The 144179-nt window shown below is 41.3% G+C and overlaps 1 protein-coding gene across 4 annotated transcripts; it reads left to right on the forward strand.

The window, feature by feature from the left end:
* Window positions 1–4781: 4781 nt before the first annotated feature.
* igsf11 (immunoglobulin superfamily member 11) lies at window positions 4782–110297 on the forward strand. Of its 4 annotated transcripts, XM_073492851.1 has the most exons (8): window positions 4782–4842; window positions 94548–94711; window positions 103936–104143; window positions 105379–105534; window positions 107232–107354; window positions 108556–108703; window positions 109742–109953; window positions 110053–110297. In XM_073492851.1, the coding sequence occupies exons 1-8, from the start codon at window positions 4782–4784 to the stop codon at window positions 110295–110297; spliced, it is 1317 nt and encodes a 438-aa protein (XP_073348952.1). The 4 variants fall into 4 exon arrangements, with proteins under 4 accessions (XP_073348952.1, XP_073348968.1, XP_073348960.1 ...); XM_073492867.1 differs by lacking the exon at window positions 4782–4842 and having other exon boundaries at window positions 94565–94711; window positions 107232–107360; window positions 108646–108703; XM_073492859.1 differs by lacking the exon at window positions 4782–4842 and having other exon boundaries at window positions 94565–94711; window positions 107232–107294.
* The last annotated feature ends 33882 nt before the right edge of the window (window positions 110298–144179 follow it).

Below are 144179 nucleotides of genomic sequence, written 5' to 3' on the forward strand. Positions count from 1 at the left end.
TATTCGTATATCATATATATGTTCTGTATTATTTGATAAGACAATAATGTGTTTTGAAGGTAAAAAAAAGTCCAAAAACTCAAAGAATACATGAATAGAATATAGTGGGTGAAGGCTCCCCCGTTTACTTGACATCAATATTGAAGTTATGGTGAACTCCAGCCAGGACTGTCAGGAGAAGAGAATTGCAACATTTAGCATTGAGGATCTGCTTCAGGTCTTTTGAATCTTTTATGGGGGTGCAGGGAAAAAAAGAGAAAAATGGAGCAGTTTCAGAAAGGAATCAATAATAAATCAAGCATGCATCTTTGGGAGGCTGCTGAGGGAAAGGCAATTTAATCCATCCATCATGTTCAAACCATTACTGTATTCTAACCTGTGAGGGAATATGAAGGGAGGAATCAGTGGATGATTTACAAGAACATTTTCTTGATGAATTGATCTGGTCAAAATGTACGTGTATGAGGTATCATTTGTGCCAAAGCTGTATGTCTTTCATGAAAGCACGTCTTCCATCCTTTCATACAGTTTTACCTTTCACTGTTCTACATCGCTGTAACTTTGTATGTTGCTTGTGTTTGATTTTGTCTCGCTTCCGTCATCTGACATGGCACATCACTTCAGTCCTCCGTCCACATTAAAGAGCAGGTAAGGACATCGGACTGGTGCACCTTCAGCTATCAAACAAATCTATGAAATCTTTAAAGTGTACAACACCAGTATTTTGACACAAACAGAAATGTTCCATGTGTGACTCCATAGACTATTTCTCTTCCTGCTATTATGATACATCCAAACCAAAATCTGTTCATTATTTTAGTGTCTTTTGATTCAGAAATGACAAAAGCTGGAAATATTTGTGCTGCATAAAGCCGGTCTACCCCTGGGTGACACCGGAGAACTCCCTCAGGGATGCCTTTACGCCAAACACTGTGTACCGCTGCAAGCTTTTAAGATCTGGTGCACTGGAGGTTGTTTTCCCTCTGATGCTTGAATGCAATATCACCAAAGTTGTCTGACCCTCGCAGAAAGGGAGCTGAGGGTGCATGTGAGGAAAGTTTATAGATCGGGCAGACAGAGCGGGAGAGAGCGATGTGAGGGCCTCTGGGCATCCTTAAGATCTTCTAACTTGTACCTTATTTGTCTTTAGTTACAACTAAAGGTCTGTGAATTTCTGCCAACTGCTTCAGGGTAGAAGAAGAAGGAGAAGAAGAATGGAGGGATGGACAGATGTCTTCCGCTGTGATTTTCTCAAAGAAATTCAAATTAAGGAAGAAAGTTCAAAAAGTCTTCAGTCGGAATGTTTCTCTTCTGATGATTGGATGTTTTTTTTTTTTTTAGTTAACCAACTGTTGTGACCAGATATCCTGTCAGGTAGAACAGATATAAGCGTCTGTTTAGTGCTGAGGTGAGCTCAGTGTGATCAGAGCGATTAGAGGCCTGAACACAGGTTGTTTGATGCAGTCTCCTTGCTGATTCTTTTAATCACTCAGTAGCTCCTTTAGCCTACAGTCACTTTACAAGTTCCCCCCCCTGATTCTGCTCTGCATTAAAATCCCCCGTCTCTGGATGAATTATTTAGCCGCAAAACACCCCACATTACCGTTTTACATGCAAAACCTTTGATTCATTGAGATCAACATTGCCAGAAGAAGTGATTATGCATTCGAATGTATTTCTTTCTTTATGTGTGTCTGCGGTCTGGTTTGTGTGTGCTGGGTCTGTTCCTCTTGTTGCCTCTGATGTGTGACAGACTGAGTGAAGAACTCACTGTGCACTGTGATATTTACATTACAAATTATGAAAATGACTCAGAATGAAGGGCCTGATATAGCAACAGCGATCAAAGAGGCTAATGAATTCCAGCATCATTGTGGCAGAACATGGAAAATGTTTCTCACACAGCATAACTATGCAGCCTTGTGATTTTCCATAATTTTATATTAGTGATTATTAAGTGTGCAAATTATTATATATCTTATAATATGCATGACAAAAAAAAACCCAAAAAACCCCACAATGACCAAACTTGTGAAATTGCTCCAAAGCTCCTTGAATGAGGCGGAGCAGCAGAGTTTTGTTGTGATACTTGTGCACCTTTCCCTCATTGTATAAAGTGAAACATGATGATAACAGCCTAATACATGAACACCGACCAGGAGGGCAAAAGGACAGGTGCTCAAGCCCCCTGTATGGTCTACCTGTGCACCTGCTTTTGAAGGTGTACAGATACTGTAAAACACAGACTGTACTTTGGGTACCACTTTTCCATTTTCTTCTCTTTTCTTGGATTGACTGTTGTGGATTGTCTTAAATATATCACTGACACCTGCAAAAATATGTTAAGAGGCCATCATCCTTTCCATCATGATGCACCCAATACCCAGAAACCACACAAAATGTTATGAGTCCAGGGTTGATGGTGCTGACCGAACACATGACTAACATATTGGATAGTTGGCAATGAAATGAGGGGATCTTGTGAGGTCAGAGTAAAAAGTAGAGTCAAAATTAATTGTTAGTTAAAGCAACATTATGTAGAAATTGGCATTTTGTGTAATTCGGCGCTCCCCCCCCCCCCTGAACTTATGTGTTGAAAACTTGTATGTTGAAGTAAACATGTATGTAACGCTGTGATCCTACCCTCTCACAAGACACTGTACCATCAACATGATTTTGATTTAAGGTAAAAAAGTTGCATAATGTTGCTTTCACATTTCCTGGTGCAGTCTATCTTTTGGCACATTTTTAACTAATTATGCTTTATGAGAAGTGATGGGAACAAAATTGGTGATTTCAAAAAGTAGTGGAGACATGTCCCCAGTGTCTCCAGGGCAAATGACACCATGCTTTCACATTAAAAGTATCATGTACCAACAGGGCTTTCCACTCTGCACTTAACCCAGGGCTAAAGCCATTCATAGAACCGTTTTAGCCTAAGGAAACATTCCCACTGGCACAATCCTGGCACATTTCATAGATGCGAACCCTGACTTTAGCCCGGGGCTTGCTGGCCCTGCTCCGGAGCAGGTTTAGCCCTTAGTTGGTGTGGTTGTCCCCTGATAATGGACTAAAAGCTGGGCTAAAAGTTGCCAGTGTGAAACACGGCCAAAGTAAACTATCATGTAACTGTCATTCTACAGCTACTGTTAATCTATAATGTTAATATTAGCTATGTTTTCTAACTGATATTTAACCCATGTATAGTTGAAGTGCAGTGTGAATGGTATATCTCTGGGCTAATCCCGGTTTAACAATTTGTGTGTGAAAAGGGACTAATTTATCTCACTGTCAACTCTTAGCCAGACTAAATATAGCCCTGAGCTAAGAATAGCCTGTGTAGTGTGACTGAGTACCACAGAACTTCCATTCTATTCAATTTCAATTTAAAAAGCTTCACTGGCACAAAGACTTCAGAAACAATGAGGAACAAACACACAGACAATGTAAAATATATACTGTTGTGTATGTATACATATATTTGTTTATCGGCCGTGCTGTGGTCGCACCGCAGGAGGGCACGAGCGTCTCTCTCCGTCTCGACTGGCGTCATCGGTCTCCCAGCAACAGCCGGGCTCGAGCTCATCTCAATCATCCGCTGCCGAGCGTCATCAAGCCGCACACACGCAGTCACACTACGACCGGAAGCCAGGCGGATTTGACCTAGAAAATAAAAGCACGTCGAGTTCAGGTGAGTTGTAAATGTCTTCACATTAGTCAGTAATGTCTTTCAACCATCTGAGAAAATATCAAAATGAGTAGCTCACACAGATTTGGGTTTTGTGACGCACTGATGTTAAAAAACAAAAACATTTTGTCTGGTTGAAAAGAGGTCTGCAGGCTCAACATCATCCATAAACTCAACTAGAAATCAACGTTGAAATTGAGGTTGTTGCACACTGGGATATGTCATTGACTTCTTTTGTTTTAAATATTACTTTGTTTTATTCTATTATGTACTGATTTTACCATTAATGTATTATATACTAACAAATTGATCTCACTGTTTTGATTCTCAGTTTTTTCTGACACATTTTCCTTTACTTTAATGGTTAAACCTGTGGGGAGAAAACATGCACAGAGGAGTGATCCTTTCTCCTTTTACCACGTGATGACAAAGTTGTCTAAACTGTAATCTTCCTGCCCCACCTTAAACGCAATTTCCACATCCACGCTACATGACAGCTCCTCCGGGCTGATATCTTATTTTGAAAACCGCTAAGTGGAAGTCGTGTTGTATCCATCGCTCCTCAGCTCGCTCCCTGGTCCGCTCAGACGCAGCAGAGCAGACGAGAAACCATGGAGCGCAACAAGACGCGTTGGAGAGACTCACCGAGCGGACGGGGACAGTGCCAGTTTCTGATCACTTTGTAAGTCACTTTCAGCGACAGTGGGCAGATCTGAGTTCACCAGCGGGTGGACACTGAGTTGCTGTGAGCGTGCGTAAATTGACGGGAGAAGTCGAGGAGAGAGAAGAGTCTTGGAGTGAGCTGCAGCTACCAAAGAACGGGAGGAGAGGAGGAGTGAGGAGCGCCCGAAGGAGAGACGAGTCCCCGCTGGATGGACATGATCTTAATGATATTGTTTCCGCACATTTGAACATCTCACGTTGTGTTTTTTGGGGGAAATGTCGCTGGTGCGCGCTGCGTAAAAAACACACGGACTGCTTACATGTCTCATGCCGTTACTTTTCTCCAAGGGGACTGTTAGCGGAGTTGAGATTTTCTAAAGAAGGAGGCATTGGGCTGAACTGAGAGCCAGTCACCGAACAGTTACGAACCATGGTGAAGTTCCATAACTCGGACCTCTGGATAGCCTGGATGGTCATTTTCTGCATGGAGGGTAAGTTATGTGACACTTGGAAACTTGTGCACCCATCCCCAACTACAAGCACAACGGACCTTGCGCACAGACAATCCCATAATAATAATAATAATAATAATAATAATAATAATAATAATAATAATAATGATAATAATGATAATAATAATGATAATGATGATGATAACAAATATAGGTTAAAGGGAACATATTTCAAAAGGCTTACAGATTTGCCATCACGTGTATAAGTACAATGCATCAGCGCTGCAAAAACAGATGTATCTGGAATTAAATTGTGCCACGGGCTCAACCTCTCCTCTCCAAGAGCGCGTGCCACAGCCATTTGATCCCCCCCACCCCCCCGCTCCCCTCCTTAATACGGTATGTTTGGATCAGGCTGACAAATCCCCGGCATTTCCACAAAAACTAAAGCACAGATTTAGGAGGACTTTTCCCCAGCAGTTGCCATGTCATCGCTCCCAAAAGCACTTTTGATTGTGCACATCTTATCCATAATGCGCTCAGCCGTGCCTGATACCGCTTTTGCGCGTCCTACACAACACTTAAGGTCTCAATTTCCTGCCTTTTTTTTTTTTTTTTTTTTTTAAACCACCGAGGCACAGTACAGTAAGAGTCTGTGTGTTGAATTAGAAACGCAGCAGACGGTGGAAAGCTGCGCTGGTACCCGCCCGATTAACGAGGAGCAGGGTGACCAGACAGCACGGGAGAGTGGGCAACCCCAAAGGACAACCACTATATATTCCTTTAATTGTGCTATGGGGAATTGTACTGTGTGTGTGTGTGGCACTAAATAGCAAGCTTGTTGACCTTATTTTACTTCTTAGTCCAGTTGTGTTATTAGAAATGTACCAACTTCAGGTTTAGTGAGTTTGTCATACTTTATGTTGGCTTTTTGTAGTATAATGTAATAGATACATTTACATTTTTTAAAATTGTCTTTGATATTTGTAAAGCAAGTCTTTATAAATGCTTTAAAAGTCTTCTCTGTAGTTTAGAGAGAGCATTACGGGCATAAGAGTCAGAATTTACAAAAATAGAAACACCATTACAGAAAAGATTAATGGGACCCATCAATAAATGAGCATCTTTTATAAATTCATGCAAATACAGTGTACACTAATGAATAAAGATGTTTAAAAAAGCATTATAAAGCCATTAAATAGTTGTGAGTTAAACATTTATGAGTTCCTTGAGATGAGATTCAACTTTCTTTAACAAAAAAAAAAAAAAAAAAAAAAAATGTCCAAACCCTTATTCGGAAAGATCCAAGCCGAGCAGAAGAATGGTAGAAAATGCCAACCGAGGCTTCTTAGAGGCTAATGTCAGGACACAAAAAGCATTTCAGCTGAACCCTGCAGGCACATGCACACACACACACACACACACACACACACACACAGCGGCCTGACATGTCAATTTGGACAGAGCAATTGTGTGAGATTGAATTTAGTCCTGATTGCCCAGGTGTTTCACTCCGCTGCTCACTTATTTAGCTGTACAACTCTTCTCTGAGTAGATCGTGTCTTGTCAGTCGAGCTCAGGGTTACACACACACACACACACACACGTGCACACACAAATACACACATGATTCGGTCTGTCTGACCCTTTGTCTGACAAAATGATTTGAAATAAAATCATGGCTGCTCTTGTGACTCACATGTCCATCCAATTCGAAAAATCCTCCGAGTAACCAGCGCGGGTTCGAGCCTACAGATGAGTTTACAGAAAGAACAAACTGCTGAGCGTGTGAGAGCTCGGCGGCTCCATTAACAGGCCCACTTGTTCAGACACGAGCTGCATTCGCTGGACAGTTTTTCTTCTCTTGCGTCTTGGCGGGGAGCTGCCAGTGTTTCTATAAATAAATTCTGATGCAGCAAAGTCACTATTGATTGTGGATGCTTGTTTTGGCTGTGTGTACTGACCTCCACTTTTTGCATGTCAGACACTGTCACTGGATTGATCTGATGTGTTCATTATGTTAGCGGACACCCGATTGTTTGGGGTTATTGCACAATGAGGCCTGGGTAGCTTCACTTGTACCTCAAATGTGCAGTTCTAACAGTCAATGCCGCTCATGATGAGCTTGTAGCTGTAAACGGTGAATAAAGAAGTGCAAAGAGGAAAGTTTCGGAAATCAGAAAACAGCAGTGGTGACAGGAGGAAGTAAAGTGATTAGACAGTTCATGTCAGGGCCCTTCGTACCTCCAGCATCAGTTAGAGGACATGTCACATCCTTCTTCAGCCATCAACCCTCCCCAGTTACACATAAATATTGTATCCTCTCTTCTCAATTAGAAACAGGCATCTTAGAGCTACACAGTGGAGGCAAACTGCAATGCTTAAAACCTTTGAAGAAAGTTTGTATTAGAAGAATAAACAGTGGAGGCTCTATGCTAATAAACCGATTGGTTCAGCTGATGTCACAACGAACCCCCCTGGCGACACCAACACAGAGCTGCTCTGTCCACGATGCCCCGATTCAACGATTCACCCGGAACAAACCCTCAAGGGTGTTGCAGGGACCGATCTGGAGGTCCAATCAATTCAACAGATTAAATTCAAGCGGAGGTGGTGACTCTGAACTCTTCAACTACGGCTGCTTGTTTGGGAAGTCTGCATAATAGATGCCACGGAACATTTCAAATTTGCATTCAGCGAAATGTTCGGATTAGCCCCCAGGCGTCCGTCCCGCTGTCCCGTATGTTTGAAATGAAGAGTCCAGTGAGGACGCGGAGCGCTCGAGCGTAAAAACAAACACACAAAGACGACGTGGAGTGTTTCTTAAGCTCATTGACATTCAGAGCATTCATGTCTGCATCAAAGCTGAACTTGGACGGGTCCTCTTCTCCACATTCACTGTGAGCTTGTTAACCTTTGAGGCTCTGCTCAAAGTAATGAAATTACACAGCAAGTCTGGTCTATCTGTTGTTGGCTGTTTACATGGTGTCCTCAGCTCAGTTTGATTATTACATAGTAGAGCTGCAACATTCAGTGTATAAATCGATTGGTGGGTCGACAGAAAGTTAATCACCAGTTGTTTTGATATTCAATCGATTGTTTGAGTCGTTTCTCAAGCAACAACTTCAAACTTTTGCTGGTTCCATCGTCTTAAATGTGAGGATTTGCTGCTTTTCTTTGTTATTTATGCAAAAAAACGATGAGAGTTTGGGTTTTGGGCTGTTGGTTGGACGGAAGAAGCAATTTGAAGATGTCACGTTTGGTTCTTGGAAATTATGATGAATTTTTTTGACATTTTATCGACTTGTCAGTCAATCAATTAATCGCTATTTCTTGCAGCACTATAGGTCACAGTAGCAGTAAGAATGGATTTTTGGAGATTTGCAGGCCAAAATACATTGCTGCATAACTGTCAAGTTAAAAACTGGGCTAAATTTGGCCGGAAAGCTGTTTCAAAACTAATATTACAATGTATAGCAGGTTCAGTAATAAAAAAAAAAAAACATGTTTATGTGTGTATCTATGCTTTGTTTGGTTCAGTCCATTTACTTATTTTGCAGGCAGCCAAAGATAATGAGTGATGAGAGGGAGCAAAATGACAAGAGCTTTGAAAAGATAATAAAGTGTTGAAGTGGTGGAGAGAGCTGCACGGCTCACCAGACCTTCAAACGTACTCTCAGTTTTTGTAACTGCAGGTGATCTTACAGTTCTATTTTAATGTAATGCACCTAGCATCTTGCTGAAAATGTGCCTCTCAACCTAGAAACCCTGCTAATGCAGGATGCATATGATAAAAAAGATCCCGTCTGTGTCGGTTTTATCTGATAAGTAGCGTTTTTTCCCCCCCATCCCCTTTCCGCCTGCTGCTAAAAAGGAGCAGCTGGAACAAGAGTGTTGGACAGATGGAACTTTCCACCTCGATTATTTTTCTCACTAAAAATAGCCTCTCAAAAAATTAAAAGACCTCTGGGACCGCTTGCAAAGTGCATGTGCGTGTGTGCGTATATGTGCGCATGTTTGAGCGACAGAGACGCAGAGAACTTCAGACGACGGGGTCCTCAGATGATGGCGGTAGAGGCCATCCTGGGAGTGTGAATGAATAAATGATGGGCAGATATTTGGAGGAGAGTGAGCGCAGCATTCGCCCGGTCCCACGGTCTCTTAAGCACACATTAAAGTAGGCCCCGAAGAGTCCACAGGCTGCTCTGCTGCACGGCAGTTGGCCAAGCATCTGGGGCAAACATCTGATGTGGTCAGTTCACAGAGTTTTGGGGGTTTGGGGCTTTGAGGTTTTGGGGTTGGTTGTACCTTTAATCAGAGAGGCAAATGAGGGAATCATGAGTGGATCATGGGCGTTTAGGGAGCAGGGTGATGTTGTTGATGCCGAAATGTGATCGGTTATGTTGAGGTTCGGACGAGTTGGGTGTTGCTTATCAAAACGGAAGCTCATCTGGAGGCAGGCGGTACACTTGTCAAACTTGTTTTAGACTCAGGTTTGCCATCTATAACACTTAAAGTGGCAATCGCTTTGCTTTCCAGGAGAAGTTCATTCATTTTAGATGATCGCCTGTCACTGCTGCATCACTCTGTGCGGCAGGAATTGCCTGAATGAAACATTTCAACTTCAATTTCATGACACGGAAGACATACAAGATAGTTTCATCATTGCATCAAAGTTGCAGTGAAAATGTGCCACAAGATCATTTCCCCGAGCAGCAAGATAACTTCTCTGTGGATGGAGCGGGAGATAACTGCACTATTGTGAAAGCTGATGTTCTTTAGGAATAGTGCCGGGTGATACAGCGTTAAAATAATATTGTGTTACACAGTGTTTATCTCCATGTTTGAAATCTCTGGTAACACTTTATAATAACCATCATTAATAAGTGATGAATTTATAAGTAATTCAACTTTAGTGAATAGTTCTATTAAACAAAAACTATTACATTCTTCATTAAACATTCATTAAGAAATTGTTAATTGATGTGTATTATACTTTAAATAGTTAATAAATACTGTGTAGTTTATCTATAAACATTGCTTGGATGGTATTATAGAGTTGCAACTTTATAATGGTTAATAAATCTTTGCCATTGCTTAATAAATTGTTAATAAAGTTTTTTTTAAATTGTTTGTTAACAGTGAAATAACTATTAACTGAAGTTAAATTTACATACATTTACCATTTATTCATGATGGGTATTATAAAGTGTTACCAGATCCCCTTTAAAAGCGCTTCAGAAATCAGAATTCAATATCCCAATTCTAGGACGATACATGGTCTCATATCATGATAACGATACAATGCTGATGTATAAGAGCCTGCAAAAGGCGACACCTTCGCTTTATAACTCAAGCACCGAAAAAGGAATCACTCCAGTCCTGCAACAGTTCGGTGTGGAGGGGGAAGGTGTAATTCAAAAACAAAATACCCAAACATAAGTGAATCTCCATGATGGAAGTGTATACAAAAGTATCTTGGTCCCTAACACACTATGACAGATTGTACCATTCGGATGAGAGCATCTTCTAACTTGATTTTTCCTTTTGAGTGTGCATTTGTGTGTGTGTGTGTGCGTGTCTGTCTGTGTGAAGAGCCCTGGGCTCATACATATTTAAAGCGGATGTCTTCCTCATGTCGTGGCACCCTGAAGATCCTCTCCTTGAAATGAGCAGTTTTGCTTTGCTGGCTCTCGAGGTTTGACAGGACCTTTGCTGACAGGCCCCCTGTCCCGTCAGTAACTCAGGGGAGATTTGGTACATGCAGTTGTAACGTTAAGGTGGCCTTATATGTGGAACTAAATACAAGATCTTACAAATGTTCGACTCTTTGCAACTATCAATAAGCTTTAGTTACAATCAGTTTAGTTCAGGGACGCTGGAAGTCAGTCACAGTTGGGGGTGCTGAGAGGTCGGTCTATATAATGACGTTATAGTAAACAGTGCGTGGCATTCATGATTTTGTTTTTTTATTAATTTGAAAAGCCAGGATAACTTTTATCAAATAGTTATTAACAACAATTTTAAACTGTTTTGCACTTCAGCACACAGCACACGTGAACAGCAACATACTATAGATCAAAGCAGCCACAGCACCTACAAAGTCAAACAGGACGTTCCCCAGACTCCCTCATAAAAACGCTCAATTTAGTGAGTTGTTGAGTTAGAATAAAATTAATCCACTTTATGAAATGATGTCTGTGCCATTTTCTTAATTAGTTGGGCCTTCTTGTAAAGTCGGCAAATGTTATCTGGTAGTATAAGATAGAAAGTGCTCTATAGAGAATCTGCCTGCACATGTTTTATCAATTAAGGTCTTTATAATGCCTCCTTTGGGGGGGGTGCTGCAGCCCCCTCAGCACCTCTGCTTTCCACTTCCATGGTTTAGTTAACAGTTGTAAAAGAAAGCGAAAAAGTCCCACCAATCCAATAAATACAATCAAAGTCATGAGTCTTAGTCAGCACCCTGATCTTCAGTCACAAATTGGGGATTTCCACAGACTGCTCTAACAGAATAATTATTGTTTCTTTGTGCCCATTGGACAGAAATGACTATTTACAAACAGTCATCTGTCTCTAAATCCATATAACTAACAGATTTTAGGCTTCATTTTTATTCATCCCCATATAAAATGAAACATAGTGTTCTCTCTGTATTTTAGGGCACGCGCTCAAACTTTCATGTTTGCAAAAATCACTGCTAATCGATTTATATTTCACAAAGCCCCTCCTACACCGTTCACTTCCTTGTGATATATTGCGGCGCTCAATCAGTGTCTGCCAGAGGGTTGTTAAGTTGATCTCTGGTATTACCAAGAATAGTTGCCGTGTTTATCATTGTAAGCCTTTATGAGCTCAGATCAATGGCGGAGGAAATGCTCCTGTGCGCACATTATTCCCACAAGTGTGTGTTAACAGGCGGGGTGTGAATGTGTGTGTGTGTGTTTTGTGTTTGTGGGCCTGGGCCTTCATATTCCCCAGGCAAATAAATTACAGTGGATCCCAAAGGATCAAGGTTTCAGACAGTTTGTCTTTTGGGATCATTAGGCAAATTGGCGTTCTCTAGTGAGCTCAACGTCGAGATGAAAGGAACTCACTTAAGTCTGTCCAGCTGTTTATCTTAATGCATAGGGTGCGATAAGCTGTTTGACTTGGGTCATTCAAACCTTTTGAAAATAAATTAAAAAGTTTGCATATCTCAAAAACTTATTGTGCACAGCTACATTTTCCAGGCGGACTACCTGTGGCTAAGTGGTTTTGATAATTGTTTTACCCCAAATTCATACGCTTGATTACTTAATCTGTTCTCCAGAACTGATAAACCAATCCCTCAAATTATGAAAGCGGTTCTCAGGGTTACTTAAGGTCCTTGCTCTTACTTTGCACCCTGCTGAAGCCAATAAGAGCCTTTCTGAATCAAACGATATCTTTCAAAGCATTTATAAGTAATGACAAATATACCACAACATTGTGTTTTCATAGCCTCATAAAAATAATACTGTGGTGAATTAAGTGAAGTACACAGGGATTGATTAAGTCATTTAAGTTCCCCGGTGGAGCCATTTCTGTGAACAAATTAAGTAATTCGATCGAGCAAAAAAAAAAAATCTAGGGTGCAAACTGCTAAATTGATAGAATTAAATCAGTGAATACTGAGTGTGACTTGACTTTTAAAAGCACCGATAAATGTGCACAATATCTTTTCACCCCTTGTCACTCACCAGGCCCGTTACAGTGGACTTGGATGTGATGATGATGATGTGGCCATTCATCTGAAACGCTCGTTTTGAACAGATTTCACAGCACAATACCAAAACAAATATCACAGTGCTTTTGCAGAGGAGGCAGGCGGTCTATTCCCAGGATACGATGACAGACAGCTACATGAAATGCTGTAGTGGGAGTTGCATTTTGCAGCGGGCCTAGAGGAAGGATGCAGATTCAGCTGTGGGTGGTTTTAGGTCAGAGTTTCCTGACAGCAGTCCTGAAGCAAGGACTATTTCCAACTGTACTCCCTGGAGTAATGTGGCCTTGCATCACTAATTTGAAATTGATTGTTAATTGATCAGCACAACAGCTAGATGACCTTACAGCACTTGATGAACCCTGAACGCGCTGGTGTCACACTGTGAGATAATGAAGACCCCGTGACCTGCTTTGAGTGCATGGTGGTCCGTTGAGTTGTCTCGACCAGATAATTGCACCGACTCTATAAATGTGCTCTGGATAATTTCATATTATAGAGGAATGTAATTTTGTTAATTGCTCGCTGTTGCACACGATAGGCTGTCTGTGCTCTTCTGTAATGACTACCCCCATTGTTAGCTGCCTGGCCGAAAGCATTGACGGAAACGACTTCTCTGCTCCTTCTTCTGAGGTGCAGGGGTCTCACACATGACGTAAGACAGAGAACAGTCAGCAATAGTCAGCAATTGTCTTGCTTGCTGCTGTATACAGCCTTTCCTTTGTGTGGAAATTTCCGTAATCGTGTTTTTATCCTCCTGACAGCAGCGTGTTAGTTTGGCGGTTTCGTTTATCTTTCAGAAGCAATGTGCACAGGGCGAGCAGCAGCTGAACTTGAAACCCTCTGCTTGTTGTCCTGACACTCACATCTGCTAATGGAGTGGAAATGCAGAATACTGCAAAGAGAAGAGAATAGAGGGGAACAAAGTGAAAAGGGGGACAGATTCTCCTGCATTAAATATGCCCAGGGCTTTTCACAGCCATAGGTAATTCATAAACTGGCTGTTGGGGTAAAACACTGCTGTTTTATTTGTGCCTTAATCCAGTTCAGTGTCTCTGCTCTCAAAATGTATTAACAAGAAACACATTTCAGAAGGCAGCAGGGTGGCGAAGAAGGGCTCAAGGTAATTTTTTGTTTTATTTATCAGGTAATTTTTGCCAATGCACTCGCCGAGTTAACTGCTCACACCTGGGGACAAGACGGCATAACTGAAGCTCATATATGATGAGAAAAAGAAAACAAAACCACTGGTTAGCCAAAGTTAGCAAAAGATTAGGTTATTATTCAAGACGTCCATTATAAAAATTCAAAACCGACTTGGTTTAAGGCTGCGTTCAGACTAACTGAGCTGGTGATGCGAGCAGGGTTGTGCAGCGGTGTGGGAGGACACAACTGGGAGAGTGTCACTGTTTTGTCCTTCAAAGTGGCTGGTCTCTGAGTCACAGCTTGGAGGCAACAGCTTTTTCAGAGAGGCTTTCTCCATCCAGAACAAGTTTGCAGAATATTTCTGCTCCCCTGCTGGTGCAGTCTCCTGGCAGGACGATGATGTTTGAGCCACCAGGCAACATAATAGAAACTCGGAGCAATTTGAAAGACCTCTGAATGTTTGTGCATGTGTCCTTGTTGGCCTTTTCTTCCAAACTTTTATAGTAAGTATAAGTGCCCTTTTAATGGTTTAATGTAAACAGCTTGAACAACAATACAGTTGACCAGTCAGTCTGATTGCCAGCTTATCTGATTGGCCACCATAGTGCGACGTGAGGTTATGTTTCTCCAAAAGTTGCTACCCAACTACCCAATCAGTCACACATCAGTGCCTGATTGTGACTGATTGGGCTGTTTGTCTTTGTTCCCTGTCCTACTTTTATATAACGTGTCTCTGTATTTCCAGATCGCACCAAATACTTTAAGTACAGTGTTATCATAACTGACAGGAGGGATGGTCAAAACTCAAAGCTTTACTGAACTGAAATTTAACTTTAAAAACCAAATTTCTGGACAATAAAAACACCGAAAGTTCCAATAAAGCCAACTGTAGTATACTATAATATATAAATGCTGGGTCAGCTTGTATAAAGCACTACAGTGTCACTATCTGGTTAGTTATGACACCGAAATGCGGCGTCCCTGCAGGAGAGGAAGACGAGCTCTTGGTGTGACACACTTTGGCTCTCAGTAAATGTGTGTTAACTGCCTCAGTTGCTCCCTGTAGGGAAGGTTGTGCGGCAGATCTCCGTAGTTTCATTATTAGTCCCTCTTTTGTACAGCGCTCCAGAGCCACACACTCTCACTAGTGTTCTTCCTTTGCTCTCTCTCTCTCTCTCTCTCTCTCAAGTGTCATTCTCTCAAAACACAGGTCCAACTTTACGTTCTCTCTATCTAGACCTATATCTCTCTACGTTTCCCCTCTCCATCCCCCTGATACCCTCCTATTTGTGCTGCATTGCTTCCCTTTACATCACTGTTTTCCAATTTCATGCTCTTTCACTGTCTCCCTTTTTCAGCCTCTATTTCCCTCCATGCCGCTCTTTCGCACACTCCAAATTTTTCTCTCTCTCCCTCGACGCGTCCTCCCACACACACTGTCGACACACAAATCGACTTTCCAGGGATGAGGGTGAGACTGAAAAGTGGTCCCCGCTTGTTCTGTCCTTGCAGACAACGAATGAACATGTCAAATCTGATCCATGTGAACAGCCAGGGAGAATGGCTCGCAGAGGCACACACACACCAACACACACACACACAGAGAGAGAGAGAGAGAGCAAGAGAGAAAGAGAGAGAGAGAAAGAGGCAAGCAGGAGAGATCCCATCTGTGCATTGTTACAGCAGACTTCACCTTAGCATTGTCGCTGTTGTATCCAATAGAACAGGAGGGGGCACAGGTGGGACTTTGACAAACTGGGGAACATACACTTACACAGTTACACACACACAGACGCACGCACACACACATTCAGAGGCACTTGCAAGTGAATTTCATAGACATACGTTGGCAATACATGCACATGCATACACAAACATTTAAAAACAGTCTGAGTTGCTCATTTGTGTGCATACCATGTGGCTCATGTGCACACACAGACACCTGAGACCTCAAACACCTTTATAGTAATGTCTCACATAAGTGTGTATATAACAAAGTGTTAGTCTTTGCTTTATTTGAACTCCACAGCCCCTTTAGGAGTGTTCAGTGGTTTAGACTGAGGTCAATTTGGTGTGGTAGTTGTAGGATGGGTTACAGCTGGTTGCCACTTGTCATATTACATTTGAGGCAGTTCAGCTAATGCTCTCCTGTGGAGATACAGTGTGAAAACAGGTAGGTTTGTTAGGGACTATTGAACAGGAAGCATGGTTGTCAAAAGGATTGAACTAACCCAGCTGCCAAAATAAATGTTGGCAGTGTATCTTTTGGCTGAAGTGGTCAAACAGTTGTTTGTCAGCTGACTCAGCCAGGTGACACGTCACCACCATTCAGTCCTCATCCTGAGAAGGAGGGCAGCTCATACACATTTTCACATTATTCTAGACAACAAAGAACAATGACTGAATGTGATTTTAGTTACATACTCATTATTATTTAATGTGACAGACTCTGTAGCATTATCAGCAGCTCATTTCACCTTTCTCCCCATTTTTCTCTTTACTGTCACTTTTTCCTGCATTTTCTGAGCTGTTAAAATCTCAAGTGGGCCTAATTAACTGTGACCTCTTGCAGCTAGCGACAAAACCTTTGGATGCATTAGGATTTAAAGCCAGAGTGTTTGAATTAGATTTCAAGTGTTATAGCTTGATGACCCTTTGGCCACTAAAAACTTGTTGAGGGCATCATCTTAACTTTAATGGTTGATTAAAAAAAAAAAAAGAATTAGATGAGCTCTGTTACATCCTGTGAGACCTGCTCCTCGTGGCGACCACATAGGCAGTGTTAGTCTTACAACAATATAAAGGGCATGGATATCAGGGGGCACCATATGCTGCTGTGCCCCTTCAACCCTTAATCCATGTCTCTACTGTCTTATCTGGTTGCCCTCTCTGACAGCCTGGAGACCGGTGGTGGGGGCAGGGAAACACTGTCCAGTACGCTGCACACTGCTTTGTGTTTGTAAAGTGCTCAATATGCAAATCCACTCGGCCCCAGATAGTTCTGCCAGAATATGAAAAGGCCAAATTCGCCATCACACACAAACACACACAGTTGAAGGCACGGATGTACCTACCCACACCCACACATAATGACACAAACACACAAAGATCCCTCACCCCACCCTCCCACACGCATTAATATCACGAGGATATTGCATGGACTTAACTGATAATGCCAGATAGTAGTATTGTCACAGACCCCACTGACACACTATGTGTGTGTGTGTCCTATTTGTCCACTATCCTACAAAAAACCTTTTAAGTAGATCCCGGCTATCAGGGGAGCTTTAAATAAGTGTAACACAATAATGGATGTTAGTCCATGCACACGATAGCGAGGGGTGAGGACAGATGCACAGAAACACTCTATTCAGGAAACCAAACGTGGAGAAAACCGCTGACACTGACTTCGTTATGATATTCTTAGAAATAAGATAAACTGTTCTGTGATTAAAGGTGTCAAGATAAACGCAGCACTTAAAGCAGCCTGACCCAGTGCTAATGAGCACACATACATATAGTGCTGTAGAAAAGTCATACTTGAGGAAAAGTAAAGATCTCGTGTTAAAATATGACTTCTGTAAAAGTGAAAGTCAGCCATATGAATAGTACTTGAGTGAAAGTCTTAAAGTATCTGATTTTAAATGTACGTAAATATCAAAAGTAAAAGCGCATTATACACATATTTGGCTCTGATGCAGTGTGTCATCTGCAAAGTAACTAGTAACTAAAGTAATCCAGTACATTTAATGGAGTAAAAAGTCAATATTTGCTTCCAAACTGTAGTGGAGTGGAAGTTGAAAGCAGCAGGAGATGGGAAGTAAAACCACCTCAAGCACAGTACTTGAGTAAATGTACTCAGTGACATACCATCAGTGGAAACAGCGAACAGAAAACTCAACAAAAAATCCCCCAGAATCTTTCTTCACTACATTATCATCATTTATCAGTATTTATAACCTGAAAAGTAACTACGTACATTTACTCGAGTATTGTACAGGTACAAATTCAAAGTGCTTTACTTGAGTATTTCCATTTTATAGGACTTCATACTTCTACTCCACTACATCTGACAGCTTTAGTTGCTAGTTACTTTTCAGACTACCTTTCTGCCCAGTGAAAACCACGTATCTCCAGATGTGTTGATGTTGAATATTTATATAAACTGACAATGTTGTAAAAAGTACCCAAAAGTCAGAACCAAGTAAATGTCTTAAAGCACCTGATGTTAAATGTACTTAAGCATCAAAAGTACAAGTAAAAGTACATGATACAATCATCAACATGTATGTATATACTGTATACTATGGGTCTACTGATTATCAGAATTCTTTTTTTATCTGATTGTTGATTAAATGAATTAATTTAAAAATGTTGTACTCTGGCTCTGATGCAGCATGTAATCTGTGAAGTAACTAGTAACTATAGTTATCAAATAAACAGCCTCCAAAATATAGTGCAGTGGAGTACAAAGTAGCAGAAAATGGAACTACTCAAGTAATGTACAAGTACCTCAAACCTTGAGTAAATTTACTTAGTTACATTCCATCACTGCATACATACAAGTACCTGGTCAGAGTGGTTGGTGTGCAGCAAATACAGCTGTTTTACAGTTACTTAGTCGTCTTATCTCTATCATCATGGTGGCATGATAGGCAAAGTCAGCATCATCTCAGTGAATGCTTTGGTGTAATACGTGCATCAAATGCTGTTTTACCTTCTTAGGGGAAATACTATTGAGATACAGTAGTTGTATTATGGACCATGGACCATGGACATTTAAATGATTCACCTTCAAATTAAGTAACGTCTCTCAGAAAGTGAGCGATATCGGCTTCATGGGTTTAACTTCCTGACTTCACATAAAAGAGAAAGTGAATTGAGGTGCTGTTGGGGGAACACAGATTGCATTCACAATTGCAGATTGCTTGTGGAAATGGAACTACATCCAGTACAGTATATGGATATATACTGTATCCCCAAACTTCTGTAATTTGGGAATCTGAAATTAATTAGTTCCCAAATAAACCTTTGATTTGTTGCACTCAAACTCAAACTCAGTTGTATTATCACCAAGCTAAACCCTCCTTGTTGCTTCTACATGACCGAAGTGGCCGTGGCTTGCCTCCTCTGATGAGCTGCGGCTGCTGATCCATGCCCAGCTTGTCTGCTAAGAGGTGATTTGTGAATATGGAACAATGTGTAAACTATTGAGCCAAGGCCCAAATCATCTGCTAAGACGGGCTTTGCCACAGATTATGTCTGTCATTTGGTCTGTGACCCTGGCTTATAGATTATAGATAGCTTTGGCTTTATTTGATCAGTTCACTGACACACGAGAAAGACCTCGCGTGAGATTCCATCTATATACACATACAAAGGTTCAACAGTGATATAGCCAAGTCATAATTTATTATGTGAAATGCTGTCTATATTCTTTGACCCGTCTTTCTTTTTCTGTTCCTCCGTTCACAATGATTTGTCAGGAAAATGTCGTTAAAACCCACTTGGAGATGTTTGCCAAGAAGGAGTTGACTGCTGTGTTTCTTTAAAATTCTTGATCGTATGTCTCTTCAGCATTGCAGAGAAAGGTCACGCTCTGTTGAGTGATAGTTGGGTGAAGGTCAAGTCACGTCAAGTTTGTTTACGCAGGCCCTCACCTTAAGAAAATCTCAAAGGACTCTGCATTCACCACCAGGTCAAACCACTGTATGTGATAGTATCTGGAGACGCAGAGTGAAAAATATCCACTTGAAGCAGAGACGTTTATTCATACACACAGCAGAGAGGAAGTGAGTGTAATGATGCGGCAACAGAAAGGCAGCTCTGGACCTGCTTTTGGAAGGCTGATTTCTATGGTAATACTCTTTACATTTAAGTGAAAGAAGAGTGTGTCCTCCCAAGATAAAGACTGGATCGGATTTTGAAGATTTCCGCAGGTTTATCGTCCTGAGGGAATGGCGGTTCTAAAGATATGTAGCTTGGTAGGAAATGCTCTGCTGCCTGCTAATTTCCTCCTGATTGTTGGTGACAGTCCGCCAGCCAGCACCCTGTGATCGGAAGGCGTGACAGGCTACATGAGGGATGGTGAGATCAGACAAATATGATTGTGGGAGCTTGTTTACTATTTATATGCTAGCTGAAGCTACAGTATTTTAAATCAGATCAGGCTCAAATTGGGAGCCGGTGGAGCTTGGTCAGAATGTGTGCAATTTGATCAAATTTGATCTTCTGATTTGATTTACTATTCTTGGAGCAGCTCTTTGAACAAGTTGAAGGTTTTTAATACATGCCGTGGTAGTACATAAACGTTGATGAAACAGCTTCATCTATAATGCAACATCAGAAAATATTGTAATATTTATTTTTATTCATCAGGATGCTGTAAGCTAAAAGAAGCTGTTCACTAGCTTAGCTGTCAAAATTGAAGTCATAATTCTGGATAAAATTTCATAATTTCACCAACATGTTACATATAAATAGAAAAAAAGCAATGGGCCAAGGAATGAACCTTGTGACACACCAAGTTTTCTTAAAAACGTTCAAAAATTAACTAAAATTATCAACAGAATGTGAGTAAATAGCAGTTTTTTTCATTATGGTGTGTATGTATTGTGTTGCAGGGATATCTACTGAAATTAGCATGCTAACCAGCTAGCACTTGTCCCATTCCAAAGGTGCTGTGTATAAACACTTACACTCCCCTGGTCCCCGAGCCCCCAGTTTAGCTGCACGGCTAATTGAGCTAACTAGCTGATGGCCACTAAAGTTAGCTATTACTCCAGTGATCTGCTGCCCACCATTTGTTCTGATTATGAATTTGACAGTTGTCCAATTCTTACATATTGCACCTTTAAATAGATTCCTAAAGTATAATAAAGTATGATGGTATGCTTTTGTCCCACTGTTCCTACAAATAGACTCTCCTGGGGATATTTGTTTATTGTCAGTTGCTCCAATGTACAAACACACACATCTGCACACACACATGCAAAGATGTACACATCCACACAATGTCAAACAATCCAATTAGCCACCATCAAGTCAATTGGGGTAATTACCCAGAGACTATTACCGCATTTTCTCCCTGTGCACTATCACAACTGTAATTACGGCAAAGCAACAATGATGTGCAATTACGGCTCACTGTCACTGCTCTGTAGTGATGTGATGTCAGTAAAGACGGCAGACTGCCGCTGAAATGATAGAGAATTGCACTCTATAATATTGACAAAGATAGAAACAGCAGGGTGTTGAAAAGGGGCGAGCTCAGTCAGGGAGAGCAGGACAGAGTGTATCCTCGTTGGGACCTGTGAGTCGAAGTCTGAAACCTTCATAAACATATCTCATAATCAATGGCAGAATATCAAGTGATCCATCTTCTCTGGCCTGTAAACGCTTGACATTTTCCCTTTATTAAAGCTGTGAGATGAAACGCAGGGTTTTAACGATGACATGAGATGATCAATGACTCCATTGTACTCGGCTGGAGGGTGCTTTATTAACATGGGACATTGTCCCGTTCCACAACAATTTCTCCGTATTTAGAGGATGATTTCCTCATTGGTATTTGGGTCTCCTATGGCCAAAGTTGAATGTGTGGCTCTTCGTCTTTTGTGCATTGTAATTAAGCAGAATAGGGCTACGTCACACTCTGAGAGTGGGTGTGAGACGGAGAGAGATAGAAACAGAGGGCGATGTAGCCTGTCTTTATTACTGTACCACTTGGCGATGAGAGAGATGTGGAGATGTGTGTTGCATATTGGAGCACAATGGAAAAAAAATACTCTTTGTTAAAATGAGAATGGTCTCGAATAGAAGGGCACATTGAGACTGCCATCGGTGTGCCTGCACAGCCACATGAGACGCTATTCACCATTGTTATAATAAAACACTGCTTAGATAAAGGCTCATGAATACAGGTTGCACAGAAGAGCTGAAGCAGCCACTCTGTAACAGATTACACCGCCGCCATGCACAGTGGGGAGAAAAAAATGACTCCAATTTTAATTAATCCTTGTTTAAATTAGGATGAAAAATTAATGCTGCGAATTGGCCGTGCAGATGAGATGAGGCGAATATGATACAGTGTTTCATAGCTGGTAATCAAAACATCACAGACACTGAGCGGCTGGGGGTGGTGGAATAAGAGCTAAACTCTTAAGGAACGTGTGTGGGAGAATAACTAGAGCCCAGTTGACTTAAGATGGAGAGGTTATAGTGAAGCTGAGAGAGCAAATCAGCCACACAGGCAGATTTCACACCTGGTTTAACAGTTAGTCTGAGGCTGCATCAGAACTGGAGAGTGAGAGAGGAGATTTAGGACTCGAGGGTGGATGAAGAGGGCAGGATGGTGCAGGGTGTGGAGGACTGATCTACAGGCTGCAACCTAGTAGAAATTACGTTCATTTACAATAATTGTTTTTGCCAGTTATGTTTCGATGGAGGCATAATTGCTAGCAGGGTTACTTTTTTCTCCATTGAATGAAGTGCTTCATATACTGAGACAGGTGGAGAGGGTGGACGGCGGCTGTAAAAAATGAGAACTTTGACACCTGTGTTAAGGTTAGGGAAAGATTGTGGTTTTAAGTATTAATCAATGAACATCTCTTATCTCGTGCTTCATGACACTTGTGACTTTTTCAATATTGAAGGAAGCACCATGAGTGCTCACGAAACATTAACCATCATAACGTTTAACCATGCTGAACTTGCCACAAGCAGATATTGTATTGCAAGAGCTGACAGTGTAATAGACAGCTGACAGTGTGTTTATCGCCTCTGGCTCGGCTCGGCTGTGATGTGATGTGAACACAACACCTGGGTGAACATGCTAATCTTCTCTCCTTTTCAGGCGAGATGCTATGAAGTGTGTTGAAGTTAAGGCCGCAGGCTTGTTAATGTCTTTCCATCCGTCTCTGTCAGGCAGAGCTTGAACATCGTTCAGTCGGTTCTGAGTTTGAAAGAGAGACTGAAGTTAAATATATTAAAAAAAGTAACTGTTGTTTGTGGCTGCCATGTGGTTTGAGCCGAGCTCATTGCCTGATCGGTACTGTGCATGTACAATGGAACAAACGATGTGTCTTATTCATGATATTATTGATTTTTTTATTTTTAAAACAAGTTTTACATCTTCTGGGTTTATTCTGTATATGATCTGCTGCTTTCTACCATTTCCTGTTTTCCCGGGGAGTTTGTGATGAACACAAGGGGATAAAAACAGAAAGGCAAACTTGTCCACTGGAGATATGAGAGGAGTTTATTGCAGATGATTAGCGAGTTTCCAGTGTTTAAAAAATCTGCGTATACACACTGATTTTGGTGTATGAGTGGTATTGCACTGTGAAGAGGTGGTGCATTTTGAGTTTTGAATGGGCAGGGGAGGACAAAGTAAGTTAATCTTCGTCAGGCAGCCTTCGTCATCATGATAGTTATGTTAAATATGTACGTTACATACATACGTATGTGACCTAAATACAGTCAGTGCTGACTATTGCTTTTACACAGGACACGAACAGCAGTCCCTGGATGAAAACCCTGTGTTTGACGCATCCTCCTCTGTACAAAACTTTGTCGCTTGTTGTCCTACATCACCTGACATGCTTTTCTCACTGACCTTTGCATGCACAACTACATGCCGTCTCTGCACAATATATATAAGTACGCACGTATTTAAGTATGTATGAGTAAGAAGTGGGACAAAACTGGAGTGAGGGCACAACAGAAGGAAAATCTAGAAGAGGTTTGAAAGTTAGAGGAACGATAGGAGAAAAGCAGCAGAGTCTAAAGACATAACAGGAACAAACAAGAGTGAAGAAGGCCTAAAGTTATGTTCGGTAGAAAGTCGGCTGACACGACAACCTCATACACCTTATCCGTTCAATTTGCGCCAGCTGTTATACCGGGGTAGCTTTTATCCTCCTCTCCTCTCCTCTCCTCTCCTCTCCTCTCCTCTCCTCTCCTCTCCTCTCCTCTCCTCTCCTCTCCTCTCCTCTCCTCTCCTCTCCTCTCCTCTCCTCAACCCAAAAACACCTGGAGCTCACCACAGCCTAAATCCCTCTAAAGCATTCAACACTTGTTTGCTTCGTGCAGTCCCATGATCTCCCGCTCTGTTCAGAGGGCAGAGGGCTCTCGACAACCCAAATGTTTGATTTCGCCTCTTTTCATTTCCTTTCTTTCCTCCCCGCTTGGGGAGTTGTGAATGAATATGAAGGGAAAAAAAAAAAAAGAAATCGTTATTTTTACAGTTCATTTGCACTGCATTTTCTCTCCCTAGCCTGGTGGAGACTCAGGTGGGCATGTGTATTAATAGCTTTTCCCGTTGGTGACGTCAGCTGAGATCACACATGCGCCTCTTAACACTCAGAGGTGTTTTATGTTAGTTAGACACGTCACTCTCAGCAGTTATTTAGTCAGTGCTGTAAAAGGACTTGTAAAATAAAGGAGAGAATCTTGTTTTTCTCTCCTCCTGCCTGCCTTTCTGCCCCCTAGCTACGACGTTTTCATGTTCATGCATTTCTGTGTTGTTGTTCAGTTGTGCTTGTACCTCATCTAACTGTTGCTAACCTGCTCTCTGCTCCTAAATCTCTCCCTCCATCTCCCTCTCTCTTCATCATTCTTCTCTTTAATGTGAGTGTCAAACAGTATTTCATTTCCCCTCTTTTATCTATTTATCTGCATGTGTCCATGTGACTAATCTCTCTCTCTCTCTCTCTCTCTCTCTCGCTGTCTCTGGCTCTCTCTCTTCATTAAAAAAGGCCTGTATACTCTGCCTGAAAGCTTTGTGGGGTCCTAAATGCTAAATGCCAGTCTGTCTCTGCCAGGCGCCCGCTTAGTGCCTGGTCTCCTTGGTGATGAGACCAGCGATCAGGCCGTTCTGCACCAGACACTGAGTGGCTTGTGATTGAGTGTGCGTGTTTGTATGACTATGTGTGTGTGTGCGTTTGTGTCGGCGCACACCAGATTTGTGTGCGTTTCACCCCTTATCTGTGTAAAGACGTGTACTGTATGTAAGGGAGGGAAAGAAAGCAGGGCGGTACGCGGGACATGTATTCACTGGCTCATTATCATGTGAATGCATTATGTTTCCTGTCAACATGCCTCTGCCAAAACAAGGGGGCCTCTGTTCTCTCTGCCAGGGCTCAAGCGCCACAGCGGCCAGGCCCCAACGTGGTGCGGTTGTGCGCTGGCACAATTCACCAGGAGTTTAGCTCCACAGGCACTGCTGCTGGCCTCATCGCGATTCAGTCCATCTGTACTGGCATCTCAGCCGCCGAGGAATCAGTCTGTGGGAATGAGATGGGAAGACTCCATTCAGAAACATTTAATGACTGATGGAGGACTTGTCATGGATTGGATTCAGATAATTATGATATAATCCTGAATTGAAAATAGTAGAGCTGGTTATCTTCAATGCTTTTCCGATTTGATTTGATTCCAACTAACAAGGTCCCGACTCGGTTCAACTTGATTCAATATCGCTTCGATTAGGGATATTTCAATTATAAAACCAATTTCCCTTGAACGAGATTGTGTAAGAACTACTGCTGTAAATTGTACAAGGGACCCTCTAACCTGCACTCCAATTGAATTAAATGGTTTCAGAGATACATGGTTAAAATCTGACTAGGGAGCAATGAATGAGATATTGTTATGATTGTCATATCTAATTGTTAAGAATGCTGTAGTCAGAGAATAAGTAAGTCATGACAGATGCTTATGTCTTTTAAGACAGTAAAATAAGAATATATTATATTTGTGGCCAATATATTAAATAGTTATGGTCATAAGTGCTATTTTATAAATATCCAACAGCTGTGTGAGTCTTCACCTGAGAGGAACTGCTCTGAGTGTATTTTAATTTATTACAGTGTAATTTCTCACTTGACTGGCCCTCTAGAGTTTAGAGGGAAGGGAATCAGTGACAGACTAGCTGCACTTAATTTATTATACTATTACTATGTATGTCTTATGTCTTCTTATATGCTATTACGATTATATTATTGCTGTTTAATATTATTTAGATATTAAAAAGTGTTTGTATGTGTTGCTGCAAATGGAAAAGTAAAGAAGTGAACAGCAAACCAACCTGTCAGTCTTTTATTTATTCATACTATTCATACTACTAATCAACATTAAATACAAATAAAATAAAATACTATAATCATACATTGTAAGAAAAACCTTTTTGGGTATTGCCCAACCTAGTGACTGATCGAGTACAGATTTCAGAGTTTACAAGGGGCATCTGAATGCACCATGAAGTTCCTGTCCCTGGGCTGTGCATCTGAAACTCTGCAGACAGACAGACAGACAGACAGCAGAGGACAGAAACACGTCCGTGGTTAAATGAACAGAACAAGTATCTCAGCATGGTTTTCAATTACGGCTACCTGTATTTGGCACTTGGCGGATGCTAATTTCAGACCACATCCACAGGAAAGGGCATGTTAAAAGATCCATGTCAGGATTTGATGAATCCATATCTGATCACTGAAATGAAGCTCAATTTCAACATGTATAAACTGACAGAAACATCTTAAAGTGAAGTAAACAGCTCTGCATGTACAAGCAGTTCAGTAATTTGTACTCTAACCCAGCTTGGTTCAGCTCTGGCCTTGGCAGGTGACCAAGCTCACCTTCTCTGGCAGGCAGACCAGCCAAACATGACCGCCATCATGTCTGTCATGTCTGTCCATCTGTCTGTCTGTCTGCCCAGCACACAGGAGCGGAGTCTGGTCACTGTACTTGGGTGCCCTTGGAGTTCATTTGGCATGCTTAGTCGTAAATGTTGGCAGAGTAACTATAAAAAAACAAACGAAAGCCTTTCAAATGGGCGGACAGTTGAATTAACACCTCTCTAGAACAGTTAACATTATAGCCCCCATGAAAGAAGAATTTAGAGTGTAAAATCTGAGTGTAAATATCTGTCTTTGTGATATCTTCATGGGAGATATGACCAGAAATGACTCAAATCAAATCAAATCAAATCAAATCTTTGTTGAGCTATCTTAAACAATGGGTAAGCAAAGATCTTTTTTATTGATATTTTTGAATTGTCCACAAAAAGGTAAAATTATGTCCATCTTGTCCAAATGCCTATCCACAATAATCCTGATGAGCTGATTCTGCTTTCCTTAATCAATTCCCAAGATGATTCTTACAACCAAATGGGGGAAAACCTTCCCTGAAATCAAACCTTTGCTCTGAGGAGAAGATGGCCTTTGCCATTACCATCATCAGCTGACTAATGCTCTACAACAGTCTCCCTACATCCGAGCTGGGTCTCCAGCTGCTGTTGGGATATTGACCTGGCTGACAGAGACTAATTCTTTGATACACAGGCGTAGAGTTAGAGGTCAGCCCTGTGGTCCGAGCTCTCACATCTCACTGGGACCAATTTAAAGGCCTGAATAGCCGAAGGTCCTAACAGCACTCATGCAAACCTGAGGTGTTATGAAGCTGTATGTGCAGGGTTCCCCTGTGTGTTAGGGCAGGTATATGTGTGTAAATGTGTGTGTGTGGGAGGAGGGCTTTGTATGCATGAGTGTCCATGCATGTGTGCACCGGGCTCCAAAGCGCTTGTGCAAGCAGTATTGAGATGCTTCAACCTGCATCTGTGAGTGATTGCATGCAGCTTGCACACACTTATTATGCATAAATGGGCGTTTGAATAACACCCATGAAGCCTGTGTGAATGAGCATATTCTAGACAGATGCAGTTAGTCAGAAAATGGCTCCACTGTGGGCGAAAGTCTCATGTATTATGAAGACCACCAGTTTCTGTCTCCAGTCTGAACTCAGGTGGAGGTGAACTGAGTGTCTGAAGTGGGTTTTTAAAGGCTGGAGCCCTCTAGGAATAATTAATGAGGAATAAAACACAGAATAACTCGGAGTCAAGTGTTTGGGTCAGCTTTGATTTGTTTGATCCTATCCAGGAAAGCTCAGTTGAGATTCAGCAGAAAAGTGTTTCAGATTTAAGAAAAGAGAATCTTACTGCTTCCTGAACATGACGATTTAGGAAATACGTTTATTGGTTTTCTTGCAAAGACAGGGTTGGTTCCTGAAGAAAAGCTTACGAAAGTGGCTAAACCGACTAGTTTGTCTTTTGTTTTCTGATACGCTTCTGATTACGCAAAAATCTCACCAAATAAGGCGGAGATTACCAAAAACACTGGTGTATCTGGTGATTTCTCAGCAGCCTCACAGTGAGGACAAGACACTTTTGTAATTGTGAGCATATTGAGCATTTTTTATTCTTTCATCCTTTAAGAAATAAGATCATAATAAGCAAAAATAGCAATGTAGGCACTACATTTCTATTGTAGACAGAGATATGAAAACACCTTTGTATTCTGCTCATAAAAATGGGCATATCTCAAAAACTAAAATGATTACTTAGTTCAAATATGTTGGGGAGTGTTAAGAAATATTTTGTTTGTATTTCTACATTTAAAAGTCTTTCAGATCAATTAGCTTTATGTTTTTAATTTAAAAAATGAAATAATGTCATATTATATAAATATATTTGTTCATATTTTGTATATTATATCTATTTATTATATTTATTTATTTATATTTATGAATTTTTGACATCATTTCTATACTTCATCATTTATTATTGTTTATTGACTCACATAACCTTTTAGCTTAGGTTGTACAGATTTTAGGGATGTGAAGCAAAAAAATATTCGGTGTGTCTACCAACTGCTGGTGGTAGCTTTATATAATTACTTATTGTATCAATCTTCTCTTGTAAATCTTAGCAGGTGAGCAAATCAGTGTTATTCCCAAAATGTTGAACTATTCCTGTATTTTATGGACTTTATGGACACACGGTTTGGGTCAGCCTTGTCCACATGCTCCAATAAACAGAGAAAGCATTTTCAGACCAGTTTGGGGGTGATTTCTAAAAGAAGAATTTAGCAGTTGATGTGTTTTCTCTGTAAGTTACTTCAGCCCATGAGTCAAATTAAGGGATATTACGCCTACTTTGGGAAACACTGGATCATTTACGACACTCCAGAAAGAAACTAAACACCTTCTTTTAGTTTCCGACGTGCGATGGAGGCCCGGTTGAGAGAGAATATGAAAATAATCTGGCTACCTCCACTTGCAGATTGACTGTTAGATGACCTTCTGATAAAAGCATATGTGAATCCACTAAGTTGGCTCCAGCCGTCTCATGCTGCAACATATCTTGTGCCAGACTGAGCCACTTTTACGGCTCCTATTTCTTTCACACTTATTCCAATTAAAACGTAACTTGTGATTAAAGGACAGCAGTCTGCCTGGTAATATGTACAGCGTGTGGAAGTGCCTTTAACCGAGAGAGACAGATACAGACAATGTGTGTGAGTCTGGTGTCATGTCTTTGTCGTTATCTTTGCTTAACTGTGCGTTTGTATATGCACATGTGTGAGTGTGTGCATGTGCTTTTATTATCTTGGCTTATTGGACGTCTGCGCCAGCAGTTCTCAGTTCACACTTGGGGTTAATTGACCTCTGGAGACGTCTTTCTCCGCAGTGATAATGAATGTGAGGATGATATGATTATTCTGCATTTGCTCTCGAGATTTGTCGGAAGCTTTGAGTCATTTTTTAAATGACACATTTGAACGCTTCGTCTCTCATATTTCAAATCTTTCTTTGAAGCCTGTGACAGAAATATTGCCAGGATATTGCTGGTGTTGGAAGGTTTACTTTTTAAATTTGTATCATTTTAAGACTAACAATTAATTTCATTGTCGATTAATCTGCCAGTTATTTGGAGATTATCACAATTTCCAAGAACCAAAAGTGGCTTAAAATGTTTTCTTTTATTTAAATAAACCAATCTTTACATTCAAGCAGCTAGAACCAGCAAAAAATTGACATTTTCTGCTTGAAAAATGACTTAAATAATAAATTGATTATCAGTATAGCTGGCAATCAGTTTTCTTTCCATCACCAATCGATTAATCGTTGCAGCTCTATTTAAAGATGGGTGTTGGGTATTTAAGGTATTCTTTTCCTACCAAAGTGGCCAAATTGCAGCCTGTTTAAACCAACTGCAGTCCTGTTAATAAATCAAGTTGACATATATACACTTAGACGGCTCACAAACGCAATTATTTTCAGGTAATAAGTTTCCCTCAAAATAAATTTCCAGTGTTTTGTAGCAGAACTCTTCATTTGTTTTATTCACGTGCAGATGAATATTATATGAGCAATATTAAAAGGTCTGATCATCAATGATTAATAGTCTTTGTGCTGTAATGTAGGTTAGGGCCCAGGAGGCAAGCAAGCTGGAACGTAAAACAAACAAATCATTCTCCATAAAGGAAAACATCTTTTAACACCCTCTCTGCTGCAGCCTGCATTGTAATGACCTGTATTCCCAATAACAAAGAGAGCTGACGATGAAAAATGATCAATGCGATGAAGTCATGAGGGGGTTTTAGTTACTTGTGTATACATTTGTTTGCAGCAATCTCAAGGACAGCGTGTGTTCTCCGATGTTAAACACACACGCGCGCGAGCGAGCACATGCGCTCACTCAGAGGCATACACACCTACACAATCAAAGTGAGAAAACTAATGAAGCCTTTCTGAAACAAACAACTTGATTAAGACTCAGGAGGGGAGAGAATCAGGTGTGAACACCGTGGGTCATGAAATCATGTGTGAACGTATGCCAAGGATGTGTTTTTAAAGATGCAGTTTGTGCGTTTTTAAGGTACGCTCCATCTCCAGAGGGAGTGTGTTTGGGCATGTTATCTCCAACACCGCTGCTCGCTACCTGGTGAGCATCTTCTGGCTGAACACACCGGCAGTAGAGCCGAGCGGAGGTTTGCCTCTGGGAGACACATTTTTGTCTCCTTGAAGCTGCGTTTCTTCGGTGTCCACTGAGGACTTCTCTTCCTTTACCTGTTCTCTCCTCTCAGACTGGCAGAAAGCTGTGAGTGAGGCGGACTAGAAAGACAAAAGAGACATTTCGGACTCTGTGTAAGTGATTTTCGTAATAGCAGCATATGAGAATGAAAAGAAAGTGACAATTAAAGATATTTCACTTCTTACAGCGCTTGAGTATTTTGCAATAAAATCTTCAGACTCTTGTCACGGCTCAAATCGTGCTCTCAGGAATGCAGGCCAAACTAAAAGGCGCCCCAGAGTGATTTGTTCTATTGGTGTCACTGTGTTTTTAGAGGAAGAATAAAGAGCTGGGTGATTCATTATAGAGTAGGTGCAAAGCTAGAAGGTAATTTAAAGTAATAAGGACAAAGAGCAAGAGATTTCAAGAAAGTTCTTGGATTTAAATCAGGCACAGCTTAGAGACCGACTGTCAGAAACCTTCTCAGCATCCAGCTAACCTAAATGTGATCTCTTTTGTTGCGTTCCACTCTATTTTTATTTCTTTTTTTTGGTAACTGAACGGACACGATGTGCAGTGTTGCAGCAGATTGGTTCCTGGATTCCAGGAGTGATTAGTTTAGAAGGGAGCATCCATTTGTGACTGTCAGCCTCATTTAAACCCGTTTTAACAGATGTTTGGGCCACTCCCATGCAGCAGCAGCAGCAGCAGCAGGGGTTAAATTGGGATTTGTGAGGAGAAGAAGACCTTGTCCAAGGATGAATTGATAATGCGTGGGCGGTTTCTGTTGACCACACTGTTGACAGTTTCATAAGGAGTGTTACTTAGTGTCGATTATTGTAATTCTTCTGAGGAAGCAAAATTGACAATTTTTGCTTAAAAAACTTAATGCACCGACAGCTTTGATTGTGCTGGACTCATCCCGAGCACGGCTGCTTTCTCCCCCAATGATTTCACTGTATAAACTTTCAATCTGTGAGCAATAACTTGTGTGTTTGCTGTGCAGAGAAGCTATTTAGTTAATAAGGCTACCGTGAGATCACAACGCCATATCCGAAGATTTAAATAATTCATGAAGTAACCGCTGCGGGGGCCACGTGCGTAAATTGCGTGCCGCCCCTCTCTCAGTTTGGAGACACAGTATTGATCCTGCTGCCGTGTGGTGGCCACAGCAAAGTCAGAGAAAAGGGGGCCTGCTTATACTGTTATTTGTTTGGTCAGCGTGAGACAGTGTCTGAAAGTCGATGTGTGGACAGGGTGCGATTTTGGATGTCAGGAAGTGGAGCTCAGGCCCAGTTGAACTCTTGGCCAGCAGAAACAAGCGGTGGACACACTGAATTGGTGATGATACAATACATCATTCGATATACGGCAAACTTAGTTGCTTATTTGCAAACCGGGAGCAACATTAGTCTCTTTTGGTCTGTATTCACTCTAAAAACATCTTTCTCTCAAGCAGCTAAATGCTACTAATCACCAGCTGGTTGCTAGCTGTTTGCTGTTTGCTTTTGGGCAGTAAGTGTCGAGTAGGTTTTTTGTTGAAAACAGCTGTCTGCTGCGCTGATGAGAGTGGGGGGACTGAATCAATCCAATAAAGTTGTGGGCCAAAAACAGAAACAACTGAGGAGTTACACCTGTCGCACACACAAGTTATCCATTGTTAATATATAAAGATTGTGTGCAGTTTGTTCAAACAGTCGAGCACAGCCACTGTTATTTTATTTTGTGATTTAGATTCCATCTGCTTTCAGCTCTGAGCCTTTATCCTCCCAATTTAGTTTCTCACTTCCCAAATGTCGCGTGCATCTTTGCATTTATTCCTACCGATGCATTTCAAAGTCCGAGCGAAACTGCCAGGGAACTGCAAATGAGCAATTACCAACATGGGTAAACACAGAGGCAGATGTTTGAACCGAGAACAAAGCTGCATAGATGAACACAAACGGCGATGTCAGACAGACAGAGACAGAGTAACAGAGAGGTTTGCGATATGTGCCTGTCAATGTTTTCTTTTTTCTTTTACAATTTTTTTTTTACTTGTGGTGAGAAAGAGGGGGGCAGCTGGGATGGCTTGGTCTCCATGGAAACTGACATTCCCTTGTAGGTGCTTGGCAGCCACCGCCAATTGTTGAGCTTGGGTAATGGTTTGAATTTTCTCCGTAAAGTGCCTCAGAGGTTGAGATTAAATTCAACCTGCTCGGGGTAGACTCACGCGGTGACTAATCACACCGTTTTTAGAGTGAAGGAAAGAAAGAGCTTAGTGGCATTCAGACAGCCTGTGATCATGTGTCGGATGTTTATTTTAGCTCTATTGTTCTTGGCTGCTAGACGCCCTGTAAAATATCACTTCTTGTTCATTATAAAGCACTTCTTGCGTCAATAGTCACTGATTGCCCTTATATTCCAGACAGAACGAGGAGGGTATCCGATCATCATTACAGCGGTCTCTTTGATACAGTCCGACAATGCTGCTCCGACCATACTGTTCTACATTTGCATCATTTGTTCTCGGAGGCAGGGACTTCTGTCTGTCAGATCTGTTAGCGGCTTGTTTTTCTCTTTTATTTCTGCACCCCCCTTCCCCTTTCCCATGAGCCTTTGCTCCGGCTGGCAGACCTATCTGAACGAGCGCGGTCAGGCACCGCTGCTTAACAACTGATGAAATGATTGTTCCCCTCCGTCTCCAAGTGCCGAGCACTTAAGCCGGATGCGGCAGGTAGTGTGAAGGCCTGCTGCTGATGGGCCCATGAACGTCAGCAGCTGAAAAGGATCGGCCGGGCAAAGCGTTAACCTCACGTCTGCCAGCTCATGCAGAAAATATGAACAATTATTACTTTGTGCATCATTGAGAATCGGAATCAAATTTGCAGACATGGGTTTACCTAAATAAGCAAAAGGCCTTTTTTCTAGTTTGGGCTGCTGCTTTTGAATTTGTTCTAGTCCCACATAAAGAGGATGTAATGGGATTCCTTATTGAGCAAGTGCATGAGTCTTTGCTTCCAATGTTATAAGCAGAAAGATTCAATGTGTAATGGAAGCCAAAAGCAGGGGTGTCCAAACTGAAGCTTAAATGTGGGTCATGGGACAAAGGCAAGCACCTGTTGAAATGTGTTGTTAAGATGCCAAATTGTACGAAGCTCCTGTAACCGACTGAAAGAATCACTCACGCTCAACATGCTCATGAAATATGCTACTTGAACGCTCTTTATTCTGTTCAAAACCACCAGAACATCTCTTACACTTGTGACAATCATCCCCATTGTGGGATTTGTAGTCAAGAACTATGGGGTTGGTTGTCCATATGTTTCTTTCATAGACCTTATTCACGCGGCGGCTATTGTCCTCTGATGTCATGTTCAGGGTGGTCATGCTGCTGTTTTCCAGGTCGCAAGTGGAATAAACATAAAAAAAATGATCACAGATAGCAAAAGTGTTATCTTTTCACCATTTCACGACTGATCAGCAACTGAAAAGATGATGGATAGTGAAAATCTGTAGGGACATGAGGCCATCTTTCAGGGTAAAACATCATATTTGACAACGTTGGCATTCAACCACTTCCTAGCTAACATTGCTGTTTGATTACATTCAGTGCATCGCTTCACTTTCAGGTTTAAATAAATGCATCCAAGATGTACGTTGATATTTCAGAATTAATTTACGCCTTTCTTATCGTATTGTGTAACACTATCAAATGGTAATGTTAGCTAGGAAGTGGTTGAATGCTAACAATGAATTAAAACAGTTTCATTTAATTGACATGCAACAACCCAACATGCAACACACCTCCTGCATCGAGAGAACATAAACAGGAATAATCATCCCTCTAGGTGCATTTCTATCCTTTTCTAAAGACAATACAAAGAGCAATGATACTTAAACTCATCCTTATGTCAGTCACTCAACGTCACATGTGACTGTCAAGCCTGAGGAGAGTGAGACAAGCGTCCCTAACTGGGATCTTGTGCTGGGAGCTAAGCTAACAACCACATGTTGTTACCTAGCTAAAGAGAAACCTAAACTGTAGCTCTCCTTTCATACTTTTAATTAATAAGCCTCTAAGAGAAACAGATGAGTTGAGTATTTACACTGCGACATGAAAAAGTCCTCTCACCTCAGTGTCTTACTCCTGTAATGACCCTGTAGGTGACCATTGACCAGAAAATTTAAGTGGAAACATTTTTTAAACAGCGCCCTCTAAGGAGCGAGAGATGAATGTGACAATCAACCCTGCTCTCCCCTACTCATGCCAAATGGATACAAAACCCAGGGCTGTTTATGATGGGGCCAAATGAGTTTTGATCCTAAGATTCAAAATATTTTGCACACATTTTTTGAAAACCCTGACATGAAATCTTGCATGAACAGCTTTGGCATTGTGCGTGTGCAAGTAGCTGATTGTAAGGGCTTATTTGTATGCCACAGCAGCTCCTGTTGTTTCCCCGGCTCCTGTGGCCTGGGTGGTCAGTCTCAGTCCAGCATGAGAGAATCAAAGGTTTGCTGCAGAGGACAGATCGTAACTGCCAATGTCTCCTCTTTTCACGGTCCTGTGAATGGAACGACAGTGCACGACAATGAAGCAGTGTTCTGCATGAAAAGAAAATAGACTGATTGTTTGAAACTGTAAAAGTATATTAAAGGCTAGTTTATTTACTCCGCTTGTATATCATCAGATCTGAAGAAAGTAAGTCTTGAGAAAGTACTGTTATTTAGCAAAGTAAAGAGATAAAAACACACACCTAAATGTATGTTTCTCCCAGGAGAAGCCATGTCAAGTGGTTTCGTCCTGGCAGAATGCTTTTATCACTGATGATAACACTCAAAGCACTTTCAGTGAATGTGAATCTCAAACACTCACTGTAGCTCAGCGAAATGTCACTGATCAACCCGCAGCCAGCGCTGGACCATCCCACAGAGTGCCTGCCATCAGACAGCAGATGTAGCGGGCATTTGTTAGTATATGTACAGACCAATAGAGAACATGGTCTGTCATCCCGCAGACATGAGCTGGGTTGTCCAAGTGCACCCACGTCAGACTGGAAACCAGTAATTGAGGGCAGAGTGGTTGGGGGAATTGGGGAGAAAATGTTGTTTTGGAGAATTTACTACTGGCAGTGTCGGTGGGCGCAATTTGGCACTGGGAGGCGTATAAAACATTCATTCATATTCCCAGTCAATCTATTATTTATTATGTATCAAATTAATGATGAAAACATATCGACAAAGTATTTTCTGTTATGTCCTCTGTGAGGGCAGTGAGCAGTACCAGGACTTCTTGGCATGGAGCTGAAATAATGAAGCAATCTTGCAATTTAACAATATATTTAAAGTGCCCTCTCAGTGACCTCTGTTATAGACTTTATACTTTAATACTGCACCAGTAACATGTAGGCTGCTACCACGCAGAGGTCAAATACAAAAAAAATTATTTGAAAAAAAATATGGACTGGGTGTATAAAATGTATATAAGAACAGAATAGAAATGTTTGCAAAAAAACTCAGTCTGAACTTGATGCATTCTGCTTTTGTTTATGTTTTACGTAGTGTCTCAACTTCTTTGGAAGCAGGGTGGTGGGTTGATTGCTGCCCATACGAATGATGATTTTTTTTTTTGTTAAAGGGTAACTCCACCAATTTTACAAATTAAGTGTGTTTAGAGCTCTTGGGGATTTGAGTACTTCTGCATGTAAAAAAGTAGTATAAAGTCTTTTGTGGCTCCAGAGAAAGCTGCAAGTAATCTGATATGGTGCCTCTAGTGATGTCACAGTTGGCAGGTGCATTGTGGGAACGCTGTTGAACTCAAAAAATTAAAAACAAATGATCATAATCAATGCAGCAGAATCAGAGAGATCCCTTTTTTATTCCACACATTCTTCTTCCTTTTCAAAACCTGGCGCCTACATGACCCACAATGCAACCTAGCCACTGAGTGACATCACTGGAGTTGCTTTATCAGATTACATGCAGCTTCCTCTGGTGCCACAAAAGGCTTTATACTACTTTTTCCACATATGCAGAAGTACTCCTCAACCTGTAAACACACTTGTAAAATTGGTGGCATTACCCTTTAAGGATGTCAAGGTAACCACTGATCGATGTGATGCACTGGTCTGAGGAGATACGCTGTCAGTCAGTGGGGTAGAGGGCGAGGGATTCACACCTTGCCCTCTCGGGCCCGGCTACGTGGTGCCGTTAAGAGCAACTGTGACTAAACACATGGAAAAAACACTTTCAGAAGAATGACATGTTAAAAGATAGCCAGGGCAACTGGCTTCATTGTACTTGTAACTTTCTTGCTGGTACGGCAACAGAATGAAATGTGGAAATACTTCCAGCCACACGAGACTAGTGTGCTCCTCAGTCAGAGCCGCTCTGTCCGGGTCATGTCAGACAACCTCGTCGAAGCAGAGGCGGTGTGCTGGAGCTCACTGAGTCGAAGGAGTTCTGGACTAGTTAGTTAATTAGTTATAATGTACATATGTTGGGCTATTGAAAACAAAATTAACCAAAGGTCACATCCTTAACTCTAGTTTTATAGTATTTGCAGCCTGTCAGATGCAAGTCAATGGAGGCACATCTAGCTGCCGTCTGATTTAATTTTGCCAGGCAGAGATATAAAATAAAGTCAGTTTGGGTTCATGTGTTATAGTGACATGTCCGATGTGTTTTTTGCAAGCCGAGTACGGGTGTATCTAAGCGTGTGCGCAAACATGTAAAAGAATACTTTCTCTGTGTCTGCTTGGCAGAAGTGCACACAGTTTGTGTGTGCACGTGACGTGTCCTTAGCACATGTGGTTGTTGACTTTTTTTTTTTGTGGTTATGCATCCATGCACAATAATTACTTTATGCTCAGTGCCAGAGAAGGATTTAATTAACTGTCCCCTGTCAGGGTAGATAATTAGTCAATAACACACACACACACACACACACACACACACACACTCTTTCGTACACACACAGAGAATAAGTCAATATGTTGTCCATCCTAACAGTAAAGCTGAGACTAGACTGTACTAACAATTACTTGCTGTTGCAGGAACATAAAGTACAAGTCTTGAGTGACATGGCTCAATAGGCAATTACAGAGGAGCATTGAGAAAAGCTGCAGACAGGAGCAGAGCATGGTGTGGGTTCTGTCTGCCCACAGAGACGAGCTAATGTTGTTGATTTTGCTTTAAATGGCTTCATCAGTGTGGCAGCGCGCTGTATGATTTTGCTCAGCCTCGCTCGTGTTAACTCTGAACGCAGCAGTAATTATATTTTCTTCTTTTTTTGCAGGTTCGAGGTTTGATCTACACACAGGGAAAGGTAAAAAAAAAAAAAAGTATTTAACTTACTTCCGGATTGCTTTGTTCTTCCTCCACTGTCTTTTTTTCTGCATGCAGAGGGATACGGGATGATTAGCAGGCGTTAGACTGCAGTTATGCTGTGTGTGTTGGCGCTGTGTGTGGATGGATATCGAGGCATTATTGGGGAGATTTGTGGGCCACTTTGTCGCTGTTCTCACCGCATGCTCACACATGCAGTTAGTGGAGCCTGTTATGCTAATCATAGTGAACATAAAACGTGGATTAGGGGTGTCTTATGGTATCAGCCATAATCACAAGTAAATGCCTCCTGAAATACTCCAGCACACAGGCACATGCTGCAGAAAATATTACGCCTTTAACGACTGGCAGGATGTTTCTCCCCACTGATTTTACTAAATCACACAAGAATAATAGACTAATAATTCTCCATTTCATCTCTCCTGTATAAGTACTTAATTTGTTTTTAGGATGACAATTATAGCTGTTTTGGGTTTTGCCATCTAGGCAGGATTTGATCATTATGGCGATGGTGCACCTACAGCTCTTTTTGGTCTATTTCTGGCAGATGGAGTCTGTAACGGTTTATGTCTGCGGCCTCCCCTCTGTAGATCCCAGAGTATTTTAGTCCAGAATAATCCCCACCATCTGCTGTCTCCTCTACTACGTTTTAGTGCTCAGTATCTCTCCCTCTATCTGTCTCTCTGGTTTATTTCCTGCTGCATTTCCTCTTCTTGTTTTCCCTGTATTTTACTGTCAATCCCTCCCAGCTGCATTTTTTTTTTTTTTTTTAAATTGTGATGCCTCTCTTCCTCTCCCATTCAGGCTCTAAACTCAGTCTCCATCACCGTCTTCAATGCCAATCCAACTGCTCCTTCTCTCTCATGGGTCTTAATTTTCTTCCCCTTTCCTGCTGTCCACTTTCCCATAATCTCTTCCTCATGACTTCCTTTTAATATACGCCTTTTTTCTTGTTGTAAATCTCTGGATGTCTGTACATGCTCTGCTCCTCAGTGTTTCTCTCTTTATCCCTCTCGCTGTCTGTCGACACATACACGCCCACGCCAACCACTCTCCACATGCTGTCAAATCCTAATCTGGGCTTCATGAACACAGACTACACCCCCTGGTTTCTAATGTGAAAGTCCTAAAAATCCACCCCAATGGGAATGCATGGAGCTACATGTTGTATGTGCTTTACTTCAGCAAAACTACTAAGCAGGATTTGGTTGCACCAGCGCTCCATAACTCTGTGGCAATGAGAGAAAGTCAATGAGCTGTAACACAACATCCTAATATAACAGTTTTACAAAGCCAAATGATACATCAGACCTACCTGAAAATTATTTTTTTTTACATAAGCAGCCATATTGGGTCATTTAGTTTAAGATCCTCTCCATTAATGTTTTAAGGCACACATAAAAAGTGTGTCTGACTTGCGTCTGACTTTTGCAGCGAAAAAGGGCACCCGTTCCTTCAATCATGCTCGTATTCCTGCCTCTTAAAATCAGATTTTCAATGAGCTCATAGAAAATTCACACTTTGAGCAATGAATGTGAACACAGCTTTCTAGTGTCAAACTCTGCACATACATAATTCGACACAGTGAAGCTCAAACATTCACCTGAAGGAACAAGAAGAAAAAGACATTTTTGACTGAAGGTGGATTTTAATGTTATTGATACAGATGTTTGGTGAAATATAATTTCCGTCAGATCGCATGTGAAAATCCTATTCCATTTATCCTGTCACAGTCACTCTGTAGAAGATCATTTATTGTCATACATTAGCATGCTAGCGACAACACATACACTTGACAGTGGTTTAAATACTGAGTAACACATCTCTGTGTAAGAGCTCTTTTGTGCACTGTAACCCGTTTTAATTGAACTATGTGTAAAGGCCGCTGAGGGTCCCTCACTCAAACCAAAACAAAAGACATAAGTAGTTTGGTATCATGGGAGTCGTTTACTTTATTGTTAAGCAGCCACTTTTGCCAATAAAAAAATGTTTCTACCTGCACTCACTCGGCGACTTCCTTCCTCAATCTCTGAATCTCTCCAGGAAACCAAATTAAATGCACGGGTACCTTGAACCTCTAGTCGTTTTACTACATTTGAATGCAGAAATGTTACATATTATATCTTTAGGTTATAGCTTGGTGAACTCTGAACTCAGTAGCAGCTGTTACAACCTGATCAAGGAGAGCCAGCGACAACTACCTGCAAATCTTTGCTGGCAATGCAGAAGATCTTACAGGCTGCCAGCTCATTCACACTGCTTGATGATACCTTGTAAAGGCCGTAGTTTATAACAGAGCATTACAATTACAAAGGAACTTAACAGACATCCCCAAGTGTCTTTAAGCACCACTATACCTGAGAAATCAAACAGACAATTTCACAAAGGATGAAAAGTTGATTGCCTTATTTTTTTTTTCAAATACTTATTTCAATCCAAAAATTGTACGGCGATTTTGGGATCTGATAAAATATGAAAAATGTACCAGCTTAACAGAGGAGCAGTAGTTATGGTCGCTTGCTTGGGAAAAATCTCATTTGAAATACAGAAGGCTCTCATCTTCCTCTACAAGTACCACAAAGGTGCCCAGGGAGAAAGCACTTGACTCTCTGCTGCTCCGCTGCAGTTGTTTCCTGGCAAATGGTACATGACTACTGCAGAGATCCTCAAAGTGTGCATGACTGTATCCCTCCTTTTCCTCTGCCCTCCTCCCTCAGACTGATGCTCTCAGTGAGGCTGAGCTCTTTGTCAAATTAGTACAACTGAGAACATGACACCAGCACTTGACTCAGCGCAGAGACACATGCATTTATGACATCGATGATCTCCACAGAGAGGAGTTCAGCGTGCTTCAGGGTACAAAGGTACAAGGTTTTTCTCCTTGATATGTTCAGTGTGTGCTGTGTGCCCACCCCTAAGTGGCTCCAAACAACAGCAGTGACAACATTAGCGACCAAAATACAGACAGGTATGACATCAGCACTCCGGTGACATGGTTGTCAGCCATGTACAGCACATTTTTGTCCCAGCACACAGCTGGATTAACAATGACTGAATGGATTAGTGAGTGTGTGTGTGTGCGAAAGCGAGAGAGTCAGACAGAGGCAGAATGATAAAACACGGTGGTGACTCCTGTGTCAAGTGGGTATTTGATAAAGCCGGATACCTTAAACAGATACTGATAATACCCCGAGATCATCATATTTTGGCGCTGCCGCCAGTGACATCACAAAACCATGCACTCCTCACATACATGCGAGCTCACACACGCACACACACGCGTACACCGACGCCACTGAGCAGACCATATCCTCGTCATCTGCCCCAAATCCATTAACACTAGGAGTCACAACCTCATCCATCCACTCCTCTCCCTCAATTTCCTCCTCTTCCGCTTCCTCCCCTCTCATTCTTTCCCAGACATCAGGTCCCCACATCCTCTGTGAGTGCGTCTGAAATGACATGAACGCAGACAGTTAAACAGTGAGATTAAGCATGTAGGTGTTCGCAGCCCCCGTGGGCGCTCGCGGTTCAGCTTTTTAAGTGGCACCCAAACAGCCAGCCTCTCTGTATGCCACTCAGAATGACAAATGTATCAGTGCTCATCATTTTACAGTCCTCTGAGAGCAGCAAAAACAGATGGAGATGACTACAGCTAAAGCTAATCCAGAAAACGCCTGCATCTTGAGGCTTAAGGCCATAGTTGTCCTTTAAGATATTTTGTGTGTGTGTGTGTGTTAAATGTAATGTTAGTAATAATAAAATCTGCATCGATCACCCCCCACAGTTTGGAATGCATTTGAACCCTGTATTAATAGCTAAATTGAACCGTCATAGTGTGAAATACAGTTTTACTACTGCTCTTACTTTTTAACATCTCAGTGCTTAGTATAGATAGTGCTGAGGCGCTGTAGTGCTGACACTGAGCGAGACTACAGAGTGTTGACCGTGGATTTATTACAAGAGCTCATAATACAAGAGTTATGTTAAAAAATAAACAAATACAAAAACACAATTATTATTAATAAATACATTAATTTATAATGCTTATTTATTTGTATATAATGTATATTATATTTCAAGTTTACATCAAGTTTGATGCTCATTAGGACATATTATGTTAGATTATAAATAAAGCATTAGTTCATTCCTTTAAGAGTCAATTGTAACAGATAATAATAATAATAATAATAATTATTATGATTATTATGATTGTGTAGTAATGTTTACTGTGATGCCGTCTGTGGTGGTTCATTATAATGTGAACATCTCACACTGTTGCAACCCTATTTATGATACATTCAGTGAATGGTGGTGACAGCAGACAGAGAGAGAGGGAAGGGCAAAGTAGATAAAATTATTTTTACTCTAACCCTTTATTTCTTTTGCTGATCCGAAAAATGATCTAATCCGCGACTCAAAACCGTGATACGACTCAAACCATGAGCTTTGTACCACTATGTATGTGTGTGTGTGTGTCAGCATATGTGTGTGTATGACAGTAGTATGATTGCCAGCTGGGCCATTTATGCTAAAACTGCCTCTCTGCTGCTGTAAATTGCTTTGGATTGCTGTTAATAGCTACTTTTTCCATTTCCCTGCGAGTCCGATATTAAAATCTGCCATGATGTCATTCTTCTGCGGCTCTTTCATCCTCGTCGCTCCAATGTATTCCTTGGATTACTGTATTTGAACATTGCGTGGTGCTCTGAGAATGTCAGTAATGAGTATAAGGCATGCAATCTGCTTGACTATTCAAAAACGCTCCTAATTGAAACGCTGAAAAGACAGCTCGAGCTAATCAGCTTAGAGATGTAGTCCACAGTTGACGGATAATAAAGAGGATCTTAGTGCTGAAGAGTCTATTACTGTACCACCCATGTAATGAGAGTTCACATAATATTACCTGAGGACAATGGAGGGATAGGAAAGTCAGGAGGGAGAGCAGAGGGCGGCAAGAATGGATGAGTAAAAGGTTGCGGGAGGCTGGGGCGAGGGCTCCTAATGTTCAACAGAGGGTTTAAAAAAAAGAGAAGAATCACATTAAAGGGAAGGAACACCTAATGCATCAAAGCAAGTTTGTTAAAACGAGTTTTAACCTGAGATTTAAAGGTCATGAGTGAGGTAATGAGGTGAACTGAGAGTGTTGGTGCATGAGAGTGTAATGCTCACAAATTCAATGTATACTGGAGCCAAATCATGGCAGTAAATCCTTAAATTCAAATGTAAAATCTACTACGATTCAGTGCTATGGTTACAGTTTAGTTAAATTTCAACCAAAACACGGTAGCGCACTACAAGCTCCAGTGAAAGTAACTGCGTGTCAATGCTGACTACTTTGATTCCAGCAGTAAACACCTCAGAGAGGCGGCTTTGTGGCGTAGAATGATGCACCTTGTTTCTGACATGATGTATCTTGGGGAATAACGCTGCAGTTAGTACAGGTAACATCGCACCGTCAAAGTGTGCTGATGGCTCCAGTGGAAGCATAAAATGCCACAGGGCGACACTCCGAACTGTCTGTCACTCATCTCTCTCGCACTTTCACTCCCTCTCATACCCTTTTTTCCGACCTTCCAACCTTGTCTTTCCACACACACACACACACACACACACACACACACACACACACACACACACACACATAAACACAGACAGGGCTGTGCAGTATGGGTGGAGTGACACAATAAACACTAGCACCTTTCCAAGCAGCTCACTACTGTACTAAAAGAAGGTGACCACAGTGTGACATGAAATCTGGCCTGAGAGTACACAAGTAACCCCCCGCTCTTCTTACCCTTTGGTAAAGTTCACTTGGAAATTCTGGAGATTGCACTTTATAATATCCTAATCCTATCAAAGTTAAGCAAACACCAAATGGTGTTAGCCATGCGTGCCACTTAGTTATGGAAGGGTCTCAGTGTGATCAGATGTCTAATTCAAATAAGCCTGTCCTTGCACCGACTGCCCTCATAGTTGGCACAATACATGAGCTCCTAATAACATTTCCACACACTTAGTTTACTTGATACCTTATCTTTCTTTTGTATTCTTAAATGTGAGACAATATTTTGTCTACGTGGAGAAATAATCAAAAACTTTTGAAGAAAAAAAGAATCCCCTGCAAGCTCTCAAACTAACATGTTATACCTCGTTTGAGCAAAACAGCAAGTTGTGGTTTTACAGAGGAACATGTGCTGCACTGTTGCCATTGGTTACCACAACTTTTTGGTATTAACAACTTGAGAGCTTTCAAACTGCTTTTAGTCTGATTTTGTTCCATTTTCCTCCAAAGTCAGAGCTCAAAATGACGTCACAGTCGAGTTCATCATGTTCAAGTAATGTAGGAAAACTAGTTTTAGACAGGATAGTCATTGTTAGCCATGTTATCAATACCAATTGATAAGGAGGCATTACGTGGTATTTTGCACATACAAACACCCAAGCAACATGTCCACAGATAAAAAGTTGGATAGTACTATGTGGAAGACACATTTAATGAGATACAAATGAGACAGAAGAGCTAAAAAACAGTATATCGTACAGGCCTCACAGTGGTTGATGCACGGTGCAGCCGTCTTGGATTTTTAATGACTTCAGGGAGCGGTCCAGTTGAAATTGCTGACTTGTAACTTTGAAAATAGAAATTCTGACCTCCCAGTTCAGGTGTAACGCACCATTACACCAATTCAGGCTAGTTGTTCCTCCATGTTTCCAGCCTTTATTCTAAGCTAAGATAACTGACTGCTGACTGTAGTTTCATATGTGTTCTTCAGACATGAGAGCGACATCAATCTTCCCACCTAACTCTCAGCAAGTAAGCAAATAAACCAAAATGTTCCCTAAGAAAACACCACCACCACCACCTTCGTATTTAAATAGTTTTTCATGTGCGTTTTAGCTCGATTCTATTCTATTGTAATCTCTTCTATTCTCTCATGAAGTGCCAAGAATGTAATATATATTAGACTCTGTCTGCTCTGCCCTCCAGCCAGGGATAGGACTACTTTCTCTCTACATGTGTAAGGTGGGCAGATGCCAGCCACAGGGACGGAAGAAAAAGGGCACAGCTAAAGTCCCACTGCTCATTACCGTCGACGTCACTATCATTAATCATCGCAACTTCAAGTATCTGAGACCTGCAGGATATAAACTATGAGTTAGGCTCAAAGGGTGGCAGCAATTTGGTATGGACTCGCCGTTATATATAGGCCAAGACAAAGTGACGACAGCCATGTGTTTGCTTTTAACAAGGTCAGTGACTGAGGTGGTTTCTTACTGTTTGTTGACACCTGAGAATCTGCTCTCCCATATTGTTCAATTTCGCAAAAGTAAGCTCCCGTCTCATTGAGGTTTTTCTGTGCGGCAGCAGAAGATTTTTTTCTTGAGGATGTTTTTTAGGCTGTACCGTTTTCTGGTGAGATATCTTTTCCAACCAGAGGTGTGTGTAAATTGAGGAAGACATTGTGGTATAAGGTTGAGGTCAGGCCCTGAGGCTCAGGCAATGGTTAGCGTCAGGCAGCTAATTTAGAAAGTGTTGTGTCAGAGTAATAGGATCTGAGAGGAAACTCCTGATGCATATTACGCCGACACACACACACAAGCATACACACACACACTAGGCTGACTAACCACTGACACTACACACTTGACCCATTTGCCTTCATGGAACAACTATTCATTGTAAGTAAATTAAAGAAAAGATGTGCGTGGAAGGAGAGGGGAGTAAGAGTGCTTTGTAAGGACAGACAACAGATGGAGGGGAAATATGGTGAGTTCAGAGAGGTGGGGCTGGAAGAGTGGAGTTAAAAGTTTGTCTGTGATCGACAGAGAGGGGAAGGCGAGGAGTGAAAAGAGACGGGGGAGGGAAGGAAGAGGAAGAGCAGCTGTCCTTAGATGTCTGTCTCTACGGGCTCAACCAGGAGACATCTTTTAAGATTCTCAACCTTGGCATTTGGCCTCCAAGAGGAGTGGAAAGATATGAAAACAGTGTCCTGAAATAAAATGTAGTGACAGTTGTATGAATTTTTTCTGACATCTGTCTCATTCTGACTAAGACGTACTCTACGTATCTTTGGAAAGTGGATTTATGTTCCATAAATGGAATGAAGTGTTGTTTTCAAAGTTTTGAATAGAGTTGCACTGAAAAACTTGGACAAAGTCACTTTACAGTACTCTCTGTAAATCGAGGAAACAGATTACCTCAAAATTACCAAGTAAAGTAGACTTTTTAGCTCATACAAATTTTTAATTTGTATAGTCTACATTGGTGATTCTAAGGTAATCACTTTCCTGAAGTAAAGTCAGCTTTTAAAATGTACAGTGTGGGACTGATCTGGTCCAGTATTGGTATTGGGATACTGATATAATTCACTTATTGGATATCGGACTGACGTCACCAATCTACATACCCATCCAGATTCCATAGTCTGATTGATTGACTGCCAATTTTCCAACGAACTTCTCTCATTACCCCTGTACTGATGTATAAGAGCTAAGTGACTTTACTTAAAACAATCGAGGAAGCCAATGACCTCAAAATGACCAAATAATGTAGACTAGTAATTTTAAATTGTTAATCTTTTTAGCTTGTGCAACTTAAATATGACAATACTTTACTTGAGGTAATCGGTTTCATTATATTTTTAAAGTAAAGTCAGCTTCAAGTTATGTTTTTCTAAACATTAAAGGAGTAAAAGCAATTTGCACATCTCCACCGGTTTATATGTGAAGCCTATCCTAAAGTTCAAATAAATTGCTTTGGACTGTATTTAAATGTTATGCATTTTTATTACTCTTTTAATAAGCGAGAAATGAGAAGAAAGAGCTCCAGCATTTGCACCGGATCAGAACTGAAATTGGTGTACCTGTACATGTAGTTCTGAGAGCGATGTAACCTTTTTCTCCTTGCTTTTTAAATTTGAATTGCAGAATTACATGGTCTGCCACTGTATGCGCTGAGGGGCTTCCACAGTCCCATGAGACCCATTCAAAACCGATTATTGCATAATTTCAGGAATACAAGAGTGAGCAGGGGAAATGAGCCAGTTTTCTTATTGATTGACCTTTTGGAAATGAAAAGGTTTTTGTGTGCCAAAAGCAGCGCCCTTGAGGCAGCAGAGCAGCGTGATCCGTGCTCCGACCACCTGGAGTGATTGTCATAATCACGGGAGTGGCGGTGAGGGATGGTCTGGAGCGCGTATTGATTTCTGCTCAGACTGTATTGTAGTTTCGGCACACAGGCTGACGACTACATCACCGCACCGGTGTTAACACTGCAGCACCGGTGGGACACGTGGAGAAAAAGGGTCTGCGGCCTATTCCTCTTCTCCTGACTGGCTTTGCTTTCTTGTCCTCGCCTCCTTCCATCTCCCTGTGTGACGGTCTGTCATACACGTGAGGACGACTGATATCTAATACGCAAACACAGCTCTCTGCCCCATTGATTATGAGGCTATTTGTTTTGGGGATGATTTGGGCCATGTCCTGACGCTCATGCATTATGCAGAATGTATGGCACTCTTCGCTGCAGGAGAAAAGCAATAAACGTCCCGCTATCATCTGTTATTCGGGGAAAATTAAAGGATAGTAATGCGCCTGCCGAGCACCAGCCGATGTAACGATGTTTCAGGGTTATTGTTTTTTTTTTTGATGATAGCACTTTTAGACATCGTTGCAATCACCGCCGCTATGATTTTCTTGCAGTTTTGGAGAGAAGGCGTGTTTTAGTGTCATTATCCAAGTCAGATATATCGATGAAAAATTCTGTTTAAAATCAAGCGATGCAGCCCCCGCTTGAATATCAATGTGAATAACTGAATTTTGAGGTAAGCTCTTTTTTTTTATGTTATGCATCTGCTTGCTCGTCATATCTGAACTCATATGCAAGGGAAGAATTCATTACTCAGCATGGCAGCTATCTTGTTTCTAATTTTTTTTTAATTTTAGGTGAAGGCCACTGGATATATTTTATTTACACCTCTGTGAATTATTCAGGGGAAGTGTTTCTAGATGGAACTAGCTTGCTAACTGTCTACCGTCTATGAAGGGCTGAGCTATTCTAATGATCCCCCTCTCTCCCATATGTATCCGTGCGTGCCTGCAGGCCTCACCATAGCTGCTCATCAGAGAGTCTCCGGATTGAGAGCAGGAGGATCCTCTCTCAGCAAAAAGTTGCCGCTTTAGTCGGGACTCGCACGGAGAGGGAGGCGAGGTTCGGCCTCCCAAACCGTCCGCTAGTGTTCCAGATTCGTCTCCCCAGGTGTGCGAGTGTGATGCATGCGCGAGCGTGTGTACAAGTTGTACTCGCGCCTCTATCCTCGTGTGTCCTGCTACCTTTTCCATGCAGATCCGTCTCCTCCTTTTTGTCTTTTCTCAGCGAACCCTCCCTTTTCTTTTTCATCTCACCCATGTTTCACCCCACCGTCGTTTGCTCCCATCTTTATATCCCACCTCATGTCTCACTCCACACTCTGTCCTCCACTTCTCTCGTTTCTCCCTCCATGTCTTCGCTCCTTCTTTTATCCGCTCCTTCATCCCTGCTTTGAAGTGACCACAAGGCAAACCTTATCAAACGGATCTTAATAACGCCCCTCAGAATTCCTCCCAGGAGGTTTTTCTTCCATGTGTGTGCGTGTGAACGAGGCATATTTGTCTCTCTCTCTCTCTCTAACTGATCTCTCTGACAGGGAATCCGACCTGTCAACGCTGACAGGACGTTCAAACAATATCCACTCAGAAATATCTGACTCCGGGCAGCATAGGGGTTGCAGCTTGAGAGGAAATGCATTTTTTGCAGTGTAGGATGGGATTCAGCGGAAATCTTTTGAAACTAAAGTGTTAGATGTATAGTTTTTACTTTCTTCTTGCAGCTCTGAGAGTTGAACTATTCTGCTTGGACTGTGGCCAGCTGCATCTGGGTCTCTAAAAACAGCAGTCATCAGTCGCTCAGCACAGGCTCCCTCCTTCCTCCTCCTCCCAACACACACACAGGCACACACACTCCCTCCTTATTCTCCTCTCTCCAAGATTCCCTCCTTACTTCTTCTGATCTTCTGAACATCAATCCCTCATTCCTCAAAGCAAAAACGAGGGAAAGGGAGATGACAAAAATGAGATGACAGATTACTTGCTATATATAGAGCCAGTCTTATGCCGCTCTCCTTATTCATCTTCTCCCCGTGCCCCCAAGACATTGGATACACCTTTTGGTTTGCAACTGGCGATGCAAATAGACCCTCTCCTTCATCACAGCGCTCTTGAAAATTCAATGGCTCGAGCCGCTTGTTTTCGTAAATGGTGCCGAGCCTCGCGGTGTGAGGACGTGATAGCGGGAGGGCGAATACATTTTCAGATTTAGTGTGTGAGGGTGATTTACAGATGGCCTTTCAATGGGAGGCAGTGGTTGCTGTAGTGGTAAAGTTCCTTGTCTAAATCAACTGAAGAACAGTCAAATTCCCCCCATAATAGAAAAGTGGTAAGTGTGCTCATGCATGTGTGTTACACTTAGTGCCCGTGGACCCGCTGTAACGTACTTATCTATCCAGAGAGAGACAGATTACTACAGTCCACAGTGTAATATCCTCAGCTTCCTCCTGTTCATTTGTCTGTTAAGTGTTCCTATAGTCTGTGTCATACAGCAGATTTATGCTCTCTTGGCTCTGGGCGACAATATTGTAAAGTATGGATTAGAACCAGAGTGAAAGGCCACGGATAATCTCACTCTCTTCCTTTTTTTCTGTCACTCTCACTCCTCTGTGCTCTCCCTCTCTGCCATCTCACTCTGCCTCCTTTATTCTCTGTAATTCATGAGGTTTTTTTAACCCCTACTTAGAGGACTGACCATTTATATTACAAAACCAATACAGCTGGCCTGTTTCTTATTACCTCTGTGTGTGCCTCATACTGTAGGCGAGCTTGACATAGGCTTCTTTACAATACTTCTAATTGGTTGTGACAGAAGTACAGAAATACAGTATGTTTTTAATATAATCATTTATATTTACTTCACTCAAAAACATGTTTGGCTTATTGTTAACTCACTTCAGTGTCGGACATTCGCTGTTCAGAATGATATGTGCCGAGTTTGACACTAGGAGACTGTTTTCACGTCCATCTGCTGAAGGAGGAAAGTGTCTCTGTGCCTACCTTAACTCTCAGTTTGATGTGTACAGTAAGTAGGGACATGATTTTTTGACATCACAACTGGGAAGCCAATTATGGTCCAATGTGCACAATGTGTGATGTGGGAAAGCTCCAGTGCCCAAACACTCTTTATTTTTACCTTTCAGTAAATGGGGGACATTTCGGTTCCAGAAATGAAATTTTGGAACAAAGAAAAAACCCCTGAACAAAACAGAAAAACACCTCACAGCAGAATAAAAGTGAATGTGAAGTATTGTGATGTATGGTCTCGATCTGAGCTGGCTGGTCAGTTTTTGAGGCTGTCATTTGATTCCAGTCATGGCAATTAGTTTTGGAGTGGGGCTACAGTACCTGTGATACACACACTTTTACACGTTACCATGGCACAGTACACTGTTTGCAAATGATGCACAAACAGCAGACATGACATGAAAACTGTATTAGCAAAGAGGAACAGTAGACATCAAAACCCTCACTAACTCTGACTGAAAGATATTTTAAAACAATGTGTTAATGACACTCCACTGAGAACCAAACATGACAATATTTCAAAATATTGTCATGTGATTTAGATTGTCTCGAATCGAATCGTGATTATTTCTACAGTCGCTATGCTTCAAAAGAACAACATTTCCCATGGTAAATGTTTACAAAAAAAACAGACTTATGGCAGTGGACAAGGATTAGTTCACATATAAAGGAGGACTTTATTCATTTCCTGTTGTTTGGATCACTTTCTGTCCATCATTATGTGAAACTGTCAAGCATTTTAGTCTGTAGGAATTCCCACACTGACCTCTCAACTGCATTAAACTACTTGACTTACAGGAAGTTGGCTCGAGGTTAAGCACAGAAACAGGGTTTGTTTTTCTGCACCCAGAGGCCTCAGTAGGCTCCTGTTAATGTAAAACATTTGTTTGTCCAAATACCAAACGCATACAAGAGCTGTCACTTACGCAGTTGTACCCAGGCTTCAGTGCATATTTATTAATTCAAAAACATTGCTATCTGTCTTTCTCCTCTTACACTTTCATCTTCTGCCTTGCTCATCACCATATCATCAGCATATTGCTGTGTCGTTCTCTTTCTTCTGTCACTGTAAAGTATCACTCTCCGTTCAGATCACCTTTGCGTACTTTAATCTTCACAGGAGGGAGGGAGGGGAAGAAAGAGAGAGGTGGTGGTGCAACCCCCACTCGAGATAAAAATGATGTTATCACATATATTTACATGAAACCCAAAGGTAAGGCTTCACCAGTCGACTCCGCTACCTCTGACTTCAGACATGGATAAAGATTCTACAATTCCAATTAGATTTTCCCCACTTCTACCCCTCATGTCTTTGCCAGCAGAATAATTCCCCCCTCTATTTTATATTTTTTAGATGAAACGCAAAAATATGTGCCAGCAAGGGCAGGGGGGAGACAAATTGGAGCCATGAAACTATTCCTTTTCATGCTGAGAGGAGAAGGAGAGCTCTGTTAGCCTAGCTGACATTCCACTTAATTTGATTCATTACTGCGTGGTGACGCTATTGTCGCCTCATGCAGCGAACTGGGCCAGTTGTAGAGCTTTGAAATATCCTGATGGGACAGGATAGCCAACACAGTATGGGGGAAAAAAATGCCCAACTGGTGGAGCTTTTTTCCCAGCCCCCATCTGGACTGCAAATTGAAAATTTAACACAATTTCTCACCGTATTTGTGAACCAATTGTGGGAGCAAATTGTGAAAACAAATTTCAGTCCAACCAGAACAAAGCCTATGGGGTTTATAAAGGTTGAACTCAGCCAGTAGTGTAGCATGATGCTGTGCAGTACATTATGGGTTAGAGGAGCTCTTTATAGACAAACAACGATGGGCTCTCTGATCAAACTTCATAAGGTGCCTCCACGAAACAGCATGGACCCTGGGGGATTACTATATGTACCTTCCTTTAAAGGACAAGGCTCATAAATATATAGTTTCATAAAGGAAATAATAATAATTATTTCACTGAAACTACTTGTTACTGTCGGCAAACGTTATCCCAACAGGACTAAGTAGTGCTTTTGTTGGGGACTATTTTCAGCAGCTGATTAATACACATTTTATGCTCTGGTGAGTATTTGTGGCAGCGGGACGTGTATGTGGGATTCATTCAAAATAAACTACAGTGTGTGTGTCATGGTAATGAAGGACCATGTTACCCGGTGCAACGGAGTGGCTCAGTAATGTGTTTTTAATGGTTTTTGGACAACAATTGAGGCCCATGGCACAGAGGAATAAGCTATATCAGGCTTTGGCTTCAGAGACGATACTTGTTGGAAGGATCAAATCATTGTTGATGGTTTTTTTTGTCTTTTTCTTGGGATTTGTTTATCGCTAGACTCTTTTAAGAACAATACCGGATCCATTTTCCTCACTGAGAGCTCTGCAAAGACTGAAAAACACTAAATAAATGTCCTTTTGGAACCTCGATCAAGAGCACCACAGACAATATGTTCGGTCTGAGATGACGGAGCAGAGCAACAATATGTGACTGTGATACCACTGACATATGAATGGACTCAGATGGAGAGCAAAGCACAATCTGTCTGTGTGACTTGCTGTTGTGTGACTCATACAGTATGCATACAGTACGGACAACTGGTCGCTGGGCGGTCTTGGCCACCACTAGTCTCTCAGTCATAATGTTGTGGTTCAAATACATACGGAGAGATGAATGTTAAACCAAACAATAACAATCTGAATAATCACTATTGGAAAAAGATGCAATTTGCAAAATTTCTCCTGGTTAAGTTTTAAAGCAACACTCTAAGATTTAATATGAGACCATAAGGTGTGTTCAGACGGGTATTTTCTCACAGTGTAACAGAAAATTGAAGATCATCCTGCTGTCACTCCTGTAAATGTCCAGGAGACACACGCTGTTTTGTATGCTGCCTGAAACTCTGGTTATTCAGTGAGCCGTAGGGAGGGACTGCTTACTGAGAGCCACACACCACAGAGGTATCATTGATATGTATGATTTTATTCGTAGAAAATATTTTGAATTATATTAACATACTAAGCAAGAACCTGCTCCCGGCACTCCCTGTGATATCAGCAGAAACGTGCATTTAAATGAGTAATTATATTATCATTAATCCAGAGCAGGTAAAAGACAGGCCATTACTGTCCTGGAGCTCTATTACTTTCTATTTGTATCAGTTATCGTGATTTTAACACACTCGTCTCTTTGTGCACTGATCCTCGCTGACAAATGTCTTAAGCAGAACAATAAAGAATGGGGCTTTTTTGTTCAGACCAACCCTTTTTTTTCTTTTCTTTTTACAACATCCGACTGACTTGTTTTTTCTCACAGATGCTTTATTCTTACTTATTTCTACACAATGGGCCGCAATTGTCAGCATATATACATGCATTTGAGTTTGCCCACACACAAGACAGGACTTATGGTTCTTTAAACCGTGAACAAACTGCTTTTTTTTGTTTGTATCAGAGATTCTTGAGGACATCTTCAGGCTCTTTTTCAGCCTTAAAGAGAGTTATCTGCCGACCTTCTTCCATGCTTCTTCGTCTAATACACAGGAGTGTAGAACGGAGGGGAAAAAAAGATCATTAGAAGAAGACAAAGCTGCCCAGAGTCTCTGGACGGATCTAAAAACCTACTGTATGCTGGAGGAAGATCATTTTGATTGGCGGGCAGAGACTACATTCATTTATCATGCTACGCTTTCACACACCGCCACAAGTGATTTTAAACCTAGCCATCCAACAACTTCATCTCCCAAACCCCCGCTTTCCTCAGCTATAAATCATCATCTAGCCACAGGCCAGTGGGCGCAGAGCAAGGTGACACTCCACCCTGCTAGCAACACCAGGTGGAAGAGGGAGAAAGAGAGGGGGAGAGAGGAAGGAGGGAAGGAAAGAAGAGGAAGGAAAGGGTGATAGGTCGAGAACAGCGAGGCGAGAGTGAGAGAGAGAGTGAGAGAGAGAGTGTGAGTGTATCTATCTGCTCGGCTGTCACAGTGGGAGGGAAATCTTTGATGTAAACTCTATTAGTATTTGCCGTGTAGAGACACAGCCCGGACTTGAGTGAGACCCAGGGTGGTTTCACAGCACCTCAGAAAGAGTCGATCGCGGCTGCGAATTCATCCACACACAGACCGTACCCCTCTCAGAAATATGCAGTTGCTAGGCTGCGTACATGAGTGAGAATAGGTGTAACAATGTAAAATATATTTCCTTAACCTGCTGGGGATATGATTTATACGGTCTGTCTGCTTCCTGGAAGGAATAGTTTGGTTTGCAGGATTTTTTCAAACCTAACCGAAGTCAGAAAAAGAGATTTTTTATGTCCGAGTGCAGTTTGATCTTATGTTAAACAGTGAATAACCAGTCTTAGCTCAGATAATGAATACCTATAATAATTAACTTGCAGCTCATCTCCATATAGAGTGAATGACAGATGGTTTAGATTACACTATGAATATGTAGTCTAATTGATAAAGTTGCAATTAAAAGACACATTGTATTAGATTAGGTATTTGAAATATTGGAGTTGGACTAATCTACAAACGTCTTTATTTGAAGGAACAGCACCAGAAATATTCTTACTTGCTTTCTTGCTGAGAATTAGTTGAAAGATTGATACCATCATGTCTGTTCAGTAAATATGTAGCTACAGCCTGGACTGGAGACTGGAGGGAGGTAGCCCGGTTCTATCCAAAAGCAATAGAAGAAATGCAAAGAAAAAAAGTTAAAGGTGCATTATGTAAAAATTGGCCACACTCCAAACAAATAGGGGGCAGCATACTTCCAGAGTAACCGCTAACTGCTGCTAACTGTTCTGTAAGCCGTGCAGCTATCAATCGTATTAGCTGACTCTGCCCGGACTGGGAGCTCTGAGCACAGGGGAAGTTCTGGTGTCATTTACTATTGGACTTTCAGCTCTTGAGGTAGAAACTGGCTCTGCGTTTGCTGGTTAGCATGCTAACCTGCAAGACAATACATAGATGTCTTTGACATACCGTCAAAGATGTTATTTCTTGACATTCTGTTCATAAGCTTCATTAATTTTTGAATGTTTTAAACAAAAATTCTTACATATTGCATCTTTCACTAAAGCTACCGAGAAAAAGTAGCTCAAAGTACTTTGTAAAAAACTGTCCAATTGTGATACAAAAATATAACAATATATGATTCATAACAGTCTCATGCCGCTGAATTGAGTTTATTGCAAAAGTGCCTACTTTTCCACATAAACCAAAAAGATTAAATTCCTCACTATTAATTGGGAAGTGCAAGGAATGTAAGCCTTGGTTTTGTATACAATGTCCATCAGTCAGACACCATGCCTTCCAGAAACTAGCTCAGTCCTAAAGTCCAGTCATCCTGTAACATCTGAAATAGCATGCAACAACTTCTCTGAATATTATATTCAACTTTTATTTTCACTGTATGGGCCAGAATTGTTTGTAGTTCTCTAAGTTAATTACACAAAAGCGGGCAAAAAATGCAATTGAAACACCATGCAGATATAAATGTAGTTGAACTACCAGCAGGGCACTGCAAAATGTAGTTAAACTAGTACTTTAATTACTACTTAAATACTGGACAATCTTCTCATTGTACTCCCAGCAAGAAGGTGGATAAGCATTTTTATTTAGCATTTTCTCCAAAAAATCCCCGTCACATCTCTTGCTATGATGCTACCTCAGGAAGTGAGATTTTGTAACGTGAAGTTAAGCTTTGCTCACAGGAATATCCTCACCTCAACTACGTCTTACAGCAGCCGAACAAGCTCAGGAACTCCTCTATTAAATCTTTTAAAAGTGGTGCAGGGCATAAACAAGGATGGCAGAGAGAAAAGGAGTGATGCAGGCAGTCCTCACTAGAGCGCGAGGCGTGTACTGTGTGTGTGTTTTTGTGTCTGTACAGTACTATAAAGCAGGTCTGTCCTTTTTACTGTAGACTTTGTTCTATTACACAAATAAAACTCCCTGTTGGTTTGTAATTAGGCTTGGTTTCACAAGGGACATCTTGTTTTGATCAGCAAGATGTTCACTTGTGAGGAGCAGCTTTTTATTTGCCTGAAACAATACCAATGATTTACACTGCCTTCATTAATCAGCTCTCAAATGTAATGAGCTCATCCAAGTGGGAGCAGAAGGTTATGATAGCAGCTAAACGGGGAGTTGGCTCACTTAACCTGGACTGCACTGCGTCTTATTTCGTGCAAGATGGTATGGACAGAAAATCAAATTTAATCGAATTAATCAGCAGCTGATGTTTAATGACCCTTGCGTATTGGAGTGGGGAAACCAGTGTAACTCCCGTTGCTACACATTATTGCCTTCGTCACATTGTCTCATTCAGACACAGATGAAGCCATTTACAATCTCGTATTTATCGCTTCTCGGCCGCAATGAGGCAGTCAGGCTGGGCGTAAAGGTAAGAGATTGACCCAGCAGGATCAAACCACCATAGTTTCATTTCCCTATGAAGGGAAAGCAGAAGAGGGTGAAGTCAGCCATTTATCAGTCTACAATGGTAACGAGGCTGCCCTTGTGCAGTGTGATGAGAGAAGCACAGCGGGAGGGAGAAAAGAAAGGCAACGCAGGCTATTTGTCCACTGCCATCACTTGCTTCACATATGGCAGTAATGGCATGTTGGATGCTGCACGGCGGTGGGGTCTCAACTATGTTGTGACAGGTCTGTATACACTTGATAGCCAGACTGAAGGAGAGCAGTGTAATGTGTCTTTAAATAAGAAAAAAGACAGATGTTGCAATATTTTTGTCTATATCGCCAAACATAATCTATATCTCCTCGTCATGGTTTGAGTTTTAGGGTTGGTTGTTGTTTCCTGTTTTATTTTGTAAGTTCTCTCTTTTTGTGTCCTGTATTGTGCTTCACTTCCTCCCTTTGTCCTTTTCCTGCCTCGTTTCTTGTTTCATTTGTTAATTAGTCCCTGTCTATTTAAGTCTGTGTTTTTTTCTAACGTCTTGTCAGTTCGTCTCTTCTGTTTCCTCACGTCAATCCCTTGTGTCCTGTGTTCCTTGTGTTCCTGCCTGTGTTCCTAGTGCTTCTTTGGTTTGTACTTTATTTGGTTCTTTTGTATTTCCGTATGTCTTTGATTCTTGGATTTGCAACTGTCTGTTTTGTTGCCTTTTTTATTGGCATTTAGTATTTTTGGATTTCATATTTAGACCTCAGCCTCTTTATTACAGCTCGCTTTTTGTTCTTTACCCTGACTGCCTCCTGGGTGTTTTATGTTTGGGTCCTCACTATTTATGCCATATGTAACTTCATAAATGCTAGAACTGGGTGACAAAATCAAATATCACAGTATTTTGACCAAATACCTAGATATTGAAATTGTGACAACATTGTTGGTACTTTGACAAAATATTAACACAATGAGAGATAAAATGATCTAAGACTATGTATAGTCTCATCCCGATAACAATATGATATCGACATATTGCCCAGGCCTAGGTCGTTGCAGGTATAAATTACTTGTTGCCACATTTTATAAACTCTTTAACAGCATTGGTTTTCTTCTGGAACACATTAAACAACCACATGCTGTTTTACAGATGGTATCACTGTTAATTCTTGTTGTCATTAAGTACACATTAAACAGAAAGATGAGAATTCCTTTGGTAAATAATACGCAACACTCTTACAGAGCTGATGACTCAGTCGAAGAGTACTCATTTTTTATTTTAACTATGCAGTAATTCCTACTGTATAATATTAGCTGGCCAGCTTTTAAACTTGGACATATTCATGGCTGAAGCCGGTGCAATGATTGGCTCCCCGAGGAGGGAATTAAAGTACCTCCTCAGAGAGAGTTCGACCACAACACTTCTCCGGTTCAAATGCAAATGACTCTATGCTGATTGTTTCTTTTTTTTTTCCATCAAGGGAGGAAAGAAAAGAGAGCCAGTGATTTTGCCTCCCCCCCTGCAGCATTTCTGTGACACAGACTAACGCAGACACACAGACGGCATGTGAGCAGTGATTTCCTGATGTCAGCTACAGATGGCCTGTGCCATGCCAGATTAATGGCGATACTGGGAAGAAGAAAAAAAAAGAAACGACATGCAGAGTCTGACGCAAAATCCTCACGTTCACCATGAAACCGAACTATGTTTTTAAGGTTTTTAAGCTTCATTAAAGCAATTGCCGTCACCTGCACTGTTAAAAGTGTTGGGTTCAGGTTTATTCATGTCTGTGGCGAGACTGCTTTTTTGCAGAATTGTGTGTCTGTCTGTGTGTGTGTGTGTCTGTGTTCTTGTTTTCCAGTTGGCTGTCTGTGTTGTGATGAAAGTGTCTGAAGATAACAAGAGAGAGACAGCTGAGGACAGAGAGATAGATAGATGGATGAATGGATGGAACCTTTTGTTTTTGTGAGTGCCAGCTCAGCATCAGCTCATGCACCAGTTTCTCCTCACACCTCACTTGACAAGGGGAGAGAAATTAAGACTAAGTCCTCGTTTGCCTCCCCGACTTTAACCGAATCACTTGTATTAATAATAAACAATGGTGGTAGAGTTCTGCGTGAGGTTAATGTCTGTGACATTGCAGGCCTTTCGTAGCACGTTTCACAGAGCTCTCATAAAGAGAGCGACGCTGCAGTGTCACTGGGCTAGCCAACACACACTGTACCCACATGTACACACACACAGACATAAACACACACATAGTCGTCTCTCTTGCTCCGGGCGGTTCTTCTGCTTGGCTTGCAGAGCTTGTCCTCTTGTTGGCTAAATGGCTCTGGGTAGCCTCTCTGGTTCACACTACAATAGCAACACTTAACTGTCCCCCCAGTTAGACTGGCATCGTCTATTGTTCAGCTGTGAGACTCTTTTTTGATTCATTCAAAGACAACAGGCACCATTAAAGCCTAATTGTCATGCTGTTTGCTTTGCAGATGAAGCTTTTCCAGATGTGGAAATGTTGCCACAGATACAAACGCACACAGACACACACACACACATCCTGTAGGCACACACACCAGATGATTGTTCTCACATCTCTTGTAGCTTTTCGAGTTTCAAGGGAGTTCATCGTCACACTCGCCCCCCTCCTGATCACACCCACTGCACTGAGCTGAAATGTATTCCAGCTCGAGCTAATAACCAGGATATTTTACAATATTTAATAGTCCTGATGATAAAGCTTAATAATTTCCTCAGCGGCAGAGTCTGCATCTCAGGGCTGTGTTGAATATTCCTGGGTTTATATTGAATCCATATATCCTGAGCGCAGTCTCACACGCTCTGCAATAACCAGTGGCAGAATTAGAAGTTTGCACCTTAAGCTGCGAGTTGTCATCACTTTGTATGCGCTTAGTCCCACTGCTAGCAGATGCCGGGGCCTATTTGTAGCCCGTCCCTTGCTGGTCTCCCAACACAGCGGAGAGGATGTGTGAATTCTGCTTTCAACTAGTCGTCAGCGGAAAGCGCTTCTTGCGGGGTGTAACACCGTGCATTACGCTAATAGAAAGCCGAGGTGTGGCGTAAATTATTATAAAGCACCGACTTCAAAGGGTGTTAGATAAACAATGAAACGAAATGGGTTGAGAGAATTATTTCACGGATGTTGGTGTTGTTATTTGGGTTTTTGACTGATGCTCGGAGCAAGAGGCAGGAGGTTCAAACTAACCGCACGCACTACTTCATGTGTTGGTGGAAGCAGAGTCGACTCTCAGCTGCCTGTCATGAGTAATTGGCTAAATAATCAGGCATGGCTGTAAAAGAATTTTAAATGTGAAAGAGGCAGTTTTCTGAATATTTTGGATCCGTTTTGCATAATTGCACTTTGGCAATAAAACTGGGAGTAAAAGGGGCTTGAATTTGTTCCTGCGTATGGATATCTGCCTGTTGAGTGTGAAGTTTGGACTGAATGCTATGCTATGAAGCATTTTTTTTATGTTTTTGGTTGGTCAGTTTCATAATCTTTATAATTTTCATCAATACATTTCAATCAATACATTTTATTTAAGTTTGTGAGATGGCAAAGGGGAAGGTTCAAGCCAGCTAAACCACCTTGTCAATGATAAATATTTACAACATATTTGAAAAACTGACATAAGATTCAAATTCACACAAAATATACAACTTGAAAGCATTAAGATGTGATTATTGTGGTATATCAAGCAACAAGAGCCTTAAAATGATGCTTTAATGAAAATATCACTGCTTTTTATTTTATTTTGGTGGTTGTTTTCCTCATCAAAAGGAGATCAGAGTTTGCCAAGCTTTATATTTGTCCCGAGTCATTATATAAGATTATGTCCTGATGATGATGAGAAATTCAAGCCTGTCCCATGTCTGTCCAGCTGACAGAGGCCTGGCCTCCCAGCCACCCTGTGTTCGGATTGTCCTCTGGTGTGAGGGTGGTACTCTACTCCACCGTGTTTTATCCTGTCCTGTTGGATGTTCTGGCAGTGTGGCTTTACAGGTTGTGACCTAACCCAGCTGTTTACTGGCTCTGCTGTGCTCAGTGTGTGTGTGTGTGTGTGTGTGTGTAGACCTGACTGAGCAGCCTCCTGCGCCGCCTTCTGCCGTGCACAGTGTGATGTTGAGCCTGTAGTGGGTCATTCGGCCCATCGATCTGCCCGCATCACACCTGACCACCTCTCTGCAGCCATCTCCTGCCTCACCTACCACCCACTGAGTCCTCATCACAATGAAGCATGTGTCCACTCTCTTTCCATCCTCCTTCTCACTTCAGTGTCCACGAGTGTTGCCACAATACTGTTTTTTCCAACCTCAATACCTTGAAAAATATTGCTATTCAATACCGTGTTGGATAGAAAATCTAACACAACAATGAAGGCATGAATTTTTCGATTTTTATTTGTTAAATATAACAAGGCTTGTGTTGTGTGTGTTAAGCACAAAAGCACCTCAGTTAATTCGCTTCTGACCGTAGTCAGAAGAGTGGGAGGATGCAGGGCTATGTGGCCAGCGCAGTGGTGAGTGTGTGTGTGTGTGTGTGTGTGTGTCAACTCGCTGTCGGAGAGAAGAGAGAGTTAGAAATTGCAGCTGCTACAGGTCTATGGGTACTGCAGAAAATGAGTATTTTAACTGTTTCAAATATTCATGTATCAATATATATTAATATTTTTGCCAACACTAGTGGCACGGCTGGTCACAGAATGTGTAAAATAAAATAAGGATTTGGTCTGATGTTCTCTGTAATAAAGTAGGAAAAATATGTGTAGATATCAGCTTCAGCAATCCACCAAAATTAGTCTGAAACTATCGGCATATCTGATTTTGGCAAACATTCAATAAGGTGCATCCTTAATTCATAATCCATAAATCTAACTTCATATGTCCCTTTTTCTGCGTGAAAATTCTTCTTTGTTTCTTTTGAGTTTTTTTGATACTTTATAATTCCCTACTGATTTTTTTTTTTTGATCTGATTTTCTGTACAACCATTTCTTCATTTAAAGGGGCACTCCACTGAATATACAGGTGAAAGTCACTGTAGTCGCCATGAAGAGTCCCATTCCGCCTGTGAAAACAGTAACAGCAGAATTTCTTCAGTGGCTCGTGAAAAATGACCTTGAGGATGTCTTGACCTTTACTGCTTCATTCTTTCACCATTTTTCTTTTTGTCATCTGTTGCCCGAGAGGCTCCCAACTATTTGGAAGTGCTGGAATGCCCCTTAAACAGCACACGTCTCTCAAAATAAAAAAGATAAATAAAATAGATTAACATCCCCTTGAAAATTGGCACAATAATGGCTTAAATTAAAGGAAATGTCTGATCAAAGAGTATAAATACAATAGATGAAGATTCTGAACCCACCTTTAGTGAATTTGACAGTTGTCTGTGCTGTGGACACATTTTAGTCAAAACCACATGCAGCCTTTGCTTCACTACTTTATTACTATTATTTATTACTACAGTGCCACATACTGTTTTTATTACTCCTAATGGATTAACTGATTTTAAAAAGCGGTTAGTTCAATGCAGGCCGAGCTCTACTGCTAGACAAGGGTTCATCTGTGTGATTGTGGGTCATTGTGTAAATATATGATTTATCTCCACTTTGACGCACACAAACTTGTGGTCACGTGTCCACAACTTGTGGACACTGTGTGCATTTCCTCAGGGCATGCACGCAGTGTCTTGATCCATAACAGTGACTACTTTGTTTAGTTGTGTCTTTGTGATTTAGAGGAGTGTTTTATTTGTGCAGGGGTGTGGTTGGTCCAGTGCAGCATGTGACGCAAACACACTCAAACAAAATGTGTGTGTGTGAAAGGAGATTATGAAAGACGAACATATGTCATAAATAAGCTCTACTTGACATTTAGCTTCAAGGTTCCATCTCAGCAGCTTTATCAGGATTTTATCCTATACTTTGCATGTCTGTGCCAGTCAGCGGCCTGTTATTCGCCATGCAGTTTCCAATGGCACTTAGTCTTAGCACCTATCAGCACCTCGCATCTGACTTAATGATTTCTTTAGAGACACCTCAAGACGAAGGCACTATTTTTACACAACAGCAGCTGTGGCATTTGAAATGGTGGAGGAAATTGTGTCAACGGTTATTTTGAGGGTTTTACCCACCAGGCTGGGCCATATAATCTATGATCTGTGTAGTGAATGTGTGTGTGTGTGAGAGAGATTGGTGAGAAAGAAAAAGAGAAGGTGACAGAGAGGCTTCTTTGACCCCAGTGAAAGTGAGGAGGGGATCGAGTTGCCGGTGCCGCTAAGTGAGATGACTATTCTAAGAAGTGGTGTACAGTTTCATCTTTGTCATGTTGAAATACCGAGCTTGGGCCGGGTCTGTCCGTCTGTCAAAGACGCTGCGCTAATTCGGAACCGTCTCCCAGACGTCTCGACATACCGCTGGATTCATGTGTCGAGAAGTCTCATTCTGCGTCTCGGTGTTAGCTGTGGAGGGACAGTAAGTGTGTGCATGTTGTGAGATTGAGTGACACACAGATATCCCCTACCAGGAAATTGCACTTGTGTCAGCCATTATGTGTCAAGGTGATCGCTCCTCTTCATTTCGGTGCTATGATCACTGCACCTATATGTTATATCTAGCTGCTCCGGTGGTCCAGCGGTAATTAGCCTCCGATGGCATAAGCCACGTCCATTACCTGATATCTCTCACTGCACCACAGGGCCAAAGAATGCATCTCTTATCACTCTCAGCTTATCTCTCCCTCGAATAGCATTTCCAATGGCAAACCATTACTTTGAGACATCCTGCATGATTTACTAATTGCGTCCTCAAGGCTCATTTCATCAGCCATATTTTCTGCGAAAGCAGTTTTCATAACACATACTGTAGATAATCAAATAAAATCAAATACAATTTAAGGACCTTTTCAGTAATGAAGTAAACCTGTTTTTATAAATGTCCTTTAATATGCAAAACACCAGCACCAGAGGACACATTCCTTGTGAGCATGCCTAACGAGCTGAAGGAACTAACGGGCCAAAATAATTAGTCTTCACCAGCGATCACCACGCTCGTTAATCAGCTTAGAGTGAACCGTGAATACATAAATAGCTTTCATACTAGTCCTAAATCCACAGAACATTATGAGTGTGTAATTACCAGCCGGATTACACAGAATATATGAGTCTTTAGTCATTGCTAACCACACTGTAATTCACAATCTATTTCCAATGCAATCATTTAGAGCTTCTACCAAAGCACGAGTGCACTTGAACGCAACCAATCAAAGGGGAACGCAATAAATCAGCCGTAATCAAGCTTCAGACAGTTTAACGAGCAGTCAGGGTTACGGACAAGTGATGAGGACTTTACCATGCGTGTGTGAATCTCTTAAGCGTTTGTGCATATATGTAAACAACTTCAGTGCTGCTCACAATGGCAAGAGGATAATGGCCTTGATAATGTATTCTTGTTGTGGGCCAAACATGTTTTCCTTGTGCTCCGTGTTCGGTGTGATTTATGACAGAAGTTGACCTGCTCATTACTGCTCCGTTCCAACCGAGTTCACAGGCTGCCTCTCTCTCTCTCTCTCTCCCTCATTTTCATGCTGTGATAGGTGTGAGTTATTTGCATGATGACTGCCTTTCTCACTGCATATGGTACGCTTAGATCAGATGTGTTCTTCCATACATCCACATGTGTCTGTGTGTGTGTATATAGCAATTGTGTATAATCGCTGTGTGGTTGCACGTGTGTGGGTTTGTGAATGTATTGTGCGCGTGCTTTTGTGTGCTCTGGCACCGCATGTTTTAAATAGAGAGTTAGCTGATATTATGCGCGTCACGTCACAGCCAATTAAGCCCCTGCTTACTGGAGCCCCTTTAAGTGTGATTTTTCACAGGAGCGAGTGTGAAATCTCAAGGATTCGATGGAAATTACAGCAACTCTATATTCAGAGTCTGAACCAGGCTCCTAACTCCTCTCATCTAAACCAGCCTCTCCAGGTTACCCGCCTAATTGATGTGCTTTAAAGTCTGGCAGTTTTGGCCAGACCTGCAATTTTGAATTGTTTGAACAGTTACATTCAGGTGATGGAAGCTGAAAACATCTGTGTGGTTCCCATCATTGAATCACAGTCCAGATCACATCCAGCATTGTCAGATGCAGGAAAATTATTGTATTTGTGTGATCATTTGGCTCTCTGTACAGTGTACAATCACTAATGCCAAAATTGCCATTATGTACGATAATTTCACATTTTGTGATGCCTATATTAGTAGTTGGTGTTATGTCAGTTCATTTATCTGACTTGATCAGGGTGGAAAAATAAGGATCCTAGTGTACATGACTCTTGTGACATCTTTCCAGCCAGTGTAGGCTCTGATGATGAACATGGTTTATGAGCAGAGCTGTCGTTCTCTTTGCCGCCGTTCGACACTCTTTTAAAGCGACTTGGAGGTTGAATTTTCTCACTTTTGCTGCATTCAAGTTGGGATGTTTTGAAATGTTTCTGTAGGCGTAGTTAATTCAATTGATTAGCTGAGCTTTTGATCTCAAAGGTGCAATGTGTGAGGATATTGATAAAAAAAATTCAAATAATTACAATTATCAACAGAATAACAAAATCAGTTTTGATAATGTGTAAAAGACATCTTTGTTTTGTGTTGCAGAGATATATACTGAAGTTAACATGCTAACCAGCTAGCGGTGTAAACAAGACCAACACTCCCTCGGTGCTCAAAGCTCCCAGTCCGGACCCATAGCTGCACAGCTGACTGAGCTAACTAGCTAACGGCAGCTACACTTAGTGGTTACTCTGGTCTCTCTCTGGCTGCAACCCTATTAGTATGAATTGCCAGATGGCCAATTCTTATGTATTATACCTTTAATTGTTTTAATGTAGTGTATGAACAGGCTTCTAGCCGTGCTGTCTTGTAATTTCATTTTGTAAAATACATTATTAAGTGAATGGAGAGCTTAAATAAAAGGAAAGCGACTCATATATTTCACGTAATTTTGCATTTTTTCTTCAAATTTAACCAGTTAGTTACCCGTTAATGGGTGTAAAGCAAAATTAAACCAGAATCTATGAATACACGCAGCCCATTTTAGAGTACAGTCGCCACTTCCCTTATTAAATGAACAAAAATAATCAATTATAACCACCACATGTCCCCTTCTTTAATGTATAATTGCTTGGAGACCCTGGCCCTCCCACCCTGTACATACTTACAGTATACAGTGTCTAAGTGCTTGTTTCTGGGCAGACCTCCTGTCTCTCCATACTCGGCCTGTAGTCTGACCCTGTGTTGTCATAGCCAGGTGTTTATGATTGTTGCTGGGAGCTATCATGGGATGTCTTTGAAGCTGTTTATGATTTAAACCTCCACTGGGTTGAAAATGATCCTCGGATAGGCTTGTGGCTGAATCGCAGCCTCTCAGGGGTCCATGTGTGAACCTGTGTGTGTGATGGGGAGAGAACTGCAAAGTGGAATTGACTGTCAGTTCTTATTTTTAGATGGCAAGTTGGTTAACAATCTCCCCTCCGTGTCTCTCACTCTCCGCTATCTGGTTACTTTATTTTGCGACCTTAATGTCCCACCAGAGACATTAGATGGCGAATAGATGAATGGACTTGATGCTGTTTATCTGACCCGCTTGTATTTCTGTCCCAAACGAGCCGCCCTGCTTCTTTATTTCTATCTTTTGTCACAATAACTCAAAGCAAGAACTGGGAAATTTCCAAGCAGTTTGAATTAGAATTCGCTTTGTCTTTTTATAACATGGTGAAAATGTACCTGTCATATTGTTCTGCTTTTTGATTTGTGGCGTAAGTAGCAGAAATAAGTGTTGTTGTTTTAAATATTTCCACTCGTCTGGAAGCTGTACATTCACTTGGCTGCAGAGTTGTTGTCTAGACATCAAATTTCACCCAGCTGCGTCCGACAGCCCAGAAATGTGTGTGTCTTTTGAGGTTCGTGTGCACTCTTTTCCGTGTGTGTGTGTGTGTGTGTGCTTGTGTGTGTGTGTATCTCTGAGTTTACAAGGCGTAACCTTGTCCAATTGGGCTGCATCATGTGCTGATCATCCCCCCTGTCTGTCCCCAGGACAAAAATGTCTTTCTCTTTGGAACTTTGTAAGGCCTCTCTATCTTCACTATTAATTGGGTTTGGGGAGCTCTTTGGATCTTTGTATGTTTGAAATCAGATAGCTGCTTTAATGCAGAGCATCAGCGAGGTGATTAAATGCTCTAATCTGTTGTCGCATGCCGGTTGCAAGCGAGACATCAAACACTTTAAGTAACATTGTGATCATGAGAAAACTCGTGGCCATTAATAGGAGAGTCATATTATTTGACTTCAAATTTCACCGCTCTTCTTGCACATTTATGTTTTTGCTTCCCCAGACAGGCTGGCAAAGCGTGTTGTGTAGTTGTCTTATTGTTAATTATTTTATTATTATTACTATTATTATTATTATTATTATTATTATTATTATTATTTGTGAATATTAAATTAAAGTCAAATATGTATTAATTACAACCAATATTTATTTCCTATTTGACTAACTTTATAACTTCCAGGTCCATGACCTTTTGGCCTTTGCATAATACTAATAAGCAATAGCTGTAATCCATCCTAAAAAGTTGTCTATCTAGCCATTATTTGCACTTTAAAACTAAAGACCTCATTGAACTCAGACATCCCACAGAGATACTGTAGATCCTCGTGCTTCCCAGCCCCCCTTCCCTGCCTTTTATCTTCAGCGCAGCTTGTTCTTTGTATGAAAAAAAAAACTGCATCACCCCAAGCAGAATTTCAGAGAATTGGTTGATACTAATTGATATTCTAAACTTGCCTTTCCACCCCCGAGGCAACCCCGTCTCTATTAAACGATACAGGATAACCAACAAAACTTATTTTTTCGTTGATCTAAGCAAAAATTCTGAGCGCACCACCATGAAGATTGAGGAGTTCCTAGAAAACGAGTAGCAGAGGAGAGAAGATTTAGATTCTTCTTCTCTCTTTTGTTCTGTTTTCTGTCAGAAGCAGGATATTAGGGATATGATATCCACCACTGCTGCAGGCTCATACGCTTGGCATTGTTATATGACGCCTCCCTGCTGTGGTAATATTGTAACAGCATTATACCTTGGTCTAGGCACAATGCAAAATTAATAGAAATGTTATCAAAATCACAATATGAACAAGTGCAATATCCAAAATCGCAGAAGCGGAAATGTTTTGATGAAAGTCAAATGTGACAAAACAGCATTATAATGAAGAACTGGAGTGCTGCACAGGTGCCCAGGCCGACAAAAATTTCCCGTGATCCTTTTCATTGTGGATAAAATAATAACTGCTGACAAAGTGGAGCGACAACAAAAAGGCACTTTGCGACATCTGCTTTAGGGTTGGGCTGATAGACGATGCCATCATCAGTCACGTCCTGATTTGAAAGGAGTTGGCGTATAGGGCAGGAGTTGTTGGTGGTTGTGACATGTGGGAGAGAAAATGAAAAGACGCTTGTTGCTTGAGGCAAATCCAAGGTGCTTGGTAACATTATTGGAAGTGTTTCTTTTCTGAGGGCCGGTGTGTTTCTCTCAATCACACCTTTTTTTTTTTTGCTTAGCTTCCTCAGTGTAGTTAGCTGGCTAGCTTTGTTTCAAACTTCTGAGGCTGGCATCTGAGTTACAGACATGTGGTGCGGGGACAAAGACCCTTTTAGAGATCAGTGGGTAAGCGCGAAAGTAGGAAACAGTGGTGTGCTGATTAGAAAATCCTGGCTCACAGCAACTCTGACGGGACAAACCGCCTCAAATTCAGTCAATTTCAACAGTCAACAATCTCGGCGGTGTTTCAACGTGGACATTGTCGTATGCCAATCGGGTGGACAATACCCAACCCTGATATGTACGGACTGCTCCTGAGCCAGCTTTCTCATTCGACACTTGCATTAAAATAGCTATACCTGCCTCAGCTTAGCATGCTGATTACCTGAGTGTATGATTAACCAGCTTTGCTTCTTGCCAGGAACTGCCAGCCATAGAAACTGTAATTGCCATTGGATAAACACATAACACGCTGCGAGGGGGACTAAAAATACTTTGTCTCTCGGCATTGCGCCTGCCCCGAGTCCTCCTCCTCGGCACCTCCATCCCTCTCTCCCATCTCCTTGGCCGGGCCCAAAGCTTACACCATCTTTCTAGGACTATCCCCAAGACAAGATGTGGGTACGAGTTTCAACCAAGGTCACCCATTCATTTTCCAGCCTGTGACAGTTCTGTGGTACAGATATGGGTCAAAGCTCTCAGAGTGTAGCAGTACTCCCCCTATTTTCTCCCTGACCCTCCGCTAAAGGGCCTTCGGAGTAGGAGGAGGAGGAGGTGGGAGGTAAAGTTATTGTACATATATAGTCACCATTTCTTTCGAGACGTCTCAGTGGAATTCCAGTATAAATTTAGACTCTCCTGCTCCCCCGGCAACATTAAGTGCTGAGAGGAATCCGCAATGATCTTTCATTGATTCTGCAGCGCCATATGGAGGCCCATTAAATTGATCGCGGTGGCAGCAACAGAAGCAACAGCACGCCTCGTGCTAGTAGATTTCTTGTGTGTCACTGTCGCCTCTCACCAGTCCGTTTTTTACAGGTGAAGGATGCGGCGCAGTACCTGGTCTGATTGGTTTTCTCATTATTTGTTAATCATTCAGCACGCAGACAGCTAAGTAATCATTAGTTCATTAAGCGTCGTCCCCACATGGGACCAATGTGAATAGAAATGAGGGAACAGCAAGGAAGAGGTGCGCTTTGGTACCATTTACAGCCCTTGCAAAACACAGTATACACTTTTACTGTCTTCATATTGTACGGAGGGTTCCCACAGGACAGACTCATGCAGAGTCGAGCACCTCAGCCAAGATTTCTTTTTTTCTTTCTCTGTGGAGAGTGGTGAATGGCGATAATGTTGGCCCTCAAAACACATACTGTCCTGGTTTCATTCACATTGTCTCACTTATAATGAGTATACAGTACAGTGCAGCCAGCAGGGACTGTGCCTATGCCAGCCTGTGACTTCGCTCAACAATGAATCCTCTCCTTTGTTTAATAACACTATATTATCGCTGCCATTGTAACTCATACAGAAATCCCCCACTGCCATTCTTCTTCAGCTCTTTCTTAATCTAACGTGATCATAGCCAGATGAGTCTATGCAAATATTTCCATCAAGAGTCCCCATATGACATTTTCTCCATAGTGTTCATTCCAAGGTTGGCTATTAAATTAGCTCATAGGGCTGCCGATGCCCTGTGCAATATGTGTCAGGGTTTGAATTAAACATATATTAAAATATGGATGTGACAAGACAGATACACATTTCTCTCTCTCCTCATAAGAAATATCAACCCGAGACATTTTCACAGCCGGGGAGGTGGAGAGTGCGTGTGTGTGTGTGTGTGTGTGTGTGTGTGTGTGTGTGTGTGTGTGTGTGTGTGTGTGTGTGAAGCGATCCATTTGAGAAATCGAAAGTTCTTCAAATATCGTTAAAGATGAATGCATGAATCATTCATAATGTGAGCCTCTCTGAGCATGATGGGTGCCTCATCTCTCCCTCTATCTCTCACTCTCCCTCTGACACTAATTCACTCCTCTTTTGCCCCCACATTTTCTCTGCCTCCCTCTCTGCACACTAGCAGAAGGCCATTTCATTTTTCCTCTTATTTTTCTCTGTCATTTTATTTGTTTTTGTAATTATTTTTGCTAAGAGAGTAGCCTGACTATTATAAATGCTGGCACTGAAGATGGATGAAGGACGGTAAATTCCACATGGCTGATGCGATGCCAGCTCTCCTTTCGCTCTATCTGACTCATATTGACTGCACCTCTGCTCATAAAGTTTTTACACTGCTGAATGTGTTTGTGAAAGGGCCGACTCAGGTAAGAGAAAAAACCCTGACTAGGATCAAAGTTGTGACCCAGACAAATTTTGCCCCGCTTGGCCTTTTTCTGTTTGGTGTTTAACTCACGTTGTCCTATTTCTGGAGTGTGTCATGTTGTCCACGGTGCTGGTTACATAATCTAACAGCTTTAAGGTGATACCTCATGGGACATCCCTGTGTGTGAGCCTCAGGCTTTCCACAATATTCACAGGTCACTCAAATTTGCTTACTCATCCGAGTTGGAATGAATTGCAAGTATAAGCTGTATTATTTCATTCCCATTGAACAAAATTTAAGCTTTCCTATCTGATTTGTTTTATGACTCATGTATTTGTTTTCATGATTTCTATTTACTTCTAATTGTCGGTTGTCTCTTGATAACGAGATCTTACTCTCAGTGAGCCCGTTAAACAATTAAAAACAGCATTGTGGTAGTGGAGAATTAAATTTATTGTCTTCCTTCTTCTCGCTTTACATTTACAAACAGATGGCTGCAGTCACTTCACAGAATTAATCCAATATACTTTTTCAAATGTCTTAAAAAAGCAAAACTAAAGAAATGCTCCAGTGACAGGAAACAACTCAAATCATAATTCTGGGCAAACTCTTGATATCCTTACGTAATAATAGCTTAAATGTCCATTGTTTTGTCTGATATAGTTTTCCCAACGGTCAAGAATTAATTTCCGGGACAGAATCCGGCACAGAATTTTGATTTCAATGAAACCGATTCCCGAGAAGCAAAGCAGCAGCACAGGCTCCGAGTCAAAATCACTCGCCACATGTAACCTGATGCTAAAAACATTGGGATGCAGTGTAAAATGTAAATTAAACCAGATTGCAATGATTTGCAAATCCTTTTCAAAATATATTCATCTGAATATTTAATGTTCAGACTGTTCATATTCATCAATATAAGCTCATTATGAATTTACAACAAGCCTGCAACACGTAAAGTGAGATGAACCATGGCTTAATGAAACGCAAATATGATCTAAGTGTGAATTGATTACAATTAAATATAAAATTTGATATTTGGTTTACAGAAAAAAAAAATAAAACACATTTTTTAAACAAAGTTTGGTTTGATTTAAGATTTTGCCCCTCACTCCCAACCCACTGATAATTTATAAGTGATTGGATTTGACCATGCAGGTCTTTCAGGTCTGCAGGTCTTTTCAAAAGGAGAGCAGAAATAGTGTCAGTGTGGATGTAAGTTGATTCTTGTCTGTTTGAGAAAGTGCATGTACCGCGTGTGTGAGACAGAGAGGACGGTGGGGAGAGATTCGCAAGAAAGACATGTCAGCACAGCCAGTGAGGCAGACAGAAAGCGACAAAAATGAGAAAACCCGATGACATCTCTCGCTGAAATAGAATCTTTAATAGTCATGTTGGGAAATCCTCTGGAGGTTCTCGGTGTAAAAGCGCAGAGAGCTCTGAAATGGACTGCTGCGTTCTGGTTATATGAGCAGGAGAAATATTGCTGCAAATGCACGTAAATGTTTCGAGCCTATCTGCCAAAGTCCCTCTTACTTTCCCTTTGAGAGGAGCTAATGGTGACCCTTGTATTTATTTTTTATTCTCTTAAGAAGTCATGATGTGTAAAAATCCTCCGGGGATCATCTGTGTAGAGTGCAATGAGTCAAGACAAAAAAATATTCTCAGGATTTGTCTACCGCTTTCTGCTCTCTCATCCCCAGATCTTACGAAAGGCCGTGTGCACTGCGCTAGATCGGTGTTGCATGATTCAGTGTACGGGCAGACCTAATCCCTTTCTATCCATATGCTCTAAGGCTACAGCATGAAAATGTATATTGTCGTCACAATCTGTTTCATCCCGTATCTTCTGGGTGACGAGTTCAGAGCACAGTGAAAAATAATATTGACTTACGCTGATATAAATGAGATTACACATGCAATATTTACTGTATCTCTCAAAGCTTATCCTGGCGTACCGCTGTACTGTATAGCGCAGTTCATTTTCTCTACTCAACCTAAAGTGCAACACTTGCCTGAACCTTGTTAGTGGCCTTACAATTTATATCTCATTAATAATCAAACACATAAAAACAAGAGCAAGCTCTCTTACGTGCACGTTAATTCAAACTGTAAATCTGATAATGTTATGGTTCAATGTTTAATGCTCACATAGATAGTTTTCAACATCCGTGTACGTTGACGCAACAAAGTCAGCGGATACTTTCACGCTAGGGCTGGAAACTTTTGTTTGTTTGTTGTGTTTGTTGTGTTGATTTGTGTGTGTGCTGCCTCCATCACCAGGAGGCAGGAGGTTTATTAGAGCAGCTGGAATCTGAACGCCCTCTGATGTGGCACTAAACTTTAAATTACAGACTTTCCTAGCATGTGCATGTGTGTGTGTGTGTGTGTGTTTCGGCGTGGGTGTGCACATTAGGCATGTGGATGAAGCACATGTGAGCACTAACCTGCATACGTGTGCCATTACACTATAATCTATATCTGTGTTTGTGAAACTTTGGCCTGTGCATGTGTGTTTGTGTTTGTGTGTGTGTGTGTGTGTGTGTGTTTCCTCCCACATGGTCCAGGTGGCACGAGGAGGCATCCCTTCCGGCTTCCACTTTAAACACACACACACACACACAAACACAAGCTCGCTCCGGTGGATGACTGCACGTTTCTACGGATGATTAGATTACGTAAGAAAACACTGCAGAGCCCTAATAGTTGGTAAACCCAGATTACGCAGGATTATCATCCCTTTTGCTCCGCCTCTGTTCTCCCTCTGTGTGTGTGTTTATTTGTGTGTGTCGGTGTATGGGAAGAGTGGATGACGGGGGGGATGAAACAGGAGGAGGAGGACGGGGGAAAGGGGCGATGTGTGTGGGGTAGGGTGGGGTGGGGGGGTTGGATGATGCCGCAAACACCAGAGCCAGATGGGACAGAACCCCTAAGCAGCTTAGAGTCACAGTAATCACGCAGGCTAAGTTGCCATCAATGGTGTATGTGCATGTTTGTGTGTGTGTGTGCGTGCATGTGTGGCGTCTCATACATTAAACTTGGGCGGCGTTGAACAAAAGCTGACGTCAGAGAATGTGAGAAAGAGAAGGAGAGTGAATAAGAGATGGAGCGAAACATTCTCATGCAATCAAGATATTAGAGGAGACAGGGAGGGAGTGGGAGGGAGCCGCGAGTGCAGAGAGAGGGTGTTTCGCGGCGTGGGAAGAGATAATGGAGACGAGCGGGTCAGAAAGGTGGTATTATGTCGCCCTCGTGCCAATGAGATATCGCAGGAACAATGGAGTGGGAAATGACTGTGTGTATGTCACGCTACACGGATATCAGCCTCTGGGGATCAGGAATCAATAGGCCTCTGTCGATAGCAATCTGCTTTGAATTTCTGTATAACATTGATCACTGAGGGGTCAGAAAAGCTAAGTAATATCCACTGGTTTACATGCATTAAGAGGAGGTCTGAATGCAAACGTGATAATACAGTAAGAGCCTTTTCAAATATGCATATGTATGATGCATAAACGCGTAAAGAGCACTCATGTCTTTTCAAAGCATTTCTGTTGTGTTCCTCCCCGCGCAGCGAGCGAGGAGACGGCTTTAAAACTACAAAAAAAAAAGCAAACTGTAAAACCCAGGAGAAAAGCTTGCATGAATGTATTTACCTACATGAATATTCAATAAAGGGGCTGCAGCACTTCACAAAGGGAAGTAATCACTGATTTATTTATTTGTGCTTTTGACATGCTATGCAATTATGCCACTGCAGGCAAGCTGTTGGGCTGCTCCCTGCCCTGAAGCTGTGTGTTTGTTTGTGTGTATGAGTGTGTGTGTGGTGCTAGGGTTGAGTTTAAAGCCCTAATATTGATTTAAAAGGATCAATAGTGATGATTGTTCTGGTGCAGGCATAATAACGGTGATCAATGGATGATGGATAAATGATGCCCCGCTTTCATTCGTGTGCAAATTCCTCGCGCCGTTGTTCATTTTTAGCACCAGACGTCTCCAAAGGAATCAGTCGTCGCTGGTTTGTGCGCGTCTTTGTTCCAATTACTTGGTCGAATGCTGAAATCAGATGCTGCTCTCACACTCCCAACTCTCACATCACCTCACTTTCCTCTCACTGTATCCCCCTCTTTCTCTCCCCCCGGCTCTCCAGAGAAGAGAGAGATGACAGCTAGCCCCACTCTCCTCTCATTGAACATTCAGCTTTGCTTTTGATGGAATTAATTTGAATGTAAATGACGCTGTGATGGAAGAGCTTTCATTTGGCCCCAGCGCAAAAAAAATTCACACAGCGATACCACCCGCGTTACCCCCCGATGTATGAGCCGGTCCGCAGAGAGGGGGAGAAAAACAACAAAGTCGCTGCAACAATATGGAGCTATTACTTTCTCTGCTGCCATTAACAGCTGCGGAACATAATGAAATTACACCGTCACTCAGTGGATTTAGTCAATGATTTGGTCAATAAATGTCTTGATTTTGAATCTGCGCCAATGGGGCCGTTTGTGTCAAGAGTTATGGCTCTATAAGGAAGGGCGTAGGGCTCAAACAACCAGGGGAATTCAAAGAGTAAGATGTTTCTCTGAAGGGATGTGTAGAATTCAACACAAACGAGATAAGGGATAAGATCGAAAAGAGCAAAGAGAGTGAAAGGAGGCAAAATTAAAATTAGAATAAGAAGATTGTGTTATACTTAAGGTTTTTGGAGCATCAGCTGATGTTTACATCAGGAAGTGGTGTTATTACAGCCATCAAGGCTGGGAAACGGCCGACCGCAGTTCGAGTCACACCGCTGGATGTTTTTTAAGGACACCTGGGGATATCTCGAGCCGTTTTTGTGGTATGAAAAGCGGCATGAAAGTTCCCATATCCCTTCAGAGCAACATCTTACTCTAGCCTCTGGTTGTTTGATCCAAAACAGATGTTTTAAGCCAAACCGTGGTGTTGTCCTTAACACGGGCCGAGTGGTTTTTGTACCTAAACCTAAGCAGAGCATAAGCACAGCGTTGCAGCATCATGAAACATTCAGTTTAAACTTATCTGTGGTTTTGCAGAAACATGCTTAGCGAACATTTATTGTGGTGATCAGGTTGGTGGATCTGATCAAAATGTAGGTGTAATGAATGAAATAAATTAATGGGGTACTTGCCCTCAATGCACAAGTATGTTCTCTAACATCTATCTTGAGACTGTTTCATATGCTCTCTTTGTAAAGTAGTAAAAAAAAAACAAACACATATTTTCCTGCACTTCTGCATTTTGGAACTGAGGTCATGGCATGCACTGATATTTTAATTTTGATTTTTTTTCCCCCCTGCATGATGGATTTCTTCTGCTTTTATTAATGTAGTGTAAGTGGGTAACCATGTAGGGCTCATTTTTGAAGGTAAAAAAAAAGAAGACTCAAAATATCTTCTATCACACCTGGATTTGTGTGCCTCTCCTCTCCTCTCCTCTCCTCTCCTCTCCTCTCCTCTCCTCTCCTCTCCTCTCCTCTCCTCTCCTCTCCTCTCCTCTTCCTACAGTCATCTCCGCATCATGTCATTGTTCCATCTTGATCCTCTTCCTGCCTAATTAGCTCTTTCTGTGCCTGGCCTTCACTTCCCACCCATTCATGTGTCATCTGTGTTCCTCTTAGCTCTCTCTTTCTTTCTTTCTTTCTTCCCCCGTCGTTGTTAAAAGAAGCCCTTTCTCATGTGAAACTTTTCCTATTTTCCTACCTTTTTGCATCTTATATTTATTAATAAAACACGTAATAACATCAACAAGGTGACATTGTCTAGTGAAAGCCACTGTATCTTCAAGTGTGGTGATAAACTCAAGGATTAACCTTTCCTTCATGGGACAGGGAATTTCTCTCACCTCTTTAGGTAAATAAAATATTGGGTTTTTATAAAAATCATTGAAGACGTCAATCCAGTTATGATGAAAAATACAAAAATACATGAGAAAGAAATAGATTTGTTTGAACAGCAATGTAAAAACCAGAAGCTAAAAGAGATAAGATGAGAAATAAAGAGATGGTCGTAGATCCATACATTTACCCACTTCTAGTCTATGTTAGACCCATTTAAGATCATATATATACACAATTTATGTTTGCCAACATCTGCCCTTCACCCCTCTCCCACTAATCACTGTGCTTTATTAGGCAGCTCCAGCTTCCTCCGTAGTTCTAGCATGGCATCCACCTTTCCACGTCTTTTACACCGCCATTGATTTCCAGTATCCTCCCAGTGTGAGCCTCTGGCCTGCTCACCCGAGCGTAATACATCACCCGACATTAAGGCTTCACCTTTTATATCTCTCCCCTTATATCATCATATCCCTTACATACACCCCTGACTTTACGGCTCTCTCAGCCCCTCCGAGTTCAAACTGATGCCTCTCTATATTGCCACTTATCTACCCTTGTGAGAAAGACAGTTATATTTTTGAAGATTTCTTAGTGTGGGAGAGGTTTTTAAAGATTTATCAGTCTCCTCATTCAACTATGCGGCCTGGGCGTAGACGTGTGAATCAGTCAAGATGTCACTTTGATGCTTTGTAAATCCTGCTCCTCTCCTTTGACTTTCCTTAGATGGAGATATAAGAATCTCATAATATCTTTTGGAAAATCGTATATGCGTGCACTGTTCTCTCCGGGGCTCTTTCGAGACCAGGAATAGACTGATGAAGTGTGTGACTGCCTCCACAGTAATTATGTGATGAATGCGTTCATTCTGTGTGTAGCCCGGAGCGGTGAATAGCTCAACTGATTATTGAGGGGTGTGTTATTTGTGTGTGTATGTGTGTGTGAACTTGTGCGAAGACATGAGAATAGACTAAAACAAAGAATCTCAAAGAAAGAGGACGGTGTGTGCGCGCTGTTAACTCTGCTGAACTTGCAACCAGATCTGACGTCTCAGTGAATGAATCACGGCGAGTTCCCACATACAAATATTGTAAGTAACCTTGCACTCCTCCTTGTGGAGGTCTTGTTAGCCAGCAGACAGGCCACTTACCGCCATCCCCACCCTCTGTGTCATTCTTGACCACAAATTCAGAAATATCGAGCCAGCTGCCAGTTTGCTATTTCTGTGACAACGCCATTTCTCTCTGCTTTGAGTGAAACATTAAGGCGAACACATCAAGCCTTCAACATTTTAAACCCCCTCAGATGGATGTTAAGCCCTATTAATAATACCATGGTCCTGCTGCCCAGCTCGTATGGATTTTCCTTCGCAGACAGAATATAGTGCGAGAGGCAGAGAGAGACAGAGCTGGAGAGAGTGTGAGATCCCAGAAGGATATTGTTCAATGGCCCCCTGCATATACCTATGAAAAAAAACCTGAGTATACCTACATGTCTGTAAGGTATGTGAGGTGAGGTGTTCAAGTGATCTAAGCAAGTAGAGTGTAGAGAGGAGACTGGTACCAGATTTTTTGGGAGCGATGCTGATATTAGGGAGTAACAAATAATGAAACATCAGCCCAGGTGCCAGGATATAATATTAGCAGTTAACATTTCTGCAAACCACAGATACATCAAAGGTTGATATGTGTAGCAAAAATGGCATATCACATGCAGATAAAATGCTTATTAGCTGATTTTCACATCAGGCGGTGGCTTTATTACAGCCAACAAGGCTGGCAAATGGCCCACCTCAGTGTTTTTAATGACATTTGGGGCTATTGCCATCAATTTTTGTCGTGTCAAAATTGGTTGTTCTTTAAGGAGACAGACATTTAGTGATGTTTGTGGCAACCAAAACTGTTGGCTAACATTAGATCAGTGCACTTAAACAGTAAAATTCACAGGGAATTTAATAATTATAAGTTTCATACTGGTGCTTATCGGACAACTTATACGCCAGTACTGATATATCTGTGATTGGCCAATATCAGCTGATAATATGGGCCCCAACTGATATATTGCTCAGGGTCTACCAGCAAGTATACAAATACGACTACTGTTGAAGTGCGTACCTTTAAGTTTTAAAATTGTTATTTTAGATTTCTGTTTAAATAAATGTAAGACTACCGAAAGTGTTTCCAGGTTTCATTAAGCCTCTTGATGTTTGTCTTAATTTAATTTTACTATGAAATTAAATAGAAAGAGACAGTTTATCATTTTGCATGGTTATTATGCAGAAAGTGTTTCCAGTTTAGGGTTAGGGTTAGGCACAGCATCCAACATATAATTTATACAGTAATACACTGAAACCAAAAGGGAAAGTCTGGAACATAAAGAAAAATTTATTTCAACATTAGATTATGGTGGTTCCCAATTTTTTCTTCCATATTGCCATTTTTTTATCCAAATATTGCACTGATAAAAACAATTTTGTTGTCAGCAGATTACCATACTGTTAGCAAATATACACAGATATAAACACTGTTGCTATTACCTGGTCATTACTTTAGTATTTACGTAATGCTAATGCTTACCTCTTTAATATCCCACTATTACCCCACTATTACCGTGTTATATTTTATTTTGTTTATTTTGTTGTTCTCTTCTGTACGTGCAATATCTATTACATGTCCGTCCGTCCTGGGAGAGGGATCCCTCCTCTGTGGCTCTTCCCCAGATTTCTTCCATCTTTTTTTTCCCTGTTAAATGTTTTTTTTTTTCTCAACATTGCAAGTTTTTCCTCACTCCAATCGAGGGTCTAAGGACAGAGGATGTCGTTTACTGTACAGATTGTAAAGCCCACTGAGGTAATGCGATTTTGATTTTGGGCTATATAAATACAATTGATTTGACATAGTGATACAGCCACGACAAGGCCCTTGTCATTTGGGTTTATATCACCAAACAATTTATCAAATAGCAAATGACCGTTTGGGGGCAGCTGCCTGCTTTGCTGGTAAGTTGGTAACTCTTGTAAACAGTGTATACAGATAGTGAAACTATCTAAGCGTTTGACCAAGCCGCAGCTTTCAAATGCATCAATGTTATTGCATCAGCAATAAAAGTATATGAGATATGAGACTATAACACACAGGAGCAGGTTTTTTTTTTACACAGTTGCATTATACTCTTACTAAAGTAAAAGATCTGAACACTTCTTCTACCAGTAGTAATATAACTAGGCTCTGATATAGTTTGTACACAACACTCACATGACCACAGTTATACACAAACATTGAGACACACAAACACTCAGTCCGCCTCTGAGGCCCAGAACCAGCTCACTGGCTGTCAGTCAGGCCCTGAGGAGTCTCTGTGGACCCTCACACACACAAAGACGTGCAGGAAAGATCAATGGGCTTGCGTTTATCGAGCAACATATCCCTCCCACACTCAAGCACGCAGCTCCACCACAACATCCCCCCCCCACCACCACCACCACCAAGTCTCTGACCTGCCCCTCGACAGCCGACGTAGTGAAGGTATTGATTTCCTCATATTAACGCAGCCTTCGCGAAAAAGCCCCAGGCAGCAGAGGAGGAGAGGGCAGAGGAGGGAGTGATGAAGAGAACGAGCTGGAGAAGATAAGAGGAGATGGGGAGGAGGACGAGGAGAGCAGGAGGAAGGAGTGTAAAGCGACGCCTGATGCCTCTGATACAGTACACCACGCTCAAAAGGAGTCACATGTCAGATATAAGCAAGGCCTAAACTTTGGTATATGCCCAGGCCTTTGAAATGTTAAAGCTGAATAGCTTGAAGTGCACTTGTTGAAGCTGTATGTGATATGGTGCGATGTATGCATGATCTGCGTGCTCTTATGAAGGAGATGGGGGGTGGTAGTTAGATACACACCACCTTGATGAGTAATTCATGTTTTTCTTCCATTTAACCCACTTATATTTCCTCCATGTCTCTCCTGGCTGAGGTTTCACGATCCCTTGGCATTGGAGGGGTGTCGGTGTAAAACAGGTGTTTTGCTAGCATATGAATAACAGGTGACAGGTGGAGCATCACTTTAAAAAGAATAAATGTTCCTTCATTCATACAGTCCACACTCCTTCAGCTCTGTTAGAAGTCAATAACGTTGGGTTAATGGTTTGTTTTAGTATTCAGGTTTTAGAAGGGCTTCATAAAGTGTCTGATAAGTTTAAAGGTGAAACTCAAATAATGCTGTTACACTGTGTCATTTGTCTTCTCATTTACTCCAATAAGGTAAAGACTTGGCCAAGATGTAAGCCGTTATGTAATCGGTAATTGACCCCGGCCTGGTGTGGATGGAAGAATGCAGTCGTGTCGGGGTGTTTAAAACATTAGTGTGTTTGGAGGTGGAGTGGATCTGTCCGCCGAGCCTAATGGGCAGCACGTGCCGCTCCTCACTCATCAGCTGTTACTCTCTTCTGCCTTCCTTCCCTCGCGCTGTCTCACACACGCTTTTTTCTCCGTCACGCACGCACACGCTCATTTTCGCTCATTTTCGCTCATTTTCGCTCATTTTCTCTTTTCATTGCGAACTCTCCCTTTTGTGGAGGAGGAGTAGGAGGCGTATTTGCCAGCCATATGGCAGTGCCAGGGGCGTCCGGAGCAGATGTGCTCGGCATTGGGGCTCTGCTCCATCGAGCACATGCATACACACACATATACACACAGGCTTACGCGGCGCCTGTTACCGAGGAAGAGGTCACCGACTGACAACAGCATTATCTAACTCCCAGAGTGCAGCCACGCTGGCTGTAGGAGCGACAAAACCTACAGCGAGGAAGCTCGGAGTTCTCAATGGGGCTTAAAGTCAATGAGCGCCTCCCTCAAAGTGTTATTTAAGCAGTTTATAGTCATTAGGTAGATTTGTAGAATTACAATGTGGGTTTTATGTGCAAATTAATGATGGTAGACGTCCCTATATGTTGCCAGCACCCAGAGCTCTCTGCTCATTTGCAGGTAAAACTCTGCCAAGTGACGTGTTTTGCATCATTTGGCAGGCTTTTGCTGTTTCTTTATGAACTAAAGATTGTACTTCCACACTTTCTTTTATGCGTATGCCTCCACTGACACAGAGAGTATAGAAGTCAGAACGAGAGAGAGAGAGAAAGGGAAAGCCGCCTCTCTCTCTCTCTCTCTCTCTCTCTCTCTCTCTCTCTCTCAGATTGAGAAAGGGCTATTTCACCAAACTCAGGTCAAAATGTAAGAAGAGGAAGTGCTGTTCAGTCATGATACTGTTACCGCACTGCCTATTTCTCGCAGAAACATATTTTGGTGTAACGTTTAACTGTTACACAAGATTGTTTGTTGCTAGTCGGCCATCATGTTGCTTTGTTGTTTCAAAGCGGACAAACCAAAGCGCCGAGCACCGCCCAACTCGCAGTACATCACCCACCAGGGGGATTGTTAATTGGTCCGGTGCTGCACAGTTGCATTCTGGTTGTTGTTGGTTTTCTGCCTTTTGAGAAAAAAAAGAGAATGCCGCAGCATTTTTTTCTGTTTTCTCTGGTGGCACCAATTTCAATATTATTTAAATAAAAATGTATCTACTGCAGAAACAGACAGGTTTTATGAAAAGACCATGTTTCCAGTGGTGACATACTTCTTTAAAGCTGTGACTCCTGTGATAATGCACATATTGGAGTATTTAAACACTCTTCATTCACCTTGTACGATGTGATGTAATCACTATTCATTGATGACGCTGATACAGGCCAACAGGATATCACAGTTTTTTAGATAAGAGATAGAGAAGGTCAGATGTGTCTTTTCTACTTTTCTGTATGAGTGAACTGAAAGCTGGTCAGCGACGTAAAGAGTTGGCTTTGACAGATCAGATCAGAGTGTGAGGAAAGTTCCCTTCAGTGATCAGGCTTTGGCGGTGGTGACTTTGACTTCCTGGTTCTTTTGCTGTCTGGGAAAGAGCCCTCGTTGACTTAAGAGAGCCGACTCAGCGTGTTTGTGTATTTTTTAAGAGCTGTTTTTTGCTGAATAGTAGAAGAACGACAGAGGTGTGTGTGTGCGCGCGTGTGTGTGTTACTGTACAGTAAAAGTTTCCTCTGAATGAAATGGGATGTAAATTTGACCAGTGTGCAGAATGAGGATGTAGGCTGGTTCCCAGTGTTTTGCTGAGCCAGCATTTGACCTACATCAAACATCAAACAGCAGAATAAGTAAGAAAAGCATCACCATGCCGGTCAACACCTCGGCACAAGCACACTTCAAAGGGTGGGAGCAGAATAATTTTTTTTCTGAATAACTATTTCATACAGTATGTACCTTTGTTTTTTTTATTAACTTCTGGTCAGTAGTAGATCAGAGCTGGTGGAGAAAAAAAAAAGAGAGAGGAGAAATTAAAGAGAGAGAGCAAAGTAGTGACACAGTTCAGGCCTGTCGTGAAAATGATCGACTCATCATGCGCATCCTATTGTATATAACTTATCTTATCAGACTCACCGATGTACATCACCTTCATCATCTTCGTTGACCCATTTTATTTACATGCGTTTTTGTATACAGTACATACATTTTAGCCAACATGATGCCAGAATAACTAGCAGGGTTTTCCTACCATTATAAGACTTGGGCACAGCACCTCAGTGGTTTTTGTTTTCACATTTTATTTATTGTTTTGGTTGTGTGGTTTTATTTTATTTATATTTGAATTATCAAGGATATTTTAATATTTATTTCACATTCCAAGTTGACGGGATATTAAGAACTAACTGCTAATGCTCTGTGAAACGGTGTACTCGCCTTATTATGCTATCATTAATTATTATTTCAGTGGCAAGAATGTAGCAAAGGGTATTTAACAGTGTTAATAGTCATACTTGAGTGAAAGCAAAGATATCGTGTTAAAATATTACTTTGGTGAACATCACCCATATGAATAGCACTTGAGTGAAAATCTTACAGTGCTTGAGTAAATGTATTTACTGTATTTGTATACTGTAAATGTATTTGTATGTAAATGTACTATATCAGCAGTAGTTATTTAAAAAAATAACAATAAATGTACTGCATAATATATTTTGTTTAGAAAATCATAATCTGGAGAGTAACTTATGCTGTGAAATTAATGAAGAGGAAGAAAAAAAGCACACTATTTCCCTCTGAAATTGAGTTCATACAATCTGCAAAGTAATTAGTAGCTAATAAAATAAATGAAGTGGAGTAAAAAAGTACAATATTTGCTATAAATGTAATGGAGTAGAAGTATAAAGTAGCAGAAAGTAGAAATACTCAAGTAAAGTACATATACCTTAAAAATGTACTGTACAGTACTTAAGTAAATGTTACATCTTAACTTATTCGTATAATGCGATACAGTGAATAGGAGGCTGAGCTCTGCTATTATTGGAAATGATTATGTATTTCCAGTTATAGCATCACATAAAATATGCTTCTCACGACTTCCCTTATGAGCTTTTATTGCCACTGCAAACTTTCATCAGTGCACTACTCATTGAGAGTTCTTGTTTACACAGAAATGGAAATAGGAAATGTCTATTTTGAAAGAATCTGTGTCAGCCCGTCCCCCCCTCTGTTCCTGGATCCACTAAAACAATTAATCAACAGATGACTGCGCTGGTGTGTAAATGGTGTCTGAAAAATGAGACAGTGGAGGAAGCCAAAAGATTTTTAAATGAGATCAAAATGGCTTTTTGAGAGGAATCAATAGTTGTTGTTATTTCGTCTCTAAATAACAGCATGTATCACTCGGCTGGTCGTGTGTCATGGTGGAGTCAGCTGAGAGCAGCTGTCCACAGGGTGATCGCAAACCTGTTTGACACTGGGGAAAATAAAGTTTGGGGCGAGTTTGTGCCTGTGTGTGTGTGTGTGTGTGTGTGTGTGTGTGTGTGTGTGTGTGTGTGTGTGTGTGTGTGTGTGTGTGCGACAGCTGGTGAAGTGCAGTCCAAGGGTCTTCAGTGCTTTCAAATATAGCACAAGTTTGACGAGACTAACCTTAAACATAGGGTGTGTTGTTTTTACTAATCAGGAGGAATGGAGGAAGGTCAGATGACAGGAAGGAAGAAAGAAATAAAAGAGAGAAAGACAGGTCGCGACAGATGCCATTTTGACAAAATTAAAAAAAGTCGATCCATTTTCCTGTGAGAGATGTTGAAGTAGCTGCAGCTCTGGTGGGGTCTGGTCTGGTCTGGACTACAGCTCCCTGATTGACTCCATCCTTGTCTGACTGACTGATATCCTGCTGTCCTCAGAACACACACTCTAATTCGGGACTGGTCAGACACACCGCCTCCACTACCTCTATGGCTTTTAAAGAGGCATTTTTTACATGGTTACTGCTGACAGATGTCGGCTAACAGGCTAAAATGCAACATCGGTACCAGAGAATTTGACCAATTCTACTAATCTGAAGCTACGTTAAAAAAAAATAAATAAAAAAAACAACAACTGCATACTAGATTAAAAGCTGAATGTGAGTTGAGAATTTGCACAGGCTGTTTAAAAGGTGTATTTTGGTGCTTGGTTCTGTTTTTCCTCTCTCCACTCTCCGTACACCCATCACTCCATCATTATCTTAACTCCAGTGTCACATGAATCCCAACCCAAGCACCAGAATGAAAATTTACAAAGTACACTTCTGCAAAACCACAGAAATTTTGAAACTTTAAATTTGCGCTTCTTTAGGTTGAGTTTCCTATTCTACCTTATGACAACACTGTGCTTATGCTCTGGTTAGTTACAGGCACACAATCATCTTTGTAAGGGTGAGGAAAAGGTCATGTTTTGGCTTAAAATACCTGTTTTGTCCCCTCAAAAACGGCTGGAAATTGCCCCATGATCCGCTTAAAAATATCCAGTGGTGCCATGCATACAAATGTTGAACTGCTGTCACTGGCCTGGCAGCCACCATCGCCTCCACCTCCAGATGTGACAGTCTGGTCATAAGCATGTAATGTGCATTTGATGTGATGCCTATTGGAGAAGCGTCAATATGGTACGTAGCCGTGCAAATGTGAACATATCGGTGGTTTGCAGAAAGTTAACTGCCAACATTTTATCCTGGCAACTGAATGCATCTTCACCTGTATTTTCCCAGACAGCCACCACTTACCCCCAAGTTCTCCCATTACACTGTTCTGTGTTTCATAGTTGCCTGACAAATAAAGCCAATTTACTGCATGTATTTAATTTAACATGCTGATACTGTATAATGTGGTCCACAGGATTCAGTCAGCTCAGTCACAGCGTGAATGCAGGGAACTGCACCATGTGAGTGTGGAGCAGGATGCAACACTCTCAGCAACTCTTACCTGGCTAAAAAAAAAAGGCTAAAAAGAACTGACTTTTTAGTAATTAAAAAATAAAGATAGGTCATATGTTAAGTAGTTAAAAATTCTAAATTCAACCACTTTAACATATCTGAAATCAGATACAAGAATTACCCCCCAGCAGCTCTGCTTTCCTCTGATAACACCAGCACATCAATGGCACTGAATTGAGCAAGGGTTCATCTCGAAGGTGAGCCACACAGGGACTCAAACAGACGATAAATCATCATGGGCTCTTATTGCCGGAGAACTGTGCTGACCAAATCACCTGCAGAAGCGCTGCTGCTCCCAGGTGGCCCGGCCAGTGTTGGTGGGCTTAAAATCACTGTCTCTAATTCGGAGAGTTAACTGTAGTGAGGAAGCGAGAGACGCAACGAGGGGGAGATCAAACTGGGCAGAATGAGTGTGGGAAAAGAAACAAAGAAAAGAACAAAGAAAAAGACAATTAAAAAGAGAGGGAAAGAGAGAGCAGTGTCTCCCTGCAAGCCAATTACTGACTAAGGGGCATCAGACAAGGTTGCCTTAGGCTAAACGCTGGTTCCAGGAATAGTCTTCTAGTATTATCTGCTGGCTGGCGCTGTGGGGCTCTGGCTGGCCGACTGAGAAGCTTAGACTTTATTTGCGTTAACCTGTGCCGTGCAGACGGTAGAGAGAGTGCCAGGAGTCTGGCCTTACCTGCCGACATGTAGTACAGAGAGGGAGACACTGTCTTTCCACAACACAACACTTTTAGGTCAAACTGAGGGTGTTTCAAACAACTTAAAGATAATACCTTTGCAATAGTTTAATGGGAAATGTGCCTTTACAAACCAGTCTGCATGCTGGTTGCTTTGGTTTATTTAAGGGTGAAATACCTAATGCAATTTATGCAACAATTAAAACAATCTTATACAAATCAACAAAAGGGGCTAACTCTAACCTGTAGCCTTACCTACATACCAGACATGGACACCGACTGTACTGCTTTGCTTGGGCATCTTTGGCGGAACCAGGCTGTTGTCACCCACTCAAAAGGGACTTGAGGATGGCAGCTGCCAAATAGCAAAATAGAGCCCCCTGCCAATCATGTCATCTTACTGGCAGATCAGTATGCCTGCCAGGATGTTAGATTTACATACAGACACAGTGGCAGGTTTGCCAAACATGCAAGTCTGACAGGGAATGGAGCTACTACACATGGAGACGGTATGAAGGCTGCAAGGTGGCTGGAGGCTGACAGAGGGGATCCAGGTCTGGTTCCTCAGCTGTCATGTGAAACAACATACTGAGTAACATGTGTTGGCAATTTGCAAAACAGCATGTTTTGTGGCTGTATGAGCAAGCATGGGAGTGATGTTTTTGATTAGAGCTGTATATTTGTGATTAGTGTACTCCACTGAAGTTGGTACTTGATGTTTTTTGGACATTGTGTGTGTGTATATGTGTGTCCAGGGCTGCATGTGCAGAGCCATCTGTTTGCTGCTTTAGCAGCAGTCTTCCAGTGCCCGGGCTTATCTGTGCACGAGGGCAGTGGCCTACTTTAACCTTCTGCTCGCTCACTGCACACAGCCGAGCACACTAGTTTGGTTGATCACCCGTTCATTTCATTCGCACAAGCGATTGTCGTTTAGAAATACTGAAAGTTACCTTCTTTTTAAAAAAGAAAAAACAAAATTACAGAATAATTAACACTCTAAGTGAGGAGTCATTTGTGAAACAATTATGTTACAATGTCATATTAAAATAGCGTATTATACCTCTTAATCACCGCTTGATTCGTCTTATTTCCTGTGTGCATTTTTGCCTGCACAAAACTAGTGTGTTTTGGCATCTAGTAAACCGCTCTGACAGACAACCACTTATTGTGCAACTTTGAGTTTAAGCGCAGTAGACTGATCATGTATATTCAATGAAGAGAAAAACTATTAAATCTACAGTAATCAGCTGCACGGCTGTTTCATGAGGGACGTTCTGCTACTCATGTGATGCATGCTGTGTCTAACATGAGACCAGACTTAGAGGCGTGTATAGAATATATTTAATGTACGAAAAAAAAGGGGAAAAACTTTCTGGTGAGTTATCATCACCAGTATCGTTGAAATGAGCGTTAATCTTATTTATTACTTCTTCATACTTATTAGACACATCTGTTTTGTGCCTGTTTGGTTAAATTTAATATCTTTACACTGCATTATTAATGAATAGTTATGGGCTATCAGTGCATGATTGTAAAACTGTAAAATTGAGGCCGTACGCAGATAGTGTGACCGATCCATGCTATAGCTCGTATGTGGGCTATGAGGCCTTGTATTTGTAGTAGTAGTGCATTAGGAGTGCAGTAAGCTGGGCGAGTCACACTCAGTACAGTTTAGAGGAGAGTATTAAGCTATGTAGGCTAGTCAGAGGGCCCTGCAAGGGAGTTGGCTGTTGTGGCTAATAGGTCAACTAGGAGGGGCGGGGCAGGGGATGAGAGGGAGGATGAGCAAGAGATTTTTTTTTAAGGCTTTTTCATCGGGTGAGGTTTGTCGGATGGACCGAGGAGGGAAAAATGTAGGAAAAGAGAAGAGAGGAGGGAAAAGGAAAAAGGAGGGATTAAAATGGGCAGAGTCATGTGAGCAAAAACCTCTGGCAGACGTTAAGCTGACATCATCGTCTGAGTTCCCTTTGACCCACCAAAATCCCCCCAGCCAAATAAGACTGAACAATGGAGAGAGTTTAGTCATATTGATTCATGGACCAGCCTGCTGCCATAATTTGGTGGTTTGAAGAGAAGTTGCGTTGTGACCGTGCATGTAACATCCTCTCACAGCCTTATTTAGAGAAGGGGAGTGATAGGTTTATTATGAGCAGATGGTGGTTATTCAAGAGGCTATATTAGACTATATGTTTATGTGTTTGGCAGGTAGATGGTCAGCATAAAGATATGAATTGAGATTTTTCAAAAATATTCTCACTCTTTTTCTTGCTGAGAATGAGTTGAGGAGATTGGCAGCGTGTGTGTGTGTGTGTGTGTGTGTGTGTGTGTGTGTGCATTAATTAGAAGCAGCCAGACATTGGTTATCTTAGCTCAGCATAAAGAATGGAAACAGGGGAAAACAGCTGTCCAAAGCCAACAAAGTCCAAGTACCACCACCTCTGAAACTCACTAATTAACACAATGTAGCTTATTTGTTTAGTTTCAACAAAAACTAGAGTGTGCAAACAACAAATTGTGTTCTTGGCCGGGCGCAGTGACTTCCCGTTTAGACTGCAGAAAATCACTGTGCCACTTCCAAGAAATAGTCCAGAACATTAACCCACGTAAAACAACGGATTGACTAAACGAGATGTGACATCTGGGCATGTTATTTCACTTTTGGATAGGGGTGTCATGATTCTCTAACTCTACGAATCGATTCAATTTCCATGACTCTGGTTTAAACAACAAAAGATAGAAATTCAGTGGGGTTGCAAAGTTTCTCCAATCTGTCACGAGTAAACCCTCTTAACAACGAAGTCAGTAAAGGATCTCTGAAAAAGAATAGACCCAACAATCTCCGACACTATTGCAGTTACATGAGGGACCAAGTAGGTAAAAAAAATAAATAAATACTATCGCTGATCTTGCTTTTGAAATCATGACCCCCCTACCTTTGGACTGTGCCGTGCGAGCTGCTTCCCCTCTGTCTAATGTCTTTAAGCAAAGCTAAGCTAAGCTAACCATCTCCTGGCTTAACGGGCAGATATGAGAGTGATATCAATCTTCTTGAATTTCCATTAAAATCATTTTATAAATGTGTATATAATATAACTATGCAGAAAGCAAAGAACCATTGGAAAAGATTGATAGAATTTCTTAGTGGGCACAGACTAACACAGTGATGAGAAAGTTGCTACAGCAGTATACAGTAATTAAATACCCTTTCAGGATAGAAACTGAGTTGGCCTGTGACTTTATTTTTTACCTCAGCAGTGCTTTGAGCATGGCGCTTGATGAGTTGCCATCGAGCAGCTGGGTACACAACTACACCACCTGAGTTTCACACGGATGTCTTTGCTCGCTTGTTGGTTCGCCCTGGTGCCTCACGGGCAGCGGTAGCATCGCAGGGTCAGCCATACACAAACACAGCTCATCGTGAAGCCCCCGGGTCTCCTGCAAGAGAGTGGGACACAGAGCTCCGGTTGTGTGTGGGCACAGGTGCCCGGTTGCACATGAATCCATGTGTAGATAAGTTCATGCTTGTGTTTGATTTCATGCTTTTGCTATTTTTCGTCCTCGCAGCAGATTGACTTCTGGTATGGAGGTTAAAGCACGAGAGCGGTCGCAATTAGCGCTCGAGTCCGAAGAAGGATTCTTAAAGGATGCAGATTAAACATGAAACGTGATCAGAGCTGCCAACTGTCCCGCCTGAAGCAGGAGATAGATGATTTTATGCTCGATCTCTCATCGCTCCTTCTTACTCGTCTCTCTTTTAAAGAGGTCTCACGCTCGGAGAAAGCACAGCTGACGAAAGGTGGCTATCACGCATGAAACCATTCGAGTGATCTGTTTTTAAAGTTGCCTCCTGTTTTTAAAACGTATATATTATCACTACAGTATGTCGAGGACAGATAAATGGTAATTGGGTGTAAATTTCAGGCCAAAGTTGAAAAATTAATTCACTTTTGCCTGCAAAGAAGAAGACAATTGGTCAGAAAACGAAGATATATCTCACTTTTACATATGTATCGATGCGTAGTCTGTTGCCTTTCTTAAGTCAGGCTTTTAGCACCATCATCAATCATGTCACTTAAACAGGTGTATGTATGTGTACAGTAGGTGTGTCTCCGTGCCTGTGTGTGTGTCCCAGCCCACCCAGTGAAGCTGTGCCAGAGGCTCATCACATCACAGCATCTGTTTGAAACTGAAATAAAAGTAAAGCCTATGAATAAAAGAGACACATGAATAAAAACAGAGGATGCAAATGACTCGCCAAGCGAGGAATGTCTGCGTGCATGTGTGTGTGCGAGAGAGAGAGTGAGTGTTTGAGTGAGTGAGAGAGTGGAAGTGTTGTATTCAACCTGCATTTGTTCTCCATCCCATCATGGCTGCGCCTTAGTTTGTCTGAGTGAGTGAGCGCACACACATACACACACACACACACACACACACACAGATTTCCATGCTCTCTGAGGTGTATGGTTTTCTCATGCATTAATCAACAGCAGTTTTGACACTTGGCTCCTGAATGAGGAGAGAGAGCTGTTTTAACTGAGCCACGCTGTTGGTTCTCTCCTTCACTCCACAACCACTGCCAGCGCTGCCTGGGGTGACTTTATCAATTAGGCCTCTCTGGAAAAAAGCAGCATCCTCCCTCCTCCCTTCTATCCTCAATTTCACTCCTCCCCCTTTTCATCTCTTTCTTCTGATTTATTCTCTCTCTCTGCGCCTCCCTATCTGACTTCTGTCCCTCCCTTTTTCTTGCACTTTTCTCTTCCTTGTCCTTGACCGTTACCGCCCAAACTTTTTTCTGCACACCACTTTGTCCCCCCCTCCATCATCCTCTGTCCATTACTCTGCTCTTTGTTCTCTACTAAACACTGAGATCACAAATGCTGAGTATCTCCCGTCTATGATTAATTGTCAGGGCTCCAAGTCTTTTTTAATGAACATGGCATCTTAAACTAACAGCAACAGGAAAAATGTTAAAAACTAAAAATCAGATTAAGAATGTAAAACTTTTTTCTTACAAGTAAAATAATGTTTGGTGAAATGAATTTATTTTTCACACAAATTCTCTATATTTTTATTTGCTTTATTATTGGCAAAAACATGCAATATGGAAAAAAACAACAGGATATAAGTTGATGTTTATAAGAGGGATACACTTTCTAGAAGTTTTACATTTACCTGTAAAGATGATCAGATGGCTTTCTTTAAGGTTTTTTTTTATTTTTTATCTTATCACAGACACACAATCTCATCTTGACAGTGTTCCTGAGCTCCTGCATGTAAATGTTTGCAGCAGATAACTCACTAAAGGTCTACATTTTGCATATTGAGGCAATAATGAAGTCTTAATTTTTCAAATCTATATCTAAACAGCTACTGCAGTCAACATATTTCTTGTAATTTAAATGTTATTGTGGGCTAATAAAAGCGATAATGCAGCACTCATCTATAACAGGTTTACATAACTGTGGGCAGTGTGAGCGTGTTTAGTTTTTGCTGTTTCCTGTCAGTCAGGCTGGTGTTGGTCCGGCTGAGCTGTGCCTCGGGGCAGCTCGGGGCTAGAGAAATGAGCAGGAGGGAACAAGATGTTGGATGGTAAATCCAGTGAAATGGTCAGCTCATTTACATTACAGCTTTACATTTAGCCAGGAGACATGAAAAAGAATGCAGGGCTGTGTGCTGCACTCGGCCCTCGGCGAGAACAGCAAAGACACGTGTTAAAAAAGAAGAAAACAGGGTGAGAGCAAGGTAACAGCTACTGAACCAAAACCTGGCCTGTCTTTGAAAGCTTTTCATAGTCTGTTGCCAGCTTTATTTTTTGCAGATGCACAATCACACACTGCATATTATACAGTAGCTAATGCATTTTTTAAATTTTTTTATCCGTGTGGCCATATTAGACAATGACTCGCTCGCTCTGTACAGTATTCATTCTGGAAGAGCGGTCGTCTACCGGACACGCTCCAGGAGCAGAACTGCCATAAAGCTTTGGCAGAAGTGTGTGCAATAATGAGGCAATGCCAAGCAATGTTTAGTTTGTGAGCTGTCGAGCCATTCCCCTCTCTGTGTCTTAGATCTGTCCCTAACGGGCTGCCATACATGTCACCGACGACGACATGCGCTGATGGGTTTGAATATGCGCGCATGGAAGTGGGTGGTCATGTGGAGGGCATGTGCACGTTGTATGTGTGCAAGTGTTTGCCAGCATGTGTGTGTGTGTTGTGCTTGGTTGTGATTTTGAGTGTGTGTGTGTGTGTGTGTTTCGTCTTGGGTCGTGGGAGCTTACAGGCTCTGTGCACAGAGGTTCCCTAATCCAGTGTTTTGAAATGAGCCCTCCAGCTGTTGTGGGCTTGAGAGACTGCTGCCTTGCAGGAGGCTTAAGGACGATAAGATGCTCCTTCTATCTTCATTCCTCTAGGATTTCTTTCTTTCTTTCTTTCTTTCTTTCTTTCTTTCTTTCTTTCTTTCCTTAATTCCTTCTTTCTGTTCCACTTTTCTTCCTCCCCAAATCTAACACATTTAATTTCAATGTGGCCGTGCAAATAAACTCTAAAACTGATCTCATGCTGCCAATACCATCGCACATCCTGTTAAGGTCGACCTTTCATATGAACTACCACCTCTTTGCCGTTAATCCTCCAATAGGAACAAAGATTGATTCTGCGCATGAAGTGAACATTGTGCCCACCGAGGATAGAAGGAGATCAGATTAGAGTAGTGAGCTAAGAGTTTGTTATTTATTATATTTGTAATGATGGTCTGAGATTGTAAATGTCATGAGGGGGTAATGGGAGCTCATTAGCTGCGTTGTGACGTACGTGCCCGGGTCGACTGTCGTGCTGCTTTACGTACAGTCTTATTGTAGAAATTGAGTTACAGTGAGGGATGACACTTCTGTAAATGAGCCATATTGACATTCCAGTGGAATATAATGGCTTGAAGTGAAATTGCTTGCATAATCTATGGGGAGCCTTTTCACAGTCGTGTGTGTCTTACAAACCATAACCGAGCAGAGCAGTTCGAGCCTTGCCTATCTCCCCTGTGCCAGCAGTGAGCCTGCAGGGCGTGCGGTGTATGCCAGCAGAAGGAAAGCGTAGGAAGTCGGCAGGTTTTCGGACAGAAAGAGCGGGAGCAACAGTCAGTCTGTCGGCTAGAACAAGACGGCGATATGCAAAACCCAGATTCGGCAGAAATGACAGTCAAAGCCTGAAATTCTCAGAAGATGGAAAATACCTCGAAGAAATAATGCAAATAACCGGATTGCGAGACTTATATTTTGTTGTGTGAGGTGGTCACTGCTTGCACTTCTGAGTCCCGCCATACCACACACACACACACGACGTGCTGGTGGTTTCTACCATTGGCTTATCGCAAGATCATCATCTTACATTATCACTAACAAGGACGATTCACAGGACATGATCAATTATCTGTAATCATATCAGTGCCATCATCCTCCTCACCATGTTTAGATAAGATTACTTCCCATTGGGGTTTTTGGACATGGATACTGCTTGCGGGGGAGATCTAACTTAATTTAGGCTGTAATGTCTTTAGCTGGTCTAGAAATAGGATGCTGCTTGTACATATTTGTCTCTGTGGGTCTGTTAGGGCTGACAGCTGAGCCCAGATGAGGAAAGCGGCTCCTCATTTCCTTAGTTTAAGAAGATAGACCTTTTGTTGCACAACACAACAAGCTACGATGGTTGCTAAGTGTGCTGCATGTGCACAGGAAGCAGTGAATAGTATCTAAAATAACCATCGCTATCCCCTCTTGTCATGTTCATTCAGCATGTATTGATACAGACCGTGTTCTGGTGAAAGAAGCAAGGAGCAAGTTGTTTTAGGAAATGAATAACTCAAGAGACAGCCTATCGTGTTTCCCCATTTAACTATTACATATTTCATGTGATCCTTCACAGTGTGGTCTGGATGTTTGTTTAGCTGCTGAGAGCATTTCAAAACAGGAGCTCGGTTCGGAAATCATGTTTACTTTGCTGTAAAGATGAAAAGGAGGCAGGGAGATGAAACAGGACTTTTTTCCCCTTTTTAAAATACATTTATGTGCACATGGCGGAGGTTTATAGACCTCGCCTCCCTCTCTCCATGTGTCTGTCTTTATCTGTAACTCACTAAGGCAAGTCTGTTGCTGTTATGGGCGATCTTTAAGTCAAATAGCATCCAGGAAGCAAGGCTCTGTTGGGAGATAGTCATTTAGATGTCTTCTCTGCTCACTCTTTTCTCTTCTTTGACTTCTTTACACCTTGTATGTGCCTATCTATTGTGTGTCAAGACGCTGATCACTGCCTCCTTCCTCTTGCAGTGTGTGTGCGGGCGCTGGATGTGACGGTGTCCCAGAGCAGCATCCAGGTGGCCCGTGGCCAAGCAGCCGTCCTGCCCTGCTCCTTCACCACCAGCGCTGCCCTCAACAACCTCAACATCATCTGGATGGTGATACCACTGTCCAATGCCAACCAGCCAGAACAGGTACAGGGTCCATCACTTGTGCACTTTAGTGACAGAGCATCCCTTTGGCTTCTTTAACAAAGAAGCAGTGCGTTAAAGTGGAGTGTGGACAAATATTAAGATTTGAATCCAGCAGACAGGGTTCTGCAACCCAATTTAGTTCCTGTTGGGAGACTTGCTGTAATAATTATGATTTATGTAAGTGTTAATCAGCAGGAGACGGTTAACGGGCAGAGCTGCAGCACGCTGTTCAGCCCTATGAACACGGACCTCCCCGAGCCGGCCCAAACCTGGCTGCAGGAGATCGTTCTGTCCTGCTTAAATCGATCTAGCAAGAGCATTTGTTCTTTGTGCAGCAGAAAGCTAGAGCTTCTCGTGATGACATCATTATGTTACATTATGAGAGTTGCAAAACGATGCAACAACATGCTGTCACGAATATTGAAAGAATCAGTGTTAGTGAATTAGTGTATTTAATTGTTGTGAGCATACTGTGCATTTGAAATACTCCAAGAATTAACATCATAATAAGCAAAAATATCACTGCAGGCACTGGGGGAAATATTTATATTGTAGATGAAACTATCCTAATGCCTAAGTACTCTCTGCATAACCCAAACCTAAAATTTGAAATTAGCTCAAATAAGTTATTGAGTGTTAAAAAAAATACTTTGTTCATGTCTCTGCATTTAAAACTCTGTGGGATTAATATGTTTTGTGTTTTTAATGAAAAAAGAGTCACATTTTATTTATTTTTTTAAAAACTATGACATAATTTCATTAATTTTATCATTTAGTTTGGTTCATTGACTTACATGACCTTTGAGCTTAGTTTGTACAGATTTTTAGGGATATGAAGTAATTAAAGATACTCGAGAAGTGACATCACAATAAGCAAAAATATCATTGTAGGCTAGAGTTTAAAGGGCTAAATGCTTACAGAGGTGTATACTGTACGACTGAGATACATTGTGACTTATGTTCTAATGCAACATTACTGTATGGATGTCCATGCTGCTTCCCAACACCAACCTCACAGTCAAAGCAGGTACACAAGACTCAATCTGTACTAAGGTGTGCTCAGATACAGCGAAAAGAGAATTCCAGAGGTTGCAGAAAGACACAGGAAGTCAGATGCAGATTGAGATTAGTGGCTGGAATTAAGATGAGAACACATTTAAGACATATATTGGGCTTGAGGGACATCCAGAGCAGTAACATGACAGCAATGGCTCTTGCTCATGGTGATTATCACTAAAGAAAACCCAAGCTAACGTGCTATATACAGTATATTTGCACATTTATGCCACATGTGTAGTGGCCGCTTGTGGAAAAATACACAAGACACAAAACTTCTCTTTCCGGTGCATCTGAACGCACCTTTCTGACATTAGTTAGGTTATAGATAGAGAAGAATATATAGATATTAGATATTAGAAGACTAGATATATAGATGTAGTAGTAAGCTTAAAGGGACAGTTCACCCCAAAATCAAAATATCTGTATGTTTTATCCGTGTTTTGATGTGAGTTTTGGAGATATCGGCTGAAGAGATGTCTGCCGTCAAAAAAATACATGTGAAAAACTCAACAGCGATGCCTCTTTTCAGAAATCATGACCCGGTTACTCAACATTATCCGTAGACCTTGTCATGTAGGAACTACATTTCTATCGAATCAAAGCAACCGTACCACTGCGCAGAAGGAAGCATGCATCTTAATAAGGCTCGAGGTTGTGACAGCATGGAGATTTTTGAAAGGAGACACTGCTGATGAGTTTTTATCTCCGTCAAGGAGGTTATGTTTTCAACTGAGTCCATTTGTTTGTTGGTGGGTTGGTTGGTTTGTCAGCAGGATTACACAAAAACTATTGAACGGATTTCCACGAAACTTGGATAGAAGATGGGTCTCGGACCAGAATAGACCCCATTAACTTTTGGCGTGAACCATTCATTTTTGTCTCGCTTTTTTAACACTGTAAGATAGGGCCTTTTTCAACATTTTGGTTGTTTTTGAAAGGGATGATGCATGGATCTTGATTGAAAAAAAAATCTAGTGTATCTATGTGACTGGTGAGTAGACAGTGAGTGAAAGAAAACTGTTGGGCCTCGGAGGAGGTATACACTCTACTGAGTGACATTCTAGTTTTAAATGCATTTGTCATTTAGTTCCATTTCATTCGAGAGAAGGCAGACATCTCTATGGCCGATATCTCCAAAATCCAACAAACACCAAAACAATCTAGATGTATACATAGCACTACAGGTAAGAGTACACATGGGTATTTTTGATTTTGGAATGTACTGTCCCTTTAAGGTGTGTCCATAGTCTAGGTAACTCTCTCACTTTCCAAGTTGCCCTGCGGCTTGCAGGACAGCAATGCCATGTGGCACATCTCTACTTTTAAAACAATGTATCAGCTGTGCAGCAAAGAGCATCCTGAAGCTCATTTTCCTGTTGTGAATTTGTTTGGGAACATTGGCGACAGTGTAATTTCCACACAAAAGCACAGCATGATTCAGACTTTAGTTTCTTCTTATTGCCGTTAATTTGTCTCGCTGGCTTCTCACCATCATCCCTCCCTGGCTTGCTCCTCTTGTTTTCTTCCTGTTTTTTTTTTTCTTCTCACCTTCCCTCCCTACCTCCCTCTCTCTCTCACTCTTCCTCCCCCCTTGCGGGACTTCTGTGATTCCATTTGAGTTGTTTAACATGCAGCTGCAGGCCGTACAAGCTCACCTGCCTCCCTTCACTTTGAACCCCGGCGCTGGTCGGCCGTCCAAATAATACAATCATCTTCTGCACTAATTACCTCACGCCCACGACAGGCTCTATATCGCAGCTGTTCTCACCACACACACACACACACACACACACACACACACACACACACACACACACACACACACACACACACACACACAAACTGGCATTAGACAGACTGCTGGTCCAAATGCAGTGCAGATCCACATGCATACTTGCAGGGCTTATATATATTTACTGGCTTCACACAAACATAGATGCAGAGTGCATCGCAGTAGTGTCAAATCTGACGTGCATTTTTACATACAGCCGCAAATGCACCCATCACAGAGTAAAGCTCCCATGTGCACACCTGTGGATAAAGGCTTTTGCTGTTGTCTTCGCACACAGATACCTACAGAGAGCAGTGAACACAAACGCGTATAGGCACTTACTCAGGGATGAATGCACTTTTAGATGCCAGGTGAGCGATGATGGGAGCTGATACATGTAAAAGGCAGCGTAACAGTCATGCTATGCCTTCACACTGTGTTATATCATATATGACATACACAAAGTAAGGTCCACATAGATGTGGTATGTGGAACATTGGGCGCAAGCACAGTGACGCACACACGATCGATGCAGCCGCACATAAGAAGGTAACAAACACTGCGTGAGCTACAGTTCTGTGTGTGAATTTGGTGAGCTGTCTGTAAAGTGAGTGATGAAATAAAGTGCTGTGTGGGGTGACAGCGCAAGTACAAGGTCATTTTAGAGGAAGAGAATGTCATAAATGATTACGGTTGATGCTAAAAGCCATTAAGAATTACTGAACAGAACTCTCACGACCTGTGTTAGCACTTTAGCGGGTGCACTCGGACCACTCAGATCCCTCTCTGCTCAAATTTGAATACCGTGTTCGAATAACAGGAGACATCGCAACTTATGTAGCACCGTTAGAGGACAACGGCACGGAGCGCACTATGGCTTCTCTGCACGTTGCAAATTCAGCTGTTTGTCATAGCTCAGATTAATCCTGTCGGTTGTTTGCTTGATGCTTGCCATGTTGTTTAAAGACGTCACCCTGTGGTTTACAGCCCAAAGCCGACATGGTTGACTTCACATTATAGGCTGTATTATTACTTAATGAGGAGAGTATATGAGAAAGTGTGTCAACCTGGTTTACATAGAGCCTGTTTGGATGCTTGAGCTCTGCAGTAGTTAATACTAAGGACAGGTGATACTTACATTTTTTTGAATGAAATGTTTTATACAATGGGTATAGTGATTTACAATGTGGAAGGGGTTGCATGATTCTGCAGTTCCCCTCAGCTCTCATGAGTTTTGTGGTTTTTGGTTTTTCCAGTCACCAACTAACCACTCTGGTTCATTCAAACCACTCTCATAATGTTGTTTTTGCTGTTTTCAGAAATAAAAGCTCTAAAAACCCACTGTGGACTACATGCACGGTACCAGACACCAGTCAGACACAGTTAGCTGGTGAGCACAGTACAGCAGTCAGTTACTGAATACAAATTACATGGCAATTTTTAAATTAGTAAAGAATTAACAATAAAAAAGTCATCTAAATACTTTGGCATTACTTCAGAATCAAACAGTGAAGATATTGCACACAAACTACAGGTGTATTTAGTGTATTCTAAGACATGTCCGATGCATTTTCTTCCGTGCACCTTTTTCCTGCTGCTGTTTTTTAATTTTGGACTAAAAGGCTCAAGCACTTGTCTATGAAACCCTGTGTGTCAGACCTGCTTATCATCAGTTAACTGGTTATCATGAAAAAAGTTTCATGATTTTTACATTTCCTTATTTACAAAACAAAATCAAAAATAAGTTAATTTTCGACAACGTAATTGTAGTTTAATCACACAATTTTAAAATGTAATCTAGCCAGGTTATAATTACTTCTTTTTTGTTATCCAATGATTTAATTCTGATTACATGTAATCCATTAATAGGCAACTCTAGAAAGGGAATAATGTGTATGTATGCAGTTTTGCAGGTGTAGTGAAGACTTGGATGTTGACATCAGAAACATTTTATAGTAGTTTTATATATATTATAAATTCCACATAGTTCTTTTTTATATAAAAAATATGCCACTGTTGTAACTGTTAAGTATTACATTACTATAAAATGCATTTATTGACTTTGCAATGCTCAGTGAAATGACTGTCAAGCTCAGCGTGGATTCTCTGTCTAAACTTCAGGCTTACTGTGGTCGTAGTCCTGTTTGTTTACTCTGTTTACCTGACTGAGCTGATCTCCGGATTACAGCGTGTAGGCATGTAGCTCAGTGGAGTGTACCTGTGTGTTTGGGTGTGTGTGCATGTTCACGCATTGTTTTTTGTGTATGTAATCTGTCCATCATTCTGTTGTCGTGATCAAATGCTCCGACCTCTCCTCTGGCTGGCTACAGTCAGTGTGTGATAATCCAGATAAACACACACACACACACACACAACGAGACAATGGTTTTATGTTTACGAGCTGTTGTTTATCCTCTCTAAACTGTTTGCCGGATATTCGTGTTGTTTATGCTCTAATAAAAAAACTCTCTGCTCCCGCACCACCTGTGAAACTATTCCTGGAACTGATTTTGTGGTTGCTTTCATTAAAACGGTTGATATATCAAACATTTAAATACAGCTTGTTGGAGACATCCCTCCAATGTGGCGTGCCATGCAGTTCACTATTATCAGAGTTGCCTGAAATCCTTTAAAATCCAATTTTGACACACATTGTCTCCTTACTTGCTCTAGTTGAAGGGAGAGAAGTAGAGGAAGTTTTGTCACTCTGGAACTGATGAAAACTTTTTGCATCTTTTTCTAAATGATTTTCAGTCTGAAAAACGAAGTAAATATGTTTTCATAAATTCCTGGAAAGGGAGCCATGTTGATTTTTACAACTCAGAGAGTAAAATTGTGCATTTTGAGTGAAATGAGACTCTGGCGAAATTGAGGTCACAGAGAATCTGTGGTGCAGAAATGAAGTTAATCTGTAATTGAGAACATCTGTCATAGTATTTTAGATGATCAGATTCTGGTCCTTATCTGAACCTAGCAATCTGCCAAAGGATAGATCGAACAGACGCTGCATTCACATACCCTCAGATATGACCTTTTCCTCATTGCGCCGCCTCCCCCTAACCCCGTCGAAACAATGTTCGCTGGACAAATTAAAGAAAAACTAACAAGAGGCCATTTCAAATGCAGCGCTTTGTTTGTCTGAGGCTGTAACTCCTCCATGTGGAGAGACTGGGGAGAGGTTACGCTATGATTCATATACTCAGCTTCTCTCATAAACAATAATGTGATACATTTTATCGATCAGCACAGAGGAAATTCTTTCTTTATTTGCTCTCCTCTCTCCAGGGACATCAGTATGCAGCGTCAGCGATAGCACAGTCTTTCTCAGCAGAAGTGTAAGAACTCTTCAGGGTGTGAATTGTTTGGACTTCTTTGACTTAGTCAGTGATGTAAAGTAACTAAGTAAATTTTCTCAAGTACTGTACTTCAGTACAATTTTGAGGTACTTGTACTTTACTTGAGTATTTCCATTTTTCTGCTACGTCATATTTTTATTCCAATACATTTTAGAGGCATATATTGTACTTTTTAATCACTACATTTATTTGATAACGTTAGTTTCTAGTTACTTTTCAGATAACTTGCGGCATCAGAGCCAATTTTTTTTTTTTACAACTCTAGACTTCCTGTAGTTAAAGGACGCAGACCACTAACGCACCCTGATCCATACCAAATCAAGATCACTCGCTACAGCTGAATTGATCTAGTGAAGGTTAAAGTCATGCTGTGAAAATTAACTTTCAGGGACTTGCTCAATGAAATTTATCCATCAGAGTGATCAATTTGTCACCTTTAATTTGATGAATTTCTATGTAATTTTCTAATACCCACTGTTTGTAAAGGCATGTAAATTATCTTCAGATATCCTTTGCATGTGATAAGGGCAAGTGGTGTTTTGGGATCGAGCCAAAAGTAACGTAGATCATGGGCTAAATCGTGCAAAACCAGCAGTTTGGAGAGATATACTAGTGAAATAGCCCATATTGTTCAGAATGTGTCTCAGAGGACAGAAAGAGATAACAGAGGCAGCTTACTGTCTGTAATTTGAGGGGAGGCTGTGGGGGTTTAGAGATTTATCGGGCTTTATTGAGACGATGGCAGTGTCCCTCGTGTCTGGGGCCAACAGGGCCCTTCGGGTCAGTCAGAAGTAGGCTAATGTCATGAGACTGGTGCAGCGCCGGACAATATCAGAAGGTTTACTGCGTGGATCCAATCGTGTCACACAGGGTGGATTGTGGAGCAAGAGAATAGGGCATGGTTAGGGTGTGAGCGAATGCTTGTACTGTAAGTGTGTGTGTGTGTGTGTGGAGGGTTTTAGGAGTGTAAGGATAAAGCAGAGGTTTACCACTGGGCCAGCAGTGGGACGTCCAGCTAGTCCAGCTAGAGTTCTTAGGGCCGTCCGCCATCTGAGTGCCAGCCATGACCTCTTTTCTCGCTGCGCACAGCTACAAAGCCAACCAGGTCAAGCGAGAGGATGAGGTGATTTATACACACACAGACGTAGACATGGATGGATCTACACAGTGGGCTGAGACACAAAGTCGAGAAAATGGGCAAATATCTTGACAAACAATACGGTGTTGATCTTCATTTTTTTTAATTGTCAGAACACAAAAACACGAAGGAACCCGAAAATACAAAAAGCAGCGACAGGTGTAAGATGCAGCACGGTTCAGGGCCTGCTTTAATCCTCTGTTCCCTCACGCACACACACAAACACGCAGGAGGAGTGCGTGCTGCGTGCGAGGCCGATTGATTGGATCACTTTCACCGAGCATGCAGATTATATTGTTCAGGTCATCAGGAGTGTAGAGTCGGGTCATGTCGGTGCAGTCTGTTCAGGAGGGAAAAAGAGAGGTAGGCACAGACAGGAAAATGGGTTTGGGACAGTGAGACCACACAGTTATTAGACTGAGAAACAGTCTGTGGCAGAACAATAACACAACTGATACACTCCCCATGAGTGAGTGAGTATACACCGATACACTGAATCACACACACACACACACACACACACACAGGGAGAAGATGCAGTTGCAGGCTCTCATCACAGCTGAGGAGCTGCCTATTCATCTGCACATAAGAGGACAAAGCGAGCGTACTGCACTCAGGAAATTGCAGCCGCGCAATTTACAACCGTTAAGCAGCGGTGGAGAAGACAGTCACATACACACTTGTGCACTTTCATCAGCACTATCACTCTCTCTCTCTCACACACACACACACACACACACACACTGGTGCTGGTTGTTTCCCTGCCTGGGTCTTTGAACAGTTCAATGAGGGCTCTTTTCACCAAAGTGAATAGCCCCTCTGATTCCCCTCCGCGCTTTGTGTGTACGTGTGCGTGCGTGTCAGTGTGTGAGCCGGTGCGCGGGTGTGTGTACGAGCGCCAGACTTGTGTGCACATACCATGTGTTTGCGTGTGTCCTCTTCATCTTTTGTGTGGGCCCAGCTGAGGGGTGAGAGGCTGTTTTGCATGTGGCTCGGCCTCACAAACGAGCTGTTCAGCCCAAGTTTGAGGCCTGAGGGAAGCTTTTGAACAAATTGATCCTTCATTGCTCTTTAATACGGGCTGGAGACAAGCGTACCTCAGTTCGTGGGATTCATCCGTGCAAGTGCGTTCCCGCTGTGGTGATTCTCAGAGGTCACTGATGTAACGATGGAGGTTTTGATTTAATTTCTCGCTGGATTTGATTCCTTGTGTAGAAGACTCACTGTTGGATTCATCAGATTGCAGTTTATTTGTTTCTAAGTTAAAATGTTGTCAATTATGCATGCCATTTAGTGGATGCTTTTATCCAAAGAGGCTTATAGTACCATGCGAGCATACTTTTAGTATGTGTTCCTTATCCTGGCATTTACCCAGTGAGCTAGAAAAGACCACTTACAAATAAAAAGGTTTTTGGTCCGTCTGTCTGTTTGTTTGTTTCCAAGGACATAAAAGTCTGTTTAGTTCTTTTTTACTTTCTGGCTCCACTGTCGAGCTATTTTTCAGCCTTGTAGTAGAACTAGGTCTCCCTCTAGTGAGAGTTATTTGTAACAGGCCTCTAGAGGATATATCTAAGAATCACATTCAGACAAAAGACCCTCAGAATGACAAAATGCCTCTAGTGTTTAGGACGATAAAAACTTGGTCACCATCTGCTGCATTTCCTTGGAAAACAGGAGCAGATTCAGCTTTTTGTTCGTAGGATTATACATCTCTGAGTTGCTGATTCTCATCTATTTCTCTTTTCTCCCCCCTCCACATTTTCTTCTTTGGCCTCTTTGCCACCAATGTCTCTTTCTGCCTTCCACCTCCCCCACTTACTCATTTCTATTGTTACCATTTCATTCCCTTGAACTCTTTCTCCTTTTTCTACATCCGCTACCTTCTGACATCCCGATCCAGGTGATCATTTACCAGGGCGGCCAGGTGTTCAGCCTCGCCAACCACCTCAATGGTCGTGTGGGCTTTGTGGCCACCATGCCAAGTACAAGTGCCTCCATCTTCATCAACAACACCCAGCTGTCCGACACTGGGACCTACCAGTGCCTGGTCAACAACCTCCCAGACAGAGGGGGGCGCAACATCGGCGTCATTGGGCTCACCGTCTTGGGTAACTTGCAAGACATTTATTTTTTTAAATAATAAAAAAAAAACAAGGACAGTTTATGATAGGAAAAGACAGCAGTTAAAGCTAAATGTACTGCAACAAAATTTAGATTTACTTTGGTCAGTCAATTCACTGTCTTGCCCATAATTCTGTACGTCTTAAAGGTGCACTATGTAGTTTTGGGGAAGATTTTAATCAGAAGAGAAAGATCATCATTGATTACATTTTTATTCCTAAACAAACTCTCTCTTTTTTTGTATGTGGCAGACCCTGCCAGCTTCAAACAGTGTTGTGGCGACTTGATTTTTCTCTGAGAACAGCTTGTTAATCCGAAATTACATTTCTGAGTTTGTATTGTTACCTCATTAATATTGTAAACATTAAAATTTTGTTTAAAAAGTTTTATTTTTTTCTACAAAACTGCATAGTGCCCCTTTAAGGTCAAAGGAAGAAAATGAAACTTACTTGCTTTGTCCCTGCTAATTGAAGGGCACTAAAGAATGGCAAACAATGACAATGTAAACACAGTCGTCATCAGTGGTGTAAAAAGTAATGATCCTTTACTTTACTAGTTTAAATACCAATACCACACTGTGAAAACGCTCCACTACAAGTTAAAGTCCTGCATTCAAAACTCACTTGAGCGAAAGTATGTAAGTATATCAGCAACATTTTAACGAAAAGAGCAAAAAACAAGAAAAAAGCAGAAAAGAAAAAAAATATGTAAAGTAGAGCTACTCATTCACAAACATTCAAAATCAAATCCACATATGTGTTTTTTGCTCATATCAAAAATCTGAAAAGAAACTAGTTACTAAAGCTGTCAGACAAATGTAGTGGAGTAATCAAGTACAAAGTACAATCTTTTCCCACTGAGATGTGGTGGAGTAGAAGTATGCAGTTGCATAAACTTCAAATAAATTAAAGTACAAGTACCTTGAATTTTTGTCGTAGTCAAGTAAATGTACTTAGTTACATTAAATCACTGACCATCATTATGAAAAATTGTAGCTGGTTGAAACTTTTTATTTTCTATTTTTCAGTTCTTAACGAAGAAGAAGATTCTTTTTAGGTTTACGTTTAAAACAGTTTCCAGTGAAGCAGCATGTAAGCAGGCTTGTACTGACGAGATTCTTCATCTTTCTTTGGTTATGAAATGTTCCCCTGCAATTAAGATAACATTAGATTTGCTTCGTAAATTGGTTAACACGACACCGCCCACTCTCTCCATCTGCCAGTGCCCCCCTCGGTGCCAGCATGTCGAATCCAGGGTACGCTGGATGTAGGCAGTGACATCATGCTGTTCTGCAGCTCAGAGGAAGGTATTCCCACACCGTCCTACTCCTGGGAGAAGCTGGACGCGCTGCCCAAGCTGCCGCACAACGCCATGCAAGGTATTACAAACAAGCTGGCCATCGGAGTTCCCTTTTGCCCCACCTTCGCTGGTAAATCTCACACACATAGCGTAGCTCAGACTCAGCAACAATCCCACCATCTCAGCCACCTGTCATGTGCCAGGCCCGAACTACTGCCCACCTGAAGGCCCCCCCAAACCCGACCCGACCCCCACTGATCCTGCTGAGGGGTGATGGATGGATGGATGGATGGATGGGAGTGATTCAAACCGTGTGAATTTGTGAATGAGTGTCAGGAATGAGATGATACGTGGTGTTTTTATGATTTTCCTCATCTCTTATGCTGAATACCAAATCTGACCCCACTAATTCTGAACACATGCTGCTTCAGGTTTAACTAAGCGGCGGCCTAACACACATCCAGCTCCCCCTAGAATAACAGGAGCGGGTGTATTGGAGTTTTGTTTTCAGCATCAGAGAACACTGTGGACTCTCCTTTCTTTCCCAGCTGTGCTCACTGCACAGCCAAATAATCTTCATCTTTGTCTGTACACTACTGGTTAGTAGAAGGCTAAAATGTTAGCATATTAGCGAACTTGCAGATAGCAGATTCCTACAACGATAAAGCTGATTGTTTCTCTTATACAGCCATAGAGACAAATGACGTAGATAGACACAAGCGAGGGACTGTATATTTGAAGGACCTGAATCATAATTGCAAATTGAGCAACAAAGGTGGTTGAACACACTTCAGCTCTCCGCATTTGTGAGACGCTAATAGGAATTTCTGGTAATCAGCCTTTTGATATGTAAACATCAAACAGCGCTTCAAAGAGGGCGAATTGTCTCTCGCCTGACATCGCAGTTGCACAAAATTAATCTAACTTCAGTTCCTAATCATTAGATTTCACTTATTGTAAGCTGTTGACATTATTTTCTCTAAACCCTGGTCTTGTAAATGATGTATATATTAAAGATCAACCATTAGAGAGATGGATCATTGAGATATTTCATTCAAGCTATTTCAGGGAATCGTGTGCTGCATAAACAAAATATCAAGACCAACTTATTGACATCGTATAGTAACACTGATCTCCACTTCTTGATGGTAGTCAGAAAGCCCACCTCGTTTGGCGTATTTAACCTTTTAAAGTGTTTTGTATTGAGTTTTGTGCCCGTCTTCTTCTGCTGTTTGCATTTGATTCAAATTGAAATGAGTACCTGGATCCGTCAGCATCAGTCTTATTTGCGTTGGTCTGACACAGACAGATGTACTGTAACATCTGTCACAACACTGTCGCGAGAACAGGTGGAAATTGGGCTCACTTCCTTTTAAATGAATCCAGTAGTGTACAGCTCTATGGTTCTAAGCTCAACCCATTCATCATTTGTGAAAGAAAGGAATCTGCAGCTATATTTGTTGCCGTACAGGATACTTCACTTGCAAGTCTTGTATAAAAAGCTATATAGCACCCTCTGCTGGTAGGAAGTTGTTCAGTTGAATGTTTTGCCATTTTTTGCACAAGATTAGTATAAAAAATGAGCCAAATTTCATGTTTTGCTCAAATTATGAATGAGTTATTCAGTTTAACTTACTCAGATTAACTCTGATGTTATACTTTGCTCTGCATTTTGTCATATGTGTGTGTGCTTCCACATTGTGCTGTGTGCATCCATGTAAATATGTTTTAGTCTTTACATTAATCACTATGTGGCTGTGTGTGTGTGTCCTTCAGACCAGATGCAGGGCACTGTAACTCTGAGAAACATCAGCACCAGCACCTCAGGACTCTACCAGTGTACCTCCAGCAATGCAATTGGCAAGAGCACCTGTCTGCTCAACCTGCAGGTTGTAGCACGTAAGTACACACTGCTTCTTTACTGCTGGATCCATGTGACGCTGTTATTGTCATATATAGACCAGCCGAACACACGGTTACATTTTTAGATGGAAAAGCCGCCTCCTCGTCTGACTCAAACACTGATGGATGGGAATAAAGTTAGAAAGTCTTCTGCTTGAGTGACACGTGTCACTGAGACGGATAAACAGGATATCGAGCAAACAAAGAACAAGACCAGAACATTCGGAAGACAGCAGCAGTCCCCACTCAGAAACAGACAGAGAGTTTGTTTGGGTCACACAGGGTCAGACAGTTTGACAGGAAGGACTGTAACATGGTTTTGAGTCTCTTTTTTTTCATTTGACAGTGTGTGGCAGTCTGACACTCAGATATACATGCTGACAGACAGCAGAGTGCTGAGTCTGGAGATGTAAATACTCAGAAAGAGGAGGCGTTACTCAAAACCATTCTGTTCTATTCCTGTTTCTGTTTTACTTGGGATTTTTTTTGGAAAAGACTTGAATGTCTTTCATCTGTTGTTCAACAGGTTTAAAAGCTCGGATCTGTCAGAGTCAGTCAGACGAATGTGTTCCCCATAGACATAAGTGTATGTTACGGCAGTCACTCTGAAAACTGTCATCTGCCACACAGTTCAGTGCACCTGGAGCTCATTCTTTAAAGGTTTAGTGTGTAGGATTTAGGAGCAGAAATTGAACACATGGTAAATGTTAAACGGACTTGCATTTATATAGCGCTTTTCTAGTCTACCAACTGCACAAAGCGCATTACAACACTTGTCACATACACATGCACATGCATACTTTGCAGGGGCTGCCATACCTGCTCATCAGGAGCAATACAGCACTTTCTAACTAAAGGGAGCGCTGTATAACCAAATATAATATTGAAAATTATGTTTTCATTAGTGTATGATCACCTGAAACTAAGCATTAGAATGAGCCTTTTATTTCTACAGAGAGAGCAGGTCCTCGTCCATGGCAGCGAGGAAGACGGCGATCGTGACTTAATGTAACATGAATCATTTCTGCCTGAGTCATGTAGAACAACTGTAATACATTTTTCTGTTATTTAGTTTTCTGCAACATCCAGCTCTCTCCTCAAATGATGCTGATTCTGGATGTCTTGGACCGAACATACCGTCTCTTGATGTGGTACAAACATTTGTAACACTTCCTCCTCCTGTCTTTCTGCCCTGCAGCCCAGCCTCAGAGTGTGGGTCTGATAGCAGGGACCATCGCTACGGGAATCCTGGCTGTCATCATCTGTTGCCTGTTAGTGGTGGTCACACTCTTCTACTGGAAGAACAAGAACAAATACGATGAAGAGGAGATTCCCAACGAGATCAGGTTTGGCTTCCATTTGTGGCCGTCCTTCTTTGGGGGATGTAATTGCAACCAAAAGCTGTTGTAGTCTCCAGTGCGTGTCGAACAGACAACATCATTTTCATGGATGTACTGGATGTAGTGTCTCTGTTGAAGACAAACAGGGATTGTTTACTAGCATGCATGTATTTTAGACTGTGTCAGGGTGGAGACTACATTCGCTGCCTATGATGATAAGATAGCAGCGGCTTTGTATTTCCTGTTGTAGAATGAGAAGTGTGTCAGCCCTGTAATCACTTAGATTCTGCTCAAAAACCCTGCCAGTAAATTGGATTTAAAGTTTGCAGAATTCAGCTTAATTTTATCTCCTAGCAGTGGATTTTTTTTTTCCATCACCACAGGCTAATTTGCCTTTCAAACAGTCTGTGAGGCTCTGTCAGTTGTTTAAATGGGCTGCTACCCTAAATCGCTCCACGAATCATTTGGAAGATGAATCATTGTTGAGATATCTGAGGCTTTGGCTGATTAGGATAACATCTGCCTCATTTTGGGCTCGACTACAAAACCTAATTCAGTTTCCATCCCTCCGGCTCTGTTTTTTTCCCACTTACAGCAAATATTACAATGAATATATTTAATCTCAGGCAAATGAACTACCCAGAATTACACTTCATACAAAACACCATATAGATGAGCATGGACTGAATAAAGTGCAACTTTAATGTAGTGTTTTCATCTTAATTCAACACTCTCTGTGTATTTACAGAAATCTAAATCTTTTTCATGATTAAATAAATATAAAAAGTCACCTTTTTTGTTTTGTTTTTTTGTAAAATTGTAGTTTTGGGTACAGGTTTTCTAGTTATTATAAATTATTATTATTAGAATTATAAAATGTACTGGTTGTAGATTCTTGCAACATGTCTGCATTAGAGAAGAGCTTTACATTTTTAATGTGTCACTGAGGATTTGTGCTAAATATTTTAAGACTGGCTGTCTTACTTGCTATCATTGCTAATATGACTGACATCTTCACAACATCAACTCGTATCTTCCTAACAGAGAGGATGACCTTCCTCCCAAGAGGTCATCATCAGTGAAGGCTTTCCATGCAGATGCCTCATCTTCAGAGAATGACACGCTGACATCCACCAACACCTACAACAGCCGCTACTGGCACAACCCCAAACCCAACTACGACACCAACTCCTACACACGCTACAATGGAGACACACGCCAGACCTTCTCCACCGCTGCCCATGGCACACACGGACACGGACAGGCCCAGAACACAGGACATGGCCACAATGCAGTGGTTACAGCGCCAGGCACAGCCCCGCTGTCCCGCCACGCACCGCCCACGACGGCCACGACGACATCGTTCGCCAATGGCAGCCACACGCTCCCGCCACCTAAGACTCTGGTGGTCACCACAAACTCTGCCCCGTCCCCTCCCACCATGGTGCGCAGCAACGGCTCTGTGAGCCTCAAACCAGTGGTGACGTCCACACACGGGCAGCACACGCACTCCTACGCCGTGAGCCAGGCCACGCTGGAGCGGATGGGGGCTGTGCCTGTCATGGTGCCCGCCCAGAGCAGAGCAGGCTCGCTGGTCTGAAGTTTGGTAAGACTTTGAGACTAAATGAGTGTTTGGTTGTGATGTCTGAAATCCACTGATGAAAAACAGAAGGAATATGGGCTGAAGCAGCCCGCTGCCCTTTACAACTGTGTCTTTCTGTATGTCTCGACCTCTTTATCTCAAAACAAACTGGGATTTCACAGTGCAGAGTTCATTTGATGCCAATTCCCTGATGGACAGGAATAGACAAGCACTACATGGAAGCTGATCATCCCCTTACTGGATGGATTTTCCGGGCAGGTGTGGTGGGAACTATTTTTCAACCATTTGGGTAATTTCACAACGCTGGAGTGAAACTTCCCACAGAACCTCGATTCCCAGGTGTTTTTTCAGGGCTGGATCATTGTGATGATTGTGTTTTGTTTTTTCGGACTCAAAGCAACACGAGGCATTTTCATCTCAGTGTGTCCATACTGCATGGTCAGACAGAAGCGAGCTCGGAGTTCCACATAAATGCATGTGCCCCTTGGTTTAGGATAACAAATTATTAAGTCCATATTATTTCCAATAATTTCAGTTGTAATTTTGACTTTGATGATGGTGATGATGAGGATTATGCATTGAAAAAGTGAATGTTTAAACGTCTGTTAGAGTAATCTAAAGGATGAAAGCATAAGAATGGAATGATGTTGGGTGAAAAGGCCTTAGAAGCTTGGAGAGAGGGGTTTTATTGGGTGCAATACATCACATAATATACTTTACGTCATTGAATGCAAACCTTTTAATTATGTTTTTGCACCTTTCAGAGCAATTTTATATCAAAACTGCTGTCTTATTATGAACAATAACTCTTACTAATGATATGCTTTACCCATAGCACATAAATCACACACAAATTACCGGTGATGTTTGAAGATAGCACAAGTGATGGATTTTCAGAGAAAAAACGCACAACACTTTTCACAACAGACAACTAGTCCCCCCCCTACTGAAACTTGAACCTGCAGTTGGATATTGTCTTCGCTGTGTTCATCCTTAGTGTTGTCCTAATCTGGTTCGTGTCACATCAGTGCTGCTTTGAGAAAAGATAAGAGGATGTCGTATTTCATAAATGCTTTATAAAGAGACAAATATATATTTAAAGGTGACTTTTTCCCCTTGACAAAGGCTAACACCTACTGTTTTCTACTGTACATATTGTAACTACAGCAGTAGGCTAGATTGTGAATCAAAGAAAAATACATTACATGTCTGACTCAAACATATTTTACAACTCATGTGTCTTAATTTTAAAACTGTACTTTTATTTTGTTACATCAGATGACAAGCTGGGTTTGATAGACGGTGGTGTTGGTTTCACTGGAGGGATGGGTTTTTTATGCTTTCATTTTTTTTTAAGGAGTTTTGCCATTTCATCACAAAGGTCTGAGTTAAATACAGTATGGTTTAACATTGCTATAAATAATAGACACCTATGCTGTATATGGTAGAAAGTATCACTGTGTTTCTGACCTACTGTGTTTATAGTTTAACCAAATCTCACCAGTGGAAGAAACAGCCTGTTACAGAACTGTTCCATAATTTAGCAATCCTCATTTCTTATTGTGCGTTACCCTTAATGCGCAGTGCTAATAATATCTTGTAGCTACGATGCAATATTTGATACAGCAATTATATGTGTGTTACATGCAGTATTGGAAAGTGAGTTTTATTCTTCAAAGCAATGTTCTCTTTGCGTGGGATTGATGAGTTTTAATTCAATGTGCTGTTTTGGCATTTCAAGTCTAACTTAACATTACAGAAAGTGCTCCGACTTTAACAAACACAATCCCGTGATTCGTGGTGGGTTGGTCCAGATGACTCTGCTGAATTCTTTTACGTGAGAGACTCAGATTTATGTCTTCACGCCATTTCTTAGTAGGTGTTAAAAGCATTCACACACACTTAATTGAATTAGAAAATAAAAAACTGGGAGGGTTGGCAAGCTAGTCTGGAGTATTATCTGATCATTTTAAACTGAAAACATAAATTAACAATGCTTTTTAACCACCAAAAAACATTTGGATAATATGAGCAATAAATACAAGCCAAGGTCATGTACTTGTATTATTGATGTCATCCCTTAAAGGTCCACTGTGTAGGATGTAGTGGCGGAAATGGAACGTTACATTCATCATTATGTTTTCATTAGTGTATAATCACCTGAAACAAAGGATCCTTGTGTTTTCATTACCTTAGAACGAGCCTTTTATATCTACAGAGGGAGCCGGTCCTCCATGTTTCTACAGTAGCCCAGAATAGACAAACCAAACACTGTCCTCAGAGAGGGCCTTTCATGTCTTTCACATGTAACGACCACTATAGGGGAGGGTGAGACGAGGCGTATTGTTGTACCACTAGATGTTACTGTACTAAATCCTACACACCGGTTCTTTAATTCACACAGTTATAGAGTCTCACAAATAGACCTTCTCAGTACCAGTAAACACTGTCCGGTTTTTGCCTGGAAATCATGATGGAAATGGCTTTTAGTTTAAATCTGCATCTTAACCCCTCTATTACATGATACTGTTAAGTCACAATATGTACCAGAGCAATCGCAAATCTGTTTGTTCATATTATATTTGACCCCGTTACAGACACATTTATCCAAAATGCATTTTTGGCAGAGAAACACACACGTACACACACACACGGGTTTATAAATACAATAAGGCTGAAAAAAGGTGAAATGATCAAAGGTCAGCCATCACCTCGTCTCCTTTTTGTCTGACAGTGTTTCCAGAGTAAAGTCTTCTGTGTGTGTAGATTTCACTCACCACTCCTCCCAACGTCCCTGCCCTAAGCACTTGCTGACAACATCAAAGAAGAACTTCTTCCTCCTAAGAGCTCTCTTTATTCTTCCCAGAAGAAAAAGATATTTCAGGCTGGAGAAGCTAAACCGAGATTATCTTACTCTAACTCTGCCCTCCGTTTGCAGGAACAATGGAGGAAAGAGAGCACAATCGGTATTAAACTACTGAGGTTTTAACCCAGATTAAATCGACATCTCATCTTCTACCCTGGCCAAAGGTTGCCGTGTGGTACACAAGGTGGTACATGGGTTGTGTATATAGATAAATAATGACATGTGATATATTGCCAATAGTAAAACCAACCTGTAAATATGTATAAAAAATACATCTTGTTCTTACTGTTGGGTTGAAATGAAATAGGAAAAATAACACTGGAACTTGTAGTGAATAAATATTGTTAATACATTCTAGTCGGCATCCTGCTTGTTTGTTTGTGTGTTACGTGTTTTTCTTGGTATAATGCAAATTTCCTGACTGCTTCATGTTTTAAGGTGGAAGAAACATTACACCTGTCAAACATACTTCTACCTGTTCTACCCATCCTGTCCTGTTCGCCTCCCTCTCATCCATCGACCTTCCCTTACCTCTTTTTACTCCCTCTTACTTGACCCAGTCCATACCTCTCCCATCCCTCCTTTTGCAGGGAGTGTGAGGGGCCCGTAATCTCCAGAGACAGATCTCTCACACTTACCCCTTTTTCAACCAAAGCAAACCGAGTGCAGTTTCTGGGCTAGGGCTGGTGTTGGTTTCAAAATTGGTTCAACCTGCCAACATTTAAGAACTGGTTTGCTTTTCCACAGCTAATGAGAGCCACCTTAGAGTCATGTCATTCAGTCACTGTATATGTCTCCAGTTTCCCAGCATTGTTAGGACCAACCACGGTGGACTACATCAACTTTTTAAAAGTGTTGCTACTGGTGACTTTGCATGCCTACATTGGCATTCAAACATGATTGGTCCTCCGACAAATGTTGCTTCAATTACTGAAAATCTTTTGTTTCTCCTCACATGGATAAGTCAGAACATGCTCCACTAGCTCTGGTTTTTAAAAATGGCAGTCATATGTGTTTTTGTGTTGGTTCTTGGTCACGATAGCCCCCCTCCAGCCCCTGACGTAAGCGGTTCTTTACTCTAGACCAGCAAAGTGTTGGTGCCACTCTGGAACCAGTTCTTCGACTATCAAAATGCAACCAGAGTAGGCACTGCCTCCGAATTAGCACCTGAACCGCCTTGGTCGATAACGGTTAACTGAGTCTCCTCCTCCCCAGCCTCCAATACATGCATCCAAGACTGACCTTAAAGAACAACTCACCACATTCATCCCCTTCCTGATTTCCATTCACCCGTCCTCAACATCCTACACTTTCTTATTTTATTAAACCTGTTCAGGCATGGTCCTTGCAAGTGAATCAATAACAAATATTAAGTACAAGAGGAGCGAAAACAAGATGACATTAAGTAAAACATCAACCTCAAGAAACTGAAACACTTGTACTGTATTTTAGCTACATGTAGATAGTTACAAAGATTCTGCATGAAATGTCTTATGCAGAGTGGGTATCGACTTCAGAGGAAGCTGCTGCTGTAATATGAATAACACATTTCAGGCTTCGCTCAGCAAGCTTTCTATGAAACTCATTCATCGAGCCTTTCGGCACTGCTGCAGGCTGTTAAGACAACCATAAAGAGGGGAGCTGTGCAGAATAACAATATTAAGAATATGCAAGTAGGCTACTTTCTTCATGTGCTTGGGATTTCTATTCCCATGACCAATTATGTGATACAGCAAAAATGAACCGTCTTCAAGTAAAGTTATAGATACAGGCCAGATACATGAACAGATACCTACTGCACATTGACCAAGAACACCTCCTAATTATTTAGGTTGCATTTAGGTGTGTGTATGTGTGTGTGTGAGTGTGTGTGTGAGAGAGAGCATGGCATTGCTTTATTGGTATCAGGCTGATTTATGCATGGCCAAGATCATTTTAACTGCCTCAGCACTTTGTGCAATGTAGATTAGTAATGTGCAGTATCTGTATTTGATCATCATGAGGAACTGCAGTTGTTGAATTAACCACTAGGGGGCAATGTGTACACACTCACTGCAGCCAGGACTTACATGAATAATTCAGTCTCAAACCCCATCATGAGAGTTCAAGACGGTAAATTCTGAACCATCCATTGTAAAAGGCAAGTGTATCCACTGGTAATGGATTGAGTGTTAATGGACTTATTTAAATTCATTTGAATAACACTTGTCTTAATGGTGATGGTTTCATTCCTACTCTGAAGTTTCATCAGTATTCCTTTATTCTCCCTCTAACCCATTTCAGCTTTCAGAATCAACAGGAGTGACCTTTGGAAAGGCAGCAGCGAGAAGGGCAATGGACCAGAGCTGGTGTGTGTGTGAGTGTCTCTGTGGAAGCAAGCATACCATGTGTGTGTTCACACTCCTAATGAGAGCATTGAGGTTAATTATATTTTTTCAGAGATCTGATTTGTGACCAATCAAAGGAATCTTTCTTCTTTAATCCTTTTCTCTCCTTCTTTGCACCATGTGCCATTTAATACAAATGCACTCCTTATCCGTCTTATTTCATACATACACATGTTCCACATTACATGTCATGCAGGTGGCTACTTCCTGTCAAGTGGCTGTCTGACAGTGGTGGGTTGGGCACAGCAGATGACTTGTGTGTCCAGTGTTTTGCAGACACTGTATAACTTGGCACCCTGCACTTATTGTTTTGAAAAGCGCTACCTAAATGCTGTTATTGTTTTTATTATTATTGCTTGTCTTCTGTAGCTTTGATAGATGTCTTTACAAATGCCTGCGCCAACCTAGACGTTATTTCTATCTCCTGCCAAGGCTGAATGTAGCAGAAAGCTTTTAACTTTATTGAACTGTTAGAATGCTACCATGTTACCACAATGGTGGCCACAAAAGGTCGATGACGTCTTTTACACTATAGAAATCTTCAGACCGATGAGACTAAACTCCCGTCTGCGTTCAACTCTCTTTCTACCTGTCTCTTGTTAATTAATTTTAATGCTTTAATTTTTAAATTCCACCTGTGATAGATAAAGTTAATGCACTTGCACATGTTTACAACCAACAGACCAACCACAGAAACAATGCTGTGGTGCATTAAGTAGTACATATAATTCGGCAGGCCCATGTTTATGATACCCAAGCTGCTGACATATGAACGCCAACCATATATAATCCATATATCTGTAATACAGGATACTAATTATGATACCCAAAGCCGGATGCAACTACTGTCAGCATTAATAATAAACGTAATACTAATACTACTATACTGGAATAAACACTCAACCAAAACACCATGTAACATGCTCTGAAATCGAAAATACATTTTCTATAAAATAAAAGGTGCATAGTTTTGAAAATCAGTCTGATTTATACACTATTCAAAATTATCACGATAGTCATTCAAACTCAATCTAAAGCAGCAGCAGTGAACTCTTGATAAGAACAGAGAGTCCGGATCATGCTTTTTTTGTAGGCACAGGAAACATACCTGAGTGCATATTCATCTTTTTACTGATAGCCCTCTCATTCTCTACCCTACGATTCACTAACTGAAGCCAAAAGGTAATACACTGACGACTGAGATGAGGAACAAATAAAAGAGAGATGGGGAGAGAGAGCGAAAGAAGGCAGAAACCCATTTCCCAGCAGGGCAGACAGGTAGCCAACTATGGAGCTGAATAGGGCCAATCAAGCTTCCTGGTTTGCAGGCTGAATGCACAATGCTGTTTCTGAGAAATCACTTTGGACGGCCATTACATGGCCCAATCCAAAATGTTCCCTTTTTACTAGTGTCGTCTCTAGAGCAGCCATCCCATAATAGCCCTGAGCTGTGGCGCTGGCTCACTGTTTGCTGAAACCACACAAAAAGGGGAAACGCTGCTGGACAGTCCACAGTGGGTTTCCAGTTGAATTTGCAATGCCATGATCACACTAAATGTGTACTGGACAGTCCCAACTTCTATCAAGAAGCGTAAATAAATCAATGAACAGTAATGGTCAATATATTATTTTTTTATAACACCAGGGCTGTAAAAGGAAACTGAGTTCTCTTTTGGTATTTTCAAGGTGTGTGAAGACTGAGTGGAGGGCAGTGTATATGGCATCCTCTGTGGATCTGTTGGTTCTGAAAGCGTACTGGTGAGGGTGCAGGCTGGCAGGGATGTTATCTTTGATGTGCTTTAGAACCAGTCTCTCAAAGCACTTCATCAGGGTGGGGGTGAGTCAATTCACCATATTCAACCTCAATAAAAATATTTTCAATGGGGTGCCAAGTCTTTTAAGGCAAGTCTTGCCACTCGTCAGCCATCTTGGCAACCTCAGGAAGATATTTCCAGCCAACAAGACCAGACCCTTATCGAAATAAATGAATGGAGATAGATCTTATTTGGTGCATGGTTTCACGCCAACTTCTTTTAGAGCTCAATCCAAAGTGCTGTAATGTGATGCCGTCAGCTCATCCCTCCAGAGCATTTGAACAAATGCGAGTTTAATGTTTGAACAACCTCATCTTTCTTGGTAATCCTGTGATTTAGCATGATATCCTCTTCCCCAATGTTTGCCGTCTGCAGCCGCGCCAAATTGGTTGAAATTGAATCTCAACTGTGTGCTTGCGTCAGTACAACAGCAAAATTGGCTGATATGTTTCCCTGTTTGGCTGTGATAAAGCAGACGACTGGCTTTTGGCCATAACATTATGGACTTTTCTACTCAGAATGCTGGAAGCAGTTTGTCTTCTTTCTTATAATGTTTCTGGTACCAAGACAGTTGCTGAATGAGTGATTGAGTGACCTGATTTGATAACTGTTCAGCCAGGGCAGGGTTGTAAAAATTACCCTAAGGTCATAATTGGGTAAAAGTAAAAATAATATGTTAAAATATGACTTTGGTAAAGGTGAATGTCACCCATACAAATAGTCTAAAGTTTTTGATAATAAATGTACTCAAGCATCATAAATACAAGTAAAGGTGAATCTAATTCTAGATGTATGTCTGTACTATATACTATGGGTTGATCAATCATCAGGCTGGTCGATTATTGGATTAAATTTTCAACATGCTATACTTGTATGCTTGTTAAGTATACAATTGTCAGCAAATCAAATACAGTGACAGAGTTAGGGAACAAAAGAAAGGAGAAAATACCAGCCATTTGATGGTACTGTTGTTTTCCGGTCTGATAGAGTTGCCAAAGTTCTGTAGATGTTGTTAACCCCCTGAGTCAGAGGTCAAAGTATCCATCTGGGAGAGAATCAATGGAGCATGGGAAAGAGAAATAAGAGAAAAAACAAGGTGATGAAAAAAAGATTCAGCACAGTGACGGAGAGGTTCAGAGAATGAGAGTGGCTCAGGAAAACAATTGAAAGTTTGATCAAGCATCAGATGAAGTTAGTGGACTTAGTTTAGCGGGAATGGCTTCAAAAAGTGCCTCTGAATTTTATTTCTTTATAACTTGGAAATATATACAGCACAATATCAAACGGAATGAGGGGACGGAGAGAGTTCGGCAGGAGCAGTGGACGAACACTGCTGCAATATTTTCACATCTTACTTGGTGAATTAACAATTAATCTGTTTAGTAAGGAAAAGGGTGTAACATATTTCCTTTTTAAACATTTTGTGAGTTTATTTTGTTTACTCATTAGACTTAGTAGCAAACTTTTTACATCTCCCAACTGATACTATGTGATACTATGAGACTATTGCCTCTTGCAGTACAAAGTGGTATACAAGACAGAACGGACTGCGGTTAACAAGCAACTTTAGGAGACATCCCTGCAACACTGTTGTTTACTCAATTTCTGCTGATAATGTTAGTTCACTTTTTGAATGTTTTAAACTATAATCCTGGCCATATCTTACAAACTGCACCTTTAATTTCCAAATAAGTAGTGAATCAACAGTCCATGATATTACATTTATTAAAAGACATGGATGGGTGGAGTGCAGTGATTTAATTTATGTTAAAGTATGCCATGAGTAATATTGCTTCACCTATCTTTGGAGAGGAAAGAAGGGGACATATAGAGAAACTCTCAACAAACTCATATACAGTTTCTCTGATGTTCACTGAGGGACCAACAGTGAGAAACAGCCCGGAGGACCAGTTCACCTGTCATGCCTTTGAAACACCAAAATGTACCGTATACAGGAAATGAAGCGAATATGTGTACTGTGGGTGGGGAGAAATTCGAACACACTAATTCTCAAGATGTGCTACGCTTTGCTTCCACCTCATTCAGCTTGAGGCACCACATCAAAAATTCACAGCATTAAGGCTGAAGGTATTGCATGTGTTGAGAGAGTGAAAGTAATAAGTATCATTGAAAAGAAAATACCAGCTTCATTCCACTTCACTTGTTTTGTATCTACGGTATATGAATGAATTATGAACCTGGAGATGGAGAACAGATGGAGCTGTCCAGTTTAGAAAATGAACTCTTCGTGAACTTGTGAAAGCCAACATATATGTATATAACTTTCAAAGAGAAAAAAGGGACTGTGGCAAGGGACATGTTCAAATGTGTTTGTTTCATACACACCATATTGACATTTCTACAATACATGTTATATCATGTTCACATTAAATGTACATGCACTGACCCTCATGTTGCGAGGTGGAGGAGACGGTGGCACTGCCAATCCACAGACCACTGTTTGAGATTGCATTTCACTATGTGTAAGCGTGAAACCAACTGATATTTTTAACAAGATGTCGGCGGAATTTCAAGCCATATTTGTGTCAACAGAACCAGGTAAGCCAAAACATGATCTTTTTTCAAAGTTTCTCCATACCTGTGGTTTGCAGAAACGTACATTGCCAACATTTATTCTGCAGAGAACGTTTAAGTAGCATTTGATTCAGCTGCATACTGCTGTAAAATGTGCTGAGAAACCTGTTTGATGTGCATGTAACTGTTCACCTGCTAATTAGATAGTAAAGGTGGGACAGATTGGATGAAATAAGAGTCAGGTGAAATGGCATGATGGTCAAGAAAATTGTTCTGTCAACAGGAATAGAAACATGGGACCATAACTCACAGACTGGGAATGAAATTCAGGTTGGCTTGTTGAATTGAGGGAAACTGCAGAGCTTTCAGAATAATCAGATAATTGATATGAAAGAAATAAAACACTGCATACAAGAGATAATTAACCTCAAATTCTGTGCCAAGTCATTTTTTCTAAGATGATGAGATACAGTGCATCTGTTTGCAGTGCTTCTTCGTGGTTCAGCTCTGACCTTTTTACCATAGCTGTATGTGCATGCAATGCTACAATACAATGGTTGTAAGTGTAATATTAAGTCTGTTCAGTTTCAATTTCAAATAAATGATTTAGCTTTTGGGTTAAACTTGCTGCTTGTTTGAAACCTCTCTCTCACTGTCTGATCCTTGATTATACATGTGAGGTGATCAGTGTTGCTGCAGCTCAGGATTAGAATTGATTAATGATGAAGAATATCTTAATATGACCTGTTGGCATCAGTGTTTGGGGGACATGGTGTTAAGAAAAATACACTCAGGAACCTCAAACTGGCCCCACATAAACAATGTAAAAGCTTGTCCGGTTATATTTTCCCACTGTAAAACAGGTTAAATCTCCTCCCGGAACAGTCACACCCTTTTAATGAAATGATGAGACAGTTAAAGTGACGTGCAGATCAGTACTGCCTCCAACACATTCCCTTTGCTTGTAAATAATGAAGCGGTGGGGTCTTGGCCTTTTCTTTCACCGCATTTTGCCTCCAGTCACCCTGAGAAGAAAGAGAAAGGAATGATTGGATTGTAGGGAAGAGAAAATAGTACAGAGGCATGATGGAATCAAATCTAAGCCTTATGTCAAGGCCTCACCACCTGCCACATAATCAGTTTCATAATCAGAACAATCCTAGCTGCTGGCGAGGATTGTTCGGTTTCCCCCTCTGTCCATTCTCAATCTATTTCTACCTTTTCCTGTCTAGGTTTATTTCCTCTTTCTCCTCCCTTTGTTTTACCTTATCATTTTACCGGCAGCCATATTGTATTTGTCTGGAAAGAAAGAGGTGTGTTGGATGCGTCAAACAATGTATCACTTTCCACAAGTGCCAGCTGTTCTGGTACATTGTCTGGTACATTACGGTAAGTAGAAGGTGAGGTGAATGAGGAATACAAGGCCGAGTGTCTTGCAACATTTATATTGAGAATTAGAAACGTTTTTTGATTTATTTTTTTGGTACTTATTGTGACGTGTCTTTGGTAAGATCTACTTCTCAAGTTGCCATCCTCAGTTAATGAGAGGTTCATAATAACTCCTTATGACAGTCTCAAAGATACTTTTAGTGTGATTCCAGGAGTGAATCTGAGATGCATTGTAAATATAGTGCCAGGCAAAGCCAAAAAAACTGGGCAGTGAACAACAGACTTGACAACACGGACAACTCCGGCATCCCTGACGATCAAAGTGCCACAAAAACCTCTCCATGGACAGAGAGCATTAATAAACAAATTCAGAACAGCTGTGCTGGCAGGTGGCAGGTGACACAGTCAATCACATAAAGAGGCAAGGCAAGAGGCTCTCTGGATCCAGCGAGCCTGTTGAATAAACACTGAACACACAAAGACAAGGAACACATAGAGCCAGAGGCAGAAGTGAAGTGAGAAGGCAGATGGTGCCGGCATCACCATGACATTAATGCAGAAATTGCATCTGCCAGAGGGAGGTTTTGGTTGCCCGGAGGAGCAGGGTCGATGGCAGTTCTACCTGGGCTTTCCTTCCTTTTGACGCTGTGAAGCTTTTTTTTTGAAGAGTGGTTGACAGCCAATCACATGCTCAGCAAACTGGGTAATAAATTGGCTGTTGTTCATGGAAAGGAGAGGCAGTGGTAGAAAGCCAGACTGTAATAAATATGCAAAGACGTTTTGGTTATCAACCGCCAGAATTTGGCAAGAAATTGAAATGATGCAGATCACTGGCTCCACCTGGATGTTAATGGACTGTGACCAGAAGAATACTGTCATCCTATTTTTTCATATTGAAAAGGAGAGGAGTGGACACAACTTTCTACAATTATCCACTCCTCTTGGATCTACAGAACTTCTAAACTTGGGTTATTGTTCATTAATCTAACCTCTTGTCCCTTCAAGGGCTCTCAAGAGAGCTCATGAACACATAAGGAATCACTGGAATCACACACCATTTCTATCCACTATAAATCTTTTATGACTGCATTAAAATTACTTATATATATATATATATCTTAATACTTTGTTCATTGTTTTACAACCTGCTGATTTTTATCGCGACATCAACCTAACCTGCAACAGGTATTTTAGCCACTTGGGGGCAGCTTGAACAACATTAACAATGCTATCACCTTTTTTAGCAACCATTGTCTCATTCATAGGGGAGCAACATCATCATTAATTTGAAATAACTTTTGTCCACCTGATGAATGTATCTCCAAACTGAATGTAAGACTTAACGTTTTTTTAGTTCCGTATTTCGTCTCTACCAGCTTCGAAATCAAAGGTGGAATCGAGGATTTAGCCATGCCCCCAGTTTCACATCCGGCAGGCGTGCCAAAACACACACAGCATGTTGTAGTGCAGCAAGTTAACGTTACCTCCTCTAACCTGAAGCTGCAGCCAATAAAAAGACACCATGGCAACTGCTGATATAGGAGACACATCAACTGTCGTCAAGAAAACCACAGTTTGTAAGCTATGCTAAGCGCGTGTAGCATATGCGTCCACAGGCAACACGACAAATATGGCAGGATATCTCTGCAGGCATCATAAAGAAGTAGACTTAGGTGAGAAAACCACAGCGTTAACACAGCCAACTCTTTCGTCCTCATTTAGAGCAAAGCTTCCAGAAAATTCAACTTGCACTAAAGCAATAACTAGTGCTATAGGGCTATCAGTAGCATCAAACATGCAACCTTATTCGGTGGTGGAAGACCCTGGATTTAAGCATTTACATAGCGTACTGGAACCACACTACGAAATGCAAAGCAGGTCGCTTCTTACCACAAAGGTGTTGCCCTCCATGTGTGATAATGTGAAGGAAAAAGATATCGGAGGTCTGAACAGTGCAGATGTAGTGGCCTTAACGTCAGATTGCTGGACCTCCAGAGCAACACAGAGCTACATGACCATCACAACACACTAGAAGAGTCACTAGATGGCAGGTACCCTCTATGACTTCTCTTCTTTTTTATACAGTTAGTTTCCAATTGACTGGTGAAACATGTTTTTGTTACATTTATATTGTTAATAAATGATTTAAATCTGACAATAAGGCCTTAGTGTGGTACACTGCAAATGAATAATGGAGATTAAATCACTCACTGCACCATGTAGACAATCATTTGAAATAAGAATTTAAAAAATAAATGAGTTATCATGGCACAAAACCAAATATCCTAGACTAGAGTAGTCTAAAAATGGCATAGCCATCTGTGCTAAAAGAAAAAAACGAAAAAGAGAATCGAATTGAATTGAATCGAATCGAATCATGGATTTGGACAATCGTGACACCCCTACTCTCTATGATCTGCCTGATTTTACGTCAGACTCTCCCTTTCTGCAGGGTTAACACTATTAAGATAATGCAATTCTACATGAAATTCAGGGGGACCATTTTCAGTAAAATGACTGTATTATGTGTCGCCCAAACCCTGTAGCTCTTGTAAATTATTTTTATATTAGATGTGAGGACTACAGAGTGTCTAACAGGTATGAATGAAAAAAAACTTAGTTTAATTGCTAATGCTGAGTGCAGCTGTGAGCTGAGCTCTGTGCTCTGCCGCTGCACTTCTGCTGTCCAAGGTGCTGAACTGGAGGCAGGAGAAAGTCTCTCCCTGGCATGTTTTTAAAACATATTACAGTCCAGGGCATGTAGTACACACAGCAATAGACAATAGTTGCTTTCTACTCACTATCCAAGGACTTTGGTGCTGAATGCAACATTTATCCATTTTTGTTAGATCAGCTCAGTTAATTATCTCCGTATTTAATGTGCTCCTTGATAACTCCTTCACACACCTGCTTAATCACCTAGAACATACAGAAAAAAACCCACACATCTAAAAGGAGTTCACCTCAGTGGAACATCTGCTTTATTTGGTCTGAGATTAAATTCTTACTCATAACATTGAACGTTATACCCTTTATACCCTGCTGACAGAATGAAATAAGGTAATTTCACCTACACTAACTACATTTCTCATGCTTTGATTTGAAGTGTGACGTTGAGTGGGCTGGTAAATTTAGCATGTTATCTGCATAATAACCATTTCTTCTTAATCATTTGTTAGTTTGTAAAACAAAACAAAAAAAACAATTTCACACCAGGAAATGAGTTCTATTTCTTGAGGTTACCACGCAGTTAGATTTATATTCATTGTGAACAGTGGATAAATAAGGTGTTTTAGTCGTGAGAGTTAGGATCCAGTTGGTGAAATGGTAATGTAGTTAGATACTTTTTCTCCATTGTATTGCTTTAAGGCACTCTGCATTTGTGAAGATAACATGCACATGTGCATACAGACACACTAAGAAAGAGAGAATAGCAGTAGAGTCATGAATAATGTATAAAAATGTGCAGTTTGTATGCTAAAGAAGCTCTTTAGATGTCATCTATGGGATCTGGTGTCATTGGAGTTTTGACTGCAACATCGAAACTAGACTTAACCCGTCATTGGCTGTTCAGTCTCACATCATTGGCACCAGGGACTTTTCATTCATATCAGTGAAAACAAGACGTGGTTTGATGACATCGTAAAAGAAGCATGGTAGCATGGGAATTTATGTCTTCATTGTAAAACCACCACCGTTGCCGATGAAAATCTATCTGATATGTTTATGAATGAGGTACCATCTTCGCTGGCTCCCTTCCTCACTCTGTTGTATCATCTGATGCTTTCCTTAGGCCGACAAGGCTAAATTAAAACAAAATTACAGTTTCCTGTGAACATTGTTGGAAACAATTTGGATACTGTGAGTACACAACTCAAAAAAAGTATACCACGGAAGCCCTAAATGGTCGCAGGTGAAACATTTCCTCAGTTTTCCCGTGATAAGTTAAATTTTATCTGCTTTCCCGAGATCACAACTTATTTATTTCATTAGCACGGAATAACAAATGTTGTTTTCATGAGATAATGACATAATTTATCTTTATAATTCTTCTTTAATGAAGACGGCAACTTAACATAAATGCATAAACATTCATAAATCCATCTGCAGAGCTGAACAACTGCTCCTCTGAGCTGTTATTAAATCTGGTTATATGTACTTTTTCTCAGCAGTCTTTATGTATTCTGAATAATTCATGAATCATCCTACAGTTGTCAAACATTTACAAACTGATAGATTGTACATGTTTGTTGCTACTGTACACTGTGTTCTTGGAGGAGTGATGTACCATTATTTTATGCTATCTGAATTTTCTCTATCTGAAATTGCTGTGCCTCTAAACCGAAATGCCTTCTCCTTAAGGAAACCCAACAAGCCTCAAGAAAAAGACATCCCTATACAACAAATATCCAGTATTATACTGTGTGTGGACTGTTGCATAATTTAGACAAAATTGGAAAGGTTGTTACATGCAAATGTGTGTTGTGCTTCTCCAGCTGAAACATATTGTGGAGACTTAAATTCAAATGTAAATGCAGAGCAAGCTCAGCAAAACACTTCGCCAAATTTGTACAGCACCGTATCCATCCATCTTCATGTCCTCTCCTTGTCACTGAGTGAGGACAGTTATCCTGCAGGGAATTCTAACATCACATTCAAACAGAGTCCACATGCAGCCCAAGTGGGTCAGTGAGTCCAGAACTGTCTCTCAGCAGAGACCGAGAGAGAAGAGGTCAGGAGAACTCAGGCCTTGGAAGTCATACAATGCGTCGGGGCTTCTGTGCATTGGATTACTTGTTTTTCTCCTTTCCAAGCCTGAACAGCCTGTTCTCTGCTGTATGTTTCCAGTTGACAAACTTACAGATGATCAGCATTTTGGACTAAACCAAGAAACTTTGGCAGGTGTCCCTGAACTATATGGCATGCCCCTGCAACATCTATGATCTAGTCTATCCACAGCTTAGTTTTTCTTACCAGATGTAGATTGTTGGGCGCCTATTGCTACCCTAACCCTTCAGCTATCTGCGTGTACTGTTTTCAAAATCCCCATTGCTACATAAAACAACAACAACCTAAAGGCTAGAAACCTACAAGCTGAAATTGGCACATTACTCTAATGCCAATTAGAGTAAACCACCGTTACTGATGAAAATCTACCCCTGTGAATCATGGACAAGATTATGTATTAAAGGTTTTATTCAGGCTATGTTTAGTCACGTTCGCCAACTTCCCTCCTCACTCTGTGACTCTCTGAAGTAAAAGCAACAGGCCACCAAATGAAACGTACCATTACCTAAAAAGAAATTGCAGATTTCTCCTGATCTGAACATTGTTGGAGAAGTTTGGGATAATGTATGTACACAACTCAACAAAATATACAACAACGAGCGAGTTGTTTTTAGACGTTTAATGCAGATATGTGACATATCAGTAAGTGTCCATCACTGTATCCAGGAGGAAGAATGATCCAGATGCCTGCAGAAATTTTCAGATTAAAGCCCCTTCTGAGACACTAGAAGGATAGTGACATGGGTTGGGTTACTTTATTTTCCCCGCAGGGCAACTCTTTTTCTGTGAAATTCATTCATTTGGTGTAACGATACCAAACAGGCAAAAAAGACATGAAATATCAGAAATTGCTCCACATGCCCTCAGGGGCATGGATGAAGATCACTGAAAATGTCTTGGTTTAAGTAGAGATTTGCAGATATTTTGGAGGCTTTACATGTGTAAACCCTGCCTCATGACCATGTTGAGCTTTGTACTGTTCGATTAAGCCTTTTGTTTAAGTATTACAGTATTTAAAGATCTGTCTGTCCCTCATGGCGGAGTTGAGTTGTTACCAGTGAGGTGATTAAACAGGCCGAGGTTCCAAAGGTGAGCTTCAGTTCTTGATGTTCTTGAGAAAAAAGCTGAGATTCAAGCACAAAGTGTGTCAACAATGTTAAAAAATATGTCCATCTTTAATTCTTGTAACAACTTTTCACCACCTCTACTAGGCGAGGACAGTTCCATCTGGCTGACTAGCTTGCAGCATAAAATAATTGGAATTTTTAATTAACATTTTGGCAGCATACACACTGTGCAGACTCTGTACTAACTTACAGTATGTCATTAAAAAAACTGTCTTACACTGACTTATGACTGCTATATGCTCCAGACTGATTGTACAACATTTTCAGCCTGGTATCTGACAATAATAATAACTCAGTCTGGAACATTCTCGTCATAGGTTAAACCATTTATTGCAACAGATGGAAAACAGTAATGCTTGGTGCTTATGGCAAAGATGCTCCCTGAATTGACCAAGCACTATGCTAAGACAAAAAAAAAATTGCAATGCAGGAAGGAGAGTGAGCCCTGAGCAAGGCAATGAATGCAGTTTTATCTTAACCTTGAGAACTGATAGGACTGATAATCAAGTGGACCGCCTTGAGGTGAGAATGGCTGTGATTGGTGTGTGACTGATCGGCAGCAATGATTCAATCGGCAGGCTGTCAGCTGATTACAGCTGAGGCGTATTACCGTGTCATGCATAAGCCAACGCTGAGCTTCATTAATCTGAATGTTTGGTATATGGCTTTGGGTCAGTGTACTCCTCCCCATCGGACAGGAAGTTTTTTGATCCAGGTCAAGTGTGTTCTTGATGCTGGGTGTCAAATGAACCCAGCAACGATGGATAATGAAGGTGATGAAGTAGTTCCCGCATGGATGCTCTAACAATGGCAGATCTGCTACGAACAGTTTCCTTGTTGCTGCCGACTGTAACCACGATGCTGTCTGTAATCATCGACGAGAAGCAGAGAATAGCTGTTCCACATGGGCCCACTTGAATTATTTATGGCTTACAAATCATTTGGTAGTCATTAATGAATATTTGATTATGTCAGATATCTGAGTTAAAAGGCCTTTTACCAAGATATTCAGAATAAACTGAAGCAACTGATTTACAAATAGTTTTGAAACAAGTATAAATAATAAATGGCAACGTAAATGATTAATGGTATGAATTATGTCATCCATATGTCATGTTATGCAGTCATGATATGAACAGCATATTACAGGCCTAATTCTAAACCAATTAACTAACAGTGGCATAGTCTGGTTATGCATTATCAAAATAAATAAGATAATTAACATACTTTTTTAACTGATGGTCATATATTAGACTTACAGTGAGGCTTTTGATATCAACTTTTTGTAACTGATTAACAAACACAGGCTCCTTGGAAGACACCTACATGCACTTCATTTAACCTTGATTTAATCCAGATGTGCTCTTCAAAACCCTCCTGAGACACCAACCTGCTCTGTGTGAGGCTCATTGAGCTCAGCTAATTATAAACGCAGCTTGAGTTCTGCCTTGGTACAAATTTTCTTTTTTCTCTAAAACCACTAGATGGCAGGGCAGGCCAAGCTATAGACGGACACCAAACAGCAGCTCCAGAGAGTCCAGCGCTTGTGCAGTTTCTGTTGGCTGCTGCTGAGCATTTTCGCATCATTTCCTCAGGATTGCTCTACTTCGAGGTCAAGACATTTCCCCGTGGATACCGACCCTCATCAGGGTTATATTATTGTATCAAACGTAGCAGCAAGTGTTGCCTGATGAAATCAATCTGTGTTCAGTGCCTGTATAGCATGAGGAATAAAAGACTTCTTATGTTCCGGCTGGTGTTTGGGAGAAACACAAACTCTGAGTGCAGTGGGTGTGAGATAGCTGCACTTATCTGTTTTGCTTTCTATGTAGCACTGTCAAATATATTGCAAAGTTGTTTTTGCGACTTGTCAATCACCTTCTCTGCAATATTGACAATTTTGGAGAGCTTGTTTTTGCTCTTTGCACTCAAGTTGCCATGCAAATCTGTTATGTTGAATGATAAAATACTTTCAACCAGTCTCCTATATGCCATTTCAAGTACATGTTGGTGAACATCAAAGTTCCCCAGCTTCCTTATTATAAACAGTCACTGGCTGGCTCTCTTTAAAATGCTCTCAGTGTTCGCAATAAAAGCGAGGGTTGATGATAGTGCCTAGGTAATTAAAGTTCCACTTTTTCTACAGGCTAGTTATTGACTTTGACAGGGCGGGTGTTACTGGTACCATCGATTTTGCTTTTAAAGTTCTTCTGTTTTGGTTACAGATGTTTTAATACCACTTTTTCCTTCCTGATACCTATTCTGATACCTCAGCTTTGGGTATCAGCCAATACCGAGTACCGATCTGTTACCAGTGCGTGTTAAAAAAAAAAAAGATTTAAGAAAGATTTGTTTTTCTTTTAACAGCTGTATATGCTACTAACCCTCTAGTTTTGGTCATATTCATTTCAAGATGACTGAGTACAGTGACTTGACTGAAGTAGGCCTCCTCATGCCTGGCACCATCTGTCAGGAGAAGACCAACAAGAGCTCAGGAGGTAGAGCGGGTTGTCCAGTATTTTGACGGTTGCTGGTTTGATTCCCCGGCTGCGCGTCGAAGTAGCCTTGAGTGAGATACTAAACCCCAAATTGCTCCTGATGAACAGGTTGGCACCTCGCATGGCAGCCTCTGTCTGTATGTGAATGGGTTAATGGGTGAATGTGACAAGTTTGAGTGGTCAGTAGCTTGGAAAAAGCACTCTAGAAATGCAAATTCATTAACCATTTAGACAACTTACTTAATAATATAGCTTTCTGTGCACTTAATTTCACTAAAAAACAGAGCTGAGGGACAGATGCCCGTGTTTAGGATTAACTAGTGACTCTGTTAGTGTTAACAGGCAGACAGCTGCTGGAACCAATGAGCTCTGGAGGAGACAGCTGGAGCCTGGACAGTTTGTTTTTTAAACCTTTGAGATTACAGTAGTGGATTTTGGCACCTCCGTGGCTCATTGTGGTAAGCGAGAGTGAAGATAAATCCAATTTTTAATGTGATGCCTCTCTAAACTGACTGCTGAATGGAGGGGGGAATGTAGCTACCTTAGCTACTCAATGATTGTGCAGAGAAGGGGAAATAAAAGAGATGTAACAGGTAAACAGAAAGAACAGAATCTCTGGTTAACTTTGCTCATTGCTGCTAACACAAACACCCTGAGTGCAAGTTTTTGCTTGCTATCTTGCAGCTAATGTACAGTTAAGTATGGGGTTGTTCGGAGTGGTCAAACTCACATGAGTATGATGTTATTTCAGGGTCCTTTTGAATGCGAAGGCAAATAATCTCTTCCCGTTTGGTCTGAAGGCACCATAAGACTCTCCACTCTTTATTCTGCTTTTCATTGTGGCATTCAGTTTTGCCTCCAGGAATTACACTCTACTTAATAGGTAAGTAGTTACTGTTTTGCTGTTTCTTAACCCAAGTCTTTTTGCGTAGTTGTGGAGAGAACAGCGTACTGGGTCTGCTTCACGGTAGCCACACAGAAAGCAGACCGAGACAGCTATGTTCACACAGTTGATGTTGGCGGAGAAGTAACATTACGTTAAATAACGATACCCAGAACTTCAGTTAATGGAGAAAAGCACCACCTGGTTGAGGACCTGCAGAAGGTAAATAAGTGTATATATTTTTTTAATACCGTACTATTTTTGAGCAGTTTATAATTAGCAAGCTACAGTGCCAAACACAATTAGCAGGTTAGCATGCTAATGACATTAGATAGCTGTCAGTGTTGTAGCAGTCTGTATTGAAAGTGTATTTGGCGTTATTAGCCAACACCTGAAGCTAAAACTACACCAGTTTGAGGTTTTGGTTGATTAAAATTATGAAGGAGACACCATTGGTCAAGGTTGTTTTCAGTACCGGAGCACACCTAAGATGTGCTGGTGTTGTTGTCCTAGCCTATTTTTTTGAGCTACATCCTACAGACATGAGATAAAACTGCACCAGAAAAACATTAACTGTCTGTTAACATGTCTGACATGTCTGACTTCCTGTCTCGCTCGATCTGCTTTGTGCTGAATTCGGCTGAATTGATGCGTCGTGCTCCTGCATCTGGCAGAAATAGAAGCCTTGCGTATCTGCTACGGAAGGTTCCGGACTGCTGGAGCTATACAAATAAGTACACAAATAGACTAGAGTGAAACCTATCAGCTGTGCTGCCGTGGCAGATCGGAGACAGACCGAACACGGATCTGGTGCACTTTGGGGGTTACATGTGTTCAAGACAACGGAATGTTTTTAGACAGCTCTACGTTAATGAAATAAAAATATAGAGAAAATGAAACTAATGAAGCCCAATTTTAGGCTATTAGCTCCCAAGCCAGGACACAGGGCTGAATTTAGTTTTTGATAAAGATAATTCTTTATAGCAGTTGCAATGTGTGTGTGTGAGTGAGTAAGATTATTTTCAAAATGTAATTGTGAGGGTAATTATTAGGAAATTGAGTGAAAATAGTTTTTTTTGTGGTTAAAGTATTTGTTTAACCTAGGCTCTCTTCTAGAATGAAATATATATTATTATATATTGCAGTCAGTGCATCACTGTTAAACATTAAATCATAGGTCACAGACTGCAGCAACAAAAGTTACGGTAGGGTTGAGTCAATGACTCAATTTTCAGGCAGTCCACAAAGCTTGGTTTATGACAAATGAAAATTGTAAGAAGTAGCGGCGTATCCAAGTTTTGATAATGTCTCTATTTTTTTGTGGATTCAAGTTTATATTTCCTTTCTTGTTTTGATTTAATAATAATAATAATAATAATAATAATAATAATAGCCTTACACAATTAAAATAAGCCAAGAGGGCATAGAGAAGTGTCAGAGCCACTGGCATGTTCATATCAGCAGAAAACAGCTTTTTAGGTACAGATACAGTCCGAGCCCTAATCGAATTATAGATTTATACGCTGTAATTTATCTGTTGTCTGCACACCGTTTCCTCAATTCATCACATCACATTAAAACCTACACCGTTTGATGTAATATAAATTATCACATTTCAACATGAAACTTTTCACATATTAACAATATAAATTATTGTGTTTTTAACTTGAAACTTTATTTAAAAAATCATTTTATAGTGACATTTTCGCTGCTGTTCATCCCCTCCCGGAAGGAGATGCGGACGATGATGGGGCCGTCTCGGACCTCCTGTTGTCCGACGACGAAGAGGAGGTATCCATCTTCCTTGGTAGCACCAGCGGGACTGCAAAGCCCCCCCGCTGTGGAGTGAAGTAACCAACCTTTATCTCCCCTGGATCTACACCATCTTTTTTTCTTTTTTTTTTTCTTTTTTGTTTCACATCGTCTTTGACTGAATGAGCCACGCTCTAAATTAAAATATATATATTTATAGATCCACTTTCTTCTTTGAGCAGTGGGACAAAATGAAGTCAAACATTCCTCCAACCTCACTAACAGCAGGATGATTGAGTTTGTGGGTAAATCTAAGCCCATTTGATGCAGGAGGAGATTCTGAAGGAGGCAGCGGTGGCGCAACTTCCTCAGGATCAGGCTGGGCGTATTGCAAAGGCAGAGGAAATCCACTTTAATAAAATCCTTAAACCACGGCTGGAATACAGAAGGTTAGGTATTTGAGAGGTTGTTCGCAGACATCCTATGGATTGACCACTAATGTGATTTCAGATCCTTGGACACGTTTGATTTGAAGAACCTCATAGTGAAGATTCAGGGCCTTGATCGTCTGGTTAATGAGACATGGCTCAGTAAGACACTTTGTATTTAAATTCTGCTCGTGCTATGTTGTCTTAATCGTGCAGGTATTGGTAATTATGTGGAGAACGTCTTAAAATATCCATCCAGTGATTCTGAATGTGTCTTACAGATCTGTCATTCAACAGCATAGAGAAAGTTTCTTCGTCTGACTTGACATCGCGGTTACGGAACCGTAACAGCAATTTGACCTTGTGAGTGTTGAAGGAGAGAAGAGATGTACTTCAGGTATGTAGGGCCCAATTGTTGATTGTTTAGAGGTGCTTTTGTGAAATGGAAATAATCAAAATACAAGTAGAGTAGGCTAACGTTACCTATACAGCAAACCTGTACTTAAGTACAGCACTAATTGCTTGGTATAGGCTAATTTGTTCATTGTAATGTACATTATCATCTAGGCCTGTGTAGATGATTGATCTAGGCCTTATTTAAGCTAGCTTGAAATAATTTATTTTGATCTTTTTCAAGGCAAAACTGACAGGCTTAAAAGAAAGCTTCCAGCTGAGAGGCAGTTGCTGCATGCATCCAAGGAAGACATCTACATCATAAAGAGAATTGTGGACATGGTGGAGACATCAGAGAGACAATCTTCTGAAAATTTCAATAAACGATCTACTAGTCTTGAGACACTGACAAACTCAATTTCAGATGGATTTGCACTGCTGGGACAAGTTATGCAGCCACCTCATCCATTCAACATGCCACCACCATACCAACCCAGAGGTCCTTATGGACACCTCTTTGCATCTGCACCAGCAACACACAGTACATGGCACATATCCACCCAACACAACACCTGGCACACATCCACCCAACAATACCATAACTGAATGACCACACACACCTATCTCACCTGTGCAGGAATCAGGGCAATTTTCCTTCACACAAGGCCCTTTTTCAGGATGATATTTGAAATTCTTGACTTAATGTATTAAGAGGCTGGTGTCTGGGTAGCATTTCCATATCCCTTTTATATTTTATTAGCCTATACTTTATATTCATGACTTTGTAAAGACTTGCTGTTGCTAAAGTTCACCTGTTGTTGAGGTGTTGAATGTGTTGTGGCAGCTCCAACATTGTTGTACCAGAGTTTGCACTCTTTTGTTTTTAGACGATGGAGCCCTCAAAGCGCTGCACTAGCCCCACCACCCTTCTGAACATGGCCTTATCTGGTAGGCCAGTCTCCATCCTTATGACCTCGTCTGTCAGACCTGCAGGAGAGTAGACAGTAGAGTTTCCACTGACAGGCCTAGATTCTTGGCAGACGATGTCTTCTGGCTGGCTCCTCCATTTCACCTCCATCGGGTCCTGGGTTGGGCTCCGCTGCACTCTCGTATCCTGCCACCTTGCAGTATGTGTGGTTGGTGTGGTCAGGGGACTGGTTGGATGGTTGGGTTGGATGGCTGGGGGTAGTCTTAGACCACCGGAAAAGACATGGGCCCTTTTCCTTGCCATTTGGGAAATGGCAGCCACACACCCTCAAATTTTTATTTGGCTCCCTGTCTGCTCGTCTGCACAACAAAATGGAAAAAACACTAATAATTATTACCAGTGGGTGTTAGCAGTGCTATGGTATACTCGTGTGTGTGGTTTACTGTTTTTTTCTCTTTTGATTTAGGCAGATCAGTGAAGACACGATCCATGATCCTCACTGACCTCCAACACAAAAATGATAACCAAGGGAAAACGTCCCCTTCATCGTCAGTGTGTTATCATTGCTAGTGAGTGGTGTTAGTCCTATTGTATACTCTTGCGTATGTGTGTTTTGTTTTCCTTTGCCCTTTAGACTTGTGCCAGGACAGTGAAGACATGACCCTCACCGTGCGCTTCAACATGGTCCCTTCAAGTGGTGTGCCTGAAGATGGCTTTGAGGAGGAGTATCGTTTTTCTCACTCTTCTTTAGACGTCAGCAATGTCAGCAAACATCTCATAAGATGGACATATCATGTGACATGCACAAGACACTTTGTTTTGCCAGTCGTTTGTCCTACACTGTAATTCAATCTAAAGCAATTAGGCTTAATATCATAGTTTAGCCATTGAAACATCAGTAAGATTTTTACAATTGAGTGTGTATGGTGATAAAATATAAAATCACAGCCCATACAATTTATCTGAAATGAATACTGAACTTGAAGATTTGAATAAAATCAAAGTTATAAATATTAATGCAGGTAAATGGCTGTCATCTTTCACACTGGGAATAAAGTAATCTTGTATTCTGTTAAAGGCTGTGTCTAATTGTTTTTAAACACAAACATTGTTTTTGACTCAAAGAAACACAGCTTAAGGTCATAACTACAGTCAACTGAATTTATTTGAAATGGTATACAAATCCAAGACGCTGATTTGCAAGGAACAGGGTATGATGGTGCTGAGGAGAGAAGAATATAGAAAACATAAACTTGTGATAAAAATGTAATTAACACTCACTTAAAAAGCTACACTTACATTTTTGGTGTGTAAACGTTCATGTGAGGTATGATTGTTGTTTAAATAATTAAATGCATTAATAATGCCGTAATGAAAAGTCACACAACATATGCACAAGGCACCATCCCACATCCCTCATATTGCGTGTAATATGATTGACATGGGGTGGTGCATTGTGCACAATTTGTGTGACTGAGAGACTTGTGGACATGTTCGTGGTTGTTAAGTGCCCAGTTGGTCACCGTTAAGTTTTAAATACTGCTGTGTATGCTGACACTGCTAACTGTGATGCAGTAGAATTAATAAAACACTTGACCTGAAAATTCCTGTGTCCGTCAGTCCTGGTTGGGGGCTTTAGCTGTTCCTACGAAAATAGAGAAAGGGAACGAAGCTGAACATGAAGTCTGAAGAAGGAAAGAGTAAATCCCTTTTATTAATTACTTATTTAAAGACTGATTCATACACGGTTGCAGTAATCATTTGTGTATGTTATTGCCCTAACTCACCCCTCAAAGCAACAAACAATCCAGAAGAATTTCATGCAAGGCTGGCTGCTGGTCCCTTTCGACTCTCCCTGATCTGTCTGATTTTGATTTTGATTTTGTTTATTTTATTTACAAGATTATGTAAGATTATAAGAGTGGATTAAAAAGGAAAGAAAACATGTTATCGTTACATGTTGCTCACCACCTTTTGTCACTACCTTCATCACTACTCTGAAGCCAAATTACTCTTACACAGTTAGATGAAACGTATGGCTATCAAAGTATGTGCACCCTTTGGAATTGTGTGGTTTTCTGCACTGATTGGTCATAAAAATGTGACCTGTGGATATCTGATTGTCATCAGGAGCACTGGCTTGAGGGTTTTCAATGAAGAAAATTTTAGTGGGACAATTTTCTCTTGTGCTAAAAACATGTCACATTGTAGGAGCAATCATGCATAAAACACCTGCACCATCATACCATGCAGAAATCCACACGATTCCAGAAGGTCCACTCTTTTTCTTCCAACTGTGTAAAATAATAAGGATATGGATGTCCTGAAACTATGAAAATCAAGGCTAAACTTAATGTTGAAGTTGATGTTAGCTTACGTCCATTGTTAGCTGCTAGCTCAGTATCAGCTAAGTTATCTTTGCTAAATTCGCATACACATATCTCTTACCTGATCAGTTTGAGCCAGCGATTCCTAGTCTTTACATCAGACGGGAAACGAAAGAAAGAACAGCCGTTCCTGCTGGAATGGGGACATTCAGGCACAAAACACACCGGCGTCTTGATCTGATTGGCACTGTGAATGGAGAAGTGGAGGGAAAGGGTGATGATGTGACGTCACATATGCGACATGTAGTCTTTCTCATTGTGTTTTCTCTACAGCCTTTACCTGAACAATTGCACAATAAACTGTCAAACTCTTGACATGAAAAAATATCATTTAAACCCACAAACAACATTTTTCATTAACATTTTTGCCCCAAAACTACAAAATACTCCTTTAATATCCAATATCCAATCAATCCAATAATCAGTCGACTTTCTTGCCAGAAAATGACTCCTGATACTTGAGTTCATTTAGTTTCAGAATCATTTCATTCATATATTCAAACAACTGGTATCCAACAGGCCCGATGACATGTCGTCACTTCTGGTTGACTTTCAGTTGATTTGCATTGTGGAGATATGTGAAATCAGCAAAACTTGTTTATTTCTGCTGTCATTTTCAGCCGTTACCTTAACATTTAAAGATTTATAGTTAAACTCGATGGTCTGAACTTTTTGATGTCTAAAGTTTATTACTTTAGGTCTCAAACCTAAAATTAGTGATACTGTTGTGATTAATGAGAAAGGACAGCAGCAGACATGGATTTTAGATGATTTAAATATATACACTTTGGAATAACATATAATCAAAAAAAGGCCATTAAGTTCTTGTAAAACAAAAAACATTCTATATTGTTGCCATAGCAACAACATGGCAACAATATCCTCCTGGCCCACATGCCACACCTGCTTTGATGAGAAGATCAAAGCAGAATGTATCAAAGCCCCGGTGATGTCATAAAGCCATTTTAGAATGTTGAAATGTTATATATGGTAGACCTGACTTTATATTTGCCATTTGTGCTCAGACACATATCTCTAAGTCGCAATGGAGCGTAGAGAGAATAAGAGAAAAGTTAGAAAAAGTAGAAAAGGCAAGATGGAAGATATCCTAGAGGACTTGTTAGGAGAAATAAGTGAGATGAGCGATAGTTCAGAGGATGGGAGAGGAGAAATAAGTGAGATGAGCGACAGTTCAGAGGATGGGAGAGGAGAAATAAGTGAGATGAGCGATAGTTCAGAGGATAGGAGAGGAGAAATAAGCGAGAGGAGACAAAAAACAGGGGTTCAGCAGAGGACAAGGCCTGAAGACAACTCCGAGAAGGCTGAACCCTCAGTTGCTTTGAGCGAGAGTGAACTGAAGGAGAGGGAGATGTCTGACCTGAAAGCCCAGCTAGATAAGAGTCAGGCTGATGTCCACTCTTTACAGACAGAGATCGAGGATCTGAAATCACAGCTCCAAACGGTCTCTGAGACTTCCAACAGCAAGGACGTTCAAATCAAATTGGAGAAAGCGAGGGCCGAACAGCTGGAAGCCGAACTTGTATATAAGAGGGCTAAAGTTCGGAGGCTGCAGGAAGAGGTCAAGTATGAGGAAGAGGCTAAGAAGACTCTAGAAAGATCCCAGGCTTCACATCAACTCCAGATTAAACAATACAAAGCAGAGAACGGGGAGATCAAATTTGCCCTTACACAATCAGAAGATCAGCTGGAGACTGTACTCCTCCGCTTGCAGCAGAAGAAAACCCTGCTGGAGGAGATGGAGGAATCTAGGGCTCTCTATGTGGCTCAGCTGGATGAGCAGAAACACGAGAACAAAACCCTTGTGGCTGATCTGAGCAATGTTAAGCAGAAGCTGGAGATCCTGCAAGAGGAAAAGACATCCCTCATTCAGGTCGCAGAAGGCTTCAAGAAGACTGCACAGGATCTGCAACAGAGAGTAAATGACATTGTGGAAAGATCCCAGGCTTCCCATCAACTCCAGATTAGGGAACACGAAGCAGAGACCAGGAAGATGGCATCTGCCCTTAAAGAAGCAGAGGATCTGCTGGAGACTAAGCGCCTCTGCTGGCAGCAGAAGCAAACCTCCCTGCTGGAGGAGATGGAGAAATCCAGGGCTCTCTATGTGGCTCAGCTGGACGAGCAGAAACAGGAGAACAAAACCCTTGTGGCTGATCTGAGCAATGTTAAGCAGAAGCTGGAGATCCTGCAAGAGGAAAAGAAATCCCTCATTCTGGTCGCAGAAGGCTTCAAGAAGACTGTGCAGGATCTGCAACAGGGAGTAAATGACCCTGTGGAAAAATCCCAGGCTTCCCATCAACTCCAGATTAGGGAACACGAAGCAGAGACCAGGAAGATGGCATCTGCCCTTAAAGAAGCAGAGGATCTGCTGGAGACTGAGCGCCTCTACTGGCAGCAGAAGCAAACCTCCCTGCTGGAGGAGATGGAGAAATCCGAAAATCGCTATAAGGCTAAGCTGAACATGCAGAAAAACGAGAACAACACTGTTATGGCTGCTCTGAATGAAGTCAAGCAACAGTTGGACATACATCTCCTGCAGTGGCAGGAGTTCAAGACTATGCTGGACGAGCAGAAACACAAGAACAGCATCCTCACGGCTGCTCTGACGAAGGCTGAGCAGGAGCTGGGGAGTTGTCAGGTGAAGTGGCAGGAGGATAAGACATCCCTCAGTCAGGCCACAAAGAGTCTCAAGAGGACGCTGCAGGAAAAGACGCTGGAGTGGGAGGAGAAAAAAATCTCCATGAAGTCCCAGCTGGAAGAGCTCATGAGCAAGAAGAAGAAAAAGAAGAAATGGTATAGAAAGTTCTAGTGGCCTGATCCACGCTCAGGAACTGACAGGAGACTGACTCAAACACACTAACCCTTTGCTACTAGTGGTTTTCTCCGGGGTGCTCCGGTTAACCAACTTAAATTAAAGAAGAAATTCTTTAATTAAAAAAAATAAATAAATAAGATCAGATGATACAATGAGCAGGAGCTGGGGAGTTGTCAGGTGAAGTGGCAGGAGGATAAGACATCCCTCAGTCAGGCCACAAGGAGTCTCAAGAGGACGCTGCAGGAAAAGACGCTGGAGTGGGAGGAGAAAGAAATCTCCATGAAGTCCCAGCTGGAAGAGCTCATGAGCAAGAAGAAGAAGAAAAAGAAGAAATGGTTCAGAAAGTTCTTCTAGTGGCCTGATCCACGCTCAGGAACTGACAGGAGACTGACTCAAACACACTAACCCTTTGCTACTAGTGGTTTTCTCCGGGGTGCTCCGGTTAACCAACTTAAATTAAAGAAGAAATTCTTTAATTAAAAAAAATAAATAAATAAGCTCAGATGATACAATGAGCAGGAGCTGGGGAGTTGTCAGGTGAAGTGGCAGGAGAATAAGACATCCCTCAGTCAGGCCACAAGGAGTCTCAAGAGGACGCTGCAGGAAAAGACGCTGGAGTGGGAGGAGAAAGAAATCTCCACAAAGTCCCAGCTGGAAGAGCTCATGAGCAAGAAGAAAAAGAAAAAGAAGAAATGGTTCAGAAAGTTCTTCTAGTGGCCTGATCCACGCTCAGGAACTGACAGGAGACTGACTCAAACACACTAACCCTTTGCTACTAGTGGTTTTCTCCGGGGTGCTCCGGTTAACCAACTTAAATTAAAGAAGAAATTCTTTAATTAAAAAAAATAAATAAATAAGGTCAGATGATACAATGAGCAGGAGCTGGGGAGTTGTCAGGTGAAGTGGCAGGAGGATAAGACATCCCTCAGTCAGGCCACAAGGGGTCTTAAGAGGACACTGCAGGAAAAGAAGCTCACTAAGCACACTAACCCTGTGCTACCAGTGGTTTTCTCCGGGGTGAATTAATTCATGAAATTGTCAGACCATTCTACCAGAAACATACTTTTCCACTTCTAAAGGCTGGGATTAATATAAACACTAAGTCATATAAACAACACGTAAAACTATGAGAAACAAATAGTCCCATCTGTATGTGTTCATGCGTAGAATAAAATAAATTTCTATCTGCATTTCACCCCTAAACTGTCAGGCCTTGGAATAGAACCAATAGCTATGACAAAAGTGTACACAGACCATTTTGGGAGAACATGCATGACATTAATTGCCTAGTTGCTAATACTGTTTTGAGAATGGTTACTATTAACCCTCAGGTACATTTCCAAAAATTCCTTAACTTACAGTTAGTGACAAAAACATCCTGGCGAGGCAGTGCCATTCTATTTGTATAGCATTTTTTTTTTTTTACAGTTTGTCTTCACAGGGCTTCACATAGCATCATAGACAAGTAATAGACAGTTCAATAAATAAAAACAATTAAATTAAAAACAGCATACATTACATAGATTAGACACAGGAACACAAACAATTTGAAATATATGATAAGAAGTCCAAAATGTAATGATCAGGGAACAAAAATGGTATAAAAGGATAATAAACATATTCTAATGGCAAAAAATGGCATTCAGTCACTTAAAAAGTTTGCACACTGAAAAACCAGTGCTGGTGGGGACTTAGTTCATACACTGTAATACCAGGTTTGGCCTCCGGGGTTGCTCTAGAGCACAAACATAATTTCCGAAAAACCAGTCTGCTGGGACTTCGCTTACACACTGCAATACCTGGTTTGGCCTCCAGGATTGCTCTAGAGTACAAACACAATTTCTGAAAAGCCAGTCTGCTGGGGACTTCACGTAAACACTGCAATACCAGGTTCAGCCTCCGGGATTGCTATAGAGCACACACAAAGTCAGAAATAACTAGTCTGCATCATGGATGTATTATATAACTGGATACCGGACTGGAAAATGGCGGCCGACTTCCGCGTTATGGGGCCCATAGAGCATGCGCAGTTGAGTCACCCTCCATGATGCTCTGGGGCCTCCCATCATGCCCTGGGGCAATGAGAACGAGCAAATCGCGTTCTGGACAAGCGTGGCGCGCTCATGAGTGCTTGTGGATGAGTTTGACCGGTAATGACAAATCTACACAATCAAATGATGGATTTATAGGGCACACCAACCGATGATGTTCTCAAAGTCATGGTTATAGACTATACGTGGTTAATTTGTGTTGTTTTATTTTTTTTTAAGTAAGGATAAAACAAGTCATTTTTATTAAGGTTAATCTAAAATAAAAAAATATGGGATTCCCCACAATAATACAAGCTGTCATATTTATCAACCAAATGCCGGTAGGTAAATCTGTTTTGTCTATTAATGATCCCATATGTGATATAGCCTACGACTTCTTGTCAGATAAAGTTTAAAGTTCTTATCGTTTTATAGGCTATATCGGCACATTCAAACAGGCAAGTCTTTCGTTATTAAGCGTTGTGGAGTCCCAATTTTAGGCCTAATTAACTTTGCATTTTCTCTGTTTCTTTTACAGCTACGTGATATAGTTTGGATATTACCTGAGTCATGGAAGGAGCTCCTGGACATTAAGTGTTATTCCTAGCCTGATATCTTTTTATAGTCGACCCTAAAACACTGTTTTCTCCTCTAGTGAGATGTCAGAACCTATACTTCGCCACATGCTACTGAATTTAAAAAAAAAAAGAAAAAACTTTTTTTCATTTCATTTTTTCACAAACTATTATCATTCTTATAATTACAAATTTCCGTTGTGTGGTGTATTTAACATAATTTGGTGTTCCTATGCAAGGCTTTATAATGAAACTACGGAAGAGGATTAGGGCCACATGTGAATTTTTTTTTTAGTTTTTTTGAGTTTTGAATTCTGAGAATAAAGTCAGAATTCTGAGAATAAAGTCAGAATTCTGAGAAAAAAGTCAGAATTCTGAGAATAAAGTCAGAATGAAGTGAGAATTATGGGTAAACACCTGTAAGGAACCAACTTCAGTGACAGTGATTGTCATTACAAGCAGCAGGGGAGACACATAAAGAAACCGAAGATGTCGGATTTGTTGGAGTTTCTGCGTGTTCGAGGGGTCCCAGAGGAAGCCATTGCAGTAATGGAAGAGCAAAAGGTGAGTGAAAAAGAAATATATGTTGGTTTGGTGCCTGGCGTTTGAAAAAACAAAGAAAGGCTATGCATATGAAGGATGTGAAATCCAAACAGCGGTTAGCTAGTAGCGTTAGCGCGTTTGTTAGCTATTAGCTATTACTTGGGCGGGATCAAGGTATTACGGTAGACCAGGGTATTTATTAATTCCAAAGGTATGACTATTAATACCGTTAAAAATACAGAGGCTCCTCTCTCTGTTTAAACTGATACGGACGGAGACGCTGTATTGAGGCGATGTATTGTAGTACACAGCACACGCCAACAGAGGTCAGTCTTCGGTCAGAGCTGCCACACAGTCAGAAACACAGCCCCTGATTGGTCGACAGACTCGACCCAAGGCATCATGGGATTGCTAGTAGACGGCTAACAACAACAATAACTGTTTTCAATCCGGAAAGCTTGATAATTAATCACAGAAGACATTCAGTGTTGGATTTATCAGCATGGATTTATTTTACAAAGTCTCCAAAAACACACTGTAGTTCAAGGCCAAGGCAATTTGTTGTTTGACCCATAAACAGAACAGGGTGGGTGAAAGTTATATTTTAAATGATTTAGCCATTTGGCGCCATTGACCCACATTCTCTCAGGTGTGGCAGGTAATTAACACAGAGGCTCTGCCTACTTTGAAAGGGTCTGGAATATCAGTTATGATTTGCAGGCAACATCCATCTACTCATAAACACGTGAGTGAGTGTGAAGTCTCACAGTGAGAGGGTGTAACACTCCCGGGCTTTTTTTTAACCAGGAGAAGGTGGTCCAGTTATTGAAAAGCTATGCAGAATCATGTAAATAAAAAGTGTGATCTTTGTTTTTAGTTCCATTATATATTTATTTGTTTGTTTATTTGAGAGGGACAGTGCACAGCTTCTTGGCTGTACCAGACTTAGCTATAAGAATTTTCATCTCTAGTCCCTGGGCAGGAGACAGAAAATTACATCTCTGTTAAGAAAATTAACACTGTAGTATAAAAACACAGTAAAATAACACAACATCATTGGCAGCAACAACAGCAAAGACAAAAAAAACACACTTACAAGACAGTAACATGACACAACAACATCAGCAGCAACAACAACAACAAAGACATAAAAAACACACTTATAGGACAGTAACATGACACAACAACAACAAGATTTCACAGCGTTAAGACACCACAACAATAAAAACCAGGTTTTACAACATTTAAGAGACATCATGTGTTGGCGTTTACGTTTGATGGGTACATAATTGGGTTGAGTTGTACTGACCCCTACTTACAAAGCTTTCCTGCAAATTTAGATCAGTATTTCCCTAGAGGACAGTGCCTCTGGGTTACTGGCGCCACAGGATTGAGCTATCTGTCGAATAACATCCGAACCTCGAAAGTGCGTTAGTGCCTGTGGCCTTGCGAACATGAATTGATTGCTGTCCGGCACTTCACAGTCATTACGAGTCTTTACAAGGAGCTCCATTGATGCCTGCATTTCTGGGGTGAGAAGAACCGGAACTTTGCGTCCTCGTTTTCCTTTTATCTCTATCCTTTGAAAATGCTGACACAATTTCTTCTCAAGGTCAGTCAGTGCCAATTCCACATCAGGATGACTCCAGGTCTGCCTTGCTGTGAAAGAACTGACAGGCATCTTTGAAACCTCCCCCTCTCTTCTGCGGTTAAAAATTATTAA

The sequence above is a fragment of the Pagrus major genome, chromosome 2 (genome assembly GCF_040436345.1).
Source record: "Pagrus major chromosome 2, Pma_NU_1.0".
NCBI classification, from domain to species: domain Eukaryota; kingdom Metazoa; phylum Chordata; class Actinopteri; order Spariformes; family Sparidae; genus Pagrus; species Pagrus major.

Bases quoted from the DNA above. Each gene is read 5' to 3' on its own strand.
- igsf11 (XM_073492851.1), top strand. From the start codon at position 4,782: ATGGTGAAGTTCCATAACTCGGACCTCTGGATAGCCTGGATGGTCATT. The intron at 4,843-94,547 runs GTAAGTTATGTG...TTCCTCTTGCAG, and splicing joins GGTCATTTTCTGCATGGAGG to TGTGTGTGCGGGCGCTGGAT. The intron at 104,144-105,378 runs GTAACTTGCAAG...TCCATCTGCCAG, and splicing joins CATTGGGCTCACCGTCTTGG to TGCCCCCCTCGGTGCCAGCA.